This window comes from Carettochelys insculpta, chromosome 2, assembly GCF_033958435.1.
Source record: "Carettochelys insculpta isolate YL-2023 chromosome 2, ASM3395843v1, whole genome shotgun sequence".
NCBI classification, from domain to species: Eukaryota; Metazoa; Chordata; order Testudines; family Carettochelyidae; genus Carettochelys; species Carettochelys insculpta.
In genome coordinates, this window is record NC_134138.1 from 154,338,637 (window position 1) to 154,482,815 (window position 144,179).

Sequence of the window (144,179 nt, forward strand, 5' to 3'; positions counted from 1 at the left end):
ATGAATTTTTGAACTGAGAACAGTTGTAGTTTCAGGGGATTTTTGTCTGCTGGGATGGCAAAGAGAAAGATGGAGGGAGAAGAATACCTCCCAGGCAATTGGAATGGTAATCATAAATATACTGACTGTATCAAAATCAGCCATAGAGGTATAAGTAAAAGGGAAATGTACAATTAGATGCAATCAGGTTACGGCTATTTTGAATTTGGTTGGACTGGCTATTTCTGTTCTCTTGCTGTCTTGTTTTGTTGTTTGGTTGTTCTGTTTTTCTCTTTTTTTGTTGTTTTTGTTCAACTTGTTTGTTGTTATTTTCCCCCTGTAACTTCTAAGATGAATCCCAGGGACATATTTTTCTCTGAATGCAACCCATGATTTATTTTTCTCCTGTTTTGTGAATAAATCACTGTTTTTAAGCAATTGATTTGATCTTGTGTCCTAAGAAGATTCTGTGTCTTAGACCAAATGGTCAGCTACTAAATTACCATTTTGTGTCTGAGCTCTCGCTGGAGGGAGAGTTAAGAACTTGGGGTAACCCTAGGGAGATAATCCCAGGTGTATCTTCCTCGGTGAAGGGGGATTTTGTCCCACCTGGGTGGTGGCAGCCTACCTTCCAGGGTCCAGGCAATCTGTGACCTTCAGAAGTTTTCAAGTAAAGCCTGTGAATAGGCAAATTTTTGTTTTGTTTTGTTTTGTTTTGTTTTGCTTGTTTTTGTGGTGGTGTTTTTTCGGGCTCCCACCTTCTGCACTTGGAGTGCCAATGGGGAAGGAGCCCTGACAATTTCATAGTGTAGACATACCCTGAGAATGGATCTCACCACTATATCTTGCCCAAGGCTAGGCATAATACAGAGTTAGAAGGACTACAGTTAGTGATACTACCGGCATTAGATTTTACCTGGGTGGCTACAGTCCTCTTAAGAGGCATAAGAACAACAGAACAATAGGAAACAATACAGGCATCATAGTGGTTGCAGAGATAAAGGTATTATTTTTCTAAAGCATTTTATTACACTGTGCTCCAAACAGGAACAGGAAGGCTGACTTCTGTCAGTATCATCTAATCTACCATTTGTATTTCATATGTTAGGAAACAAACATAAGTGTCCTTTGTCATACTAATGTTCAAAGAAAATCTTTGGTCTGTTTGTGAACTGAGTATTTTCAGAATAGCAGCTTCCATCATTTAAAGTCAGCTGTGTCCATGACAAAGACCTTAGAACACAAATGGAATCAACACCTTCCTGGACTTTGGGTAGTCTTCAAATTTCTCGTGATACCACCTGAAAAAACAAACCCACTTGAATTAGTGTTCGGCTTCAAAATATTACAAAAGAGACAATTTTGTAGGAACTGCCAGAAAATAATGTGTAGCAATATGAGAAGATTAAACTACAAAGGAGCATCTCCAGGCCTTGCTCCATATTTAGAACTTCTGTTTTAAAATTATCACACCATCCTTACAAAATCAGAGTGCTGACTACAAAAATTAAAACAAAGAGACAGTTACCTATTCTGTAACTGGTGTTCTTCGAGATATGTTGCTCACGTCCATTCCAAGTTGTGTGCGCTGGGGCACGGCCAGTTGCCGGAAGCCTTTTGCCCTAGCCAGTAGCCATAGGGTTGGTGTGGCGCCATGCACCGCCCAACCCACCCCTCTGCTCAGTTCCTTTTTGCCGGCTACTCCGACCGTGGGGAGGGTGGGAGGGTTTTGGAGTGGAGATGAGCAACACATCTCAAACAACACCAGTTATGGAACAGGTAACTGTCTTTTCTTCTTCAAGAGATTGCTCAAGTGCATTCCAAGTTGGGTGAATTCAAGCCAATGTTTAGGAGGTGGGTCAGAGCCCTGGACAGAATACAGCAGATCCCTGCCTACTGCAGTGTCATCTCTGTGTCAACGCATAAAGGGCCGTGAACGTGCGTACAGAGGACCAGGTGGCTGCCCTGCAGATATCCTGGATAGGGACCCAGGTCAGATATGCTGCTGAGGAAGCTTGAGCTCTGGTAGAGTGAGCTCTGACTGGGGGAGGGGGACCCCTGCCAGCTGATAGCATTCCTTAATGCAGGCCACTATCCAGGAGGAGATATTCTGAGAGAAGACCAGGAAGCCCTTCATCCTGTCTGCCACTGCCACAAACAGCTGTTGGAACTTCCTAAAAGGTTTGGTCCTGTCCATATAGAAGGCCAGTGCCCTCCGAACATCCAAAATATGCAGACTCTGCTCCCTAGGGAAGACATGAGGCTTCGAGTAAAAGACCAGTAGGGAAACGTCCTGGTTAACATGAAAGGGGGAGACCATCTTCAGCAGGAACGCTGGGTGGGGTCTCAACCTGACCTTGTCCTTGTGGAACATTGTGTAGAGTGGGTCCACCATCAGGGCCCTTAGTTCCAACACCCTGCTGGCTGAAGTAATGGCCACCAAGAATGCTGTTTTGTAACTAAGAAATAGGAGGGAACAGGAAGCCAAGAGTTCAAAAGGGGCCCCCATGAGTCTTGACAATATTAGAATGATGTCCCACACCAGCACAGGGGGATGCACCTGCAGCCTGACCCTTTCCATGCCCTTCATAAACCTCTTTACCGCAGGGTCTGAGAAGACCAATGATAGGCCTGGCCCAGGGTGAAAGGCCGAGATAGCCACTAAGTGTACCTTGATAGAGGATAGTGACAACCCTTCCTGACTAAAGAACAACAAGTAGTCCACAATAACCGGTATCAGAATCTGCCCCAGGGATAACCCCTTTTCAGTTCCCCAGAGATAAAATCTTTTCCATTGGCTCCATATGTTGCCATTGTGGAGGGCTTCCTGCTGTTCAACAGCACGTCCTTCACCGGTTCCGAGCACAAGAGCTCTACCATTTTCAGCCATGGAGCCTCCATGCCGTGAGATGTAGTGCTTGAAGGTTGGGGTACTGCAGTCTCCCCTCCTCCTGTGCCAACAGGTCTGGGCATAATGGGAGTGCTACTGGGTTGCAGATAGACAGCTCCAAGAGGGTTGAGTACCAATGTTGTCGAGCCCATGCTGGGGCCACTAGGATGACCAATGTCCTGTCCAACTGAATTTTGAGTAGGGTTTGATGATTTTGAATAGGGTTTGGTGGATGAGTGGCACCAGAGGGAAGGCGTAAAGCAGAGGCCTAACCAGTGAATGCTGAACCTATCTGCCCAGAAACCCAGGCTCCAATTTTCGTATAAGTAGAATGTCCAGTACTTCGCGTTGAGATGGGAGGTGAACAGGTCTGCTTGGGGCATCCCCACTTCTGGAAAAATTAAATACAGCACTTCTGGGTATAGTGACCACTTGTGGTCTATGAACACCCTGCTGAGACAGTCTGCCAGGGAGTTGTGGGACCCCAGTAGGTAATATGCTTTCCGGAGATTTTGATGTTGAATGCAAAATTCCCAGAGCCTGAGGGCTTCGTGACAGATGGGAGAGGAGCATGTGCTCCCCCTTGCTTGTCCATATAGGCTACGTCTACACGTGAAGCCAACATCGAAATAGCTTATTTCGATGTAGCAACATCGAAATAGGCTATTTCGATGAATAACATCTACACGTCCTCCAGGGCTGGCAACGTCGATGTTCAACTTCGACGTTGCGCGGCACCACATCGAAATAGGTGCTGCGAGGGTACGTCTACACGCCAAAGTAGCACACATCGAAATAAGGGTGCCAGGCACAGCTGCAGACAGGGTCACAGGGAGGACTCAACAGCAAGCCGCTCCCTTAAAGGGCCCCTCCCAGACACAGTTGCACTAAACAACACAAGATACACAGAGCTGACAACTGGTTGCAGACCCTGTGCCTGCAGCATGGATCCCCAGCTGCCGCAGAAGCAGCCAGAAGCCCTGGGCTAAGGGCTGCTGCCCACGGTGACCATAGAGCCCCGCAGGGGCTGGAGAGAGAGCATCTCTCAACCCCCCAGCTGATGGCCGCCATGGAGGACCCAGCAATTTCGACGTTGTGGGACGCGGATCGTCTACAAGGTCCCTACTTCGACGTTGAACGTCGAAGTAGGGCGCTATTCCGATCCCCTCATGAGGTTAGCGACTTCGACGTCTCGCCGCCTAACGTCGAAGTTAACTTCGAAATAGCGCCCGACAAGTGTAGCCGCGACGGGCGCTATTTCGAAGTTAGTGCCGCTACTTCGAAGTAGCGTGCACGTGTAGACACAGCTATAGTGCATTGCTGTAGTAATATCCGTGCTCCCAGCAACACACTGACCCTTTAAACTGTTTTGAAACAACTCACATGTAAGCCTGACAGCCCTTATTTCTCGAAGATTTATGTGGACCCACCAGTGTAGCATTAATAGCACTCGTGGAGGGACTGTCACCAACATGTCTATGTTGTCCCTGACAGGCCAGGACATTGAGGTGAGCCACAGTTGGAAAAGATGCATTCAGAGTTTGGCGTGCATGCTGCCCTGTGACCCAACAACCTGAGGCAGCCTCTGGCTGTCATGGTGGGGAACTTGATCAATCCATGGATAAGAGATGCCATGGCCTATCTTCCTGCTGATATATAAAGTAAGACTAAGTACACAAAATAATTTAATTTTTTGTGGGCCCTCCAAAGAAAAAAAGTAGATCAACAGAGAAGGGCAACAGCAAGGGAGGAATATTGGTCCCCAGCTGGAGCAAGGCAGGGGCTGGGAGCAAGAGCACAGTGGAGTGGAGGACAGAGGCAGTTTCTGGAGTGAGGGGAGGCTTGTGGGTAAGCACAGCCAGGCTGTGGAGGTGGTAAACAGGATTCCCCAACCACCCACGGTTGACACGAACTTTTCGCACCAGATCTAGCTTTTGTCTCCCTTTCTCTAGCAGCAGCTTCCTACTCTCAGGACTGGGAGCAAGGGGTAGCGGTAGGCTAACTGCAGTTTATTCCTGCAACCATATTTTTAGCTTGTGGTCAGCACTGCAAATAACTGGATGCTGCCAGGTCTCTTTTCTGCTGGAGTTTACAATTGAAGAAAACTGGACACTTGGCAACAGAAGGCCAGAAAACCCAGGGAAGGTGCCATCTTTTTAAAAGTGAGAGGGATAAAACTTAAGATATCAGGGGAGTATTGGGGGCTGGGGGGGTGGAAAACAAATTGTAGGAGGAGGTCTAGGGGGTGGAGGAGAGGAGCTAGCATTCAGGACCATGTCTACTGTGCTGCCCAGGTAGGAACACAGTCAGCTGATCCCCAGCCCCCTAATGACAACACAGGGATCCCTGCCCTAGCACATTGCCTCTGTCAGGACCACTGAAATCTGTGAGTCCTCCCCTGACTCACATCAGAGACCAATAATGCGAGTGGTTCCAGAACTCCACCCAGCTGTCCTTTCCTCTGCTACTGCAACCTCACAGCGGGGATTCTGTCTGCTCTGCTGTAGGATGAGACTGCAGGCTTCCTGGCCTTGGCAGAACCAGAAGCAACCATGGACCCTCCATCTGTCACGGTAACAGACAGCCCAGAGGACTGGAGCAGTAGTGGCTGAGGGCTCCTCTTCTCCAAGCCCCTCCCCTTCCAGCAGCCTGCCTGCCTGCCAGAGATGAGGGTAGGGGTCAGGTGTGGAGAGAGGAGCCCACAATCAGCAAGCTGAGAAAGGAGCAAAACTGGTGTGTGCGCACAGGGGGAGATGAGGAGCAGCCCTGGGCCAACAAGCAGGAGTGCAAGTGTAATGCCAACAGACTTGGGTCACCAGCACCAGCGACTGAACCTGAGATCACAGGGGCTAAAGCCCTGTGCTCTATCGCGTGAGCTAAAGGCCAGCTGCCTCTCAGTCAATGCTGTAGACAAGAGACTTCACTCACCCTAGTATGAGGTCCCAGTGCTTCTGGGTACTACACAAAGGAGCGGGCAGAGAGTGGAGCCTGGGCTAATACCTCTGGGCTGCAGCAGAAGGGGAGAGAGCCTGGTGGGTTGGCTGGTGCCATCAAGATGAGTGGTGGGAGAGAAAAGCTGATGCAGTCCAATACTACGCTGACACCAAGAACCTTCAAAGCCAAGTACTACACCTGTCCTGTCTGCAGATGGCATGACCCTTCTGAGGGAGAAGAACAGCATCAACGATAGGTAGAGAGAGCACTTCAGCAACCTTCTCAACAAACCCTCCATTGTCGACCCTGTGGCCCTAGACCAGATCCCTGAGAAACCCACAATAGACAGTCTTGACCTGCCCCCTACAATGGATGAGGTCAAAAAGGCAATCAGCCAGACCAGCTCTGGCAAAGCCCCTGGGATGGACGGTATCCCTGCTGAAATTTTCAAAGTTGCAGGACCAGTGTCACTTGAAGCCTTTCATAACATCTTGATCAGCATTTGGGAAGAAGACATACCCAAAGACCTTCAGGATGCCACAATCATCTCGCTCTTCAAGGACAAGGGCAACAAAGCTCACTGTGGAAATTAACGGGACATCTCCCTTCTCTCTACTTCTGGGAAGATCTTGGCTTGAGTCATCCTCAAACGTCTGATCACTAGCATCTCATAGGGGAACCTAGCAGAGGCATAGTGTGGTTTTTGCCCAGGCTGCAGCACCATTGACATGATCTTTGCTGTTTGTCAGGTCCAGGAAAAGTGCTTAGAGCAGAACTTGGATCTGTGCGCTGTCTTTATAGATCTGACCAAGGCATTTGACACCATCAACAGAGAAGCCCTGTGGATTATCCTGTCAAAACTTGGCTTTCCGAGAAGATTCATTAACCTCATATGCTTGTTCCACAATAACACGACTGGCTTTGTTCTTTCGAATGGAGAGTCCTCAGATCCATCTGAGATATCCAATTGCGTGAAGCAAGGGTGCGTGCTGACCCCAGTGTTATTCAACCTCTTTTTCATGTGCCTCCTCAGCCACACAGTAGGGACTTGGACCATGGAGTCCACATAAAATACAGACTTGATGGTTCACTTTTCGACCTTCATCATCTGAATGCTAAAACCAAGATGCTTGAGAGGCTCACCCTTGAAGCCCTTCTTGCTGATAACTGTGCACTTATGGCACACAAGGAATATGATCTCCAGCTCATCGTCAACAAGTCTGCTGAAGCCACTCGCCTCTTTGGTTTGACCATCAGCTGAGGAAAGACCCAGGTACTGTTTCAGCCTGCTCCAGGATCTGCTGCTCTCCCCACTTCAATCTTTATTGAAGGAACAGAGTTAAAAACAGTAGAGGAGTTCAAGTACCTTGGCAGTGTGATAGCCAATGATGGCTCCCTCGACAAAGAAATCATTGCCAGAATCTGGCAGGCCAGCCAAGCACTAGGACATCTGACAGCACGAGTGTTGAATCAGCACAACATCCGACAGTGCACTAAACTGAAAGTGTACAAGGCTGTAGTCCTGACCAGTCTCCTGTATGGCTGTGAAACTTGGACCTTGTACAGAAAACATATAAACTGCTGGAGCACTTCCACACACGCAGCCTGAGGTCAATATTGCACATTCGATGGCAGGACAGAGTTACGAACCTGGAAGTCCTGGACAGAGCAGGAGCCACGAGCATCGAAGCCATGATTCTGAAAGCCCAACTTTGCTCGACAGGGCATGTCATACGAATGGAGGAGTCAAGAATCCCTAAGCAACTCCTCTATGGTGAACTCTCCCAGGGTAACAGGAATCAAGGTGGGCCTCGCAAGAGGTATAAAGACTGTGTGAAGGCCAACATTGCTCATTCTGGTTTAAAACCAGATCAGCCAGAGCAGCATGCAAAAGACTGAACAGGCTGGTGTGCTCTCATACGACATATGTATGACAACTTTGAAGAGCAGCAATGTGTACACCTCGTTGACGCTTGTGAGAGGAAGAAAGCAACAGCAGCACCCACACCAACAGAGCCAGGACAATTCCCTTGCCCCCACTGTGAACTCACATGCCGTTCAAAGCTTGGTCTCCTCAGCCACATGCAAGTCCACAATTGACAAGCCTGTGCAAGCTCAAGATGTCATTGTCAGACACAACAGACTACCTACACATTAGGGGTTTAACATGGCTATTTGCTGGAGTATTTGTATCTCAAGTATTCCACTTTTACTAGCTAGTACATCCAATTTAACAAGGATAGGGGTTGACTTTTCCTCTGCTAAGAATTAAATCAAGACTAGATATTATTTTAAAAGTTGTACACCAGGAATAATTTTGGGAAGTTATACAGCCTGTGTTATACAAGAGATCAGACCAGATGATTACAATAGTCACATATGGCCTTGGAATCTATATAAATTAGCATTTATATTGTCTCAGCTAAGTGAAATATAAGTATAAAGCAAGCAACAGAATACCTGCAACTAAATTTGATATTAATGTAAGGAATGTGCCAGCAGGAACTCAATGCTGCTGAAGGCTGGGAGGAATGTGTCTCCCAGAGATCATTTGCATGAGAATGCAAAGGTGTGCATATGTGATGCCTTGCAAACAAAGCCTGTTGGGTAGCAAGGAAGCAATGAGCTTTTTTCTATTGTAAACACATAGTTTTAAAATCACAATTTATGTTAACACTCAGTATAAGAATTGTGAAATCTCACCAATGCTCCAAGTCATTGTGGGGGACAGGGCAGTCATCATAACTGCATAAGCTTAGATAGATGCCTATCAGGGATGGCTTAGACAGTACTTGGTACTGCCATTAGGGCAGGGGGCTGGACTCGATGGCCTCTCAAGGTCCTTTCCAGTCCAAGTGTTCTATAATAAGACATGGATTGCACAGGGCTCCCCTGGTTTTAAGCACTGCAAAGGGGGCAGGACGAGGGAGTAATAGATTGAGCCAGCTAGTGAGTCCCTTGGCTCTGCCTTGGCCATATAGCTATAAGCCTGGTTTGACTAGCCCTCCCCTACCTGTTAAAAGATAGAACTGGATACTAGTGTTTGTATCTTTTATGAGACTCTACTTTGGTAGATGCTGAGAGCTGAAATCACAGGGTGCTAGTTAAGGCCACTAAGAACTGAAATCAGAGGGTTTTGCCTCAGGCCAAACCCACAGCAGAGAGTGCGACTGGCAGCTGGCTGGTAGGAGGAGCAGCGGATGGACAGCGTGACTGATGGATGGCCAGTAGGAGTAGCGGGTGGATGGACAGATGGTGTAACCAACGGACGGCCACTGGGGCAGCTGGCAGGGAGCCAGATGAATGTTGGACCAGTGCAAAGGTGGCATTGCCTCAGGTTCAACGGGGGAATGCATAAGCATGATGTGTCAGGGCCTGCACACACTGGACCGAGTTGTAGGTGGGGCATTTCAAAGGGGGATACAAAGGAAGTTTGGGTGTGTGGATTGGGTGTTTACAGTACTGGATGGGTGAGCCTGAGAGGCCAAGGACACTGCTCAATGCATTTGAGCTGGGACAGTTACTTGAGGATTGGTTATGAACTCTAGAGGGTGTGTCTACACTTGCAATCCTCTTTTGAAAGAGGTATGCGAATGAGGCAAATCCAAAATGCAAATGATGTAAAAATTTGCGTATTTGGCACCTCATTTGCATATTCTGATTTTGAAAGAGCTTCTTTCGAAAAAAGAAAGCCAGTGTAGGCACTGCTCTTTTGAAAGTAAACCCCATCTTCGAAAGAATCCTTCTTCACTTTAGGGGTGTGTCTACACTTGCATTCCTCTTTCGAAAGAAATATGCAAATGAAGCAAATCGAAAATGCAAATTAGATATGAATTTGCAGATTCAGCACCTAATTTACATACTCTAATTTCGATGGAGCTTCTTTCAAAAGAAGAAAGTCAATGTAGACGCTGCTCTTTCGAAAGCAAACCCCATCTTCGAAAGAATCCTTCTTCCCATTAAATAAAGGGAAGAAGGATTCTTTCGAAGATATGTTAACTTTCGAAAGAGCAGCCTCTACACTGGCTTTCTTCTTAACTGTGTCTACACGTAAGTGCCCTTTCGAAAGGGTGAAAATCGAAGTTCGGCTTTCGAAAAAGTGGCCATCGAAAGAGAGCACCCTCTGCCATTTTTCAGATTTGTATTCTGATCTGCTCTTTCGAAGTGCCATCAAGGTCTTTCGAAAGAGAGCGTCCACATGGCTCCAAGCCCTCTTTTGAAAGAAGGGAGGCAGGAAACACTGTGGACAGGGTCCCATGGCCAACAAGTCCTTCTGGGGCTGCAGCCAGCCGCCTCCTTTAAAGGGCCCCTGCCTCCACGCTCCCTACGCATGAGCCGAGTGCTGCCCAGCCTGTTCCACCCTGGCAGAGCCCACCATGGAGGCCCAGTGACAGCTCCTGCAGGCGGATGCCCGCATCATGGATGCCTGCTGGCAGTGCAGTGCACCCTCGCTGCAGCTGCACCTGAGCTCATTGGGTGGCTGCACGGTCCCCCTGGGGCCACAGGGCTCCCCCCACCGGGGCACTGCCGGGCACCCCCCAGGTGCCCCGATGCCTCTGGATCCACCCCAGCAGCACCGACTGGTGGGAGCGTGTGGTGCTAGGGGAGTGGGGCGCAAAAAGGTGTGTGGAACTTCCACATGTTGAGGCAGACCTTTGATGAGATCTGCCATTGGCTCGCCCCTGCGCTCCGGCACCAGGACACCTGCATGCAGCCAGCCCTCACCCTGCAGAAACGGGATGCGATTGCCACCTGGAAGCTGGCCACCCTGGACTCCTATCGCTCCTTGGGACAGCAGTTCAGGGTGGGCAAGGCCATCATCGGGGCTGTACTTATGGAGGTAAGCTGGAGCTAGGGGGCAGGGGGGACTGAGGCAAGGGGAGCCCTCCCCCACAAGGGGACGGATGGGGCAGGGCTGGACGGGAGGGGGTGGGGGCTGCACGGGCCAGGGGCCAGATGGGAGGTGGGCAGAATGGGCCTGAGGCGGGGGGCAATGGCCACCACACCTGCACTAGAGCACGTGTCCCCCTTCCCCCTCTGCAGGTCGTCAGGGCCATCAACGCAATGCTGCTCCCTAGGGTCGTCTGCCTGGGGGATGTGGACGACACCATCGCTGGCTTCCAGGATCTGGGCTTCCTGAACTGCATCAGTGCTTTGGATGGCACACACATCCCCATCCGCGCCACGCCACACAGCGCCGGCCAGTACGTGAACAGGAAGGGCTACCACTCAGTGGTACTGCAGCCCTGGTGGATGCTGACCTCTACATGCGCTAGGCCAGCAGCACCCATGATGCCCAGGTCTTCCGAAACTCTGGCCTCTGCCACCGCATGTGGGCCAGCACCTTCGTCCCCCCAGAGGGAGATCCCCGTGGCGGAGGATGTCACCATGCCGCTCTGCATGGTGGCAGATGCGGCGTACCCCCTGCAGCCATGGCTCATGAGGCCCTACACGGGACACCTCAACCCCACCTGGGAGGCGTTCAGTGAGCGCCTCAACCATGCCTGCAACATGGTGGAGCAGGCCTTCGGGCGTCTAAAGGGGAGGTGGAGGTGTCTCCTCGCACAGCTGGAGGTTGAGGTCCCCAACGTGCCCAAGGAGGTGGGTGCCTGTTGCGTTCTCCACAACATTGTGAAGGGAAAAGGGGATGCCTACGTCCCCGGGGGGGCCCCCTCTGGCTGGCGCTGTCTATGAGCAGCCAGGTGCCACCCCAATCTGCCAGGCCCACCGGGACGGCCACCGCATTCGGGAGGCCCTCAGGCAGGCCTTTGCTGATGGCCAACTCTGACCCATATGCACGCCCACATCCCATGCACATCCATCAACCACCATCCCTGCCACTCCCCTCTGCACCCCCACCAGCACTGCGCCCACACATCCACCACGCACCAGCCACCAAGGAGCATACCACGGAGTGGTAAATAATAAAGAAATGTTTATATAACTTGGGTGTTTGGAATAATATGTACGGGGGAAACCTAAGTTGGAGAGGGGTGGGAAGAACCTAACTCGGAGGGGGGAGGGGAACCTAACTCAGGGGTCTGAGGTGCTCATTCTGGGGCAGGGGTGGTGTTCCACAAATCCTGTCGGCTCCTGGAGCCCCTGCCCTCCCAGGTGTGGAGTCCCTGGCAGGCGGGGGAGGAGGGTGCTGGTAGCACCGGCAAATATTGCTGGTGGGTGGGCCTGGTGGGGGCAGAGGGGGCAGGCTCGGTGGGGGCAGAGGGGGTAGGGCCAGCAGGGGGAGATGCCAGCGGGGCCAGGAGACAGGCCAGAGTGGCTGTGTGCTCCCGCACAGCGTGGCCAATGCCCTCAAGAGTGTCCAGCAGTCTATCCCAGGCCACCCTCCGCCACTCTATGTCGGCCTGGGAGAGCTGGAGGTGCTCCTCGGCCAGCTTGGCCTGGCGCTGGGTGGCTGGGTCTTCCTCGGCCCTCCGGGGGATCCTCTGGCCACGGCCCCAGTGGTGCGCTGCCTGGGGTGGAGTCCGGAGCGGGTGGGCTCTCCAGGAAGAGGGATGGTGCGGGGCTCTCCTGGCCCACGGATGGTGCGGCTGTGGGGAGAGGAGGAGAACATGTCAGTAGTGTGCCCTGGATGGAGGGGACCCAGCTGTGGCCCACCCCCGAGCCCACCCCATGGGGCCCCCCACCCCCCCAAGGGACACTGACCCCTCCAGGGAGCACCTACCGGCCCACTCCGGGACTGGGCCTCCCAGCCTCAGTGTGATTCCAGGGGTCTCTCCCACAGGTGGCCCTTCCCGGCCTGCAGTGCGCAAGCCCCAGGCCCCATCTGGCACCAACCGGCCACCACCCCTGTGTGGCTCACGGTGCTGTCCATGCGGGGCGTGTGCTGGGGCTCGCTGGTGTGGCATCGCGGGATGCCACATCCCATGTGGGGGCTGGCCTATGTGCGATCCGGGACCACCAGTTCCGTGTGCGGGCACCTAGCCGCTGCGTCGCCCCCACCCTGTGGAGTAGGTGTGTGCCCCTCCCTGGACATACCTGAGGATCCCTTGGCGACGTCCAGGGATGTCCAGCCCTCGGTTGCCCAGCTGGAGGAGTGGGAGGGGATCACTATGGTCAGCTCCCCCTCCTCGCTCAGCCAGTCTGTGGTCCCCTCGCCCTCCTGGGTCCCCGATCTGGGCTGCTCCTCCTCCTCTTCCGGCTGCAGCTCCTCAATGGAGGTGTCCAGGAAAGCCACGTGGGGTGAACTCTCCTGGGGCCCCAGGATGCTCCATAGCTCCCTGTAGAAGGGGCACGTGGCTGGTCCTGCCCCAGAGCGTCTGGCCTGGTCCCTGGCCCAGGCATATCCCTGGCGTAGTTCTTTCACTTTGGAGTGTACCTGCTTCGCGGTACGCTCTGGGTGGCCCCTTGTGTGGAGGTCCATTGCCAGGCAGCTGAAGGCTGTGGCATTGCACCACTTTACGCCCACGTGGCGCAGTATCTCCTCGTCCTGCCAGAGGCCAAGGAGGTCCTGAAGCTCCCGCTCCGTCCAGGAGGGAGCTCTTTTTTTTTTCTCCCTCCAGGAGCCCGGGGAGCCTTGCAGGAGCTCGGGAGGCAGGGGGGGCTGTGGGGCTCGCAGGGGGGCGCCTGCTGACCATGCGGGTGCTGGAGCGTGGGGCTGGAGCACGTGTGCAGGCTGCTTCTCACACACTCTCAGCTTCCTGCCAGGGGTTTCCTGCATACGTGCAGCTTTAAAGCAGCCAAACTCAGGGACCATAGAGCCCTGCTGCTGCTGGCTGGAGCGGCCCGTGCTCCAGCTGATCGGCACCATGGCGGAACTGTATTTCGAAAGAGCAGACTGTGGAGCGTCTACATGTGTACTCTTCCAATTTATTATTTCAAAAGGGAGCGATCTTCCTGATACGGGATCGGGGTTCGGATTTCGAAGTCCGCACCCCGTTCTTTCGATTTTCTTTCAAAAGACGAGTTTACACATGTGGACACTCCTCCCACTCTTTTGAAAAAGGGTCATTTATTTCGAAGTTTTTTGCACGTGTAGACACAGCTCTTTTCAAAGAAGCTCTTTTGAAATTAGAATATGCAAACAAGGTGTTGAATATGCAAATTTGTAACTCATTTGCATTTTCAATTTGCCTCATTTGCATACCTCTTTTGAAAGAGGAATGCAAGTGTAGACACACCCTCGGTGTGGTATTTTCCCAAGCTTACGCCAATTGACTTTTCTGCCTCTTTCATTAAATGTTTCTTTTCTACATTCGGACTCTGCGCTTGTGAGTGGGGAAGCATTGCCTCTCCAAGGCGCCCGGGGTGTGTAAATATCCCAGGCTACTGGGTGGGATCTTGAGCCGGTTCTGTGTGAGATGGATGAAAAGGAACCCCTAAATGTTGAACCTGGCCCTGGTTGCTGCCAACTCCTTCCAGCAGAAGGGTTACATTAAAAATTCCTTTAGGTTCCAGGAAAGTGTTCTTAGTAACAGAGGCAATGAAGGTACAATGGGGCAGGATCCTTACCTAGTGACTCCATTCAACTCAGTTATGGCAATTTATACCTGCTCGAAAAGTGCATCTTATTTTTTAATGATATTTTCTCTCTGGCATTTCTTAAACAAACAAACAAACAAACAAACCTATGAGATTAGCATAAATTATTTTATTTTAAAATGCTGCTCAAGTAATCCAGATGTCAAGTCACCATACCCCTGCCCCTCGCCTCCCCTGTGGCCTCAAAAAAAGCAAACCTTCAGTCAGCATTTTTTATACCTACATAAGGAGTTGTTTCTCTGTATACTGCAGAAATATTTTTTGCATCCTAGAATTTGTGATTCAGGAGCAGATAATTTAGGGGATAAGTGAAGAAAGAGAATAATGGAATTTTAAAATGTCAAAAACTTACTGATGATGATGTTGTGCCCTGGAACCTAAGGTAAAAAGCGTGCATATGGCAAAACTGGCACTTTCAATGGTGCAGCTGGCAAGAGCAAATCCAAACCATTCAACGATCTCTCCAAAAAAGTTGGCTCCAGTTACATATTCAAACAACCCTCCTAAAAGACACAACATACTATTATCACTCTGTGCAAAGAAAGTTACAACGGTACTCATAACAGTAATGGGTCCATCAGGAACGTCTGGTTAGGTTTCCTTTATAATCTGATGATGAGAAAATTCTTTCTTTGCTGGGTTTATTATGCATAATCTCAGAGGGGTAGCTATGTTTGTCTGTAGCTTCACAAACAATAAGCAATCCTGTAGCATCTTACAGACTGACAAATTTACGTATGAGTGGGTAAGACCCACTTCAGATTTGGAGCAGATTTAAGGATCCAGGGTTTATAAAGTGTGTGGAGGAGCAGAAGAAAAAAAAAGGGGGCGGGGGGAGTCAGCAGTCAGTAATAGAGCCAGTGGAAGAAGTAAATTAAGTGGGATGGGTGCCATTCCTGCAAATATCAAAAGTTGGGAAATTGTCTTTGTAATGCGTAAGCGAATTGAGATCTCTGTTAAGCCCAGGTTAAATTAGTCAAAATTGTATATGAATTCGTTTCAGCTGTCTCCCTCTGTAATCTTGTGGTAAAGTCCTTTTGCAGGAGAATGGCTACTTTCAAATCATTTACTGAATGTCCAGGGAGGGTAAAGTGTTCCCCTATAGGTTTATGTGTATTCCAGTTGCTGGTGTTGGATTTATGTCCAACTCATCCTTTGGCACAGAGGCTCTCCAGTTTGTCTAATGTACAGGGCAGAGAGGAATTGCTGGCACATGATGGCATATACCTCATTAGTGGATGTGCAGATGTATGAGCCCCGATGGTGTGGCTAAACACTAATCCAGGAACCTATCCCTGAAACAAACCCCTTTGCCATTTCCATCCATGTATCTGTACTAGAGACACCATCACTGAATCCAGCCACATCAGCCATAAATGTGTTAGTCTTGAAGGTGCTACAGGACTGCTTGCTTACTATGATTGAGTTTCCTGAGGGGTAGCAGTTATGAAATCTCAATTTTATTAAATTATTGAAGCACAGATAAAATATGTTAAGTGGTTTCAGGAAGTACTTTTGTGCTTACATATCCACTATTTTACACTGAAAAAGGATGATTGTTCATTCATACATAAGTTTTTATTTATATGAAAAAATACTAAAATGTAAGAATTGTTTATTTGTGTGTGTGCTGGAAGGGCCCAGTCTTGCTTCCTTAGTGAGACTACACCCTTTCTGGCCTAGTTTTTACCCCATCTAAAGTAAACAAGCATATCTACATTCATAATGGTGCAACATTGTCACATAGCTGGACTTTTATACTGGGTCTGGAAACCATTTATATGCCTAGTGTGGTTATTGATCCCAAATATTGTGCCATGTGAGGTGTCAAACGAAAGCTGATGATGCTCTGAATCTATGTATGCTACTTGTCTGTCTGTAACATGTGTATGTAAAGTTATAGATGTCTAGCTCTGCAGCTGTGTGAGAAATGTTTCAGTGCTGAGGTTCACAGAGGGAGGTGGTGCTCCACCCCAGTCAGGACAATAGACTGAGCAAAGGCCCAGACAGCCATCACTCATTTTGTGAGTGTGGTGTTTTCCCACTGGGACTGCGATGAATGGAAACTCAGCACAGAGACCCACCAGGTCAGGTGGTAAGCCAAGACCTATGGAGAAGAATGGAATTTTCCCTCCGCATATGAAAAACTATAAGATGGGCCCTGAGAGGTACTTTTTTGTTGCTCTTCAGTCCTCATGAGTTAAGCATGTCGGAACTGGGGGTCCATCCCTCAGAGGGATGATGTGGACTTCGCTGTGTCCATCCTGGATCTTTTCTCTTGTGGTCTCCCAGGGTCCATGTCCCAGCATGATGACCCCAGCAGGCTGGATCTACAATGCTCCCATGACTGAATCTATATAGCCAGAAATGAACATTCAGAGGCTTTCAAGAATCAGCAAATAACATCGCTGGCCCGTATTAGTGGCTATGACTGACACATGTAAAGTACTGCTTTAACAATTCTTCTCTCTAACCTTGTTCTTTCTTTTTTATTACTAAACCTTTAGGTATTAGATCTAAATAATTGCTGAGTGTGTTGCTTCAGGAAAGATCCAAGTATATATTAACCGGGGGCTGGGGCTGGGCCCTTTCGGGTCAGAAAGCATCTGTGTGGTGTTTGCTGAAACAGGCTTAATAGCCTCTCGCCTTAAGTTGGGGGTTGTTGATCCGGGCTGGTATAGCAGCTGAGAAGTCTGTAGGTTTGCTTGTGAGGCTTCTGGCTGGCCAGTGTGGCTGGCAGAGGTGCTTTGGTGGCTGGTTGGATTTGTCTTAGTAAGAAGGAAATTCCAGCCTGGGGCTATAAGGCTACATCTACACGTGCCCCAAACTTCGAAATGGCCACGCAAATGGCCATTTCGAAGTTTACTAATGAAGCGCTAAAATGAATATTCAGCGCTTCATTAGCATGCGGGCGGCCACAGCGCTTCGAAATTGATGCGGCTTGCCACCACGCGTTTCGTCCAGACGGGGCTCCTTTTCGAAAGGACCCCGCCTACTTCGAAGTCCCCTTAGTCCCATGAGCTCATAGGAATAAGGGGACTTCGAAGTAGCTGGAGTCCTTTCGAAAAGGAGCCCTGTCTGGACGAGATGCGCGGTGGCAAGCCGCGTCAATTTCGAAGCGCCGCAGCCGCCCGCATGCTAATGAAGCGCTGAATATTCATTTCAGCGCTTCATTAGTAAACTTCAAAATGGCCATTTGCGTGGCCATTTCGAAGTTTGGGGCATGTGTAGACACGGCCTAAGTGACCAAGATTTTAAGCAAAGGTACCCTCGATTGATTTCTCTAGCTGTGCGCAGAAACCCCATCCAAACAAACATATAATAGTTTTCCGGATACAGAGATGTGAAAGTATGCATCCGGATTCAGCAACAGAATAATAAGCCCTGCTGAGACCATGCAAAGACTGATATTTTTTTGCAGATTTGTTCAGGCCTTGCAAGTCTATGATGGGCCTCACTCCCGTCTTTTGATTTTGGGATTAGTTTCTTTTGAACAGAGCAAGGGGCAAGGCAGGTGGGGCCTACATTGGACACAATAACAGTGCCACTACAGGGGCACCACTCCAACCCAACGGCTATTGGCTAGGGGAAATATTTTCTGGCAACTGAGCACATGCCAGCATGCGCACCTACACTGGAATTCACATGAACAATCACTCAAAGGAGAAGAATTTTTCCCCAGCTGACAGTGACTTTTACATAAGGGGGACTTAAAGTGTACTGCCCCATTAAGGGCCAAGATGTCTGGGGCCAGCCAGCCTGTTTAATCATCAGACCCAGCAGGAAAGAAATCAGGTGGTCCCTGGGCTAAAGATGGAACCACAGAAGGGTGTTTGATTTCTGTGATTAGTTTTCAAGCATGAGAGGGGCTTCTGCATCCTAGCAGCTTGTTCCAATCTATAATAAAAAAAAATAGTGAAGTGTGTATGGGTTGCTGTACAAATTAGCTTTATTCATATTCTTATTCAGATTACCTTTAGTCATATGCAGATTTCATTCTTTCATGCATGCCCATGTTACTACAGGTTGAGCCTCTCTAATCTGGAACTCTCTCATCTGACAAGTTATAATCTGGCATGATTTTAGTTAGCCAGATGACCACCTGTCATGGGTGTGGCTAAGTTTCCCACGGTCCATATAGTTTGTTTACAGACCCCAGTCCTGGCTCTCAGTATTCTGTGATGTTTTTTAGCCGTAATTCACCCCTAATGTCTTTTAAGAGCCCAGTACAAATGTTGGTAATGAGGCTGGATAATACTGACTTTGTGTTAGTTTGGCAAATTGTCTCGTTCAGCACTGGTCAGCTCCTGAGAGTGCCAGACCAGAGTGGTTCAATCTATAGAAGCTATGCCTGAAAACTTGACACAAAGCCTACAAGAATTCCTGAGTAGATGCCTGCAAAGCAGTGGCTTCATCTGATCACAGAACCCCACAAGTTTTGAAATACATGAGAGACAGAATTTATTAGAAATAGGAAATGTGATAATTTTGTTTACAAATGCTTGCATAGAATGACAAGCCTTAATGGATAGTGTCATGCTTTTTTTTCAAAGGATCATTTAATCAGACTAATAAAAATTCTTAATTTCTATTACCTAGTGGAGAACCTTAATCAAACTCTCCACAATTTTACTCTTATCAATATTTAATGTTGGGCATTTTACCCAGTTAAACCACATAATTTAGAGGCTTAAAGTTTTGTTGAAAAAAATCACTAGGAAAGAGGAACAAAAGAATCGCAGAATAGTTAATTTTATTGTTTTAACTGTGACAACTAATGAAGCAGAGAAGATATAAAAGAATCCCAAATTTTATTTCAAAGCTGTGTGAGCCCATTTCTATAGTTTATTGGTAATTATAAGTGAAATAAATTGAAGGGTTTCAGCACCCATATTCATTTAGAGGAGCACTGACTTGGACAGTTCCATTGTGTTCAATTAGAGTACTTAGATGAGCAACAGCTAATCAATTTAAGGAAGAGAAAAATATAGGGAAAATTTTTAAAACTGTTTTCTTTACATATGAAAACTGACACATGCCAAAAAAGTACAGGAGATACGTAAATGCTGTGCTTGACATCTGACAAAAATTCTTTCATCACATTTGGTTTAAAGTTGTTGATTTTAATTGGATAAATACCTTTGTAAAAACAGCCTCCTATCTTTGCATCAATTAACCTCTTATTTTGCAAATCCTTCATGTAGCAATGGTTGTAGGCTTGCTGTGACTCAGTCTTGTGTGGGTGCTATTATTCACAACTGTCAACATTAATTTTGAGATTGCATGCTAAAGTAAGAAGAATGATTGCCAAAGGAAAGAATGCAAAGGGAGGGTTGTAAAATTCAGTGGTAAAGTTTGTTAATACTCAGCAGAGTGAATAAATACAAAATGGAGGACTCTGAGAAAGCAGTATAGAAGTTGAGTGAGTATCTCAAAAAACTGCAGAGCAACAAGTATTAACTTGTCTCATGTCAGGACTATAAAAACAGCCTTTTGCTCTTGGGCAATTATATAGATAGGTGAGGTGTTTGCTAGTTTTTCTTTGTTCTGGGTAATGAAAAAAATCTATCAATCTCTTGTTTCAGAAAACACACTTGAAAATCCCCTTGGGCTTCCATTCTGATACATGCTGTGTCCTTTAAATCCAATGGTCTTCCCATTCTGGTACATGCTATGTCCTTTCAATAAAGCAGAACCAAGTTTTGAAACATTCCTCTGCAATTTTAAATTCCTTAACTTTTTACTTACCTCGTGGTATTTTGTAGTCCGTTTCCCCTGGTTTTCTCAGATTTCTGAGAATGTGATCGGAATAGATATTAATTGCCATGCCACCCAGCCACATTGCAAAACCTAAAGAAAAATAGTCAACATAATAATATTAAAATACGGGACTGAAAACACCTATGCTACCAGAACAAACTACAGTTTACACAAATAATCCTAAAACATAAGCCGAAATGTATCTCTGTATGAACCTGTAATTCCATCAAGCAAGTTTAGTGACTAAAACTATGGTTCCAATCATACAAAGAATCAGTTGTAGGAATGACTGGTAGCTATGAAGAGAACAACAATGCTTTATTCTTACCACTACCTCTTATTTAAGTTATACCTTTAATATGCATGTATGTTCTGAAATGCATAATGATAAACTTAACTACTCAAACAAACACTTAAAAAGTTAAAAAAATTAATCCACTATGATCATTTTCAAGAAGACACACTTTTACCATCTCTGTTTCAATATATGTGTTCTTGAATCTTCCACAGCAGATTCGTCCTTCTAGTTGTTACACAGAAGTAAGTACTGTGGATCTTCATGCAGGCCCAGCAACACAGAAACGTACATCCATAAGGCCACTAATGTGGGAAATACATGTGCACTTTTAGTTTTGTGCATGCAAGTAGCTCCATTGTCTAATGTTCCTGCCACAAGTTGTCTGAGCATCTTCTACAGATACAGCTTGTAGACATTCCCGTTCTTCCCAGATTTTCTTGACTTCTATGAGCCTTTTCATATGATTGCACTTAAGCACGTCCAGATTTGCAGAATCAGGGCCTAACAGGAACACCTGATTCTAAAAATTCTGCTACAGAGATTGAGTGCTGAGACTTGGATGGCAACCTTTTAGTAAACTGTAAAGGCTCTCTGAGCAGACCTTTCTAAACGGAGAGAGATGACCCGTTTGATACACAACAAGAAGTCTTGTGGCACCTTATAGACTAACAGATATTTTGGAGCATAAGCTTTTGTGGGCAAAGACCTGCTTCATCAGATGCATGTTGACTGACATTAATTTTTTAATTTTAATTCTTTGTTAATACAGACCCATTTCAGACCGTCCTTTTTTTTTTTTTTTCGCTCAGGACCAACGTCAGGTTGATAGATATACAATTGGTCAGACAGCACACCAGAAGGAGGAATCAAAACTCAGGAGGTGTAAATATGGAGAGAAAAATAGAGATTAAATGACAGACATTCACTGTGTTAACAACAAAAAGTCTAGACCACTGGATCTCCATGTTTGACATCTATAATTTTTATGTTAAATTTTTATAAAGACTTATAAGAATCAATTTTACTTATGGGTCTCGTAAAACAGCATGCTTCTCTTCAACTCACCTACAATGAAACAAGGACCTTTCAGCCAATCAGAAGGATATTCTGCAAAATGACTTAAACTCCGGCCTTGCAAATATCCATTGTAGACACAGAATATGAATGCTAGCACAAAAATTAAGAACGGTGTTGGCTTTCCTCCATGAATCAAGAAAGGAAAGATGAGTGCCCTGGAAGAAATAGGAAAATAAATGTTTTAAATTACTTCACCATTCTTGAAATATATCACACTAGGCAGGGAATGCGTATAAGGGTCCACATCTGCAATCCTTGTGCTTGCAAAATGGAGTTTTGCTTATTAACCTCAATGAACAAAGTGATAAACTATGGGCAGAACAATAAATGTGAATATTCCCATTTACCATAGCTTTTTTCTTCCAGAATGCAGCAGAATGGTGTTTCGGCACCTTTTTCCTGGGGCAGCCCCCATTTTGGAAGGCAGCCAGGCTGCGCTCCCTATTCATCACATGTGGTGGCAAATGGGGTCATGGGGGGTGTTACAGGGGGTGAAGAAATGTGGCTCATTAGAGCTGCAAATGTGGAGCACCCCTCCCCCTCGCTCTGTACATTTGCAGCTCCAGCTGGGAGATGCATGGCTTCTCTAGTTCCTGCGTGGCTTCTGCAGCTCCACCCAGGAGCCCCGCAGCTCCTGCTGCCTGTGGCCCGGAGCAGATATAAAGGTCTGGTGTGGTGCTTGCATGGCTCTTGTGGCCCAGCACACCTCTAATTAAAGTGGCCCCACAGTGCCAGGTCAGTACCTTGCTGGAATTCACTTGGGGGGAAGGCTGGGGGTATCTGGCTCTGGGGAAGCAGGAGGGCATTCAGTTGGGCAGGCTGGGGGTGCCTGGTTCTGGGGGAGGGCATTGATTTAGAGCTGGGAGGGGGGCTGAGGGTGCCTGGTTCTGGGGTAGGACATTGATTTAGAGCTGGGAGGGGGGCTGGGGGTGCCCATCTCCGGGGGAGGGGAAGGGCGTTCAACTTAGCGGAGGGGGCTGGGGCCTGGGGGCAGCTCTGCCTTGCTGGGAGTTGGTTAAGCCACCAGTGGGGAGAGGGGGTTAAACCACCCAAGGGAGGACTGGGCCTTGGGGCAGCAGGGCCAGTTCAGGGCTTGAGTTCTACCACCTTTTTTTCTAGGAAAAAAACCACTGCCATTTACTATGTTTGGACTGCAGGAACTGGTCCCAAGAGGCAAGCTTAATCTTTGCCAAACAACTTTATTTTAGTAGGGTTGTTACTAAATATAACAAATTTACTATAAATAAATGCTAATATGCAATGTATCTTAGTTTTTTCTTCCATGAAGTACCTTGGGTTGCTCCTTACTTGGAAAAGGTCTACGTGTATCTAGCCTCGAATGTAGCACATACTTTGAGCCTTATTTTGTCCAGAGATTTCATATTGGTGCTACCAAGCATTGATTTTTAAAGCAAACATTACCCCATAATTCCAGTGTAAAACCTACTGAAATTAAGGACAGGAGAAAGCAAACTGAAGAAGGCTACTACCTTAACCTTAAGGGGCCCCAATAGATTCTCTCTGGAAATCTGAGTCAGCAGATTCATCTTTCAATTGCCTATGTTGTTTTTATGAAAAGACTGACAAAGTACTAAGTATTCAACCTCTGAAAAATCAGATCTCCTTGAAGTCTTTAACTATGCCTCAAAAATAATGTACACCAAATTATCATTCATTATAAGAGTGACTGCTTGGCTTCAACTGCTAGCAGGTTTTATAGGAATTAAGGATTAGGCAAGTTTCCAACTGGCATACCACCTGAGAAAATGTGGAAAATTGCTCAGATAACATTTGGGAAATAAACATAAAATATCACGTGATGTTTTAATGATGTGTCATGTTGAGACAGCCATCTTCTGATCACAGAAATGTTAGTTTTATTATTCAAGTGAGTTAATTATAGTGTTTACATATGATTCAAATTAAAACACCATGTAAAAGCTGAATGTGCTTGGAAACTGTTGCAGTTATTCAGTTGTAACAAATTTCTGAAGTGACCACTGAAGTACCTCCTTCCTACTTCTAAACAACGTAACAATGCTCATGACAGTCTCATGCATCTGAAGAAGCGGGTCTTTGCCCATGAAAGCTCATGCTCCAAAATATCTTAGTCTATAAGGTGCCACACGACTTCTTGTTGTTCATGACAATCTTATCTACCCCAACAGCCCCAGTGTTGCTAACACTAGTGCAGCTGCATTTTGACATTCCCGTGAGATTTCTTCCACTTGGTTCCCCAAGAACTCAGTTCAAATGTACTCTTGTCACTCAGATTCCTTTATCTGACATGCATCAAAGATATTCTAAATTGATCAGACTTAAGCATATGGGCTGGGTATAAGGTGTGGTTCACATCCAAAGTTACACAGCAGACCTCTTTCTTTATATATATTTACACATTATTTTGCTTTTACTATACACTGTATCATGTTTTAGGATTTGTTTGATTTCCTTGTAGAAACCAGTGCCGGTACAGCATGCATTATCCAAGAATGTACTCTTTACCTCATTTTACAATTCAGGCTTATCTTATACATTATCTTTTCCATTGTACATAGTCCCTGGACATTTTCTTGTCATTAGAGGAGGTTTTGGAGCAAACTGTTAACAACAGTAATAAGTCACCAGGACCAGATGACATTCACCCAACAGTCCTGAAAGAACTCAAATGTGAAATGGCAGGTCTACTGTTTGTAACCTAGCCTTTAAATCATTTTCTGTACCAAACAATGATTTTTATGTTCCTACCATAACTAGCGCATTCTGTTTCCATCTGCTGGTTCATTTAATTCACTTAACTTATTACCCAAGAAATAAAGTCTTGTCCAGTAGAGTTACTCATGTCCAAGCAAGCTTACACTGCATTGTGAAACTTTGGCAAATTCCTTAGCAATGACCAGTTTGAGTGTGGGGTTATATAAAGTGATAAAGGGGAGAAAAATATGCCTGAGACCCATCTGCAGTAGTTTCCACTACTGCCAGTATGAGCCATGAATCACAAGTCTGCTGTTTTCGTAATGTAGGTAAATCAAAATGGTATGGGCTCTGCCTGTTTTTTAATCACAGAAACATTGACACACTTAGGATATGTCTACATGGCAGAGCTATTTTGGAATACCTCAAATCCCAAAACAGTTACTCTGGGTCTTTGAAACTTGCCAGCTATTTGAAATATTTTTCCAAAATAACAGGCACACTGTTTCAGCATTCCTGTACTTCTTGTTGTATGAGGAGTAGGGGATGCTTCAAAACAGACCATTATTTTGACATTTGGCACTGTTTAGACAGCACCAAATGCTGAAATAGCCTAATTTTGAAATAAGATATGCAATTTGGTTAGTGCAAATGGCGTATCTCATTTTGAGTTTTGGAGGCCTTGTAGACACAGCCTTATTGACTGCATAGCTATTTCCAAAGATAATGGAAGTTTGCAGTTGGAGTAGCTGAATAAAGTTTATTGGCAACTCTGAGCCAGCATGTTATGAAATGCCATTCCAGAAACTGAATGTCTTATGGGATAGTGCTCACTACCACAAACACAGAGTTCCTTGATATAGACTCAGAATAACAGAACTGGAAGGAACTTCGAAAGATCAGCAAGTCTAGTCTCCCATGGTCTTGGCAGTTCCAAGACAAGCAATGACAGGTGTTCAATTATTCTCTTAAAAATGTCCAGTGATGGAGATTCCACAACCTCCCTAAAGAAGAAGAGGATATGCCCTAGTTTTTGCTGTAAAATATGGTAGTTTGAATCAGGAAAACTGGGATTTCATTCAGTAAGATGTTTATCCATTTGCAAACAAAGTGTATTTGGCCCAAATACTTTTGCAGAAAAAGAGTGACAATGGGTAGCATTAGCCTAGACTTTTTTGGGTTAGGGTTACCGACCCACCAAAGCTATACACAAATGAGAACTGCAAAAAAGCTCCCTACTGAGAAGACAGTCCATCCCTTGACTAATGGATACTAAGAATCTGAATGTCTTAAACATGACAGCCATACATCTCATCTAAAGACCACCAGATGGGAAGTTTAGTTCCTATATATAAAGTCCAACTGTATTTATGTGGCTCTAATTAAGATAATCCTTTATTGTTCTGTACAATGTGAAACGTAATGGAAGACTTTACAGAGGTATGAAAAATTTGCCTTTTTTTTTTTCTGAACTGCACAAGCTGAAAGCAAGCCAATATGCAACCTTATAACTTTTAGGCATCGCCTTCAATTGCACCTGTGCAACCACCACCCATGACAGTGATTCATCTGTTTACCAGAGAAAAATATCACATGAATTTTCAGTTTGATAACAGATTTTTTTCAAGCTCTTCATAATTATAAGGACTAACCTTAAAAATTAAAAACGGTCATTGTCTCCCATGATTCTCAGGGGAAATGAGCAAACAGGAAACAACAAGAGTCACTTTGGAGATCCAGTAAATTAGGGGTGCTGATGAAATCATGGGTGGTTTAAAACAGCTACAAAATAGGGAATCAGGAAATGTATGTGCTTGTTGGGTGAGAATTAAGATAGCACCATGATGGTAAAGATGCTGTGTGTACTCTGCTCTAGAGTTTAAACCCTGATCTTCATGCAAACCATTCAATTACATCAATATAAGATCCACAATGGATTCAGGATAGTGATACCCCAGTCTTCGGAAAAAATTAAAAATGAATTTGTCTCTTCCCACAGAATGAGCTAATCTTAGCAAAGTTTCACAACATAGTGATAAAAATGTGTACCTTATCTATACTAGTGGTTTTCCACTGAGGTTATCACCTTGTTTCCATAATGGTGAACTGTTGAATAAGATCACTTTAAAAACAAAAAGTGGCAGATTAGTAGAAGGAATTGTGTGGCAGATTAGTAGAAGGAAACAATAACCACTGTAATCTGTACTGGTGACATCACTGTGCAATAGCACGTAAATGTTGAACTCTGAGCAATGGACTTAAATTTATTAAAGCTAGCCAGAACTCAGACTTTAACTTGAGAGATTATTAGGAAGTCCCAAATTGGCATATGTTAGGACAAAATGTCTTGCCAAACCAGATTTTTAAAATAACTGTAAAAAATAGAGGTATTCCTCAAACAAACCATAAAATTGAGATTCTTGTCACTTTCATGGCTATCTGCTACAAACTATCCAGGTTTCAGTGAACCTTTAATCAATTCTACCACAGACTCAGTGAAACATTTTGTTCCAGACAATCTGCTAAGCTTTATCATAACATTTTCCAACCAACTCTAATATTAACACAACAGAGGGCCCTGACCATGCAATCTGTTCTACGTACAAACTTTGCTCTGACAAAACAAGGTAGTTACCTGCAATATCCTGCATGAGACTTATTGAGAAAAAGCAATGCAGATGAACATGTGTTGATGACTGAGTGAATCAACTGGTTAGTAACTTAAAACAGGGATGAGCAAACTTTTTATGTCAGATCCCACTTTTCATCCCTGCAATTAGCAGCCTCGAACCCACAACCCATCTAATGTAATCCAAACCTACAGAAATTTCATGTATGTTCATATGAACAAACAAACCACCTTTTGACATTTATAATAAGTTTGCAGAATGTAAAAATTTGTGTGTGAGTGTGACTTTACACCTTTAAAAACTAACATTTCAACATTTTTAATTAGATGGATGAGTGAGACCCACCAGCCGATCACACTGCACACCCTCTTATTACATTTCATTCCCCCATTTTATACACCCGACTTACATAATTTGCAAGCCATCATTCTTCAAGACTCTCTAAGCCTGTTAGTATAAGTGTGATTTGACAAGTAAATTCCCAAGCTGTTTGCTGAGTTGGCTGTTGCTTAACTAATTAAAATAAGCTATAAGAATTAGCTAACTAAATTTAGAATCTATCACTCAAGTATAAAATACAGAAAGCTGCAGTAAGAGAAATCTAGGCATTGCCAGTTGCCACTGTCATTTTCTTATTTTATATTACACAATACACACTTCTTACTTGGAAGCATTGTGACCAAAGACCATAGTCTTTAATGCCATAGATTTAATGTCATAAATCTATACCTTATTTTACTACAGCAGAACTCAGCTTTTCCAAGGAAACTCCATTCTATACTTGTTTACTTAAAAAAAAACACAAACAAAACACAGACATGTCAGTGAATTCAGAAGAAAGGTAATCGTGATGCTAGCATGTTTCGTAACAGCAGTTAAAGTGTTCTTTGTTTGGTAAAAGAATTTCACTACAACATACATCATGTTCTTCCCAGCCATGATTAACATTATCACTGAGTGTCTCTGTACAGTCCAATGAAATAACTGCTCCTGCAACAGAGGCAGGCTTACATTCTGATCTTCGACTTCTGTTTCTCACCTTCTCTTTTCAGCACCACTTAAATGTTTTTCATCATTATTTTCTTTGACATTTGGACCTGTCTGTTCACTCTTCTAGATTTTTTTCCCACTCTGCTCCTTATCTGAACCTGCAGTACATGCACATGCACAAAATGCCGCCTAACAGGTTTGTGGATCAGAAGTGTTTTTATGTCTGTTTTATGCCCATTAACTCTTTGTCTAAGAGAGTTTGAAGTCTGTCCAATATACAAAGCATCTGGGTACTCCTGATCCACAAACCTGTTAGCTGGCATTTTAATGGAATGGGCCATTCTGTTAATGACGTAAGAGTTTGCGTGTTACTGAAGAGGAAGTTTCACGACACTCTTCAAAGAGAGGCTGCTGAACTGTCTTTTATATTTAAATTCGACACATTAACATGTGCTTTGAACCGAGATTGGAGTTTTCTGGGTCACTATAGGGGCTCATTTGCATACTTGACTTAATCTAATTCTTGGCTTCCCCACCTCTTCTGCCCCTCTACTCTCTGATTTGCTCACTTGATCTTTTTTTTTTCTGATTTGTCCACCTTGATTATTGTTTTTGGTTCTCTGTGCCTTAAATATTGAGTCTATTCTGGTACGGTTATGGTCTGAAGAAATGGGTCTGTCCCATGAAAGCTCACCAAATAAATTATTTTGTTTAAAATGCTACTTGACTGCTTTTTTGTTTTGATAGTATATACACTAGCATGGCTTTCTCTCTGTTACTAAAATCTAAAGGTTTATTTATAAAAAGAAGGCAAAAGGTGAAAGTTAAAACTGGTTAGAGGAACCAAACATGTAAAACTGTAGTGTTCTTGGTTCAGGTTTATAATAGTGACCAAAAAAAAACAACAAAAAAAAAACCCATCCTGCTGACTTAAGTCAATCTCTGATTACTTCCAATTCACTGACGGACTTCAGTCCCTTTGTTAGAATGCTCCCACTGGTATAAATCCGTAGTCCACATGTTCGAACAGGAGAGAAGCTGGAACAGGAATGAGATGAGATAAAGATGCCTCCAGGTCTTTCTATAGCTTCTGCCGTGGGAAGGTGTAACTGCTGACAGGTAGAACTGAAGCTGGGACCTTTGAGGCTTAATGAAGTGGCTTTCAACCCGTTTGCCACAGCACACTGGTGTTCTAGGTGAGCTGTCCAAGAGTGTTGTGAAATTTTGTTCATTTCCCCTTAACACAGTTCTTTGCAGAACCCCTGCAAGTGGAAATGTTGACCCCACAGGAGCCCATTCATGCTGGGAGGCAGCTGAAATGTTGCTTCCCAGCTTGAACAGGCTAGCAGGGAGCCACACAGGTGAGGCAGGAGGAGATCCCACTGTCAAAAGGGAAAAGAGCTCTTCCCTTAAGAACCCTTGCTGGGGGGGGAGGGGGAACAGGGGAGCAGTTGGGAGTGCCCAAGCCTGAGCCTGAGCCTGAGCCTGAGCCTGAGCCTGACCCCCACTCTTCCCCCTAGATAGCACTCAGGGAAAGATCTGTTCCCCTCTGATAGTGAGATCTGCTCCCCCATTGCCTGTGCGTTGGCAGCTGCTGCCTGTGACTGAGCTGTGGAAGCTTTGCTCCACCAGCCAGCACCCTTTTAACAGGGGCCTCCCTGTTAACACGGGGCTCCCATCCACCCCCGGTGACAGCATTCAGGGGAAGAGCTGGCACAACTCTGTTCCCTTTTGACAGGGGGATTTGCTCCCCCCTCACCTGTGCAGTGGTGGCTGCCTCTGGCTGGAGCTTCCAAAGTCCCCCTCCAATCATGCTAATGTGAGATAAGCGCATATCTTGAGGCTGAATGTAGTTGAAACAGTGATCTATGTGGTTATATGTTATTCAGGTAAGGACACAAGCATAACCTGAGCCCCACCTTGCACGAACCCAGGTATGCAAGATGGAGAGATAGGGTGATCACTGGTGCATTCCCAGACTACCCCAACAGTCCGGAACTGCTTTGGTCTCCTCAAACCCCAACCCGGCATGCCCCCATCCCCACATGGCCAGCAACACCTAACACACTGTACAGATATGAGATCACACCACAGAGGTGCACAAGACCAACCAGGGAAGAGGACAGGTCTGCACTTGAAGCTCTGGGGCCCAGCAACACAGAGAGACTGCACAGCCCATCTGGCCCCCAAGTCTAAAGCTAGCCTATTTGAACTTTCAAAGAAGAGGAGACCCTGGGAGGGAGTGTCTCCATGTTGGTCTCTTCCAACTCCCCAGCTATGTCTACACTGGAAGCATCTGGTGACAGATTGCCACTACACACAACTTGCTCTGTTGAAGGAGAACTGCCAGACTGCACTGCCCCTTGATGACAGAAAGTAGGATGGCAGCTCTGTAAAGTGGGCTGCCTGACAAGTGTTGATAGTACTCTGTTGACAGAGAGTTAAGCCTCAAATTGTTGAGAACAACAAAAAGTCCTGTTAGATGAAGCAGGTCCACAAAAGCTTATTCTCCAAAATATCTTATTAGGTGAGCTTTCATGGGACAGACCCACTTCTGTCTGAAGAAGTGAGTCTGTCCCACGAAAGCTCACCTAATAAGCTATTTTGCTAGTCTTTAAAGTGCTACTTGACTGCTTTTTGTTTTGATAGTGTATAGACTAGCACGGCTTCCTCTCTGTTACTATCCAAAATATCTGTTAGTCTATAAGGTGCCACAGGACTGCTTGTTGTTCTCGAAGATACAGACTAACACGGCCACATCTCTGAGACTTGTCAGATTTTTGAGGGATAACTCTGTCAAGGCAAAAGCAGAGCTCTGTCGAGACTCCGTTGACAGAATGCCCTTCTGTCCACAGACCTCTCCAGTGTAGCCACAGCCCCGGCGTGGGGACGTGTCATAGCAGCTCCAGCACACCCACCCCAGAGGACTGGGTAGAAGCGGACACAGAAACACGCCCTCTCAGGGGTGCCGCTCCCAGGATACTCAGACGGGGTGAGCCTGCCCCGGACGAGGCGCCGGTACCTGTGCAGGTAATGTCCCATGAAGAGCGCCAGCAGGACCCGGTTGGGCCACTCGGAGACGCGGGCGGCGCCGCTGAAGAGGCTCAGCCCCAGCGGGACTAGCAGCGACGGCAGCTCCTGCAGCGCCCAGGCCAGTCGGACCGCCACGGGGCAGCCGAAGCTGCGCGAGGAGTAGCGCCCATAGGGCAGGGGCAGGTGGGTCCTCACCAGCATGACAACCACACCCAAGCCCACCAGCCCGTAGGACAGGCTCCGCAGCAGGCGCTGCTCCTCCAGCCCCGACAGCCGCGGCCACAGCGCGCAGGCCGACCCCATGCCCAGGCGCGCTCAGTCCCCTCAGCACCACGGAGCGAAGCGCAGTCCGCCGGCAAAGACGCCGTCGAGTGCACCAACCAGCCGCACCACTGCCCTACCGCCCCTGCAGCGTGCGCGCGGGAGGCCGGCGCGGACCGACCAATCGCGAGGAGGAGGCGGGGCTAGCAACCCCGCCCAGCTCCCCGTCGGCAAGGCTGCCACGCGCAGCGGGGATCGCTCGAAGTAGCCGCTGCTTGGGTAAGTATCAAAGGGGTGGCCGTGTTAGTCTGCAGCTTGGAGAGCAGCCAGAAGTCCTGTGGCACCTTATAGACTAGCAGACATTTTGGGGCATAAGCTTCCGTGGGCAAAGACCCGCTTCATCAGATGCATCTCAGATCTTTCCCTGAGCGCCATCCTGAGTGCTTGTGCTCCAAAACGTCTGTCAGTCTATAAGGCGCCACAGGACTTCTTGCTGCTCTCGAAGCTGTTCGGGATGTGTCCGTTAGCAGGCTCTACTGGAGCTTCTCCTCGCCATTGGAGGGCAGGAGTCGCGTGATCGACTTTTGCAAACGATGATTGGGCAACTTGGGCTGTCAATCTTTCTGTTTAGCCAATACAAAAACGAGAGCGATTGGGCATAGTCTCTACCCCCTTTTTCCTTCAGGGAGTGGCGCCCAACTGGCTAAGGCGAGCAGGCCCTAATGAACGCCACCTGGAAAATATACATGAATGACGGGCAAGCGATACGGAGTTGCGCGTCCCCGCCGGGCGGAGCCTGGTTCCTAAAAGCGATGAAGTGTCGCGATGGTGGCTGGCTCAGCGAAGGAGAACAGTAGCACAATTGCGTTTGAGCTGCAGGTGAATTCACAAGTTGCCACTTGGGGGCTTTCCGTGAACAGCGGTGAGCCAACAAGGACCCCGCGCACGCGCAGGGACCTGCGAGCCCGGCTCCTGCCGGCCACGTGATAACTCAGAGCTCTTCGGCTGAGAAAGCAGCGCTAGGCCGCGATGGGCCGCAGGCACCGCAACCGTCAGAGGCAGGAGCAGCGCCGCGAGCGAGGAGGCGGCGGGGATGTGCAGGGCCGGGATCAGGCGGTGAGCAGCGTCTGGGCTGGGCGGGGCGGGGTGGATCGGATCGGGGTCACTGACGCCGCGAAGGCCTTGCGGCCCGAGCGCGATGGGCTCGTGATTGCCAGTCACCTCCCCTCCGGGAGCTTCCCCCTCAGCCGGGCGTCATGTCTAACCCGCTGGCCGCCGCCTCTTGCAGGGCTGGGAAGGAGGCTACCCCGAAATCGTCAAGGAGAACGCGCTGTTCGAGCACTACTACCGGGAGCTGCGCGTCGTGCCTGAGGGCGAGTGGGAGCCGTTCATGGCGGTGCTGCGGGAGCCGCTCCCCGCCACCCTGCGCATCACCGGCTACAAGAGGTGAGAGCGGTCGCCGCAGAGCGGGGAGGGCCGCGCAGGCCTGCTAGAGACGCCGACGACAGAGCAGTGATGCTCGGAGGTGGTGTCAGACCCCGGGGCGGCTACCTCGCAGCGAGACCCCATTTCTCTCCGTTGCCCAAGCCTGTTGGAGGTAGAGCTCTGCGGCTCAGCGGCTGCTGATGTCTGCTGAGAGACTTGTATCAGCAGGTAGACGTTTTTATCTGGAGAGGGCTGTGTTCGTTTGTGGGGCATAGAGAGCAGTAATGGTGTCAAGCTGCCTCAGATGAGGGATTTATGGCCCCTGGCAGTTTTTCATTTGTGTGTTTCTGCAAGGGGGCACTTAAGCCAGTGAGTGGGCTGTATGAGTGGATTTACTTCATCTCAGTGGGCCACAAGATGATTATAACCAAGAGGGTCTCCTGGAATCGGGTAGTTTTGCTAATGATATTTGCATGAGAGTCTGTGGGGTATGCTGATTTAACCACATATTGCACTATTGTGTGCAGAAGGAGAATGTGGCTCTCACAGTCACTATTGTGTGCAGCTGCACAAAATCACTTCATATGCCCTTGCTTTACAGGTATGCCACATTAGTCATACCAGTAGGAAAAAAGCTAAATGTATAGAAAACAGTGATGTTTGGTAATCGTGTGTATGGGCAGTGTTAAACTAAGCATATCATGGACCACATGTAGAACCCTGATGGGATGCATGTGGCTTACAGTTTGCCCACTGCTACTCTGCTTCCTGTTTGTGCATCCCCTTGACCAGTGTCCCCAGGAATAGCAGTAGTAACACAAAAATTGCACTAGTGAACGTAGCACGTCAGCTAACAGGAGCAGTAAAACGAAACTGACATAAGGTTCACTGTGTTGCTTGAGCTGTTTAGGCAAACTTATGAACCAACAGCAAAAGTGGGATCTTGCTGCTTAAAGTGGGAAGAATAAAATCTAGGTGATAGTGTTCTGAACCACTCACGGCCCAGAAAACTGTGCTATGGGGGGCATTGTGTTTCATGAAAGTGTTATATTTCGAATAGTTTTGTTCAATTGAACTCTTATTATTTATCAGATCAAATCTTTATTTAATTGTAAATGTTTTCATTTTTCTGTAGCCATGCAAAAGAAATTCTCCACTGTCTAAAAACCAAGTATTTCAAGGAGTTGCAGGACCTGGTGGTAGATGGGCAAAAAATTGAAATGCCACAACCGTTAAAGTGGTAAGAAAGCTAAGAGACTTTGTACAATAAGACTATGTTGTTTTTAGAGTTTTGCTATCTTATATGCTGGGGTTGGCAACCCTTTAGCACACATTCCACTGTTGGCGCACAAGCCAATTGTAAACTGCGTACCTGGAGAGCTCAGCCCACTCCCCCCCCCCCCCCCCAGAGCACAGGAGGGGGGCTGAGGCTGGGGCCAGAACCCCTTCTGCGCTGACCCCCATGATAGCAAGGAGCTGGGACTAGAGCCCCCCTGAGGCTCCCACTGCAGTGTGTGGTTCAGGCTGGAACCCTACTGTGGTGGCTCTTGTCACACAGGCCATAGCCATGGGCTGATGCCAGAGCCCCCACCATCGCATGGGTCTGGGGCCAGAGTCCCTGTTGGAATCCTGCAGAGCCTGCTGTAGGTTTGCTTCTGTTGAAGCACAAGACTTCTCTGTGTTTAGGTGGCTAACATTCAGCTTTATTGAATTCAATAAGGCAACAGATGAGCCTAAATGGACACTAGTAAAACCAGGTCTAGCAAGGCTGCTTGATGCAGCTAACTCTAGTATTTTATACCCTTACACAAACAAAACCCAGTGTCAGAGGCAATCAGTTAGAGAATCGTAAATCACTTCTCAAAGAGAAACCGTTATCAGCAAAGAGAAACAGGTACCAGGTAGCTGGAGCCTTAACTGCAAACAGTCCATTAATGCTTTCCATAGAGCTCATCCTCCCTGCCATTCCCAAACAGGTCAAGGAAAGTACAGGCTCTTGTGTATGTGTAGAAGTAAGGGATGTGAAATGGCTTCTTATACAAGAAGGTTTCTGCAGTTTCTCTCCCCATCCTCATGGGCTGTGGGTGGGTTCTGGCCAGGAGGGAGTGTGCAGGAGCAAGTGTGGGAGTGGGGCTGTATGGGGGGGGCATGCAGGAGTGGGCTAAGGGTGTGTGGTTTGGGTGGAAGGGAGGGTGCAGGAGTGGGTTAGGCTTTGGGGATTTGGGTAGGAAGTAAGGTACAGCAGTGGGTGGAGGTGTTCAGGAGTGGGCTGGAGGTGAGAGGTCTCGGGGAGGGTGCAGGAACAGGCTGAGGGTGGCGGTCTGGGCAGGAGCAGGGTGGGGAGGGAGGTCCTGGGCAGAAGAGGGGGTGGAGAAGCAGGGTGGGGTGGTCTGAGCAGGAGGAGGGGGCGCTTATTTCCTTTCAGCATTGTTGCTGCCCTCTCCCCCAGCTGACAGTGGCACTCTGCCTGGGGCTGACAGCAGCTCTGTGCTCCTTACTTGCTGGGGCTCCTCGCCCATGGCTGGAAGTGGTCCCCCAGGACCAACATCAGCTCTGCAGATGTAATTTTTCACACACATAAGTTTCTTGGTGCTACTAGAAATTAACTTAGAGCAGGGGAGTCTGCAACCAAAATGGCAGGAAGATCCATTTTTTTTTCAAATTCACTTTACAAATTCAGTAATTCAGGAGGCACAATGCGTGTGAATATGAGGCAGTCCAAAAAAATTATGTTAAACCGTACTTTTGGTAACCCCTGTTTTAAGGACAGCACACATACAATGATTTGTACCATAAGAACAGCCACACTGGGACAGACCAAAGGTCCGTCTAGCCCAGTATCCTGTCTGCCGACAGTAGCCAATGCTGGGTGCCCCAGAGGAGGTGAACTGAAGACAATGATCAAGCGACCTGTCTCCTGCCATCCATCTCCCACCTTCGACAAAAGGCTATTCACCTTTCTTTACCCCTTGCTAATAGCCATCTATGGACCTAACCTCCAAATATTTATTGAGCTCTTTTTTTAAACTCTGTTAGAGTCCTGGCCTTCACAGCATCCTCTGGCAAGGAGTTCCACAGGTTGACTGTGCACTGTGTGAAGAAACACTTTCTTTTATTAGTTTTGAACCTGCTAGCCATTAATTTCATTTAGTGTCCTATAGTTCTTATCTTATGGGAACAAGTAAATAACTCTTCTGTATTCACTTTCTTCACACCATTCATGATTTTCTATACCTTTATGATATTGCCCCTCAATCTCCTCTTTTCTAGGCTGAAAAGTCCCAGTCTCTCTAGCCTCTCCTTATATGGGTCCTGTTCCAAACCCTTTAGTTGCCCTTTTCTGAACCTTACCAGTAGGTTACCGTGCCAGTTAGAAAGTTTGTTACTTTCGCTCCTGGATTGGAGAGCAAATGAGGACAAGGAAGAAGCTGTGCCTGGTTTACATCAGCATTCTGTGCCTCCCTGTTCCCACGCTCAACCCCTCTCAGCACCCCCTACCCCCACTTCCCCAGGATTAACCTACTTCAGATGAAGGGCTCTGTATGCTGCCGCTGCTCTTCTGCAGTTGCCACCCTTCCTTCCTCAGTGCGGGTGCACAGCTGTAATGGGGGCAGACTTTGGGTGCTCCTCCCACAGCTCTCCTACTCACCTTCCCCAAATGCAGCGTGAGCAGCTCCCTGCCTGTCACGCTGAAATAATGGCATTAAATTTAATTAGTTTAACAGCTAGCAGGGCGTTAGTGCCCTTATTTCAGTGTGACAGGGCAGGGAGCCATAAGAGGAGTCAGCAGCAGCAGCGCCCAGATCCACAAGTGATTGTTTAAAGAGCTGCAGGTTGCTGACTCCTGACTTAGGGTGTTCAGTGGTACTGGTTCTGGCACCTATTTCTTCTATTGCCATTTTCATAGCTAAAATAAAGCTTGTTGTAGAGTTGGGTGTGTTTTTTGGTATCCCATAGTTCTATTAGTAAAAGGATAACAACACGGGATTATTTGAAAACTTTGTATCCAGTGTAATTCTAGTGACCACCATGTAGGATTTCTTATAATTGAATGGAAAATGATCTGAGGAAAATGAGAATCTTTTTTTTTTTTTTAAGTTCATTTTTCAGACTTAGTATTAACTTGTCTGATTGTGAGTGTGCTTGCAGTGCTCTGACCACTTGCCAAACCACAAGCAAATAGTCCAGTGGAAATTTTTTTGGGCAGTGGTTTGTGTGATCTTTTTGGTAGTCTGCTACGAATCTCATAGCCATTGTTCACTGTGATGTTGCTTTAGTGCGAAGATTAATAATAGCCTCACAGTCTGTTCAGCACTGATGACATCACAGGTAGGAGCAGGAAGGAAATAATAATGTCCTGTTGAATTTACATGTTTTCTTACTGAGATTAAATGGCCCAAAGACGGATTTTTGCTCTGAGTACCTGTGGTGTGGATTCAGCTAGGCTCTTACGATAAAAGATTGAGAGTTGTAACGGAATTGTTTGAATGCTGGAATCTTAGAAGTTTAATATTTGTCTTATTTGATGATCTCTTTTATATTTTAATTTTGGTCTATATTCTGCATACAGTACTTCAGAAAAACTTGAATGTAAATATTTTAGACAGTTTGTAAATTGCCTGAAGAAAAGTGGCTGTATATTTCCACTTAGAAAAGCTTTTGATGTTGGATTAATTTGTGATGAGTTGCACTCTTTGTTTGTTTTATCAGGTATCCAGAAGAGCTAGCGTGGCACACTAATTTGAGCAGAAAAATCTTGCGGAAGTCCCCGCAGTTGGAAAAGTTTCATCAGTTTCTGGTTAGCGAGACAGAATGTGTAAGGCCTTTTTTTAAATTTAAATAAAATGTAACAGACTCATAAATGACTTGTGACCAAAGCTGACTTTCCTTTTTTTAGAATCAAAACACTTTTTTAATTGGGAAGTGGAGAGTTGTCTACGCATTGTGGATGGTGTGCTCTTGAGGGATTTAATTCATAACGCCGTTACATGCTCCACTATAACTATTCTATGTAGGCAGTGTTGGCCACTCTTAAGTTACCTACTTCACGTTAATGCCAGCCACCTAGAGCAGCCACTTCCCACAGTGAGCTTAGGAGTGACAGTTGTCCAGAGTGGCCCTTGTCTGCAGTGGACATATCTCAGGCAGGGCTGCTTGGGGGCAGGCTGTTGAGGGCTGTTGACCCAGTTTGTGGTGGGGGTGGGGAAGCACCTAATCAGTTAACTGGTGAAACATCATGTTTGACAGGTTAACCAATTAAACAGGATTTTACATCTGTCTGTGCAGATCGTATAGAGTGGCAGATGTCTGCATGCTTACAAATCACCTTTGTGATATACTTTGTCACCTACCAAGTAGGCAACCCCAGATAGTGACCACTTGGGTTGTAATTAGGGTTTCAGATTTGTTGGACTTTGTTGATTTTTGTGGCTTCATTTATTAGCAATTTTTATGTTCTTACATAGATGTCCAGAATCAGAGCTACCAGGTGTGGGGTTGGAAGAGGCTCTGTATGGCCTAATAATATACTCACTATAGCAGTATATATTGAAAGGGACAGTCTCTTTGTACTGTTTCCTAGTATTTTTCAGTTAGTGGTGTTTCAAACAAAACTGTTAAAATGCTGTAGGGAGCCTTTCTAACACATCAACATGTTTACATGTCCCAATTATTAATTGTATTACGTTGATTACTATTTTTTTTATTGGGATTGGGGTGTTTTATCAGTAGACTCTTGCAAATCTGCAGATATCCGCTTTATATCTGCAAATGTGTATGCAGATATCCATGGCTTATTTTTGTGGATAAGCATGCAGATTTTGTATCTAGAACCCTGCAAATTTGCATGTATTCCATTCACATCTGCAGGGGGATGAGTGCATCTTTGTGTCAATATGGATATTTGGCATTCATTTTTGCAGCTGCAGATGTGAATACAAGTTTTATCTGTGCATGGCTTTATTTATCAGTGTTCAAAAGTCCTGTATGTGATTTCCAGAGAGAGAGGTTAGATCTCATGAAGTCTACTGTGGACAGTGTTCAATGTCACATGACCAGAACAGAGTAAGAATTGCAAAAGTTTGGGTTAAATTTTAAAAACTGACCAATAAATTTTGAGTATTTCTGATTTTTAATTCCCAAACTTGAAATGCCTTAATGGTTCTTAATTTTCTTTCTTGTGCAGAAGGGAGAGCCCACTGCTGAGAACTTCAGGTCATTCGGGTTTAGTATCCAAAAATGCAGGCACCCAAAAATCACTCATCATTGGTACAAAACTTAGTCTGTCTCTGTTAGTCTTTTTTGAGAATAATAGAGATGTTTCAGGATTTGAATTCTTTAACGGAGGAAGGTGAGGAAGCTTGTACTGTGCTTGACTGGAGTCACTCTGTAGTTTGCTTCTTCTTACGAATACCCAATATATTCCTTATAGTCTTAAGGGAAAGAAGAGAAGTTTGAATGGGATAAAACAAAGTTGTTGCTTGGCTCAGATTTGTCAGTTTTTTTTGTGAGATTTGATATTTAAATTTGTAATAAAACTTAGAATGGATTAGTGCTGTCAGAATGGCCACTATTATTATCTGTGTACTGATTAGGAACAATACCCTGTTGTGAATAGATATGAGCAGGACAAGACTGCATTTAGGGCTAGAGAAAAAGATCTGGTAGTTGAGGTGTGAAATAAGCACCTGGCTGAGGGTTTTAGCTGTGTGAGTGGACGTGAAAGGCAACATTTTAGAGATGTTGTGCAGAAAGTATTTGCGAGGTTGGGACTGCCTAGATACGAGGCACTAGACGAAGATCTGACACTGTAATACTATGGTTGTAGGCCTGAGTGACGAGCAACATGGTGGCATTGTCCACAGTGCTCAAGGAAAGTTATTGGAAGGGGGAAGATTGAGACATCTATATTAGTCATATTGTACTTGATCGGATGGTTAGACATCCATGAGGAAGAGGTTAGCAAGAGATGCTGAGATTTTACTTGGGATTGAAGACTGTAGGTATGGAGAAGACAGCTAGGAATCATTGGCAAATAGATGGTAATTGAATTTATGATAGCAAATTGGAGAACCCAGAGGAAAGAGGGGGAGAAGAATGACAGAGCAAGGGTAGAGCTCCGTGGAATCTCCACAGAAAGTTGGAATGAGAGATGAGGAGTATCTTCCAAACAGTATGAGGAAGAAGCAGGTAGGAGCCCAGGAGTGCGGGATCTCAAGAGAAGAGTGATTGGTAGTGTCAAAGCTGGCCAAGTTCAAGGATGAGGGTGGATTACTAGTTCTGAGTTTTAGCTAAAAAGAGATTAGAGACTTGGGCAAGAGGCGTTTCAGTGGTGCACAAAGGGCAGCAGCCAGATTGGAGAAGGTTTAGGATGGAATTGGAGGAGAAGAGTGACAGACAGATTATGGACTGTAGATTATAGTTCTGGAAATTCAGTAATGGAGAGGGGAGGCTAATTGGATAGAAAAGTAGATGGAGGGTGGGTTTTTTTTGTTTTTGTTTTTGTTTTAAGATGAGGGACTGAGGCCCGTGTATATTGTGAGTCAAAGGAGTCGGAGGAAAGTTAAGAATAAGGAGAATGAGGGAGCGGAGGAGTGAGTGTGAAAGAGAGGAGATGTGATGGGAACATTGGAGCACGTGGAGTGGTTAGAGAAGGTGAGCAAAGGGAACTTTCTTTACCTGTGGTGGGAAAGAAGGAAAAAGTTGTGGGAAGGGAAGGTGAGTCAAGGGAAGGGGAAAAATTGTATGATGTTTTGTGTACCGACTTTTTTTCAGTGCACATTCAGTTAGTATATACAGCACTGTTAATATTGTAAATCTTGTATTGTAAAAAGAATCATAGTTGTATGAGAGCTGATGAATACTGTACACATGCTCTTTTTATTTTAGGGAAACATTAGTCGTCAAGAAGCTGTCAGTATGATCCCTCCTCTGTTGCTTAACGTTAGTCCTCATCATAAGGTAACCTTCCAAATAACATGGTATCTAGTCGTTTCTTGGGAAAATAAATTACAAATTCAGGAATGTTTGTATTGATGCTCAATTTATGAAGACAGACCAAGTGTTTTGCATATAGAGAGTAACAATGACTGTAGACTCCAGTTCATATCTACTGGGTACACACAAATGTTTGAATGAGCTCATTGCCACCATCCTTCAAAAGTATTTTATCTTCAGAATTTAAGGGTAGTGGTGTATTTGTCCCCTTGCTTTTCTGTGATGGTCGGTTTACAATGAGTTACTTCTTTAGGCTCTCCACTGTATTTCACTTTTTGTTACAGGCAAGAGCTGTTTAGGATTGCTGTTCTGGTTTGCTTTGTTTAGGGTGCTATCAGCATCACAAAGTTAGCGAATCAAACCAGCGTGAATGGTGGGTACAGATTAGGTTGGTTGCCAGTTACCTTAAGATGTCTGACAAGTTTATAAGGGGCAGTATAGAAACTTCTCATATGTTTGTCCATGGCTCCCTAACTGGTTAAAAGATAGAAAACAAAGGATAGGAATAAATTGAAAGGAACAAGTAGTGGTGTCCTTCCAGAGGTTTGTACTGGAACCCGTACTGATCAGCAACATACTCGCAAATGATCTGGGAAAAGGGGCAGATAGCGAGGTGGCAAAGTTTTCAAATGATGCAAAACTATTCAAGATGGTTTAGTCCAAAGCAGACTGAGAAGAGTTACAAAAGGATCTCCCAAAACTTGGTGATAGAGCAGCAAAATGGCAGATGAAATTCAGTGTTGACAAATGCAAAGCGATGCTCATTGGAAAACATAATCTAACTATTAATATAACGTGATGGGGTCTAAATTAGCTCTTACCACTCAAGAAAGATCTTGGAGTCATTGGCCATGTCTACACTAGCCCAAATCTTCGAAATGACTATGCAAATGGCCATTTCAAAGATTACTAATGAGGCGCTGAAATACATATTCAGCGCCTCATTAGCATGCCACTGGCCGCAGCTCTTCGAAATAGCTGTGTTTTGCTCTTGTGCAGCTCGTCCAGAAGGGGGTCCTTTGCCGATAGGATTAAGGGGATTTCGAAAGGACCCTGCCAACTTTGGAAAGGACCTCCATCTAGACGAGCTGCGCGGGAGCAAAACACAGCAATTGCGAAGAGCTGCAGCTGGCAGCATGCTAATGAGCCGCTGAAAATGCATTTCAGTGTCTCATTAGTAATCTGCGAAATGGCCATTTCGAAGATTTGGGCTAGTGTGGATGTAGCCATTGTGGCTATTTCTCTGAAAGCATCCATTCAGTGTGCATTGGCAGTTAAAAAAGCTAAAAGAAAGTTGGAAGCCCATGAGGAAAAGGATAAAGAGACTGAAAACATTCTATTGTCTCTGTATAAATTCATGGTGCACACACATTTTGAATATTGTGTGCACGTGGTGTTGCCCCATCTTAAAAAAAAAATTCTATTTGAAATTGGAAAAGGTACAGAAGAGAGATTAGTAATAGAGGCTATGGAACAGTTTCCATTTCAGGAAAGATTAATTAGACCTGGACTTTTCATCATGGAAAAGATATGACTAAGGGAACTGTAAGAGAGGTCTTTAAAACTGTGACTGACTGACTGAAAGAAAGGGAGAAGGAAAGAGGGAGAGTTTTTTTTAATGCTCATGGATAATTCACAGGGAGTAAGCACACTTGTCCATAACTTGTACTATATGATCCTGTCTAAATCTTGAGGGATGTGGGATATCCCAGGGGTGGGCAGTGGTGCATGGTCAGAGACCCCCAGTAGTCTGGGCAGATGTGGATGGGTTAGCAGGAAGACGGGGTCTTCTGAAAGAACCCCACCTACACAGCAGCTTTGGCTTCTGGAAAGGTCTCTCCTGGAAATGAGCTCTTGTGGGAATATGTAAATGAGGTACAAGATATTTAAATTTACCCTTCATTGGAATGTTCCCCTTGGCTCATTAGCATGCTCCTTCTGGAATGGCATGTAGACATGGCCTCAGTGAGCAGCAGTACCTGTGTCAGCAGGAGCACTTCCGCTTTCCTCAAGGGCATGTCTGTTAATGTAACTTGCCTTGCTCAGGGGTATATGTTTTCACTTCCCTAGCAATTGTAAGCTTTGCCATCATAAAGGATGGTGTAGGCATAACCTTAGCTTATAGGTACATGCTCAGAACAAAGGTAACTGAGCTGAGAAATAGCTAGAGTGGACTTTTTCGTAGCATATTTTTGAATAATTTCTTTTATGACTAAAAAGCATCTTTTGTTTTTGCAGGAAATTAGTTTAAAACAAAAACTGCTGAATGTGTTGGAGAAATCTTGACCTATTTTACTTCTAAAACTTTCTATTGTTAGATTTTAGATATGTGTGCTGCACCAGGGTCTAAGACTGCCCAGCTCATTGAAATGTTGCATGCAGACATGAATGTTCCTTTTCCAGGTAAGTCCGTCAGAACTATTTACTTAAGGCTTCGGAAGCTTTTGATTTTTTTCCAAGATATTGAGTATAAAAGACCACTTGCAAGTACTAATAAATAACAAAACCAGTAGTGCTGAATTCTCCAGCTATTAAGATGAGGTTAGAGAGGTGTTGTATGTATGTAGGTTGTGTATGTAAAAGATTTTAAACTTCCATTTCATAGAACATAGAACACTAGGACTGGAAGGGACCTCAAGAGGCCATCGAGTCCAGCCCCTGCCCCAATGGCAGGACCAAGTACTATCTAAACCATCCCTGATAGACATCTATCTAACCTGTTCTTAAATATCCAGCAATGGAGATTCCACAACCTCCCTTGGCAATTTATTCCACTGTTTGACCAACCTGACAGTTAGGAACTTTTTCCTAATGTCCAACCTAAACCTCCCTTGCTGCAGTTTAAGCCTATTGCCTCTTGTATCCTCTGAGGCCAAGAAGAATAAGTTTTCTCCCTCCTCCTTATGACACCCTTTCAGATACCTGAAAACCGCTATCATGTCTCCTCTCAATCTTCTCTTCTTTCAGCCTTTCTTCATAGGTCATATTCTCTAGACCTTTAATCATTTTTGTTGCTCTTTTCTGGACCCTCTCTACTTTCTCCACATCTTTCTTGAACTGCGGTGCCCGGAAGTGGACACAATACTCCAGCTGAGGCCTAACCAGCGCAGAGCAGAGCAGAAGAATGACTTGTTCACAACACACCTGTTAATTCATCCCAGAATCATGTCTGCCTTTTTTTGCAACAGCATCACACTGACTCATATTTAGCTTGTGGTCCACTATAACCCCTAGGTCCCTTTCTGCTGTAGTCATTCCTAGACAGTCTCTCCCCATTCTATATGTGTGAAACTGACTGTTCCTTCCCAAGTGGAGCACTTTGCATTTGTCCTTATTAAACGTCATCCTGTTTACCTCAGACCATTTGTCCAATTTATCCAGATCATTTTGAATTATGACCCTATCCTCCAAAGCAGTTGCAGCCCCTCCCAGCTTGGTATCATTTGCAAATTTAATAAGCGTAATTTCTATGCCAATATCTAAATCATTGATGAAGATATTGAACAGAACCAGTCGTAACACAGACCCCTGTGGAATCCCACTTGTTATACTTTTCCAGCAGGATTGAGAACCATTAAGAACTACTCTCTGGGTATGTTTATCCAACCAGTTGTGCACCCATGCTATAGTAGCCTCATCTAACTTGTATTTGCCTAGTTTTTTGGGAAGAATATTATGCGAGAGCGTATCAAATGCTTTACTAAAGTCTAGGTATACCACATCTACCGCTTCTCCCCTATCCACAAGGCTCGTTATCCTATCAAAGAAAGCTATCAGATTAGTTTGACATGAGGTCATTTTTAAAGGTCCTGTTTGATTGTATTGTCAGCTTCAACTTTCTGAGTCATTAAAGCTCTCTAGCCAGCAGCTGGCTTCTCAAAGTATTTGCAGGTTGTCTTTAAAATTTTTTGCTTCATTGCCATTCGTAAGAATTATGTGGGTTATATAATTGTGGAGAGCTGAGATCACGTTCACATGGAAAAGTTAAGCCTTGGTCACCATTATGCAAATATGAATTCATTTGACTGTCTTTGGAATTTTTTTAGTGTTATCCTTAGGTATTAAATTGTGTTGGTTCTTCATTATAAGAAGTCTCTCTTTACTATCACTCTGCTTTAACTTCAGAATCCTTTTTCTTACTTCGAAATAACTGAAAAAATACAGGTATCAGAGGTGTAGCCATGTGTTATCCGATGGTCGGGTGAGATACCACCTATGCCCTTTGACGATGTGCCGACCTACTCCGGGTCCCGTGGGTGCACGTGGGGTGTGATACAGCGGGGGGAGTCGGGTGGCCCAGGACCAACCACCCCACCTTTATAGCAGCCTGATATAGTGTAGCAGCAATATGTGATTCAGTGTATTCACTTTAAAACCTAGGTTTCCACAGTATTATGAGTACCAGGAACAATAACACTCCGATTGTGAACACCACAATGCCCTGTGGCTGTTCTAAGTCCCAATAATTCTCTATACAGACCCAGCTAGACCAGCTAGTGGTATTTACCAATAGTGATTTATTCATTTATTCATAACTACAATTACTTAACACTTGTTATATATATAGATAGAGAGATAGATAGATAGTTATTTATTTGGCATAAGCTAAATACTAGGTTACATATAACTATATATAATTACATGTGACTTACCAATAACATCCAGTGCTCCCACATCTCACCAATAACTACGTTACAGTGGCCCTTCAAGTCAGAGATACGTCTTGGTTGGGACCTTTCGTGGTGGTGACGTCCGGGTGATCAGGCCGGGGTCTGCTGTCTGGACTGGAAGTTGCTAGCCTCCGCCTTGTGTCCAGGAGCCCACCCCCTTATTCCTGCTAAATCACCTTTTATACTGTTTCTTACTTGGGGGTTCGATACCTGGCCAATTAAAGCGTTTGTTACCTAATTTGGGCTTTCTATCCTCCCGGCCTGTCAGAACATGTTACAAGATTTCCTCTGTCCCTGGTCTTTTTCTGAACCTCCCCTGGGACCCTCTGATGTTGTACAACCAAGATATTCTATTTGGGGGGCTTCCAGCTACTAGCCCCAGCTGTTCTCTTTGGGGGCTTACTATCTGCTTGTCAGGATGTTCTCTTTGGGGACTCTCCAACTACTTGTCAACGTTCTGATTTCTTTCTCCTGGCCTGACTTCAGACCTTCCCGCCGTTGTATGATAGCGTTCCAAGATGGGGTGTGTGGTCATTCTGCCTTGCGAGTGAGGCCCGGCCACCAGGTGCTCGTGCTCCCACACCCTTATTTTCGTCTGAATCTTTAACTGCTAGGACAGACGGTCCCTTTGCAGCGGGCAGCCCGGGCAGGCTGATGAATGCCCCAGGATTCTAACACCCAAGTCTAACTGCTAGGACAGGAAAAGTCCCTTCGCAGTGGGCAGCCAGGGTGGCTGACAGGTGGCCCAGAGAGTCTGTCCCGTGGAGGCGGCAAGACTCAGCACGCTCTCACCAATGACCAGGCTAATGCAGCTGAAAAGCAGCTGGGTTCTTTGTTTTGTGTTCGGCTTGCACAGTAACAGGGAGAGTCAGGTTACAACTTAACCAGGTTCTTATTTATTGACTAAGGAGACTTAACTCTTATGGTTACAAGATATATACTTTGTTGCAAGCTTACAAGAGTTATACTTGATTACAAACAGCTAGCATATACCAAAAGTACTTTAATTCATAGATCTTCTGTTAAATGCACGCAGAAGTAAAAGCACTTAGCGGGTCTTATTCTCACCCAGCATTACGCAACATGGCATGGCCAGCGTCTCTCTCACTCAGTCCCTCGGGAAGCAGTGTACGAGGAGGGTGTCCCCTGGGACCTCGGGAGGCAAAGACCCTCCTGACTGGCAGGTAGAGGTAATTGGAGCTCCGTTAGGGGGTTTGCCGGGCCCTTCTTTATACCCATTGGGTCACATACACTCTTCCTTATCTAAAAGGGTGTCAATTGAATTTAAATGATTTCGTGATACTGGCTCTCACAGGGAGTTCAAGGGCTTAGTTCGCACCTGTGAGGTGGAGATAATTTAGGGCATTCTTTCTTAATGGGCAGGAGATTCGTCTGTCTGGGACCAAGTGTGGGCATATCAATTACCGGTAATAGCCAAGGACAGCCCGAGGCCCTGGCTGTCTGTTAGTCCGTTTGTCCTTTGTTGTCTGGTTTCGGTCCGTTCAGGGTCAGTCTGGCTTTTGCTCTGGAGCATCAAAGACTTATGCTTGGAGATAAGCACATCTGCGTTCTCGGGCATTCCAAGACTGGGTTGTTTCTTTTAACCCTTTTCGTGCTTTGAAGCACCTAAGGGAGGCAAGATGGAGTAGAGCAAGAGAGGGGGGGCGCGCTCTGTCTGGCTACGCCATGTTAGTCTGCATATGCAAAAACAATAAGGCGTCCTGCCTCACCTTATAGACTAACAGATATTTTGGACTATAAGCTTTCTTGGGCAAAGATCTGCTTAGTCAGATGCATGAGTTCGGATTCCAGAGGTGGGGTCTTAATATACAGGCTTATTAAAAGGAGGGAGTCACAGTCCAGGGAGAGGCTAGAGCTGACAAGGTCACGGAGAATGTAGCTCGCCTCCAGCAGCTGATGTGGAGCTGTGGACATCAAAAGAGGAGAAACTGCTTGTGTAATTTTGAACAAAAAAACTTCAAAAACAGACTGGGAAACAGCAGAGCTGCAATTATTTGCAAATTTGACATCAACCAAGGATTGAACAGAGACTAAGAGTGGCTGGCCAATTAGAAAAGCAGTTTCTCCTCTCTTGATGTTCATTCCTCCGCATTAGCTGCTGCTATTTGGCAACATTCTCCCTGACTAAATTCATCATGCCAACTCTGGCTTTCCTTTTGACTGGGATTCCCTCCTTTTCATGAGCCTGTATATGTAGACCCTCCTCTGCAATCCCCACTCATGTATCTGATGAAGTGGGTCTTTTCCCACGACAGCTTATGTTCCAAAATATCTATTGGTCTGTAAGGTACCACACGGCTTCCTGTTTTGTGTTCAGCAGAGCATGTTTGTCCTTTTCCTTTAGGCATCAGTTGCTACTATCTCTGTAATAAAGTTCCACTAATTCTGTGACAGGATGTGGAAGAATGGGATTTTTTTTTTTTTTCTTTTTGAGCAGTTACATCATGCCAAGATTTATCCATTTTAATTTCGGCAGACCACTCCATGGTCTAAATGTTTGAATTGAGGCTTAAAAATTGACTACTATAAAATCATAGAACAATAGAGCTGGAAGAGACCTAAAAAAGCCATTGAGTCCAGCCCCCTGCTCTAAGCAGGACCAAACCCATCAGATCAGCCCCGCCAGGGCTTTGTCGAGGCGAGACTTAAACACCTCCAGGGATGGAGACTCCACTACTTCCCTGGGTGACCATTCCAGTGCTTCACTACCCTCCTCCAATACTCGTGTCCAATCAATGTATTCAATTTGAAGGGAGGACAAAATAAACTATATTTTAAAAATATAATTATTGAGTAGTAAAACCACTTTTTGGGTTCTGGGATAGAGATTTTTTGCTGAATATTTATTGTCTAATAGACAAACACCCTCACTCGAATGCAGAACACAGCTGTTTCCCATTAACCTGTAAATTTTATTTTGTGTTCCTAGAGGGGTTTGTGATTGCTAATGATGTTGACAACAAACGCTGCTATTTGCTGGTTCATCAGGCTAAGAGGTTAAACAGTCCTTGCATCATGGTGGTAAATCATGATGCTTCCAGCATCCCTACTCTGCAAGTAGATGTTAATGGAAGAAAAGAAGTCCTCTTCTATGACAGGATTTTATGTGATGTTCCGTGCAGGTACACTGTATTTTCTTTTTGATACACAAATTCATTGCAATACTTTTAATGTAATTTTTTGTTATTAATTTTTCCCTCTTTCTTCTTGGCAAGGAAGAGGTAGCATCATAATTTTCAAAACCATCTGTGGTTTTATTTTTGTTTGGCATGAGAGTAGATATGTGATCTTTTTGCTCACTGCAAGCTGTTCTTATCTTCCATTAGCCAATCAACTAAGTTTGTTTTCTGAATTTTTACATCAAGAATGGTGTGTTTGTGGAGCATATATACACACAATCTAACACTTGGTAGTATCTGTTCAATTCCAAAATTGCTGGAACTAATACTGTGTGTAAAATGAGTGAAATACCTATAGGAGAGGAACCCCCACTAAACACTGCACTAATCTTGATTTGTTTATAGTTGAAACAAGTCATAAAAGGATAGTTTTTATTTTTCAGGGCTTAAAAGGACAATTCTAGTCTGCAAAGTGATTCTTCAAAAGTGGTGTTGTAGAATTTCTAGTTCCTGTCTCCGGAACTTCCACCTCAAATCTACCCAATTTATAAGTACATTTTTCCCCAACTTTTGGAAATAGAGCTTGAAATTTGCAAGTCAGAATTTTTCCTAGCTCTTGCATCATGAGGAAAAAACGAAAATTAAGGAAAATGTGAATAGAATGCAAAGGGCTGCCATCAACAAAAATACACTGTTTCTCTATATTGCTTTTACTGTTGTCTGTTAAAATGTGAAATTTTAATAATTCGTTGTAGTAACCTTTGTGTTTTTTATCTTTTTTGGTTTCTTGAGTAATGAAGATCGGTAAAGTCGCTTTCATTTGTTTATGCTCACTAGTTTCAGATACTTAGTGCTGCAGTGTTCCCTTCAGATACTGCACAGATATATTTTTAACACGCTCTGAAAAAATATCCAGTAGCATTCTTTTTTTTTTCCCTAGACTTTCTTAAAGCTTGCCTCTTAACATTTTTTTTAAAAAAAAAAAAAAAAAAAAAAAAAAAAAGAGAGAGAGAGAGAAACTTTTTGCACAAATAAGATCATGTGCATTTAAGAATTCTGTTTATGTAGTGCATGAGCCAAAGTAGAATCCAGAATCTTATCTCAGAACTTGGTTGGTGCTTGCAGAGTGAATTGGCTTGGAAAGTAACAAATAATTTGAGTACTGCGAACAAAGATTTTTTTCTGACCACTTTGAGTTGGGTGTCATTTTCACTGTCTCCCCACCCCACAGAGGTACTTAATTATCTCTAAGTAGGCTGAATCCCACGTGCTATATCAGCGCACCCCCTTCTCATTGAAAGATTCCAAGTACTTGGTCAGAGGGAGAGATGAGGCGTTGTTGTTCTTCAGCTACTTTCATATTAAATAAATTGATAGTTAATTGCATGGGAAGCTAAAGACCAAGGGAGAATTCTTCTATGCTTAATCTTCTATATGTTTGTTTTTTTTGTTTTTTTTGTTTTTTTTTTAAATTAGTTCCCTGTTTTGGGGGATTGTATTATACTTGTTTCCCTTCCCCTTTTTGTCTTCTTTCTAGTATCCTCTTAGTAGTTGTTCTTCAGTCAATTAAGCCACTTTTCCTTTGAAGTTTTGAGGGAGTTGCATCCACTCTTATTTTTGCTGATGCTGCACGTTGGAGAGCAAGGATTTCATTAGTCATATTTATGGCTGGTGGGTTGGCTATCTCACTTGGAGAATGTGACAAATGAGTGACTTCAAGTCCCATCTTTAGCACTGCTGAGAGAAAAGTAGAGAACAGCTTAGCCTGCTGAATGTGAGCTCAGTGCGGTTCTCTATCCAACCCGTGACTGGACCTAACTGGTCATAACTGTAGGAACAAAGTCTGGACATGGTGTAGAATCAAGCAGGAGGGTTTATTATGCACAGCTGGTGGAGTGTCACCTCATTCATCAGGCTAGGCTGAGTGAAGCACTGTCAAGCAATTGGTTGCAAGTGATTATATCGTATATTAATAGGCAGTGAAAGGTCCCAAGCCTGTGGATAGGTGCTGGCAGCAAGACACGATGAGCCCAGTAAACCAATAATCTAAAAGATTACACAACGATTGCGCACATAATTTACACGCAATGTTTTCTATAATACACAGGTGGTTTTTCTTTATCTGTTTTAAATAACATATATAAGCAAATTAAGTGAACTATACTAGATGCATTGGGAATGGATTATTAGTGTCAGTCTAACTCAGTAATTCCCAACCTTTTCACTAGCGTAGGCCTCCATTTACCTTCCACAAACTGTTTGCGGATCCCATCAAAATCACCTAGCTGCTATGTGCACTTCGTTAAATGAAAAAGGAAACCACAATGTAGATTTTCAGACAGCAATTAATAACGTTATTGGAAGGTATTTCATTTAAAAATAATTATTGTAACTTTGCAATTTATTTAAAACTTACTTTCTGTGATTATTTTCATTTATTTTTTTTCATGGGCCTCCTCAATATCCTCTCAGATCCCAACACGTCCATGGACCCCAGGTTGGGACAGCTGCTCTAACATGATACAGACAGACTCATAGATTCTCAAGACAAAAGCTGCGTTAGCTTTGTAGTTTGGGTTTCTCAGGTCTTTATGTACAAGCTAAAAATCCCTTTAGTCTGAATCTGGCACTCTTTCCACCCCACCCTGCCCTTCATTCACTATGGTGGCAGGGAACTCTCTTGCTTCCTGCTGCCATGAAGAGTGCAGTGGACTGGGAGAGGGTGGCAGGGTGGAGCAGATCCCTCTGTTGAGACCCATCTATAGGATAGTTGAGGTGGTTGCTTCAATACCCTCCAAAATGTGGAGACTGGGGTGGCCACGCCAAACCATCCTGTGGATGGGATGGCTCTACAGTAAACCCTTGATTTAAAGGGCCGCTATATAACAGACACAGTCTGCCAGCCTGCTACCCTGCTCCTAAATAAATAAGACTCACCAGAGCCACTCCCAGGGCCAGAGGACCTCCTAGAGCAGCTGGGGTTGCTGGGGCTGGAAGAACCACCGCAGCAGCAGGGGCCACCAGGGCCAGAGGAGACAGGGTCGGGGCTGCAGCAGGGCTCAGGAGCTCTCCTTCCTCAGCCCCATGTGGGTGGGCACTGAGCACCAGCTGTGGGGTTGGAGGCTGCTGCACGCTGGCAGACTGGGGCAGCCAAGCTCTACTTTTTGCATGGGTGGCTCCAAGCCAGGGGCTGGAGGAGCTGCAGAACTGAGAGTTACAGGAGGTGGAAGGAGCCAGGCTGGTATTCAGCTCCTCTCCTGGTAATTGGGCGAGGGAGAAGGGGTTGTGATGGGAAGAATGAGGTAGTAGCTGAGACTTTGGTGCTAAATAGTTGGATGAAGATGGAAGATTCAGTTTGTCCTATTTTAGAAGTAAGAGTCAGTGTGGCTCATTCTATTTTACAAGGAAGATGCCCAAATGCACTGGGTGAGATGATATCTAGCAGAGTACGAGTTGGATTGCACATTCTTCTGTTCCTACGTGTGTGTTCAGCATCTAGCAAAAATAGGTCAGTAATCCTGACTGGAGCTATTGGGTGCTATTTCAGTAATTGTGAAGAAAGTACTTCTTTGTGGGTTTTTTTTTTAAAATTTTGTATCATGTTTTGATCATTAATTTTGAAAACTTAATTTGTTTTTTTTTAAAATTGCCTAAAGTTACTCCACAGTTTTCTGATGTTGACTGTCTTTAATCTCTAAAGAAATAATGAGAAATAGAAGAAATCTGTGTCTTGTCTTCTATCCAAATGTACTATTTCAATTCTTAGTTGGAATTCTGCATGTTAACTGGGACTGTTGTTCCCTTTTTGCAATTGGCTGATATTAGAAATTGAGACAAGATCTGCTGGGGCTTCAGTATCCTCTTACTATGAATCCTCCAGTGGTTAATATTAATTGGATTGTCTCCTCCTGGTTTAAATTCACATTTTTGGATTTACTTTTTCAGTATAGGGTTAAAATATTCTATTATCTGCATTTTTTTATGAATTAACATATTAACTTACCTTGTAGTGGAGATGGAACCATGAGAAAAAACATTGATGTGTGGAAAAAATGGACAACGCAAAATAGCTTGCAGCTACATGGGTAAGAGTGCATATTATACTTCCTGTTTTGAGGAAAATGTCATCGTTGTAATAGTATTACAAATAGAAATTATGAAATGTCCTCTTTCTCTTCTCTGGCAAAGAGATAATTTCCTTGCATTTTTTTTTTTTTTCTGAGAAGGGGCAAATAAGGGAACAGCCTAAGGATAGGGTAGCATTTATATTGTTTTGGGGAATAACAGACCAGCTGGAGCCCTTCCACATTCACAGCCATGAAAAAAAACATAGGCTGCGTCCTACACATGCCCCTTCTTCTGGAAGGGGCATGGTAATGAGAGGCCCAGAAGATGCTAATGGTGCATAAATATAAACTTCCAGTGCATCATTAGCACATGGCCACGTGACTCAGAGTCCAGAAGAAGTTCTTCCAGACTCCAAAATAGACGTGTAGATGTGCAGACAACAGGGATCCTGTGGAAGGAAACTCTCTCCTCAAAATTTTGAAAGGGCCCTTGCAAACAGGCGGGAGTTTTGAGAGGGGCTCTCCTGGTGAAGGAGGGGGCAAAGTACAGCACCTTCAGATAAGTGGGTGTTTGTGTTTGGGGGTTGTGGGCTTGTGTTTGTCTGTATGTTTGGAGTCTGGAGCGCTGAGCTGTTTGTTTGAAAGGCCGTGTGCTCAGGCTGGCACTTGGAAGCTGTGAGCCTCGATTAGGTTTGAAATCTAAAACCTCTGTGCTGATTGGCTGAGCTGTAGCCAGAGGGAGGGGTTATCAGGAAGGCCGGAGCCTTTTAAACCCTGCTGGCAAGTGACCAGGGCGCTTGCAACCGGGGCTCTTGCAAACAGGGCGACTGCTAACATGCGGGAGTTTTGAGAGGGGAGTTTAGAGTTAGCTAGTTACTTCTAACGTCCTCAAATCTTTTGTAACATCCCCATCTGAAATTTTTACTTAAAAATCCCATATAGAATTAAATCAAATCATAGGAGGAAATGGAGGCAGAAGACCAGCAGCAGAGCAGGGGCTATTCTGTTTATTGCGTCGAGTGTAATACATATGATTACCTACCCTGTGGGTGGGTGGCATTTGTGTGCACTTGATGCAAGGAGCTCTTGGCCCTCAGAGACCGAGTGCGGGCTTTGGGGAGACCAGGGTGGCTGAACTGGAGGAGCTAAGGGAGGCAGAGAGCTATGTTGATGAGGCTTTCCGGGATGTAGTAGGGCTGTCCCACTTCCAGTCTGACCGCCCCGATGCTGTTAAGGAGGATGAAAGGCTCAGGGAAGGAGAGCAGTCAATGGGGACAGAGGGAAACCATCCCATAGTTGGGACCCTCCTTCCAGAGGGTGCTATGGTATCCTCTCACTCTGAGGATACTTCTCCAGGGGAGGGAACGCCAGTTGTTAGGAAGAGACAGGTGTTAGTAGTGGGTGATTCCATCATTAGAAATCTAGATAATTGGGTTTGTGATGGCTGGGAGAACAGTGTGGTGACTTGCCTGCGTGGCGCGAAGGTTGCAGATCTTTCGAGGCATCTAGACAGACTTATATGCAGTAGTGGGGAGGAGCCGGTGGTTATGGTACTTGTAGGTACCAGTGACATAGGGTAGGAGAGATGTCATGGAGGCCAAATTTAGGTTGCTAGGAAGGAGACTGAAATCCAGGACCTCTATGGTGGCATTCTCAGAAATGCTTCCAGTTCCACGTGCAGGGCCAGGTAGGCAGGCAGAACTTCAGAGTCTCAATGCGTGGATGAGACGATGGTGTAGGGAAGAAGGGTTTAGATTTATTAGGAACTGGGGACACTCTTGGGGTAGGGGGAACCTATACAGGAAGGAAGGGCTCCACCTAAACCAAGGTGGATCCAGGCTGCTGGCATTATACATTTAAAAAGGTTGTAGAGCAGTGTTTAAGAGATGGGGGAAAGCCAATTGGTGCGGCAAAACATGTGGGTCGGACAGAGACTTCTCTTAGGTGAGACTCCATTGATAGAGATTCTCTAGAATTCAGTCAGAAAACAGAAGAAGGGAGATGAAGCATGGGCCAGATCAGATGAGGAAAAAATCACATATAAAAGAATCCAATACATCAGGGAAGGGCAGGCATGTGAATAGTGGTAGTTTTTTAAAGTGCTTTTACACAAATGCTAGTAGTCTGTCTAATAAGATGGGTGAGTTAGAGTACCTTATATCAAAGGAGGAGATGGACATAATAGGCATCACTGAAACCTGGTGGAATAAGGACAATCAATGCGACACAATCATACCGGGATATAAAATATATCGGAAGGACAGAATGGGTCAAGCGGGTGGCAGAGTGGTACTGTATGTGAAAGATAATATAGAATCAAATGAAATAAAAATCCTAAATGAATCTAAATGTTTCATAGAATCACTATGGATAGCAATTCCTTCCTCTGATGGAAATATAGCACCAGGGAGATATTATCGACTACCTGACCAGGACAGTGATAGTGATGCTGAAATGCTAAGGGAGATTAGAGAGGCTATCAAAATAAAAAACTCACTAATAATGTGGGAGTTCAATTATCCCCATATTGACTGGGTACATGTCACCTCAGGAAGGGATTCAGAGAGAGAATTTGTTGATGCCTTAAATGACTGCTTCTTGGAGCAGCTGGTACAGGAACCCACAAGGGGAGAGGCAATTCTTTGATTTAGTACTGAGTGGAACACGGGGTCTGGTCCAAGAGGTAACTATTACAGGACCACCTGGAAATAGTGACCATAACATAATAACATTTTAATATTCCTGTGTTGGGAAGAACACCAACAGTCCAACACTCTGGTATTTAATTTCAAAAAGGGGAATTACACAAAAATGAGGAGCTTAGTTAAGCAGAAACTAAAAGGTAGAGTAACTAGAGTAAAATCCCTGCAAGCTGCATGGAAGCTCTTCAAAGATACCATATTAGAGGCCCAACTTAAATGTATAACCCAAATTAAAAAACAGAGTAAGAGACCTAAAAAAGGAGCCACCATGGCTTGGCTTAAACATGTAAAAGAGGCAGTGAGAGATAAAAAGGCATCTTTTAAAAAGTGGAAGTCAAATCCTAGTGATCAAAATAGAAGGGAACATAAACACTGCCAAATTAAATGTAAAAATATAATAAAAGCCAAAAAAGATTTTTGAGGAACAGTTAACCATAAATTCAAAAAACAATAGTAAAATGTTTAAGTACATTAGAAGCAGGAAGCCTGCTAAAAAAGCAGTGGGGCCTCTGGACGATGGTGACATAAAAGGAGCAATCAAGGAAGATAATGCCGTTGGGGGGAAAAACTAAATGATTTCTTTGCTTCAGTCTTCACAGCTGAGGATGTTAGAGAGATTCCCAAGTCTGAGCCATCCTTTATAGGTGACAAATCTGAGGAACTGTCCCAGATTGAATTGTCATTAGAAGAGGTTTTGGAACTAACTGATAAGCTAAACAGTCACAAGTCTCCGGGACTGGATGCTATTCACCCAAGGGTTCTGAAAGAACTCAAATGTGAAATTGCAGAACTATTAATGGTGGTTTGTAACCTATCCTTTAAATCAGCTTCTGTACCCAATGATTGGAAGACAGCTGATATAACACCAATATTTAAAAAGGGCTCTAAAGGAGAACCTAGCAATTATAGACCGGTAAGTCCAATGTCAGTACTGGGCAAATTAGTAGAAACAATAGTAAAGAATAAAATTGTCAGACATGTAGAGGAACATGATTTGCTAAGCAAAAGTCCACATGGTTTCTCTAAAGGGAAGTTGTGTCTTACTAATCTATTAGAGTTCTTTGAAGGGGTTAACAAGCATGCGGACAGGGGGGAATCCAGTACACGTAGTATACTTAGATTTCCAGAGAGCCTTTGACATGGTCCCTCACCAAAGGCACTTATGTAACTTAGGTGGTCATGGGATAGGAGGAAAGATCCTTTCATGGATTGGGAACTGGTTAAAAGACAGGAAACACAGGGTAGGGATAAATGGTAAATTTTCACAATGGAAGGAGGTAACTAATGGCGTTCCCCAAGGGTAGGTCCTGGGACCAATCTTGTTCAACTTATTCGTCAGTGATCTAGAGAAAGGGGTAAGCAGTGAGGTGGCAAAGTTTGCAGATGACACCAGACTGTTCAGCATAGTCAACCAAAGCAGACTGTGAAGAACTTCAAAAAGATCTCAGCAAACTGAGTGATTGGGCAGCAAAATGGCAAATGAAATTTAATGTGGGTAATTGTAAGGTAATGCACATTGGGAAAAATAACCCCAATTATACATACAATATGATGGGGGCAAATTTAACTACAACAGATCAGGAAAGGGATCTTGGACTTATAGTGGATAGTTCTCTGAAAACATTCATGCAGTGTGCAGCAGCAGTCAGTAAAGCAAATAGGATGTTAGGAATAATTTAAAAAAGGATAGAAAATAAGATGAAGAATATCTTACTTCCCCTATATAAAACTATGGTACACCCACATCTTGAGTACTGCGTGCAGATGTGGTCTCCTCACCTCCAAAAAAGAGATATTGGTGTTAGAAAAGGTTCAGAAAAGGGCAACTAAAATGACTGTGTTTGGAACGACTCCCATATGAGGAGAGGCTAGAGAAACTGGCACTTTTCAGCCTAGAAAAGAGGAGACTGAGGGTATGATAGGGGTATATAAAATCATGAATGGTGTGGAGAAAGTGAATAAAGAAAAGTTATTTACTTGTTCCCATAATATGAGAACTAGAGGACACCAAATGAAATTAATGGGTATCAGGTTCAAAACTAATAAAAGAAAGTGTTTCTTCACACAGTGCACAGTCAACCTGTGGAACTCCTTGCCAGAGGATGCTGTGAAGGCCAAGACTCTAACAGAGTTTAAAAAAGAGCTCGATAAATATTTGGATGTTAGGTCCATAGATAGCTATTAGCAAGGGGTAAGGTATGGAGACTAGCCTTTTGTCGAAGGTGGGAGATGGATGGCAGGAGACAAAGCACTTGATCATTGTCTTCGGTTCACCTCCTCTGGGGCACCTGGCACTGGCTGCTGTCAGCAGACAGGACACTGGGCTAGATGGACTGTTGGTCTTACCCAGTATGGCTGTTCTTATGCTCTTATGTTCTTATGAGGAAGATTCCCGCAGGCTGCGCATCTACATGTCTAGGTCGGAGTCCAGAGGAGCTTCTTTTGGACTCTGAATCACGTGGTCATGTGCTCATGAGGCCCTGAAGTTTACATTCACGCCTCATTAGCATCTTCCAGGCTGCCCGTTACCATGCCTTTCTTCTGGAAGGGGCATGGTAATGTGTAGATGCAGCCATAGAGAACTGTGAAATAAGTTTTCCCCAGGATATCTGGCTATTTGTAGTCAGGAGCTTCTACTGTGCATTGATTCCAGCTGCTAGTCCTTGTGGGGCTAGGGAGGAATAGGACGACATCTTCCCCTGCATGGGTCATTCCTGGGACCAGTTCAGACCCACAGCAACTTTCACTGGCTGCAAGAAGCTACGTGGGTGTGCAGCTTTCACAGCCCTACGTGGGTGTGCAGCTTTCACAGCTTTGAAGGCAGCATTGTCATCATCGGCAGCACAGAAGTAAGGGTGCAGTCGTGCAACCCAGCCCTGCAATAGTTTTGCAGTCTCTTACACTCCCCTTTTGAGTTGTAACCCACACTTTTACAACAACATGAAATTTCAGATGCAAATGTCTGATACTGAAACTGACTTTTAAGAGTATTATGAAATTGATCAAAATGATTTTGGCAAGGATGTACAGATCACTAATGAAAAGGGAGGGAATCCACTGAGAGGGGGTTGCTAGCACTGGGGGTAGAATATAAGAGTGATCCAATTGAAAAGGAGGCAAGTGGCAAGGGCTGCAGAGAAGACCTTGCATGCCTAAAATGTGGCAGTGTCCCCTTTGAGCCTTGAACATCTAGCGTCAGATGAGTTGCCAGGCAAATCCTTGTATTTTATAAATAAGATTGGTTGTGGCCTTGTGTTACAGATAAGTAATGTGGATTCTTGCCTGTTGTAATGCAGTAAAGATGGATGTTAGTTTAACCCTGTAGTTTAGTGATAGAGGGTTTATGTGAATTCTGGAATTAAATTAAGCATATTTTTGTAAATTTTTAAGAAAAATTAGATTTATATAATATTTAAAAATTTAAATTTACTAAACCTCTTAGGCTACATCTGAACTACAAAATAAAGTAGACATTTTACCACTAGATTTTATAAAGTTGATGGCGCATGTCCACATATGGCCAGAAAGGCAACCGTGTGTCTCCATTACCTTTTGCTCGGTTCACCTGTGTCAGCAGTGCATTGTGGGTACCTATCCCACAGTTCCTGCAGCTCCATTGCATTCTGGGCTTCTGTGCCAGTGTTTTTATTGTGGGGCGGGGGGAGGAAGTGCCACAAGTGGCTATATGTGTCTGATGTCGTCATCCCAGAGTTCATTGCCCTCACCCCACCTCCCACTGTTGAAAACAAATAGCCAAATGATTTTTAACACAATTTTTCCAAAGCCTGTGCCTGATGCATGCCATTACAAGGACCTAACATGGATCTGGAGGAGCTTAGAGCTGTTATACAGTGTGTTATAGCCACTTCAGGAAGTGTCCTTCAGCATGTTATTAAACAAAGTGAGAGGGAGGATGAGGAGGATGCACACCTTGATTAGGAGCACATTGAAGACTGGAGATCAGGAATGCAGAGCTGCTGGCTGCACTGGATGCATTGCATACAGTGGAGTGCTGATTCTGGAGCCATGAAACCAGCACACACTTGCAGGGCCACATTGTTTTGCAGGTATGGGATGATCAACAGTGGCCGACACCAAAATGAGATCTGGTTTTGGCTGTCCCTAAGTGAGGGACAGTTGCGCTGTGGAACTTTGTGACGCTCGACAGCTACTGTTAAGTGGGAAATCAATTTGGAGTGAGCAGATCTACAGTGGGGGTTGTGGTGATCCAGGTAGCCAAAGGAATCGGTGCCCTTCTGCTGCAAAAGACCATGGCTCTGGGAAATGTGCAGGACTTAGTGGGTGGCATTACTGCTATGGGGTTTCCGAAATGCACATCCCTATCCTGGCCCTGATCTACCTGGCCTCAAAATATATAAACCGTTAGGGGTATTTCTCCATGTTGTTGCAGGCATTGGTCGATCACAAAGGTCATTTCACCAATATCTATATAGGATGGTTGGGAAAGGTGAATGACATGCGCATCTTTAGAAATTCAGTTCTGTACAGAAAATTCCAGGGTGGGACTTTTATTCCCAGACCAGAAGATCAAGATTGGAGTTGTGGAGATGCCCATAGTGATGCTGTGACACTGCTTAACCTCAGCTCCCTTGGCTAATGAAGCTATACACAGGCACCCTGGACCACAGCAAGAGGCACTTAAACTGCAGGCTGAGCAAGTGCAGAATGGTGATAGAATGTGCCTTTGATTGTTTAAAAGTCCAATTCAGGTGCCTTCTGACCCATTTGAATCTCAGCAAAGCCAACATCCCTGTTGTCATGGGGACTTGCAATGTCCTTCAGAATCTTTGTGAGACAAAGGGGAAATTTCATGCGAGGCTGGAGGGCAGAGGCAGATATCTGGGGCAGTGCTTATGAATAGCCAAACACAAGGGCAATCAGGAGAGCACAGACAGATGTGATGCAAATCAGGGCTGTTTTGAAAAATAGCTTTAAGAATGAGCAGACAGCCACGTGAATCTGCTGTTTTTAAGTAGCGCAAGACACCGCCTCCCCCCCCCCCCCCCCCACCAGTAATGTGTGCTTGACCTTTATGAAAGCACCTCCAGATGCACCCTACCCCACCGTAGGTTAACCAGTAAGCCACACTGTGGTTTTTCCATACTATATTGTTTTTATTTAGGGGCTGAGGGTTAAGGGGTGTGAAAGCAAGGGAATCCTGCTGTCACATGTTGGGGAATGTGAGCCGTCTGTTGTGTGGAGATGTCCTGAGGGTGGCCCGTGAGACTGTCCTTGTTCCCTTGCATTTTGGGCTCCCAGCGAGGGGAGGTCAGGGAACATAGTGAGGAAGCTAGGTAGTTGTTCGTTCCCAGAAACATTAACAAGCTGTTCCAGGAGACCTGGGCTGTGGATGCATAAATCCACCCCAGCCACAGCCCGCTTGTAGTAGTTTAAAAAAACATGGTTAACAGAATTAACCCTCTACCACACCCCAGCTGTAACCTGCTTGTTGAAGTTTAAAAATACATTCACTAGTAGTGCCCTCTCCATATGCCTCTGGAGCATCCTGCGATGAGGGGACTGCCTCCAGGGGGATAAAGAGATCCTGGCTGTGGGCAGGGTGAGCTTTCTTGGTAGCCTGCTGACTGGCTTGCTCTTGTTCATTGGCCTCCATCTCCTCCTCCTTACTGCTCTCACAGGACAGCCGAGCAGTCTCTCCTGAGGAGTCTAAGCAGTTCTGCATGAGTGTGATTGAGTCCTTCCCCAGAATCTCATCAAGCTGCTCATAAACATGGCAGGCTATCAGCTTCTTTGACTCTCCAATACACCTGCCTGAGCTCCCTTTTTCTTTTTTTTTTTTTTTTTTTTTTTTTTTTCCACCTCACTACTGAGCATCCCTGGTATAACCTTTTTCCAGCATGCCCTGTGAAATCTTCCCATGAGTGTCCACATTTCTTTTGCTGGTTGACAGTTTATGCAGCACAGATTTCATTCCCCCCGCCACCCCCTGCAGTGAGATTCTGTTTCCCCTGATGGCTCCATGCTGGGGCTCTCTTGTAACCCTGAGAAATCATGGCCAGATGTGCTAGCTGTGCTGGCCAGAAAGAAAATGAATCCAAAAATTCCTGTGCTTCCTTTTACCTATTTCCTGCACATCTGGAGTGTAGTGGAGGTGAAAGCAGCCAGAACAGACCCATTGGGAGCATCGTGAGATATTTCTGGAGGCCAATAAAATCAGTTTAAAATACCACTGTTTCTATGGCAGCCTTAAATTGACCTTTTGAATTCAAACTTGGCACTACTCCTTGTGAAAAGGGCAGAGCACGACCACACCCCAGCTGTAACCTGCTTGTTGAAGTTTAAAAATACATTCACTAGTAGTGCCCTCTCCATATGCCTCTGGAGAAGTTGACCTTAGCACCCCTTAAAATCAACCTAAGGATATTTGCAGTGAGGAAAGGTACATCGTAAAATAAAGCTGTCCCTTCAGATTGACTTTAAACACTAGTGTAGACATAGCCTTAATCGAGAGGTAGTTTGATATGTGAACATTATACTACCTTTTTGTTGTATGGATTTATATATGTTTTATGAGCATTTGGGGAAAATAGTTTATTTGATTACGTTCTTTAAAATTTGACAGTGTTTGCTATACCTAAGAAAGTGTGTTTTGAGGTAGTAGTGTTCTAGTGGTTGAAATAAATTAGTTTACTGGGCTCATTTGAGGAACAGTTACATTTAGGGTGCACACCCCGTCCAGAATATTGTGATATGTCTGTCTAATACAACTTTGGCTAAACGTGTGTATGTGTGTGAGTTTAATTTTTTTGCTGATAGTACTTCTCAGATTTTTTTTTTTTAAATGCTAGAATTCCTGGGCCCAAGAGAGGATTGTGGCCAAGATATCAGAGAGGTAGCCGTGTTAGTCTGTAGCTTCGAGAACAACAAGGAGTCTTGTGGCACCTTACAGACTAACAGATATTTTGGAGCATAAGCTTTCATGGTCAAAGACATGCTTCATCAGATGCATGAGTTGCAGCGGGGGGGAGTGATTTCAGAGGGCTATTTAAAGAATGGGGTTCCAGAAAAAGGGAGGGCCAGAGCTGACAAGGTCTATTCAGCAAGGTGGAAATGGCCCATTATCAATAGTGGGTATCAAAAGAGGAAAAAGCAAGTCGGATCAGACAGGAGGATATGAGTCATTGTCAGAGTCTAATGGGGAGATATTAACACCCAGAGCAGAGAAACTGCCTTTGTAAGCTGTGAGCTACCCCCAGTCTCTGTTTAACCCTTGGTTAATGGAGTCAAATTTGCAAATAAATTGCAACTCAGAGATTTCTCTCTCCATTTGATTTTTGAAATTTCTTTGTTTCAGGACTGACACCCTTAAATCTGCTACTAAGTGTCCAGGGATATTGAAGTGTTCCCTCACAGGCTTCTGTACATTACCGTTCCTGATGTCTGATTTTATGTCCATTTATTCTTTTATGGAGAGACTGTCCAGTTTGGCCAATGTAAATTGCAGTGGGGCATTGCTGTCACATGATGGCATATATTATATTAGTAGCTGTGCAGGTAAAGGAGCCCCTGACAGTATGGTTGATGTTAGGTCCTGTGATGATGTCACTGGTGCAGATATGTGAGCAGAGCTGGCAGCGAGGACTGTTACAGGGGCTGGTTCCAGGCCTAGATCCACTGGTTTGTGATTTGTAGTGGCTGGTGAGGATTTGTTTAAGGTTGACAGGCTGTCTGTAGGTGAGGACAGGCTTGCCTCCCAAGGTCTGTGAGAGTGGAAGATCATTGTTCAGGATGGGTTGCAGATCACTGATGATGCGTTGGAGAGGCCTTAGGTGGTGGCTGTATGTGGTGGTCAGTGGTGTTCTCTTGTTTTCCTTGCAAGGTCTGTCTTGTATCAGGTGGCTTCTGAGTACCCATCTGGCTCTGTCAGCCTGTTTCTTCACTTCCTTAGGTGGGGTATTGTAGTTTGCGGAAAGCTTGGTAAAGGTATTGTAGATGTTTGTCTCTGTCTGATGGATCAGAGCAAATACAGTTGTACCTTAGTGCCTGGCTGTAAACAATGGATCATGACGTATACCCTGGATGGAAGCTGGAGGCATGTAGATAAGCAGAGCGGTCTGTGGGTTTTCGGTAAAGGTTGGTATTTATATGACCATCACTTATCTGCACAGTGGTGTCCAGGTAGTGAATCTCTTGTGTGGACTGGTCCAGGCTAAGTTTGATGGTGGTGTGGAAACTGTTGAAATTGCGGTGAAACTCTTCAAGAGCCTCCTTCCCATAGATCCAGATGATGAAGATGTCATTAATGTACCTCAGGTAGAAGAGGGGCGCTAGGGGACCTTTACAGGCCTTGCAAGGGAAACGAGAAACCAATGACCATGACATACAGCCCCCACCTAAGGCCTCTTCAGTGCATCAGTGATCTGCAACCCATCCTGAACAATGATCTTTCACTCTCACAGACCTTGGGAGGCAGGCCTGTCCTCTTCTACAGACAGCCCCTGCGACGGTCCTTGCTGCCTACTCTGCTCACATATCTACACCAGTGTCATCATCGCAGGACCTAACATCAACCATACCGTCAGGGGCTCCTTTACCTGCACATCTACTAATATAATATATGCCGTCATGTGCCAGCAATGCCCCACTGCGATTTACATAAGCCAAACTGGACAGTCTCTCCATAAAAGAATAAATGGACATAAATCAGACATTAGGAACAGTAACGTACAGAAGCCTGTGGGAGAACACTTCAATCTCCCTGGACACTCAGTAGCAAATTTAAGGGTGTCGGTCCTGAAACAAAGAAATTTCAAAAATCAAATGGAGAGAGAAATCTCTGAGCTGCAATTTATTTGTAAATTTGACTCCATTAACCTAGGGCTAAACGGAGACTGGGACTGGCTCACAACTTACAAAGGCAGTTTCTCTGCTCTGGGTGCTAATATCTCCCCATTAGACTCTGACGATGGCTCATATCCCCCTGTCTGATCTGACTTGTTTTTTCCTCTTTTGAACCTACTATTGATAATGGGCCATTTCCACCTTGCTGTATAGACCTTGTCAGCTCTGGCCTTCCCTTTTTCTGGGACCCCATTCTTTAAATAGCCCTCTGAAACCACGCCCCCCCCCCCCACTCATGCATCTTATGAAGCGTGTCTTTGCCCACGAAAGCTTATGCTCCAAAATATCTGTTAGCCCATAAGGTGCCCCAAGACTTCTTGTTGTTCTCGTGGCCAGGATAGATGACTTATGTTCAGATACTCTGGTAATAGTCACATTCAGTGAACAACTGAGCAAATAAAGCACCGTCTTTTAAATGTTATTGTATCCTGATTTAATACTTGTTTTAATGTAGCTAGAATGTCTTTAATGAAGTTTTCCTTGAGGTTTCATGTAAGCTTCAGCTACAACAGGTTGTCATGTGCAAGGGAGTCTTGCTGGTCACAGAATAACTATTCAGATAACCCCTTTCCTTTTAGATTGCAGTTACGGATCGCAACCCGTGGGGTAGAACAGCTGGCAGAAGGAGGTAGGATGGTCTATTCTACATGTTCGTTGAATCCTGTTGAGAATGAAGCTGTGATTGCGTCTCTGCTAGAAAAAAGTGAAGGTGAGAAAATGAGATACTTTGGTTGAATATTTGTTGAACAGTACATTTAAAATCTTACTCATTCACGCTTATAGGGGGAGATGTGCCAATTACAATGCCATGGACAGGTGCAGAATAGGTGAAAGTTCTGGTGGCTGAATAAAAGGGAAGCTGCTTAGTTATCATCTCTTATATAAACAGTAGTAATAAAAGTTCTCTCAACCATATTAAGATCTCCTGTAACTTTTTATAAGAGGTTGATTTTGCAGGTATAACTGTTGAATCTTAAACAGTTCTGTAAATTATGTACCAAAGACTCATTCAGATTCAGCTGCGTTGGCTCGGTAGTATTAACAGAAGTAAAAAGTAGTTAATCGTTTATTTGTCTCACCATAGCAAACATATGTGGAACATAATGGTTGAGTAGGAATGTGCCATTTTAACAACCAGTTCTCCAAAAACAGCCCTACTTCAAAGGTGGCTGCCACTGGCTGTTTTGCTCAATGGAACCAGTGTTGTCTTGTGGCCAAGGTAGGCCTGGCTGTAGGAAACGTGGTTGTCGGTGTCTCAGACTGCTATGGAAGAGATCAGAAGTGGGGCAGTAGCTTACTTAAAAAGCAGAGTGGTAGGTAAGGTATTTTTCACTCCATATATTCCCCCACCACCAGGGTGGGAAGAGGTTCAGATATAGTTAGAAGCCTAGGACTGTTTGAGAGATGTAACCAAATAACAAGGAACCACACTAGCTCATGGAAAAAATGTGTTTTAGTTGCTTCTGTCTGGGGATTGTGTAATGAGGCCTGGATTCTGTCTGAGTCTGCTTAATATCCTTTGTGTCATTGGCTAAATCACTTAATATCTCCGGTGTTTTGTCCCACGTGTGAGGTTCACGTGACTTTTTTTATACAGTAAACCCTTGATTTAACAGACTAATCAAGGGAAGGGGATGTCCGTTAATGCTGAAAATCTGTTACAGCCAAATCTGCAGGACTGGTAGGAGGAGCACAGTGGCTCCAGTGGCGGCAGCCCCTAACCACACTAGACCCACCCCAAACGAACATGACTTTTCTGGCTGAATCAGCTAACCACACACTTGCAAATGATTTTCCAATCATTTTGAATGTCTGTCTGTTTTTACTGAAACTCAAATCGAGGGGTTTTATTGATAGGTGCGACTAACTTCAGATTGAATAAGCTTTGCAAAATGTGTCCCCATGCCAATTTTTGGACGTTTACACTTTAACGTTAAGATTATCACCTTTTTATTATTGCATGGAATACCATTGCAAGTAAGCGAGGTTCTTCTTCGAGTGTCCCCGTGAGTGCTCCACATTAGGTGTCGGGCTCGCCCAGCGCCGCAGATTGGATCTTCCAAGCAGGTTCTGCCGGACCGCGCATGCACCGGTGTGCGCCGCTCCCTTGCGCGCTCCTGGCCACGTGCGCGATCCGGTCCCCGCCAGTTCCTCTTAACCGCCGTCGGCTGCAGACGGAATCCGACTAGGCTACGGCCAAGTTAGCGTATTCAATGGTTTTAACTGTTTTTTCTTTAGAGTTTTCAAGTTCTTAGGCTACTGTTAAGTTAGCCAGTTTGTTGTTTTTTTTTTTGTTTTTTTTTTTGAAATAACAAGCGGGACGGCATTCAGTCCAGTCCTAGTAACAAGCGGAGCACCGGAGGCCAGGAGCCTAGGGCCATTAGCCCTCCTGCCGTGGCAGGCTATGGGAGAGGGGGAAAAACAGCACAGAGAAGGTGCTAAGTACCCATTAACAACTGAAAGACTCACCAACAATGTCCTCTTCAGGATTCAAGAAATGTGAGTCCTGCCGAGAGGCAATGCCAGCGTCTGATGGGCACAGTCTCTGCGTAAGGTGCCTGGGGGAGTCCCATGTCACGCAGAAATGCTCCTTCTGTGCAAAATTAACAGCCAGAGCAAGGAAGGACAGGGAGATGCGGCTTAAAATGCTGCTCTTCGACAAGGCCCTCCAGCCAGACGTGACGGAGCGGCCGCAGCAGGAGGGACCCTCCGGGCCCCATAAAAGGAAGGCCGCCTCCCTCACCCCATCAGCGCAAAAACGGAGGAAAGCCTCCCCAGCCCGATCCCTGCCGGCAGCAACAGCGAGCGGGACGGGAGGAGCGCACAGCCCCCAGCTGCAGCAACAGCTGATCGGCGGCGACATGGAGAGCCACGTGGAGGTGGCTCAGCCTCCGATAATCAAACAGCCATCCCGCACCGCAGGCAGGGCGGCGGCTAAACAAGCGGCGGTACCGGCGGCATGGCAAGCAGCGACACCGACCCCCAGGGAACCGGCGGTGCAGAGCGTGCAGGCACGCAGCCTGCAGGCACCAGAGGACACCGCCCATGCGGCACCGCCCATGAGCATGCCGAGCACGGCGCGGACGGGGCCGAGATCCCCTACACGTCAGGGGGTGGAGCTACCTCCTCAAGGGAGGGGGAAGGCTGCACACAAAACAAGGCACCGCAGCCCCTCTCCAGACAGGGCTGCAGAGTTGCTTTCTCTCAGCCCTCCACTTATGCTGCAGACTCCAACCAGAAGGCAGGGGTCCCCCCCTAGCCTACCCGGAGCCCCCGTCTCCATTTTTACAACCAGCCTCGCCCTGGCTGGGACCACCTTCACCCTTCCTGGGGTTTGAGCCGCTGGAATACTATCACAAATCGCTCTCTCCAGTGTCCCAGATCTCTCGACGATCTCGCTCCCCCAGACGCAGAGGGTATGCACCAAGGGAGTGGTCTAGGTCACCTTCCCAAGAACAGTGCCCATGCTGCCATGGTCGCCCCTATCACGCGGGGCATAGACACTGGCAATCTACCAGGGAAAGATCCCCACAGACGGTCCCGTATCCCCGAGGGCAATCGCGAACGGGGACAGAGACTCAAGTATCTCAGGGGGAACTGGTTATGGAACCCCGAGATTTTCCCTTGCAAGCTTCCAGCGAGAGGATGTACCATCACCAACAGGAACTGGAAGGGTTCAGAGAGGCATACCCTAGTGGTTCCTCGCTCTGCTCCCCGGACGAGGCTATGGCCCCGGGGGACGTCCATCCTCCGGACTATCTCAAACAGTTTCAAGAGCTGTTTAAGAGGGTGGCCTTCACACAAGGCATCCAGACAGCAGAGGTGCAAGAGAAACACCATAAGCTCCTCAAAAATCTGAGACCTCCGGCCTCCTCCAAAATAGCAATACCGCTTGATGAAGCAATCTTGGAGTCCGCCACTATGATATGGCAGACCCCTGCAATTATTCCGCCTGTCCACAAGAGAGCGGATAAGAAATACTTCGTGCCGGCGAAGGGCATGGAGTTCCTGTTCAGCCACCCACAACCAAATTCCTTGGTGGCGGAGTCGTCGCAGCAAAGATCAAAGACATCTCAATTCAAGACAGGGGGAACAGACAAAGATGCCAAGAAGCTAGAGCTGTTCGGCAGAAAGGTCTACTCCTCCTCCACTCTACTGTTGCGAATGGCAAATTACGCAGCGCATTTAGCGAACCATAGTTTCGACAACTACACTAGGTTAACCTCCCTCATGGACTCGCTTCCAGAGGACAAAAAACCGGTGCTCAAGGCCATCGTGCAAGAAGGCTACGCGGCCTCGAGGACGGGAGTTCAGATCGCCCTGGATGTTGCGGACACAGCAGCACACTCCACAGCTACGGCAGTGGTGATGCAAAGGGAGTCCTGGCTCCAGACTTCGGGTATACCGAGGGATCTGCAGGCAAAGATAGTCGATCTTCCCTTCAACTCGCAGAAGCTGTTTGCTGAATCAACTGACTCAGTCCTTCATTCCAGTAAAGATTCAAGAGCCACACTTAGGACCCTGGGGATTTACACCCCTCCATACAGAAAGAAAAAGTACTACCCTCAACAGAGACGGTACCAGTACCAGCAACAGCGTCCCTAGTACCACAGGGGTTACGAGCAAGGGCGACATCAACAGCAGTACAGAACTCCCAGGCGACGTTCCCAACAGAGCCGTGCGTCCTCGGGGCAGGGCCAAAGGCCACAAGTTTGACACACAGATCCAGGGCTGCGCACTACCATCGCACAAAGTCATCCGAAGCGGCTATTCCACCATCGCCTCCGACCATTTTACGACCAGTGGCAAAGGATCACCACAGACAAATGGGTGCTGGAGATCATAGCCACGGGGTACGCCATCCCCTTCCAGTCGCTCCCACCGCCACGACCTCCACCCAGGCCCCACCTCCAGGAGGCCTCCCACATAGCGAGGCTCAAGCAGGAGGTAGACCATCTCACGCTCATAGGGGCAGTGGAAAGAGTGCCGGAGCAACTGCAAGGGAAAGGGTTCTACTCGAGGTACTTCCTCACGGAGAAAAAGACAGGAGGCTGGAGGCCCATCTTAGATTTTCGAGGCCTCAACCGGTACCTGTGCAAGCAACACTTTCAGATGATCACAATCGCCTCCATCCTTACGGCACTGGACGATGGAGATTGGTTTGCAGCCCTTGACTTACAAGACGCGTATTTCCACATAACTATCCATCCGGCTCACCGACGATTCCTCCGGTTCATGGTAGGCAAAGAACATTTTCAATACAAGGTCCTACCGTTTGGCCTCTCCTCGGCCCCCAGAGTCTTCACCAAGACCTTGGCAGTGGTGTCAGCCTACCTGCACAGACAGGGGGTATTTATATTCCCGTATCTGGACGACTGCCTACTCAAAGGGGCCTCGAAGGAGGAGGTACTACGCATGATACGCGTCACAGCAGGCACGTTCTCTTCGCTCGGCCTGGTTATCAATCTGGCAAAATCAAAGATAGACCCCACACAGGACATAGAGTTCATAGGGGCACGCACAAATTCTATTACAGCGAGGGTGTATCTACCAGAGACTCGCTTTCGGGCCATTGGCTGGCTCCCTCGTGCAGGTCATCACCTTCAGCCCTACGGTGCCGGTCCTGGCATGCTTACAGCTGCTGGGCCACATGGCAGCGGCGACGTTCGTAGTACAGAACGCCAGGTTACACGTGCGCAGCATGCAGCACTGGCTGGCGAGCGTATACAAACCGGCAGCACACTCCGTTCACAGGGTGGTGTCGGCCACAGCAGAGGTGCGCAAATCCCTGCAATGGTGGGTAAACCGCAAGAACTTACTAACAGGGGTACCCTTCCACCAACCACAAATATCGGTTTTTCTTACTACAGATGCCTCCCTCATAGGGTGGGGAGCACACGTGGGCGAAGAGGTGACTCAAGGGCTGTGGTCCTCCACGGAGCAGTCACTGCACATAAATATACTGGAGCTCAGAGCAGTGTTCAACGCCTGCAGACACTTTCGAGACCACATACAAGGCAAAGTTGTCGGGATCAGTACAGACAATACCTCCACCATGTTTTATATAAATCGGCAAGGAGGAGCTCGGTCCCGTGCCTTATGTGCGGAAGCAGTCCGGTTATGGAACTGGTGCATCGCCAACAATATAATCTTGAAAGCCTCATACTTACCAGGCGCTCACAATGTGAAGGCAGACCAGCTGAGCAGGCGGTTTGCACTCACGCACGAGTGGCAGATCCGTCCCGATCTGCTACGACCGATTTTTCACGCATGGGGTTTTCCCCAGATAGACCTGTTTGCCACTCAACACACAAAGAAGTGCCCACGATTCTGCTCCAGGGCAGGACTGGGACGGGGGTTCCTGGGGGACGCATTCGTGATCTTGTGGAGGGGCCCCCTGCTTTACGCTTTTCCTCCCACAGTGCTGGTCCACAAAGTCTTGCAGAAAGCCAGGAGGGAAGGAGCCCGAATGATCCTGATAGTCCCAACGTGGGATCGACAGCAATGGTTCCCCCTACTCCTGCGCATGTCGGACCATCCACTGATGCCCCTTCCGGTGGCGCCGGATCTCCTCATGCAAGCCCAGGGGTCCACAGTGCATCCGCACCCCCAAGGCCTGCGACTACAAGCGTGGTTAAGCCATGGCTCAGCTCCCTAGAGAGCACATGTACGGAGGAAGTGCAGCAAGTCCTAGAAAGTAGCAGGAGGACTTCCACCAGGAAGACCTACAAGCAGAAATGGACTTGCTTCACAGCATGGTGTTCTACCAAACAGCTAGCCCCCCTTTCAGTGCCTATACCTGTGATATTAGAGTATTTACTGGACCTCAAGAGAGGAGGACTCTCACTATCCTCGTTAAAGGTCCACCTTGCCGCCATTTCGGCGTTCAGACACGAAGAGGAAGGGCACATGGTGTTCGCCCATCCCATAGTTACCAGGTTCCTCAAAGGGTTGGTAAACCTATACCCCCCTCGGAAACCGCTTCCACCTTCGTGGAACTTGGACCTGGTGCTTAATGTGCTAACGGGACCACCGTTCGAGCCCTTGGCCACGGTTTCCCTCCACCTCCTTACGATAAAGACGACCTTTCTTCTCGCAATCACGTCAGCTCGCAGGGTGAGCGAGCTTGCGGCAGTTATGGCAATGCCACCCTGCACTGTTTTTTCCAAGGAGGCGGTAACCATACGGCTGCATCCAGCCTTTGTTCCCAAAGTGTCTTCTGAGTTTCACATTAACGAACCTATTGTTTTACCCTCGTTTTATCCAAAGCCTCATAACTCTAACAAAGAGGCGCGCCTACACCTCCTGGACGTGAGGAGGGCGCTAGCCTTCTATATAGACAGGACCAAGTCCTTCCGGAAAACAGATAGACTCCTAGTCTCTCTCGCTCCCAAATCGAAAGGAGAAGGTCTCTCCTCGCAGAGAATCTCGAAGCACATCGTATCCTGCATAAAAATGTGCTACGAACTCAAAAAGACTCCTTTACTGGCCACTCCCAGGGCTCATTCCACTAGGGCGGTGGCGGCATCAACAGCCTTTTTCAAGGGCGTTGCGCTAAAAGACATTTGCAGAGCAGCGACCTGGTCCATCCTTTGACACCTTCGCCAAACATTACGCCCTTCACAGGGTATTCCAAGAGGATACCCGTCTCTCGACAGCGGTCCTCTCGGGGACAAGCTGCACATAATCCGATTACCCACCTCCTATCTTGGGTTACTGCTGCGTAGTCACCTAATGTGGAGCACCCACGGGGACACTCGAAGAAGAAAGAAAGGTTACTCGCCGTAGTAACGGTGGTTCTTCGAGATGTGTCCCCGCGGGTGCTCCACTACCCGCCCATCCTCCCCGCTTCGGATCTCTGTTTAGTGTTTTGCAGGAGCATCCGAGGCGGTTGGTCAAGGAACTGGCGGGGACCGGATCGCGCACGTGGCCAGGAGCGCACAAGGGAGCGGCGCCCACCGGCACATGCGCGGTCCAGCAGAAGCTGCTTGGAAGATCCGATCTGCGGCGGCGGGCGAGCCCGACACCTAATGTGGAGCACCCACGGGGACACATCTCAAAGAACCACCGTTACTACGGTTAGTAACCTTTCTTTATTCCTTGGTTGACAAAGGGGATAAAACTGACAGCGCTGTGAAATGCACAAAAGCAAGTAAACTGAACAGGAAAAGACCTTTTTCTGTTCTTTCATTGTTTAGCAATTTTTAGTTACTGTTTTTATTACTATCAAGTTATTGTAACTTTTTGTAAAAATGGGTGAAAAGTATTCTTGAAGAGGTAATGGAAAATGTAATATTATTCATATTTAGGGCATTGTGCAGCACGTTACAAAGTAATGAGTTCCATGTAAGAAATAGTGTTTGAGGTACTGTTAAGGTATATAATTTTGTAGAAAACTATGTTCAAAAAGGTTACTTAGCACACCTCTAAACAATCTTCATGAAGTTTGTTTTCAAGAACTTTCTTTTCCGTATTTGGTTTTCTAGGTGCCTTAGAACTAGCTGATGTCTCTTCTGAGCTGCCAGGCTTGAAGTGGATGCCAGGGATTAAACAATGGAAGGTACTGGGAAGATACTTCTCTGAAGATACATACCATAGTTTCAGTCTTGATGCATGTTTAGGGCTCTCCTCCTCCTGCCTTCTCTTTTTGGGTACTTGGGAAATAAGGGACCCAACTTTACCCTTCTGTTGGCATCAGGCTCTATTCCTTCATGAACTCAGGGCTAACACCCATTCCCAGTGTATTTAGGGCTCTGTGGGGCCTTTTGTCATGAAAGATACTTATACAGGAATATCCCTAACCTCTGTTTATTAACACTTAGCAAAACAGAATACACACTCTAACTATACAGTGCCCATAATGCAGACAGACTTTTCTTGATGGCCAGTTAAAATCAGATTGTCTAGGGCTCTAGTCTGTGCACAGTGTGGTTGGTAGGTTGTTGACGTCTGAAAGCTCAGATCTTGGTTTTCACTTTATATAGTTAATGTTTTGTCCTGCTTAGCTCTATCGTAGCCCACAGGTGGGCAAACTTCTTGGGGTGAGGGACACAGCTCTGTATGGAAATCATAGCACAGGCAATGAATACAGGTTGAATGTTTCTAATCAGGAACACGCTTGTCTGACAAACTCTGTAACCCAGCGTTGCTTTAGTTAGCTGGACGACCACTTACCATGGGTGTGGCCAACTTTTCTGTGGTCCCATATAGTTTTACAGCTACCAGTCCTGGATCTCAGCATTCCATGCTGTTGTTTTTAGCTCCAACGTACTACCCCTAAATGTCTTTTAAGAGCCCAGGAAGCAGTGGCAGTGTTGGTAACGTGCTAGAATATATTGACCTCCTGTCATCTGGCAAATTCTGTCATCTGGCACTGGTCAGGTCGAGAGAGGTTCAACCTGTGCTAACAAAATTGGGGGTTGGGGTGTGGGAGAGGTTGAGAGCTTGCTGGATTTGAAAGCCTGTCTTTTACTGAATGTCTTTTGTGGCAGTTGAAAAGTGGTTTCTTGCCAGACAGAATGTTACCAGATAATGTTTTCTTTAAACATTTTAATCTCCGTTTCTTTATCTAGTGATTGGGGGTACTATTAGACTAGGAGTGCCTTCCTAACACCCCAATATTACATTGCTTTGGTGCAATTAAGTTGGAAAGTGGGGATGTTATACTTGAAATAATTACATGGGATCTTTCTCAGGGGATAAAGCAAAATGTCACATTTATTGATAATATAACATTCTAGCAGAGAGGTGAGCAAACTTTTTACATTGGGCCTCAGTTTTTGTCCCCCAACCAGTCTAATAAAATCCAAACCGATGGAAATTTCGGTTATATTCATATGGGGATGGGATGTGTAAGAAAATAAGTACAGTAAATTCTTGTTTTACATGTCTTGCTTTAATGCAGGTTTCACACAACTTGAAGACGTATAGCTGTCAGCCTGCCTAGCTTCCTGCAGCTGTGGGCAGCTAGGCAGGCTAAGACCCCCTTCCCCATGCCTTCCCAGAGAGGTGCTCTGCTCTGAGAAGGCAAGGGGAAGGCTTTTAGCTTGCCTAGCTGCCTGCCTCTGTGGGCAGCCAGGTGAGGTAAAACCCCCTTCCCAGAATGGTGACAGCAGCCCCACTCTGGGGAGGTAAAGAGAAGGCTTTTAGCCCCACTAGCTGCCCGCTGCTGCAAGTAGCTAGTGTGGCTTAAACCCCCTTGTCCCCCAGGCTCAGCCTGCCCTCCCACACAGCCCCAGCTCAGCCCCAACCTGTGGGGGGGGCCTCCCAGCCCCTGGCACACTAAAGTGCCATATGGGGCTTGGGCTCCAGCCCCCTACCTACCATCCCCTTCGACCCTGCTCCCACCTCTTCAGGTCTGGCTCCAACCCCTTCACACCACAATCTATATTCTGGTTATTCCTAAGAGCAACAGTGTAATCAAAGTGAATCACAAGGATTGTTCTGATTTGATTTCAGCATTGACCTCAGACACAAGCAGTCTGCCTGATTGTATCTTGACCAATGGCCTGAAAGACTGTTCCTTCCAGCTAATAGAAAAGTGTGGCTGGCAAATTTGTAGTTGCTTAACATTCTTACACTAATTATTGAACTAAATTAATTTATTCTATCACTTACCACTAATATACATTACAAGACATCATTGCATTATAAAACGATATTCAGTAAGGATGTCACTCTCTCCATCTTAGCTCATGGCTACTGTTTCTCACTCTGGCTGCTGCCTTTCCGGCAGAAAAAAGCCTCAAACCATACCATATTTGGTATAAACTGAGATGGGAACTCAGATTTCTCTAAAATTGAGGCATTGGCCCAAGCTTTTAAAACAGGAAAAATTTGAATATAGCAATAAATATGCCACCTAGGTTTTTAGTCCTCCCTTGTTAGGGTACCCTAACAGCAGTCGAGACTGAGCCCCAGACTATTTTTAAATTCCTGATTTTCATTGCATGTAAAGGCTTCAGGTGGTAAAGGTGTATTTGAGAAGATTAATGCTCTGGTTTGTCCAAAGGGGTAAGCAGCCTCTTTCAAAACTAAAATCTTTATAAATATTGAGCAATCCTATAACAGCTTAAAGACTAACCTGTTTATTAGGTAATGAACTTTTGTGGGTATGACCCACTTCAGTTTATTTGAATAGACAATTAGAATCCAGGGTTTTTATAGCTGGAGAGGGAAGAAGGAAGGGGGGGAAGGAAGTTACTTCTCACTAGTAGGACCAGTAGATGACCCAAATTAAGTAGGATGTCTCGTTTTTGTCAATATCTAAGGTGGGGAAATTGCACTCGTACTGGTTGACCCTCTCTAGTTTGGCTCTCTCATCCGGCAACATCTGTAATCCAGAAGGATTTTAGTTAGCTGGACAGCTACTTAGTGGTGTGGCCATATTTCCTGTAGTCTCATAAAGTTTTACAGCCTCCAGTCCTAGCTTTCGCTTTCCTTTGCCGTTTAGCTGTAATTTACCCCTAAATGTCTTCTAAGAGCTCAGTAAGTAGTGGAAGTGCTGGTAACATGTTAGACAATATTGACCTCCCATGGTCTGGCAAATTCTCTTCTTTTGGCACCAGTCAGGTCCTGATGATGCTGGAACAGAGAAATTCAACTTCTAATTGTTGCAGTCAAAAGTTATCTCAGGTTTGACAGTGGGTTCTCTTGAGTACAAGATATGCTGGCAAGATACATGAACCACAAGCCAGTTTATTGCCCTGACCAGCTTTAGCAATAAACCCTTAAATAAAAAGCAAAAGCATGATAGGAAAGCTGCTCTTACATCCCTTCGGCAAGCTGAGGACCCCAGTCAGCTGCGGGCGAGTGAGAGTTCTCTAGTCTTCCGAGGCACGGGTGCCGTGGTCCATCAGTGAAGTCCAAATTGCATTCATTTTTATGCTGGTTATACAGTTCTTTTAGGTCACTCATTAACATTTACATCAGTGGTTCCCACACTTTTTGGCATAACTCCCGCCTTAACAAAAAATTCAATTTGTAACTTAAAATAAACACACATTTGATGTAAAAATGTTATTTAAAATTAAAAATAAGTGTACGCAGTTTTTCTTGGCCCAAAAATTTAATAAAAATGTAGTTTAATATCAGAAACAAAATGAATTTAACATGAAGGATGACCCTGCATTTTCTTCACAAGTTAGGAAGTCCTAGGCTTGAAAGATGAAAGTGTGCAACACAAATTGTTTTTGACATCCAGTCAATTTTTTTGTTGCATTTTTAATAAGACTAAACTTGGAAAGCTACTTTTACAGAGGTCCATTGACAAAAATGGAAGGAAAAATAAACAGTGCTGCTTCTCCAACTTTCCAGTACAGTAGGGTCACAACATCTGTGAGGGTTTGGTGTTGAGAACCCTTGCAAATGTTGAATTTTGTGAACATCATTCACCCGGGGCCCCGGTGAGGCAGCAGGTGCTCATGAATAGTTGAACTTGCGAATGTTAAAGTCGCAAATGTTGTGACCTTTCTGTATGTTGTTTTATCCAAAATTCCTCCAAGTTTGAGTTTTTGAAATTATCTTTTGCACTTGAATCACATTTTATTTTGTGTGCTTGTTCTTACAATACTTCTGGCAATGTATCAACATCAATATTGAATAGATTGCATACTAATTTATGAATGGGGTTGTCAGAGAAGTTGTCAGAAAAATGGCAGATAGCAGAGTCAGTGGAGCCATCCCACCCTGCCCCGAGCTGTGTGCCAGCCGCCGGAGCCTTAGTGCCCTCACCCCTGTGGTTTCATGGTATTGTTTCATAGGATTTCCCCAGCCGTGTTGATGTTTCTCATTTCTTGTTGATTTTCTTATTGGTTTGCCTGGTGCCCAAAATTCAGTCTTATCAAAAACTGCTGGATCAGTTCTCCAAAGCATGCAAGGACTTTGGGCTTACCATCAGCCTAAAGAAGACAAACGTACTCGGTCAGGATGCTGCTGAATCCCCATCAATCAGCATTGACAAGTATACGTTAGAGGTCGTCCACGAGTTTGTTTACCTCGGGTCCACCATCACTGACACCCTGTCGTTGGACACTGAGCTAAATAGGAGGATCGGAAAAGCAGCCACAACTCTGTCCAGACTCAGCAAGAGAGTGTGGAATAACAGCAAGCTGTATACTCACACCAAAATGCAAGTCTACAGAGCCTGCATCCTCAGCACCCTCCTTTATGGCAGCGAGACTTGGACCCTGTATGCCCGTCAGGAAAAGAGGCTGAACATCTTCCACTTGCGCTGCCTCAGGCGCATCCTTGGAATATCATGGAAGGACATAGTGACCAACACCGCCTTCCTCGGGCAAGCTGGAATCCCAACTCCGCTGGCTTGGCCACGTCCACAGGATGAATGATGGAAGGATTCCAAAAGACATCCTGTATGGTGAGCTAGCCTCTGGCAAAAGACCTCCCGGACGCCCCCAGTTGCGCTACAGAGATGTCTGCAAGAGAGGCCTCAGAGAGGTAGACATCGAGCTGGACAACTGGGAAGACCTAGCAGACAACCACAGCAGATGGAGGCAGGGGTTACACAAGGGCCTTCAGAATGGCGAGATGAAGATCAGACAGCTAGCAGAGGAGAACAGAGCGCACAGAAAGCACAATAAGGACTTGCCAGACACCTACTACGTCTGCAACAGATGCAGCAAGGACTGTCACTCTCGTGTGGGTCTTCATAGTCACAGTAGACGCTGTAAATGAAGTTGTCAATTGAAACTTTTAAAGGTTGCGATCCATAGCCTATGCAGACTGAATGATGCCGCCTACTACTACTACTACTACTACTACTACTACCCCAGCCATGTACTTTTTGATATTTTTCAGATGCAGAAATATGCAGTTCATTCAGCAGAATAGTGCTGCTCCTTTTTGTCTGAAACATATATAGTCACAAGAAAAATTAATCCGTCATACAAGTCAGGAAAATGTTACTTTTCTTATAGAATTTCTTATAGAAATATTGATAATCTTGCACAAATATATTCCAACAAGGACATGACCAAATTTTTTGTGTTAGTGTGAGAACAAGTAAATTCACATCAAATTGTATTCCTAAGTGGACAACTAGCTCTAGTAGTTTTGGTACAGCTGTTTTTAGTTATTACGTGATGCTAAATGGCAAGCTGACATGCCATTGTCCCGTTTTTCCGTGCAGGTAATGCTAAAAGATGGACAGTGGTTTGAATCCTGGAAGGATGTTCCTGCCAACAGGCAAACCCAAATTCGGCCCACTATGTTCCCAGTAAAAGGTGAAGAAAAACTAAAAGCAATGAACCTGGAGCGCTGGTAAGTTTCCCAAGGTGGTTTAAAGTGACAGGGAAGTTTGATGTTTAGCTTATGTGGTAGGGAAAGACACCTTGCAGTAACAGTTCAGTTTTAAGAATTAACTCTGAACTAAAAGTGAACCTTTAAGTGGCTTTGATGCAGTGTTCACTATAAGCACTGGTAACTGAATAATATGGTAAGATCCCTAAAACACATAAGGTAGTAAGAGAATTGAAGGAACATTGTACTAGTTGATGACAACGTAAGGCCAAATTCTGGCTTGATAGAGCAAAATTACTGTAAGTGTATATAGAACATGAAAAGTGCTGTTTAACAGCTAAGTGTAGTTGTTTTTTATTTAAAATAGTACAGTTAAATAATGAGTTGTATGCAAATTGGAAAGCCTTCTTTTTTTTAAGTAAATATTCTAAAAAAAAATCAAACATTTGAAGTTCTTATTTTGTCTAAGTTAAAGTTAAGTCAAATATAAAACTAAGGATATTTTATAACTGATACAGTTCCCATTAGGAAGTTAAAATTAGGAAGATAAAATCAAGTTAGAAACAAAGTCTAAATGAAATATTCTAACAGATAAATTATTTAAACTAAAACCAATGTGAGTATATTTCTTCCAGTATTTCATAAAAACACAATAACTAGTATTGACCATGAAGTATTATTTTCCCTCTCCAGCCTTAGAATATTACCACATCACCAGAACACGGGCGGCTTCTTTGTGGCTGTGTTAATAAAAAAATCTCCCATGCCATGGAATAAACGCCAACCTAAGGTAGTGTTTGTTTTTAAAAAGCTGTAATAGGATATATTGTGTTCTGTAAGCTTTCATAAACTTTTTGGAATATTATTGGAAAAGACACATTTGTCAAATGTAGTTGTCCTTCATGCCTGTCATTGAAGTTTTTTTTTTTAAATACCACAAATGTTTTTTTAATTTTATGGAAACATGAAGTCTGGATTTAGATAAAATCTTAACCGTTTCAAGTCATATATTAAACTCGTGTTATCCCTTTAAGTGTGAAACTTATTTGTAAAACCACTCCATTAAAGCTCCAGAAACTTGATTCAGTGCTAGAATGACTTGTAAAGTAAACCCCTTACTTTATGGGATTTTTGTGTGAGTGCAAGAGAAATGGGGACCTGGTCGTATTGGGAAGATTCCATATTAAAGGTATAGCAACTGAAAATTCATATGTATAGCTGAAATTTTTGCTTACTGTCATTAGAAGTAATACCTAAGACTGCTATAACTGAAAAAAAAAAATTAAATTATTTTTGTTTTGTCAATTAATTGTGTAATCAGTTAGCTAGCTTGTCAGTTCCCATTTTTTTGCTTGGTTCTTTCATGCCACAGGAAGATAAAGGAAAACGTTTAGAAGCAGGTTTTCAAAGGACCCTAAGGTATTTAGGAACCCATAGTCTATAAATCCCTTTTACAAGTAGGAAAACAGAGTTGAGAAACTCCACGAAAATAGAAAGGCAGCCTCTGAAAGGAAATTTAGAACATTTCCCCTTGAAAGAGGTGGATAACAAAGTGATGTTTTCCATGGGAATGACTTGGAATGATGAGGTGAAGTGACTTGTCCAGCAGGCCAGTAGCAGAGCGAAGAGTAGTTTTTAGTCAGCGTTCTCTCCACTAGGCCATACAGTTACTGTGTGATTTCTCAGTGCACGCCCCCCCCCACCTTTCTGCACATGTTAAAATAGAATGGAGATAATGGTGTCATACATTGAAATGTTTAGAATGTGTGTTTACTAACAGCGCTGGTGAGAGAAATTGCATCTGTGGTCTGTCTCAAAATCTTGACGGTTCTATTATATGGTTATTTTATAATTTTTATAGTTTTCAGTGTGTGAGAGAAGACAAATATTCGTCTCTCCCTCTCTCCTCCTGTTACATGTATTTGCTCTCTATGCACTGCATTATAGCATAATGAGAGCTGCTACCTTTTAGGTTAAGACCAGCTTTCCATTTAAACCTCAACTTTTTTAAGTCCTCTGTAGTCTACACAGTTGCTTAGATTGCCTTGAAATCCAGTGTGCCTCTAGGAGGACAGAGATACTTCTAAAGGTCCAAATTTGGGGGCATCGTAAAAACTCACGATTCTCCTCAAGATGTAGCTTCCCCCATCATCAAAATTTCCAGCACTCTTTCTTGTCCTGCTAAGCTGTTAAGTAGCATTGTAGATGCCATTGATGTGTAAGAAGCTGGCCCTTACTGCCTTCTGCCCTTGGCTGCTACATGCATATATTACAGGCCAGGCAGCAGCAGTGCACTCCAGTGCTGCATGCTATCCTAGTTATATAGTCTGAGCTGCAATCTGAGCAGCCCCCCCTGCTCCTCTGTCAACCTCCAGCAGCAACTTCTGCAGCTGCTTCAGCCAGGCGTCTCCAGCTGCAATGCTCCAATTCCACCCAGCTTGCTTGTCCTCCCTACTCTACCACTTTTGCACAGTTTGACCTGCCTCTCCATCCCACAGAGGAAGTCACTGAACTATTTATTTTCTGAATGTCATGTATTTAAACTTGTTACTTTTGTTCCTCCTCCCCAGGTCCAAAAACTGTGAGGGGGTTTAGCTTCTCGTTGAGGAACAGGGCTTCTATACAGGCTGGCAGGGAGAATTGAGGGCTCATCAGTCTATCTCCCTGTTTTTGCTGTTGCTGATATTTTCCAGCCACTCGTGTATTCTCCCTTTCCACTTGCCCTAATTTCTACCTCATCCTCACTGGAGCATCCTCCCTTCACTCTCTGTTTTTCTTCCCACCTGGTAATGGAGATCCAAATTCCTCTTCCCTTTATAATCACTTACTCTTGCATCTCTCCCCTCTCAGTAAGCATTCTCATGGAATTTTTCTTTGCAAAAAAAGTTTCAGGGCCGTCTGTACTCAGGTTACATTTCTTAAAATGGACACACTTGAAAAACTTGATAGATGCCCCCAGATTTGGACCTTTGGAAGGATCTCTCTTCTTCAAGAGGCACACTGGATTTCAAGGCAATCTAAGCAACTGTGTAGGTGATCGAGGACTTAGAAAAGTTGAGGTTTAGATGGAAAGCTGGTCTTAACCTAAAATGTAGCAGCTCTCATTCTGCTATAATGCAGTTCATAGAGACCAAATACATGTAACTTTGAATGGCTGGTAACTTGACTTTCTCCTCGATATGCACAATTGACATTTACTAATGTAAATTGAGCGTGTTCATCTTAAGGATAATGTAGACATTTGTATAACAGTTGTGTCATACTTTTCACAATCATCTGGATCAGCTTCAGCGCAAGTTATGCCAGAGAACTGGAGACATTTCAGTGACTGCAGCTGCTACAGAAGATGGCTCTGTAGAAACTGTTGAAGAACCACCAGGTACTGAGGATGACGAGACTAAGGAATCTCAGCACTTGCTGAATGCAGAGAGTGAGCAAAGCAAGAAAGGTGGAGTGTGTGGGTAAGAGTGCATCTAAGCATCTTTAAGGTCTATGTTCCCTAACTGCTCAGTGTCTACAGTTTGCAACCTGCAGCTCTGCAGCCTGTGGGTCTCTCTCTGGCTGCCTCCTTGTGGCACTTCAGGAATTCTCCCATCTGACTGCAGTCTTCTTACCTGCCTGAATCCCATGGGGGTCTCTGACATGGCCAGAGTAGCCCCAGGGGAGGAGGCTCTTGGTGTGCTGGTCCTGCCTGCAAACACCCCGTCAGCACGCACTGGCCAGGAACAGGGAGTGGTGATCAATGAGAGCTGAGGGAGCTGTGCTGGCAAAGAGGGGCAGCATGCAGATCCATGTGCCCTAACCATAGGGCTGTGATCTGGGCACAGCATGTGACCATAGCTGCTTTTTAGCCTTGTGTACTGCTGACTGGGAGCCACCCATGATAAGAACTGCCTATCGGAGACTGCGCAACTCTCAACCCCAAACCAGTACTTCATACCCCCTCCTGCATCCTAATCCCCAGCACTTGACACCCCTCCCAGAGCCAACACCCCAACACTCTGCCCAAGCCCAGAGCCACCTCCTGTAGCCAAACTGCCTCCAGGAACTTGCACCCTTTGCCCCCTCCCAGTGCAACTCTAAAGATGTCCAACAGCAGAAGTTGTATTGGAAAATATTGGTGAGTAGTAATAACTTTGATGGTAAATTATTATTGAGAAATTCTGACTTTGTTCAAACCAATTTTAGACATAATTTAACAAATTTAATAAGCAGTTAATTAAGTATGACAGGGAGTAGGTCTCTGTGATGTCCTGGTGACAGCAAAACGTAGTCCACCTGCATTGTTAATGAACAACCAAAAGGGGAAAAAACAGAGATGCAGTTTATCCCATCGCTTGTTTTGTTTGTCAGTCGCCTGCTGTGTTCGTACAAGTAGCTTTGCTTCAATGCAGGTCTCAGAATGTTTGGTCAAAGACAAAAACAAGAAACGGCTCTTCTTTGAAAGGTTGCCAATCCTTGGTGTAACACGAGAATCTCAGGTTCTGTGGAGAACTCCTGTTCTATTTAGTTCTTAAATTGTACACCTCATTTTAAAACGTGGATGTAATAGAATACACAATGCACTTTCCATAACATGTGCATTTGGCTCTGTTTTGCCTTGTTCCCTTGCCCATCCTTAAATTGATGCTGAAGACGTTTAAAGACATTTACAAACACATTGTCAGCAGTACGTGTTTCCTGTACAAAACTCAGTGGAGGCCACAGTTCAAATCATAATTATCTTACTGTCTGAATACTCGAATGGGTCTGAACAACTGGATAGCCCAGAGGGCAGAGCTGACTTAGAATGCCTTTTTAGTTATGGAGTAGTGATGGCTTTTTGTAGCCATGACTTGTTATTTGTGAGGATTTTTTAAGAACTCAGTTTAAAAGAGGAGCTTAAGTGAAGAGAGTAGGTCTGTGATGCTCTGGAACAGGAGTTGAGCTTCAGACATAGAAGGCACCATTAAATGAGGACATAATAGAATGAGGTGAAGAAAAGGAATTTTAGTAGTGAAGTGATTACGATGGTTAGGCTAGGTAAAGAATAATAGCACCCAATTCAATTTTGTACTAAGACACCAACGTTTTATGGAATTACGGGTTTTGTTTATGCTGTCAAATATTCTATGGGTATTTAAAACCCTTCATTTCAGTATGGTAGCTGTTCAAGCAAAGATTTGAATCACATGTAACACACAGTGTTCTGTTTTTCCCTCTCACTACTTCGGCCTCCTGTCTGCACTAAATGTTACAAATCAGTCACCTACCATAGCAATATGGAAGCAGTTGCCACTTCTGGCTCATTCAGCGTGTGTGATTTCTCCATTCCCTACTGAGGAGGGCAGTACTGCTTCCAGGAGTTGTGCTGTTGCCTTGCGTGACCCTCTTCTCTCTCATCTGCCTTCACATATGTTCCTAAGGAAACTTCTCAGGATGCTTCACAGTTTCTCTCTCCATAAGCCTTTTTGCTTATATTTCATTTCTGCCATCTCCATCTATGACGTCTCAGTGGTTATAAGTGTAAAACAGCGTTGAATGCTAGATGCAGCATGGGAAAACGTTAGTGCCTGCCTTTGCCCATTTACTATTTGCAGAGTAAGTATGAGTAAATATGCAGTGTTTAACAAAGCATTTACATGAATCTGCTTTTAGACCACCGCCGTATAAGAAAATGAAGCTGTTTGGATTTAAAGAAGATCCATTTGTATTCCTCGCTGAAGATGATCCATTGTTTCTACCCATCCAGTAAGGATAAATTCTGTCTTTTATTGCGTAGTAAAAGTTTCAAAGTAACTCAAGACCAGTTTCGCCATGAATAGGCCTAATTATAGTTCTTGGGAGGGAGGGGAAATCTATACTATTGCTTATGAATCAAGTTTTCCTTAATTTTAGATTGTGAACATACTTAAAACTATAACTCTTTCTTTTAAATGGAAATAACCAAGTAAGAATAAAAATTGAGTTACTCTTAATACATTCAAAATGCAGAAAAGGCATTCAGCTTGGAAGTTTTCAACTTTATTTTTAAAAATGTATTTTTTCTTCTGAATCTTCAAAAATGCTTTGATTCTATGGAGAGCAAGGATTAACTTCATGTATTCTGAATCCAAGCCATCTATTAAGATGCAGGATGAGTCTGGAGGGCGTTGTAGGAAATAGGTTAGTCAGTGAAGTATCACTTACTCAATGTTGAACTTGGGCAAAGAAAACATAATATTATGACCACAGGAAGTTTTATGCATTGGATCCTTCGTTCCCCAAGATGAATTTACTAACTCGAACTCAAGAAGGAAAGAAGAGACAGCTGTACATGGTTTCTAAGGAGCTGCGGAATGTTTTGCTGAATAACAGTGAGAGAATGAAGGTAGGACTCTCATTTTTTAGACTCTTTTGTGTAGATTCTTGTTTATCTAGCCTACCAAAACCTACTCTGTCTACAGGAGGTGTCTAGTGATGGGACCTTTATTTAGTATGAGTGGCTATTTTATTTACTCTTATCTTAGTGTCAACGAAGTGACTATATCTGAATTTTTGGAATCCAGACTCCTTTCAGACAAGAAGCAATAGTACTTATAAAACATGGGGGGTGGGAATTCTTTGAAATGAAGATGGTGCCATTCTGCATAATGAAAATAAAGTAAGTGAAGAGGCATGTAAAATAGAATTTGTATAGAGACTAATCCCGGGTCATAAGAACAAAATATAACGGTGAAGTAGAACTGGTTGGGAACTTCCCAACAAAACTTTTGTTGGAAAAACTTTTTATTTAAGCCAAAAGTACTACTGTGAATGCTTGTCTGTCTGTGTTCCACATCAAGTGCGCATGTGTTCAGTATGCCAGAGACTGGAACACTTTGATCCACAGTTATCAGCTACTGGCAAAGTCTAAAGCCCTTCTTCAATGAGGGGATAAAAGAGGGTGCAGCAATCAACAACCCTCACTTTCTGTCACTATCCTTGACTGTTAGTCAAAACCAGTTTACAGTCTCCCATCTTGTCTGCTCAGTTTACCTGTAAGAGTTTAACTGTTGCTAGTTAGGGTATATTGTAGCTGATCTAATTTGGTTTTAGTTTGTTGGGTTTTTTTTTCTGTTTGTTTTTCCCAATAAGGATGTTTCCTTATGTATGATCCGATCAGAACACCGCACATTTTAAACTGTGCTTGTCATGTGATGCATGTGCATCACTTAATGACAGTATTCCAATTGTCTTTACTTCCTGGCTGATGGACTTGTTAAGAGAAAATGTAAGGACTGTAAGTCCCTGATGGAAAGCTCTTCTAAATTCAAAGGAAACAGGCTAAAACTTTTTCTGTTGGAAAAAATCAGTGTAGTCTATTTCAGATCCTACAGCATGCTTGAGGAGGTAAGATCTTCCCAGACTAGACTTAATCATACCCTAAAAGTATTCCTGCCATGGCCTGAACCTCAAGAGGTCACTGTTACCTCAGCCTCTGCCAAGAGAGATGACAGAAAACCTTTTTCCTGGAGGTAGCATATGACCCAGTCCTCGATTAAAACTGCTGCAAGAAGAAAGGAGAGAGTCCCTCTTTCTCACTCTCTCATCTGCTTCTGAAATTAAAGGTCTTGGAAAGAGTCACCTCTAAGATCTTGGGACTGGTGGTGTCTACTTCTCCAGCACTGGGCAGAGGGTTTCTCTCCGTATTTGCACTCTGCTCTTGAGCTTTGCCTCCTTCAGCTCCACAACATTTGGCTTTTTTTATTCTTTTTAAAAAAGCTAATTTTCCATTTTTAAAAAAAAAAAAAAAGAAAGTAATTTCCCTTGCTGTTGGAATGATTAGGCACTAAAATGCCTGGCTTTTCAGGCTTCAACTGGTTCCTTACCCAAAGCAATGCCTGTTGTGGATGGTCACTTGTGTATGAGTTCAGTCAGGTATGTATTCCCCCAAAATATGCCTGCTTTAGCAGTCTAAAAGCCAGCACCTGGTGTGACCAAGAGCTCCGACTAAAAATGATTTTGACAGAGAAATCCCTCCAACCCGAATCAGAAACAGACTGCTTCTCTGGGCATGCCTTTCACAGGAAAATATTTACAGTAGCATGTCCCGTTCAAATGTCTTGAAGGTTGTTCTTAAAGGTCTAGTGGGTCATCCTTTTGAACCACTGAGCACCAGTACCTTCCTGCATTTGTTGAGAGAGACAACTTTCCTTATGACCATTACATCAGTGCCGGGGGTGAGCAAGTTGCAAATGCTTATGGCAGGATGTTATTCGCAGTTTTGCCCAAAGACAAATTGATTCCCAGACTGTAACTGAAATTTGTCTGAGATACAGTTAGATTTTTATTTAAATTAATCTGTATGTTGATCCCTGTGCTTTCCCCTATCAACACTCATCGAAGGGTGAAGCACCACTGTGTGCATTAGATGTGTCATGGGCCTTGTCCTTCTCGTTGGAGATTACAAAATCATCTGGGTGATCCTTTAGGTTGTTTGTTTCTATTACTGATAAGGGTCAAAGGGAGGAGAAAGTGGGTGACGGAATAAATAAACTCCAATTTAAATAGACCGAATGCACTCCACCTTTAAAATTACATTGCGCTGGAGTCACAAGACATAGAACACATACACAAAAGCATGCAAAAAAGAAAGGAAGTTACATGCTCAGTAACTAGAGTGCTTTGAGCTGTGTTGTCTTTATGTTCCACGACCTGTTCTCCTTTTCCATTGTCTGCTGAGTCAGATACGTCAGATACTGGGTTATGATGTAAGGAGCTAAGGGTCAGTTTGTTGTTTCGTCCTGCTTTACACATATCTCAAACTCCAGTTATCAAACAAGTAAAGAATATTTATTTATTTTATTTGTAGAAATATTGTTGCTTTTCTCCGAATAGTCCTTAGGCTCTTATTCAGATCAGAGGCTTGTATCTGAGTATCTTAACTGGCAAGCAAGTGTTCTGACCGTTGCCTTTTGGCTATTCTGAGGTGGGGAGGGAGGCAGTATTAAAAATATTGAAAGTTTTGCGCTGCATCAGATCAGAAATGTTAATCTCAGTGCTTTTTTGAGAAGTGGAATTCTTGTATTTTATTCTTATGCTCCCCCAACCCCCATCACGAGTACGCGTTTTCTGAGATTCTGTAGTCTACCAGATGAGAGAATTTGTATGGCTTTCATTAGAGAAGTATCTAGGGATCTCACAAAAATGAAAGATTTATCCTGGCAATATGCGTGTAACATGGGAAAATAGTCTTAATTTCTAGGTGTGAACTGAAAAAGTAATGTCAAGATTAAAAAGGCAGTGATTAAAAATATTATATAATGTTTTTAAGTTTCACCTTCAGTTACTTTTCGAGTGTCACACAAGGAGCCCTAAAGGGAGCAAAAAGAGCTGGGAACTGAACCAGTTTCTTAAAAACATGTCAGCACCTTAATTGCAAGACCACCTCTTCTCTCTGAAGGAGTAAGTGATCAGTTTTCAACAAGGAAATGCTTAACAGGCATATGCACCAAGAAGTATAATTCATCTTAAGAGTTGGGAACGTCTTTTCATCCTCCTCCTCCCCGCCCCAAGGCACTATAATTTGAATAGCACTAATGTAAGATAATTCAAACTTAGCCTCTGACTTTGGGTTAAACAGGAATGAATAACTGTATGTTAGAATTATTCTTTCCTGTAATTGCTAACTCATAAATGATTTTTAAGGAAAACCAAGATTAAATTTTATTTGCTTGACAGGTTATTAACACAGGAATAAAAGTTTGGTCTCGCAACAGTGATGGTGAACAGTTTGGCTGTGCTTTCAGACTAGCGCAAGAGGTAATTGCAAAGCACTATGGTTTAATGTTTTGGGATCTCTAATATTTCCCATAGTGCCTGCTGTATTCTGAATACCTGTATTGCACATTATGAAATTCAGCCTCCTGACTTAATATTTTAAACTGTATTGAACAAATGGATTGTTTTCTGATGCTACTCTTCAGAACTTTTGTTTAATTTGACCTTTTGTCAGAAAGCAGTATGACCTTGACTGGTGTGGGTTACAACTGAGTATTCCAAACTCATGAAAGAATGATTTAAAAATAGGACAGACACTCCCATAGACAGTGGTTATTCTAACGTTAGTTCTGCCCAAACCAGCAACAGAATGAGCTTCTATATTGCATCACACTGGTTAACAAGAAGCTAACACCACAGTCCCCTTAGGAAACTACCCAAACATCTGGTCTTCAAATCTGGTTTTAAGTAATTTCTCATTATAATCATATATGAAGTTCTTCCTATCTCAAAGGATTGACCATTTTCCCAGGTCATTATGACTACGCCTACACTGAAGGGGGCCGGGGGGGCGGGAAGCCCTCAGGAAAATGCTTTAGAAAGTGGGGCTTCCTTTCAAAGGAAACCCGTCTACATGGCAGAGCTCACTTTCTGGTGAATACTGTCGTTATGCAAGTGAGGCACTGAATATTCATACCAGCACCTCATTAATATTTTCAATCCGCTGCATTTATATGCCCCTTCCAAAAGGGAGGGGCAGTGTAGATGCAGCTTGTATATACGTGGATCGTACCCAGATATCATACTGAAACAAATTTCTCTAGGCTACTCTAAACTAAAGGTATTATTATAAAAATAGGGAACTGTTAAATGAGCAGAGGAATCATATACATTTCAAATGATTATAGAATTTGGAAATCAGGTTCATAGCAGAGAGAGTCTGTCAGCTTCAAAAATTGCTTTTTGGATCAGGCCCAAAAGCTTTGAGGGTCATTCACTCCTTTCTTCAAAGCTTTTGTTCTAGAAAGCTACACTTAAGAGAAATGAAGCAATGATGTCCCATCTGCAATTTATAGTTAATAGCAGCAGTGTATGGAAACTTACTGGCACAAATGGAATCCAGGGTTACTTGCCCTTACCATGTTGTGCTGAATCATAGGGGTGGCCAGTGGCTACCTGCTGTCTGAGGCATCTTCAGAAAGAACCTGCAGGGCAATTTGAGTCCCTTCAATGATCTATTAACTGGTGAATGGGCAATCCAAACAGAGGTGGCTGGTTTTCATACAGATCTGTGGTGGGGGCGGGTAATACTGAGGAACAGCACAAGTTCGAGATACAACTATAAAGCATATTTTCGTAACATTTGATACAAGATGATATGTGCGAATAAAATCATGAGATTTAGCGGATTGTAACTTTCAAGATACTTTAAATTACTTACATAAGATATAGGTCAATTATATAATAATGGTAACAATAATATGAGAACTGGTTATCGATCTCATATATATCATCACAAGCAGAGATTGCATTTTAAAATTATTATTATTTTTTTTTTTTTTTTTTTTTACCACCAGGGGATATATACGCTGTTCCCATTCATTAATGCAAGGATTATAAATGTGTGCATAGAAGATGTTAAAGTGCTACTAACTCAAGAGAATCCATTCTTAAGTAAATTTAGCAGTGAAACACACAAACGGGTCAAAGATTTGGGTAAGCTTTCTGTTTTTATAATGGCAAAATGGAGTACAATTTTTGCATCTGGAATGAGTTATCCATTCAAATGAATGGAAAATCCAGCTATTTTAATGTATTACTCTTAGCCATGACTTCTAGTTGTAGACTCATAGAACTGTCAGGTCAGCAAGTCCAGTGCCCTCTTTGCAAGGTGGGGCAAAGCACTACTCAGACCATCTCTGATAGGTGTTTGTCCTCCAGTGATGAAGATTCCACAGCCTCCCTAAGCGGTTTATTCCAGTGCTTAAGCACTTGGCAGTTTAGAATCTTTTTCCCTCATGTCCAGCCTAAATCTCCCTTGCTGCAATTTACACCTGTTGCTTCTTGACCTATCATCAAAGATCAAGGAAAACAGTTTTTTTTCTCTCCAGCTCGAAAGCTGTTACCCTGGCCTCGCTCAGTTTTCTCCTTTACAGACTAAACACAGTTCTTTCAGTCTTCATAGGTCACATTTTTCTAGACTTTTAATCATTTTCGTTGTTCTTCTTTTGGACTTTGCCCAGTTTGTCCACCTCTTTCCCAAATGTGGTGTCCCAGAATGGGACACAGGACTCCACTTGAGGCCTAATCAGTGTAGACTAGAGTGGAAGACTTACTGCTTGTCTTGCTGACAGTGTTTCTCTTAATGTCCCCAAACAATGTTTTTTTTTTTTTTGCAACAGTGTCACTGACTGTCATTTAGCTTGTGTTCTGGTAATACCCCTGACTTTCTGTAGTGCTCCTCCCTAGGTAGTCATTTCCCATCGTGTGTGTGTGAGAGAGAGAGAGAGAGAGAGAAACTGATTGGTGGTTTGGTTTTTGCCGCCCCCACCCCCGGTGGAATGCTTTGCACGTGTGCTTGTTGAATTTCATCCTGTTTACCTCAGGGCATTTCTCCAGTTTTTCCAGCTCATTTTGAATTATAAAAATCACTTGCAAACATTCTCAGCTTGGTACATTCTCTCACTCCCCACCCCTCCAACTTTAAGTGTATTCTGTATGCCACGGTGGGCAGTAATTTTGGATGGGGAGCCAGTCCAAGAATTTGGTAAGTGGTCAAGGGCTACACTCTTTCAAGATATAAATGGAGGAGGTGTGGGGCCTGGAATGGAGGTTGGTGCAGAAGGGAACTCAGGGTTAGGGGATTGGGATGCAGGGGTGGGTTTCTGGTGAAGGAGGAGGTTGTGTCCTGGGGCAGGGGATTGGGTTGCAGGATCTGGGAGTGGAGTATGGGTGCAGGAGGACATGGAGAAGGGGGTGCAGAAGGGCTTTCAGAATATGGGAGGGGCTTGTTACCTGGGGAAAGGGTTTTAGGCAGGAGGGAGTTGTGATCTGGCAGGGAGTATGGGTGCAGAAGTGGAAGTGCACAGGATTCGGGTTATGTGGGGCAGAGGGTTTGGGAGGATGGCCTAAGGGATGTGTGCCAGAGGCAAGCTGTGGCTGCAGAGTGCTTACCTATGTGGCTCCTGGCCACCAGCCCAGCCGTTCCCTCAGGCAGGCTACCTGCCTGCCCCACCACCACACACCGCTCAGAGTGGCCCAGCTTGTGGGGCCATGTGCTTCTGTGAGTGCTGCCACAAGAGGAGAGGGAAGGAGGGAAAGGCTTCACAGGCTGACCAATCTCACATCTCCCCTGGCCAGTTTCCAGACACTGGTTTCCTGTGCTTCTGCAGAGCTTCTGCATTGCCCTTCGCATGACCTCATGGCAGCAGAGAGAGAAGCACGTAGTCCCTGCAGCCACACAACTCTCAACAGCAATGTGAGTGTGGGAGGGAAAGCAGCAAGGAGCCTGCCTGAGGCTCCTTTTGGGCTTCGAGCTGGATGTGGTGTCTTGGCAAGTTGGATCCTGCCTGTGGCTTTATTTTTGACAGCTCTTGCTCTATACTACTACTACTTAATCCTTGTACTCCGCATGGAGACAAGAGCCTTCCCCAAGGATGTGGCTCCATCTGGCCCCCACTCTACAAGTCTCCTCCACTTCACTCTGTTTTGGGACAAAACTTCTAGCTGGCTCCAGGAGTACCCCAGTTGTTGTCCTTCAATCTGTGTATACCTTCTCCATGTTGTCCAAGGTATTCCTGTTTCGTGTTTTCCTTGCTGGTTCAATATGAGAGCTTGACAGCCTGTGCTGGATGATTGTTTTCTGAGTGTGTGGCCTAGTCATGCCCACTTTCTTCTCTTGATTTCAGTGTCAACTGGTTCTTGTCCTTCTCTGTCCCAAAGCTCCTCATTTGTGATGAAGTTTTGCCATTTGATGTGAAGGATGTACTTCAGGCATCTGTTTTATGAATGTCTGTAGTTTGTGATTTGAAGACTAAGTACACCAGTTCTCACGTCCATACAAGAGCACACTCTTCACATTTGTGTTGAAGATCCGCAGTTTCATCTTCGCAGATATTATTTGTGAGCTCCATATGGGATGGAGAGTCTTGAATGCAGCTGTTGCTTTCCCTATCCTGGCCTTGATATCCTTAACTGTTCCTCCAGCTATGCCAGTAATACTCCACAAGTAGGTTCTTGCTCTATGCCATTATCTAAATCATTGATGAAGATATTGAATATAACCAGTCCCCAGACTGATCCCTACAAAACCTTACTTGGTATGCCCTTCCAGCATGGCCGTGAACCACTGATAACTTCTCCCTGGGAATGGTTATCCAACCAGTTATGCGCTTGCCTCATAGTAGCCCCATCCAGGTTGTATTTCCCTAGTTTATTAATGAGGTCGCGCTAGACTGTATCAAATGTTTCACAAAAATCTAGGTACGCCACATCTACTACCGCTTCCCCCTTGTCCACAGGGCTTGCTATCCTATCAGAGGAAGCTATGAGGTTAGTTTGATGTGATTGTTCTTGACAAATCCATGCTGACTGTTACTTATCACCTTATCTTCTAGATAGTTGCAAATGGATTCCTCAATTATTTGTTCAATTATCTTTCCCTGTACAGAAGTTAAGCTGATTGGTCTGTAGTTTCCAGGGTTGTCCTTATTTCCCTTTTTATAGATGGTCACTATATTTTCCCTTTTCCAGTCTTCTGGAGTCTTACATCTTCCATGACTTTTCAAAGATAATAGCTAATGGCTCAGGTATCTCCTTAACCAGCTCCTTAAGTATTCTAGGATTTATTTAATCAGACCCTGGTTACTTGACAATAGCTAACTTGTCTTAGTAATTTTTAACATGTTTTCCTATTTTAAGTTGTGAACCTACCTCATTTTCACCAGCATTCATTATGCTGTGCATCCAGTCACTGCCAGCTGCCTTGGTAAAAACAGAAACATGTCATTTAGTACCTCTGCCATTTCCACATTTGCTGTTATTGTTTTTCCTTCTTAATTGAGTAACAGTCATATCCTGTCCTTGGTCTTCCTCTTGCTTCTGATATATTTGTAGAATGTTTTCTTGTTACTCTTTATATCTCTAGCTCATTTGAGCTTATTTTGTGCCTTAATAATTATGCCCCTACATACTCGCTGTATAACTTTGTGTTCATCCTTTGTATCTTGACCCAGTTTCTACTTTTCGTAGGACTCTAATTTTTAGATGATTCAATATCTCTTTGTCAAGCCATTGTGGTCTCTTCCCATTTTTCCTATCTTTCCTGCACAGTGAAATCGTTTTCTCTTGCTCCCTTAATAATATCTCTTTGAAAAACTGCCAACTGTCTTCATTTGTTTTAGAATTACTTCCTGGGGACCTTACCTGCTAACTCTGAGTTTGCTAAAGTGTGCCTACTTGAAAGCCATAGTGCAATGGTTAAGATAGTCATTTTAATGTTACTGGAGACATGAGCCTTCCCAAAGGCTGTGGCTCCATCAGGCCCCCACTCTGGAAGCTTCCTAGCCTAAGGTTTGTAAACCCCAACTGGTCTCAGAGAACCTGGAACTTATTTCTTCATGGAACCAGAAAGTCATCAGGTCTTGGATTCCCCGCAAAGCATAAATCCAGCAAGAACTTATTATCCCTGTTTCTTAACTCTTCCTGTTTCTGCTCCTGCATATACTTCAGTTGAAGCTATTTCTAATCCCTGCATCTCTGTTGGGAAGAAGGGTGCTATTGAAATGGGTTCACTCTTTCAAAGGAACCCCAGCGACATGGCTATTTTTAGTTTGAAATCAGCACTTTTGATGTGACAGGTGGCTGCTGTTATGCAAATTAGGTTCTGAATATTCATATCAGTGCCTCATTTGCATTTTTGAACAGCCATAATTTACATGCCCCTTCCGAAAGGGAGAGGTGGTGTACCCATGGCCCCTATGTTTTAAAGGTGGTATTGGCCATCTGTAGACTAAATGTATTAATATTTTTATGTAAACAAGTATGTGAACTTTTTTCCTCTCTGTGTTAAGTGAAAAACCCTCACAGGACATGACTGGAGAGGAGAAACAGTGAAAATGACTGTGCATAGTTCTGCCAAATGTGTTCAGTAAAGCAAAAGAAAAACACTTTTGTTAAACTTATTCAGTTATAGTAGTCTTAGGTATTACTTGTAAAAGTTCAGGCAGAAATTTTGATTTTTATATAATCGTATGTGCAAACCCATCAGAATGGTCTCTGCATGACTAATGCTGTCCCTTTTAAGATAAAATGTGACTCAAAAGTATTCTTCCAAAACATTTACCTGGTCTTCTGGCCAACACTCTGTGTAGTTTGATTATTTAATCCATTCTGACTTCTGGTTTATTTTTGGATACTTCCTATGGAACCCATAACTGGATTTGTGAAGAGAAGATTTTTAATCTAAAATTCAGGCATGTTTGTTCCTATGAAAGGGGTTTTGATCAAGTGGTTCCTCAGTTACTTAGAGAGTGTGTGGCATAGATTCTCACTGTAGTTGGTGTCGTACGTTGATTGTAATGGAGTGGGCCATTCTGTTAAAGATCTGAAAGTTTGTGTTCTATTGAAAAGGGACTTTTTAAAACCATCTACAGCGGGAATGCTCAGAACTAACATTCATATTCAAATTTGACAGATTAACATGGTTTGAACAGGGACAGCAATTACCTGACCCATTATAAGGATTCTCTTACATACTTAAATGTTTTGTCTAACCTCTGAAATCCCTGCGCCCCACCCCTCCAACCCGGCATCCCTCTTCTGTTTTGATTTGTCAACCTTGATAACAATGTTTGAATCTCAGTGCTTTATATGTTGAGTCTCTTCTGGTAAGGCTATGATCTTAAGAAGTGGGTCTGTCCTACGAAAGCTCATCACCTAATAAATTATTTTGTTAGTCTTTAACATGCTGTGTGACTGCTTTTTTGTTTTCATACGAAAGGGGTGTTTTAGTTTGGGTATTTTTGGGGGGGGGCAGGAGGAGGAGTTGCTTTTTGCAGATGTTTCCATCAGAAAATATGAAACAGCAGTAAAAACCTGTGCTATTTTTATTATCCTGCTTGTTGTATCTCTGCACATAGTAATCATGCAGTTTTTGAGTGAGGCAGTTCTGATTTGCCATACAGCTTTAAACATTTTACTCTTATAACATTTTGGAATCACAAGTACTGCTAATGTTTCCAAGTTAATTTACCTCATTTTTCTCTTTCTAGCTATGGGGAGTATTGTCCTGAAGTATGAACCAGATACCAAGTAGGTAGATGCTTCACTAATACATATTTTTTTTCCACTTATCCCCATTCAGAAAATGTGTAAGAAAAATTCATGTGAATATAGAAACAAGAGCACGTAACTCATTACACTGGGTCTTTAGCTTGAATTTTAGTGTCAGTTAAAACATTTGAGCATCTTTGGGAATGAAAATACTTGCTGTGAATTAATTTTCATTGTATTTGCTGATAAGAACAGGCTACAGTTAGTGTAGTGGCTGTGCCTAGCAACAGCTAAGTGGTACTTCACTCCATCTTAGGCAGTAATGGAGCATGAAAATTACTCATAAATGTGACATTAGCTTTTTTACATAAGATGCGCTAATGTTGGTTCTCCTTAAATTTGGTCAAGAAATACTGTTTGCTTTAATCTTCGTTCCGTCATGGATTTTAAGGCCTGTTTTCGAACTGTCCTTCAGCATCGAAGGGTTATTTGAAAATGTGATTGGGGAGTTAGGATTGTAAATGGGTGCACTTGCGGAAGCCATTTTTGTAAACTTATGTCTAAACGTGCATTTCTAAAAAGCCATGGCAGATTAGAGGCTAAGCAGACTTTGCACTTCACCTTCGCTGTTGTCAGAGCCCTGAATGTAAACACAAGGCTTGAACTACTTACTAACTTAAAGACAAAACCAACTAGCCTTGAATAAAAAAAGAAAAGTGTGTCTGGGAGCCCACCAGTAAAGTCTAGAGCAGTACACAGGGGAGGGGAGACCTTGCCAACACAGTCTCTATTCCTCCTTATTGTCTTGGATTTTTGGCTCCCTCTTCCCCAGTAACAACTTACCTCTGTTGCTGCTAATAGCTGTGTAGAGCACAGCTCCACAGTGGAATTGGTGTAGTTCTTTACCTTGCCTGCAGCATTTGGAATAGAAAAAGTGGAAATGACTATTGTGTTTTTTTTTTTAAATCTCATAAGACTGAGCAGTAGCAGAGGCACTAAAGTGCTCAGTTGAGTCAAGAAGGTCACAGCTTACTTTTAGTTCACATTGATTCTTTAAATCTAAGACCATTTTCTCACCGTTTTATTTTAAATGAGAACTTAAATGAGGTAGAGATGGATAGCTTAATAGGAAGCTGTGTTTGCTGGTGGCAAGGCAGGTAGGTTTATTTCTTTTTTCAAACTTCTGTATATCTGGTTTAATTTTGATCTGTGGATTCTGTCAGTCTTTTTTATGTATGGAAGTAATCCTGGGACTTAATTCCTTCCTTCCTTCCTCACTACTGTGTAAGGAAGCTAAAAGAGATGTTGAAAAATTGGGGAGGATGCAGAAAAGAGCCACAAGAAATTGTTTGGTAGCTGGAGAAAATGCTTTACAGAGTTCAATCTGTTCAGGTTACCAGAAGATTGAGAGGTGACTTGATTATAGTGCATAGGTACCTTTTGTGGGGAGAGAACACTGAACACTGGGGGCTTTTAAGTCTAGGGGAGAAAGGTGTAACCGGAGCAAGTGTTTGGAAAATGAAGCCAGACAAATGAAAATTGGAAATAAAGCACTTTTTTTTCCAGTGGTTGGTGAAAGGTTCCCCAGTTCCATATATTTTGGAAGGCGTGCTTTATTTAAACACAGGTTATTAGTACCAGGTAATTAGGTGACCTGTGACGCATGCGAAGTCAGACTAGGCCAAATAGTGCCTTTTAGTCTTAAACATCATGAAGCTATGAAATATGAGTTTATAGCTATTGCTTGACCTGCATTCATGTTCCACTCACAGTCTGTGATATTGACTGGATTAGGTATTGAATTAAAAGTAAAATTGCTGTTAGTCATAATACTGTTGACTTGCTGTGTTGAAACCATGTGTATAGTTATTAAATTCAAATATTTCTGTAGAAATGAATTCTCAACATTAATATACTCAATTTTACCAAACACTAATTTTTAATAGCAAACCTGATACTCTTCAGTGCCCTATTGTTCTGTGTGGCTGGCATGGAAAGACCTCACTTCGTGCCTTTGTGCCCAAGAATGAGAGACTTCATTACCTGAGAATGATGGGAGTTGAAGTATTTAAAGCAAAGAGGAAAGAAGAGGATTCTGAAAGTAAAATGGAGGAAGGAGAACAGGACAACACAAAGCCAACAGAGGAAGAAATAGATATGGAACATAGAGCTACGGAACATAATGAATTGGCTGCAAAAATGGAGGCAGATGTGGATGAAGAACCTGACCATGAGCTTATGGAAAATAGTGTTTTAGAACCAGAGACTACAATGGAAAGTGTCCAGTCTTCCAATGAAAATGCTGAAAAAGGAGATGTTGCGGACTTTACCAATGTGGAAAATTGAGTTTTCGCTATCGCTGGGTCTACACATGCCCCTTCCTTTTGAAAGGGGCATGTTAATGAGCGGGTTCGAAAGATGCTAATGAGGCACTGCAATGAATATGCAGTGCCTCATTAGCATAATGGCAGCCACGGCGATTCAAAAGTGCGGCTTTTCGAATCGCATGCCACCAGTGGAAACGGGACCTTCCGAAAGGTCTCCCCATCCCTCTTCCCCACCCCCCCCATTTTCGAAAGCACTTCTTCCTATCTGTGATTGGAAGAAGGGCTTTTGAAACCTGGGGGGGTCCTTTCGGAAGGTCCCATCTCCACGGGCTGCACGCGATTCAAAAAGCTGCACTTTCGAATCGCCGTGGCTGCCATTATGCTAATGAGGCACTGCATATTCATTGCAGCGCCTCATTAGCATCTTTCAAAGCCACTCATTAACATGCCCCTTTCGAAAGGAAGGGGCATGTGTAGACCCAGCCTGTGTGTCATTTTGGCATTTAATTTCATGAGATGTAGGCTGGACTTTAGCAGGTAAATACACTTTTAAAACTGTTTTAATTTCTTGGGGAGCTTTAAATGTTTTCACAAGGTATTCTTTTACAGAAGTTCCTTCCTGTTTTGTTTTTTAAATAGTAAAAAGTTCTCCCCTAGCGAGTCTTTCCTGTTCTTCCATCGTAACTCTGTCCTTGGCAATATGGTGGGTCTGTTGCTGGCAATGGACTATGAACCAATTAATTCCAATACCTGCTGTGTAAAGATAACATAATTCATATATTTGAAATCTGTAAATCCTGTCTGAGTTTATTTTGCAGATTAATGGCAGACCTGGGAATAGAGTTCATGTCTTTTTGAAAGATCAAAAGGTTTTCATGCAAAATGCATGAGGTTTTCAGAGAAATGTAATTATGAGAGAAGTAATTTTCCTTTATAGTAAATGAAGCTAAATAGTCTATTGTAAAGTATAAAATATAATGGACAAATGTACCAAGTAGTACAGTTACCAGAAAAATTACTCTTGCTTACACTTTAAATTTAGTCAGTAACAAGACTCAGTGGGAAATACAGAATATATATATTTGTACATTTGAGTGAGCAGTATATGCAAAAGTCCTAGACGGAAAGGCCGTTTCCCGAGTTTGAGAGCCAGTAAACATCTGCGTAACATTTCCAGCTCTTCTTGGGTGAGCGTGTGGTAGCAATGCTGTTTGTCATGTGGCCAGATGGAAAGCTGCAGCAGTCTCTTCCGAAGTCCCACCAGGCTTCTGTAAACCATGCCTTTTGTCACTTCAATACTGTGCAGCTGAAATACAGTCTACCGGATACCTTAACTCTACCTGGAAACAAACTACCACAGAACGCAACCTTAAGGTAAGCAGCACTTCTTACTGGAGTGCATGGTGTCAGTGTTCCATACTCTTTATTAGTTGCCTTACTGGGTAATTATGGGAGGAATTTACAGTGTTGAGTTGACACACAAGGTACTGAATGACCCAGCTACTCTCACCAACTCAGTGATACAACAGTTATGACCATCTCTCAATGACATTACCAGGTTAACTGGTCTCCATTTCAGTAGTATAATTTCACGAAGAAGGAATGCCTTCTGACATGTTAAAAATAAGAAAAGAATAAACAAGGTTGGGGGAACTAATGCCTTTTACAGGACCAACTTCTGCACTTCAGGTCTAGGAAAGGTACTCAAGTGGAGGGGGTTTGTTCATTTTTTAAAAAATAGTCTCATATATTAATAAACTCCAGGTTCTGTTAAGAATGTAAAAAGGTTAAGAAAGCCTAATCTTCTATCTCTTGTTTCATTTGTTAAAGATGAGTCCATTTTGGGAATGAAAAGCCTGTTAAATATATTTTAAACAACATTTAGAATGCTTTCCAGTATTGTTTAATCAAATCAACTGGAAATTGTCTATGCTATCTTTGGACAACTTTATAAAGTGGAAAATGACTTAGCAGGTTTTTTCCTTGGGAGAGATGTTTGTATGTCAACAATTGCCAAATAAATTCCTAATTCTGTAACTTTCTCTTTTAAGATGATTTGAATTTCACGCTGTTTTTAATAGTGGCACTGAGTCATTTTATGTTTGCTTGTCTGAATTTGAGAACTAAGCATTTTGATTTTGAGTGAAAGAGAGGGGTGAAACATTTGTTGAATTTTTTTAACCTTAAAGGTCTCGCATACAAATCCAGCAATGCCTCCTCCTTGTAAACTTGCTAATACAATCAACGCTGCTGAGCAAGACTGTAAGAACATAGTGTAGAAATTCAACCAAATTCTTGTATATATGGATTTTTATTTTAATAATGCTTGCCATTATGTTGCCATCTAATGAAAAGCAACCCATGAAGAGGTTACATGAGCTGTTAGGATTGACTGACTTAAAGTCAACAAGTTCACATCTGCATCAATGTATTTAAATACTTACAAGTAGCAGTTTTTTTCCTGTTCACATCAATAAAAGATTTTGGGTTTTTTGTTTTGAGTTTGTGTGTGTCTAAAGATATTGAATATTTTTTGCTATACATTATCTACCACTGTTTAGCTAAATGCTAATGTAAAATTGATTCTAGTGCGCAGTCAGTCCAGACTTTTAATCAGAGGCAAAAATTACTTTTTCTTTCTGCAGGAAATTTATCAATCCAGGATTATTCATAAACTGGCAGAGCTGTTTCTGAATCTTGCTTCAATCCACACATTCAGTGACATTGTTATCCTGATAACTGATATTGTTATCCTGACTTACCTATTCTTTGCAAGAATTAAGTTAATTCACTGGCTGGCCCACTGCAGCCTGTCTTACTAGGCTGTCTTCTTTCCCTATATGCTATCTTTCTATTTACCCACTCACTGTTTTCTATAATGCTTTTGTTGGAAGAGAATAGAACAATCATATGCCACTGAAACTTCTGTTGCCTCTTAATTTTGCATTGATCGAACTGCCAACAGAGCAACACTTACTGACCGATATAAAAATAGTTGTTTAAAAATGGCATCTCCAGCATGCTTCAAACATTTTTTTAGACTTGGAGCCTTGTACTTTTCCTGACACGTGCTGTGCCATAACATGCACATAGCCTAGTGGTCAATGACATGCTTGTCTTCTTTTTGTTTTGCACTTTGGTTTCATGCATCACTGAAGTTACACATGGCAGAAGAGGAGACGAAAGAGTATATCAGGAGACCAAGCAATTTTAATGCTGTTGGAAATGTTTTGAAAGCCTCTGGTAATATAGCAGGTGAAAAGCCCTCTTACGTTTGTGGAGACTTCATGCAATTAGTGAGTGTTCTGTAAACACAAAAGGACATCGCAAGTGTTAACAAAAAGTGGTAGGGTGCTTAGTCACCTTTTTCGTTTGTTTGTTCGTTCTACAGGGAGACTTTATCTATGGGCAGTATTCCTTAGTTGGGGATCTCTTCCTCCCAGAATTAGGTGAATTGACCCACCTAGCTCCAACTACAAGGTGCAACTATTAATTTGTATAAGCTTTGTACTGTAGTCAGAAGAACTTAGAGTGTGGTCTGCAGGTCAAAAGAAAGTTTATTCTTCAGTTCTTAACTTGGGGTAAAAGTGCCTCTTCTACCTCAGGGAGTTGAAAGAAAGAGGAAAGAATACCGTAAGAAGAAAGGCTTGTGGTGAAGGAACGAGGGAGACTTTCTTGTAATCGGACCCACTTGTCCTGTTCACCCACTGTAGTCCATCTAATTTATTTTTTAAAAAATAAACATTTTATTAATGCTTGTGATTTGTTTTAAAATTAGTAGACTACCCCCTGTTATGGATTTGTGGTGAGATTTTGAAAGCTAAGTAATTTGGGAAAACAAATAACACCGAAAATCAATGGGGTTTGTGTTATGAAGTCTTTTAAAGTGCTGAAAATTCTAGTGAAGATGGTTTGGTTTTGGTCTCGGTCTCACAATAAGTAAGATTTATTTCATGCATTGCTCTTCATAGATCTCAAAAGCGTCTTACGAAAGAGTATGGTAGAGTCTCCTTATAAAGGAGGAAACTGAGGCACAGGGTGAGGCAGTGATCTGCCCATCATTGCTAAGCCAGTGAGTGGCAGACCTGGGAATAGAGTTCATGTCTTCTAATTATTGGGCCATTGTTTTATCAGAAGACCCAGATTAGCTGGACAAACTAATTAGGTAGCCAGGTAATTATTTATTGTATGACAAGAGTACATAGAAGTCCTAGCCCTGAACTAAAATTCCACTGAGCGAGATATTGTATAGACACAAAATTGTAGTCATTGTCTCAAAGAGCGGCTAACTGTCTGCTTACATTTGGCCACATTTATTTTCAGTCTTACAATTGCTAAAGTGCATTAGCATCATCTGAGGTTTGTTACAATCACATAACCACTTTCAGTACTTCAATGTAACCAGTCATTTGGACATTCGATTTCTTTCCAGATTACAATTTACTTGGTGTAAAGCATAAATCTGCTATCAATAAAATGAAGTTCAATTCAATAATTAGTCATCTCCAAGTTCTATAATTTGTTTTACGAGAACAATTATATATGTGGTTGGCTTACATTATGCAATGTGACTAATGTATAAAAATCAAATAGGAAAAATCAGAAAGGGCAGTTGCAGGTGTTAGCATTGATTTAAATGTACATTACAAGGTATGTGATGTGGTGGCATTCGTTGCTGCATATATGCAGATTGCAAAGGGATAACTGCAAAACCCCACTGCACATCTGAGGTGTCTTCTGCGTGTTATGCTGCCAAGTGTTTGCTTCCAAACTGAGAGGGTTCTTGCCCTACCTCCCCCTCTCCCTGTGAAGCAGATCCAGGCTGATTATCAAAGGATCATACTGCTTAAGAGCTGAGAAACGGGAGTATACAGTTATAAACAAATGGCATCTTCTGCATTTCATTTCTGGGTATTCTAGGTGTTCGGGCCTGTTTAGGTTCAGCTTGTTTTAAATGCCTATGTTAATCCTTGGTACGAGACTAATTAAATTATGGGGTTTTGCAGTGTGTTTAAAAAATTTACCAAGCAAAAGGCAGCTTCAGAATTCTTTAATCTCCCAATTAAGCCTATTCTTAGGAAAGGCTACTCGCTGCAGGTTTATAGCTCTAAGTCCATTTCTTGTATTAATAAATCCAGTTGTGCTGTGCATTAAAAGAAAATAAAAATCCACATCTGAGTTAGTGTACTTTTTCCCTCATATTATATTTAAGGTGACCATATGTAGTCTAATTTAGTTACCCATAATTGTCTTAAAAATTATGTGTCTAGGATGCTTGTCGTCTAGAGTGCACTGCAAAATGAAAATATTGAATCTTCTTTGAGTACTTGCTCATGTCTATTCCGTTTAGATTGTGTATACGCACCACGTGAACCATGATGGAAATTTGTTCCTTCAGCACTACCCGTAAGGGACCAGCTCTGGTGCCCAATGGAATGGTGCTCATATCCCACAGTATATAGGCAGTCACCAGTTCCCCATACCCTCCGTTCCTTCTTGCCACCTGTAATAGGGCTCACGACTGTTGTGGCTTCGGCTAGCGCTCTTGCTTCTTGTTGATTCAAACTTGTGTAGCTCTTGTGTCTTAGTGCATATAGTTCATCATCTTAGTTTTAGTAACCCTACCTCAGTGTTAGAGACTTACAGGTTCCAAATCAGACTTTGTCTCAGGGCAGTGTCTTGGGACATTGCCCTGGTCCTCAACCTTTAAGCCTGGTTGCTGCTGTCAGAGGCCCAGACTCATTAGCAAGTCACACAAGTTATTTATGAGGGTTGGGTTAAGATCGCACTCGTGGTAAGTGCAGAATTTACAAGTCCTTCAAGCCCAGGAGAAGTGTGGCATTCCCTTAAAAATGCTCCTCGTAGTGCCAGTCTTCACCCTGGTGATGCACTCCAGTTTGGCTTCAAGCACCGTGGACACTGTGTGTGGTGCTTGGCGGATACTGTCTGCTGGCTGGCACTGGTACCCTTCTCTGGCTTCAGCCAGGAGGCCCCGGGAAGTTGGGGTGAAAATGGTCTTCAACCTCCTGCAAGGGAAAAGTCAAGACTGGGGGAGAGCAGGGTCTCATGCCAGGCAGCTCTTCTTCCCCTGTCATGAGCTCAGGCCTCAGCTCAGGTTGAGCAGTTCAGTCCTGCCGGTCCCCCTGAATAGCGACAGTGGTTCCTGTCAGCTCTGGCTACTATCCATGACAGGCCCTGTGGGCAGCAAAAGCAGTCATATTCCTACTGATGCTGCCCATTCCACCCCTTGTGATTTCCTGGTCATGGGGTAAATTTGCATTTGGACCACCACACTCCCTGCCTCAGTGGCACTGCTGCTAGTGACAGGAGATGTCCCTCCAGCGCTCAGCCTCTTGTAGTTGCCATTCAGTCTCTGGTGCTTGGGCCCTGGCTGAGCACTGAGGGCAGACCTGTGCAGGCACACACCTATGGCACAAGTACAGGATCTGATATCTCTGAGGCCTTAGTACTAATCCAGAGACTGATTGAGAGATGGTATCCCTGGGCCATTGCTGGTCTTCCAGTGTGGCATTGCTGCCTGTAGGTTCGCCTTTCTAGCACTGAGCCCATGCTGGTTCTTGGTTCCACTCCACATCCTAGTACTGTTCATCAAGTGCGAGGAGTGGATTAAGCCATCATGGGTCTGCCAAGTACTTCTCGTCTCTAAGGCTCTATTCCAGGCATGCATCCAGATTGGACAAATCTGACTCCAGGGGTGACCAATACTGGTCAGGACAGACTCTGTTCTATCTTGATTACTGGGGAGTGAGGCTTCCTCACAGAGGGGCAAGCTCCGGTATCAAGATTGCAGGCTACATAATGGCACCGCAGCCAGCCCTGTGGCTTCAGACGCTATGGCAGCACCATGGAACACATCCAGCCCTCCCAAGTCGCCTGCTCAGTATCCAGGGTGTTGGACAGACTGGTTGCCTCCCTCTCCCTCCCCTTTCTGGTACAAGAAGCCATCAGTTCAAGGACCACACAAGTTGAAGAGGATGTGGGGGAGAAACCACTGGGACACAAATGGTTACAGAAGACTCCAGGTGATCTGCATCCTCCTTGTAATCACCAGACAAGGCTCCAAGACCTTCTCCACTTGTTCCGCAGAATGATGCTAAGGCATATCAGGATGGTGAGTGTGACACACTGAGCGTAAGTGAAATGAGGAGGGAATCACTTGGTCATGTGACTCTAGAAGTACAGAGTTGTGGCACTGAATGCTAGCACTGTTTTCCACAGGAGAGTGGTGATCGAGTTCTGAGCTGTGCCTGCACAGCCTCTTCTTGCATACCCAAGAGATCCAGTATTTCTTTACTACTCCTGACTGGAGTGTCTAGAACATGGTCAAATGGGCAGTTGTGCTCAATAACTGAGAGATTCTAAGAATGCTCCCGCCAGGCTGGGCAATCAACAGAAGGAATTTGAAAACTTTATGGGGCTTTACCCAGCAGTAGGGGACTGTGGACTTTGTGACCCTTAGTGGAGTTCACTAAGGGTGTCACCGTCGGTGTGAGGCATTGTGGGGCACCTGCTAGAAGACTGTTGTGGTCGACGTAGGTAGCTTAGCTATCAACATCTGTACGTTGACATTGGCTCAAGGCTGTTTGGGCAGGCAATGTCACTATGTAGGCTTAACAGGCCTCTCACATCAATGGCAGACAAATCTAAGTGCAGCCACATGCACCGTTAGGTTGGCACAAGGCAACGTATTACAACCTAACTCTGTTAGGTAGCCCAGGCCTGAGCCTGCAGAGAACCTAACACAGGCTGGCAGCATGAACTGTCCATGAAACTCAAGGGAATGTTAATCCCAGCATGTATTCTTCCAGGGGTCTTGCCAGCATTACGTAAGCAAAGCCTTCTCTGTGGCAGGAGAGAGGTATAATGGTCATGACTGAGCCACCCTCCCTCTGGCTCAAGTCTCAGTTGTGGAGATGGGGGGTGGTGTCCTGTTGGCATTCAGGACAGGAGAGAGAACTGTCTGCTATTGCTACTCCCATGTCAGGCAAGGTTGTAAGGGTGCAGGGATATGGTGTGCCACAGGCCTTGGATTGCCTTCATGTATCCCTGTCTGCAGCATATAATGGGTTTGAATCAGGCCCTGACTTGTTTTGCTGATAATTAGTCAGCTGTTTCATCTTTAAATGCTTTGCATTGTTTCTTAATTCATCTGCACCAGGAGCAAATTTTCTCCACATCTTTTGGTTTGTGTGTGTAACAGGCACGTGCCTTCCTAATATAATTTTCCCCCTAGGAGTGCAATGTTTCTTTAATTCTCAATTATGTAATGTTTAACTCATGCCTTTGCGGTCCCACTGGAAAGATGCTCAACCTTTTGCTGTATTTGCCAATCAACTAAGCAGGTATTTGTGGCTACCTTTCCTTCCCGTTCTCAGCATCCTTCCGTTTGACTTGATAGTCACACAATTTGTGCTGATGATTTGGACACACCCAAACCTTTCCTTTTTATCATCCCATTCACCCTATCAGTTGCTAAGACCTCCCTCCAGTTGAGGGTGTCTTGACTAGGCTGCTCTGTTATCTTGTCACGGTGGCAAAGTCTATGCTGTCCACTAAATCTGGATCTGAGACACCTGGCCACGTGGAATTATATCTCCAAGGTTGTGCTTTAAGTATCCACCCTGCAACAGAAACCCAGGCCTCACGACCCTGCTGCATTCTGCAGACCTGGGTAAGAACTTCAGCTCTGTGGACATGTATGATCACATCCCAAGGTTCATAATAGCACTTCCAAAAGCTCAAGCTGCCCTGGCACTTTCTCCATAGTGGGTTATCAGCGAACGTCTCCTGGTGTCGTATGGGAGTTGCCATAAGATTTTTGGCAGAGATGTTCAACTCACAAATACATTCAGCTCCCTGAAGCCAGAGTCAGCCTGGATACCATCCCAGCAGAAGAACTTCACCTCAATCTGTCACTCGTAGTTCTGGAAGCCGGCAGAGTATTTGGCAGGATGATGCTGGTGGACATTTTGTCAGATTTTTGAGCTGCCACAGACAGCTCCCAGAGGGAGATGCTAACGTGCCAGCTGCAAACCAGCTGATGTTGTTTTATAGGTGGATTCCTCTTGTTTTAGACAAGCATTTCTGGAGAAGATCCATAAAAACAGACAGTGGAGATCCCATTGTCACGCAGCCAGCACTGAGTCCTGAACTTGTGCATGAAGTAGCAGGCATTCCCAGGGGGCTGTGGTCCGCTTGTCCCTACCTTCCCGGTGCTTGGACACTTACCTGAGCACAGTCCAGAAGCAGATTGGCATCATAGCCTATTGTTAGTGCTGTGAAATGTTGTTGTTAATGCTGCTAGTGCCGCTGGAACTCCAGCGTTAGCTGTATAAGCAGAGTGCATACCTCAGTGTTACTCACAAAGAAAAGCACAAGTGCGGTTTGGTGAAGGCTCTCAGCCAGGTTTACTATTGGCAGAGCAGGGTACCAGTGTCCCATAGGAGCTACAAGTCCACAGTCTGGGAACACATGTTTATAGTTTGACAAATACAAGGAGCACAAGCTGTGTTCTCTGTAAGCTGAGGGCTTGGGCAGCCACCCAGGAGAGATTCAGGTGCCACCCAACTGATTAGCAGAGCTCCCGTAGTGGGCAGCATGTGTTTCCATTGGTGGAGCACAGCTGCACGCACGTAACAAAATTTATTCTGCCTGTGGATGGAAAAATATAGAGGACAATACAAAGGGTATTGTTATGCAAAGCCTGTCATGGTGCCGCAAAGGAAATTGGGAATGTTTTGTGCTCCCACATTATAGGTTTGCACAGGTTCATGGATGAGTAGGGAATGAAAAGGCGCTTGAGGTGGCTCTGTGAGTGGAGGCTTTTGTAAAAATATAAATATTTGGGCATTATGAACTCTAAACACATTCCGGCCGGCAGGGAGATGCGTTGTATCCCTAATGGCCGTGTATTGCCGTTCACAGTTCATGGATTGCTGTGATGACCCTTTGTAAATTTCTCTTATGGCAGTTTGACATTCATTGAAGTGTGTGCCACAGTTATTTCATATCCCAGAACTTGTTATAGCCCTGTGTGGAAATTAAACATGGTATTTTGCATGGGTATTTCTGTTATAGTATCCAATACTACGGGCCAGCTGTCCGCAAGGTGGAAAGGAAGCCCAGCCTGTGAAATTTACAGCCAGTGTGTTTGAATTATAGTGTGTATGAGAGGAGGGAAAGAAATTCCATTTGGGGTAACAAGGCTGAGGCAGACATAATTTTCCACTGACTAAATGGGAGACTGCTATGAGCTTGCATTGTTCATCAACGTGCTGGACGGTAAAAGTAGCACCTTTATGGAGGAAAAGGCTGGGACCAGTGTATCTGAGGATGTTGCCCTGTATGTAATTACATGAGCACTCTGTCCAGATACTAATGATCTACCTATTAATTTGCATGCCGAAGGCTGCATGAGCAGGGCAGAAAGGAATACTCTGACAGCAAGCCAGAGTAAAAAGCACCCTCAGCTAGAGAATTAAGGGAACAGAGCTATACAAAAGTACAGATTGCACTTGGATAATGTCACACATGCACACCTTCTCCAGCCTTCCCTAAAGTAGAGGATCCCAATGTCCCCTTCTCTGAAGGATAGAGGTATTTCAGAGGGAGGGCTACCTCTGCCCTATTGAATCATCCACATTACCACGGTTCTGTGTGGGCTGTTCAAAGAGGCAGTGGGTTACTATGGGGCTCTTCTTGGATTTCCCCCATATAAATATATGGGAATAATAAAAGCAGAGTTGTTTGGACTGAGGGGCAGAGGGCAGGAGGGCCAAAACTCTGGCAAATTTTTTGGTTTTCTCTCAGGACAGCAGAGTTGAACAGAATGATTCAGCCCCCTGCATCCGTATTGAAAGCTGCAGGTACAGCATGCACGTGAGGGGCTATTCATTGCCAAAGATGCTGTTTCACTAGTGACATACAGTGTTTTAACTTTGTTGCTTTTCTTTCATTGTAACACCATTTTGCCCATTTAAACCTGCTTTGTAAGTGAACCCTGAAACAGTTACAGGCAGGAACTAGCATTACTGGGGCCCCATTTTATTTGTGTATTTTATTCTGATTAAATTCTGTACTATTTGTATAACTGTGTCAGCCTACACATGCAGGTACTCTGTCATCGGGGGCACCACAATGCATGCAGCCAGGCACAGGCGTTTGCTGCTGGAGAAACTCTGTCCAGGTGCTCTGAGATGTTATCTGACCTTGTGACTCCCTGCTTCAATTGGTCTAGATCAGTGCTTCTTAAACGGTGTTCTGTGAACAATGGGCAAGGTGTATTTGGAAGAATATGCTGATACACATTGTTATTAAAACCAGATACAGTGTTACTTTTTCATTACTATGATGCCTGATTAAATGACTTCATTTTATTTTGCTGCATAAGTTGCTGTTTGTTCTGTTTTGTTTTTTTCTTGTTGGTCCGACAATTTTGTGGAAGTCAATTTTCATTGGTGTTCTGCATAAAAAGAATATTTTTTTTTCTGTTCCATGGTCTCAGAAAGTTTTTAAGAAACACTGGTATAGGTAATATTTAGAAAGCGAGCTTATTCAAAAGTATTAGTGACTGACAATGTCTTCTAGGAGAGGAAGAAACGCAAGCACGTAGGTTATAACCTGAACCATGGCAGCTGGATTCTCTTATGCAACTAGTAAGTCTCCAGCTCATAAACTAATGCTCTGTAATTTAGTCTTCAGATTACGAGTCGATGTGCACAAGGTGGGAGAGAACACAAAGAACTCCACCAGGCTCCAGCTTACCTGTAGGGACCAGACGAGTCCCAGTTTCAGCACTTAAGGTGACGCTGCAGGGAGCGTTACTAGGCGCACGCTCCATTTTAAATGGGGAGGGCAGGTGGGGTCATAACCTGGCTGCTCCTGGAACTGCCTGGAGAGCTGACTTGCTCAGGAGCAGGTGTGTGGCTCTGCTTTACGCAGGAACCTTCCCATTTGCCTCAACACACTACAGCACTTCCGAAGCCACTGTGCAGTGCCTGAATGGAGTCGCACCCAGAGGTTGAGTAGTGCTGTGTTAGGAACTCTCGCGATGAAAAGCATTGTCAAGGGGAAGTTGGAAGTAGCTATTATGACTACTCTCTGAACGTTTATAACTCTCATGCTCGGGAGTGGAGCATGCCAGAGCCCAAGTCACATGTAGCCCTGTTTTTTGAGCATACGAGATTTTCCTCTGGTGGTTAGCACTCGCCTCCCAAGCATCCAACTCTGAGCATTGGTTTCAAAGGTAACAATTTTCATTGCTACAAAGTTTGGTTTTGGCTATGAGCTTTAATTGCTGGATTAATAGAAGCAATATTCCTTCTCTCTGTTGCCTTCCCCCAGTGTCCTCTACGTTTTCTAAACAGACAGCCTCCCCTGTCCAGTCCTTTGTTATACTGTTGAAGATAATGATCACTGCTCAGAGCAGCTGAGTTCTGCAAAACTCAGTGTGAGCTTTTATTCCTCTAGGATCCATAGATTTTTATCAGCGCAAACGTCCTTCTGCTGGAGCAGCCGTAATTACATAACAATGGCCATAAGAGCTTTGGAAGTTAATTGTTTATATTATCCCTGAAATTGAATGTACGGGGCAGAAAATGGTGACTGTTGACCTGCATCAAGAAGAACCCCTTCAGCCTCATTAAATGAATCCCAAGAGTGAGTAAAGAGCCTGAGCTGGCTGCCTTATGGTAGGGGAGAGAGAGAGAGATTAGGGAGTGGGGGAGTCAGTATGCATGGGGGGGGGGGAGGGGGAGAGCCAGCACCCTTCATGCACTTATTTGCAATGAGAAATTGTAAGCATGTTGCCCTATGTAAAGCCTTTTCAAACAAAGCAGAAGCATATTTCACTGTCCAGTGTTTCCTGGGGAGGGGTTCGCATTTGGGACATTACCTTTTCTCTCTTTAGGCCATTAACGTTTAACATTATGAACGTCAAGCTTAGCTGAGTTTGAAAGACTCTCCGAGTTTAGCATGAAGAAAGCGTCCAGTTAAAATCAGTACTTTTAGTTCAAGTCATTTTTAATTCATTCTCCCTTAACTATGATTTTTTTTTTCTTTGTAGCACAGATAATCCTTTACAGTTCAGAAACAAAATTATGGTTGCCACCTGTGTATAGTTTACATGGCCATTCATCCATATTCCCTTAAGTCCTAAAGCAGGTCCGGAAAGCATTTAAACAAAAAGTGCCACTGACTATTTGTGTTCTTAGGTTCTATTCAGTGCTATTAAATGTTCATATTGGAAACACTAAAAGGGAGAATTTTTGAATTATTCTGAGCACTTTTTGGCTTATACAAATTGAAGAAACATGTTTTCCCACTGACCCCAGGATATATTTTTCCCATAAATATATTTTCTAGTTATTTAAAAGTACCCTAATTGACTTCTGTGCAAATTTCTGTAGTGGGGCAGTTGCCCCACTCCAGGCTGGGGAGGTTAAAGCAGGCTGGAGAGGGCCTGCACAGAGCCCCAGCCAATCAGGAAATGGCTCATAGGGAGCCAGTCAGAGCGTGGCTTTCTGGGGCAGACTTGTTTATAAGGAACTGCTCAGCAAAGCGGTAGGTAGTTGGATAATGACTAGGGAGAGTGCAAGGCTGGTTCCCTGGGAGAAACACCTTAGGTGGAGCAGTGCTGGACATGCTTGGTGGAGCAGAGAGAGAGAGAGAGCGCGGGGGTGGGTGGGGGTTGCCATTCAGCAGCCTTGATGAAAGGCCAGGATGGTGCAAGGCTCACAAGGAAATGGCCAACTGAATGGGAGCAGTAAAAGGAGGACAGCAGATGACTGCAGTCAGAGGGTCCCTAAGCTGGGACCCAGAGTAGTGGGTGGGACTGGGTCCCCCATTCCTCTTTACACCACACCTAGCTGCTGCAGAGCATGGTCTTTATAGATTATGGCTTGCCCTTGAGGGAAAGGGCTGGATTTTGAAGCTGCAGTTGGCCACTCAGGCAGGTGCTAGGAGTGAGGTCTGCTGATACCCCCCGAGGGCAGGTGAATGGAGTTGGAGGGCACTGCCAGAGGGCAGTGTCCCAAGTCCAGGGAGCCAAGTGGTTCCAGACAGAGATGGCAGAGCAGAGTGTGACAATAGGGGAGACGCTAGCCAGAAAAGGGCATCCTGGCAAGGAACAGATTGATCAGCAAGAGGTACTGTGGTGATGAGTCCAACCCTGGTATAACTTCTTTTACAGATTGCAGTATTGTGCCCAAGCTCTTCCGCAACCTTGGACTTGCCTATTCTTCTCTCAGTGCTCGCTCGTGTTGATGCCATTCTAGATGCGTGCATGCCCACGGGCACAGTTGCCTTCTTAGCATTAGTGGTATCTGTAGAGACGTCTACGGTGTACCCTCGAGTCCTGCTGTGGAGTTCAGCCCCCTCACCAAGAAGGAGTGATTCATTGCTGAGTTGTGAGACTGATGCACCACCTGCTGTGGCAGCAGGGACAATGGCCTACTCAATGGTCAGATTGGAACCTGTGAGAAATGCTGGTAATACCGCTCCCATGTTCCACCCCAGCCCTCCTGTGTTCTAAGCCAGCCTCAGTGCTACTGGCACCAGAGTTGGAACGCAGGGCCGAGTTCAACACAGAAGCAGCACACCAAACCCTGGTACTTAAGAGGTTGACCCCAGAAAGGGAGGTGGAACTTGCTCTTCTACGTGTGGTCCAGTCGTTGTACTCCTCCCTCGGTGAAGTTGTGGTGTCTCCCTTGCAAGCTGATAGTCCCCGTTAACGACTTCAAAGAGCTCCGGGCCCTTCTTAAAGGGGTAGCTGGGTTAGTGCCATTTCCAATTCACAGCAATGGCCTTTGGTCTCTCGTTAGCACCTAGAGTGAGTTTGCATAGTGAGATGGGGCATTTACCTCTGGCTTTGGGGCATTAAAACACATGCATGCCCTTTACTTTGTCTGGGTGAGGTAGGTTGTAACCAACCTACTGCAGGGTGTCACTGTCTCAATATCCGGTATTTGTCCTACAGCAGCATAGCTCTATGCACAATCCAAGAACTAGCCCCATCACGCCAGTCCTTGCATAGGCAAGAGGGGTATTTCCCAGTAAACACTACCACCTTTCCGTCAAGTAACAGAGGGTTCTTTCCTAGGTCTGCCAGGGCAGACAGGTGTGCACACCGTGGAACAAAAGTCTTAGAAAGGAGTTACAAAAAACAAAGGCATAGGGTTTCCCTGCTACAAACTTCAGGATTTCTTGGTTCTGTTATACAAGCTGTCTGTTTTATATCCAATCACGTCAGACAGAATCAATGAGTGAGCCTTAGTCCCATAGGGCTGAGCTTGGTCGCCATTTTGTGCTTTGGATGATGCCCAGTGATCTTGTTAGGGGTCCTCCTAGGTGGTTTCATGTGCCTTATTGCAATGTTGGTTAATATCTTTTGCTGGATGTGTGACTTCTGCTGGTACAGTGTTAGATGGACTGCAAGATGCTTCCCCCGCAGTACCCATATGAAGCTCTTCTCCTACCTTGTTCTCTGCTCCCCTCCATCTGCTGTTAGTCTAATGCCTCAAGCCGTTGGCCTGCCTGCTCTTCTCCCACCGTTTAGCTCTTCTGGTTACAGCAGCTGCTCCTCATTAGCTCTTTTGGAAACCGTATACCTCTGCTGTTCCTGCTTCCAATTCCTCCAGACTTGATTTGTGTCTGCCCGGCTCCAATGTGACTTTCTCTCCACAGCATACCCAAGGCTGCTATACCCTCACTTCACCCTCCATCTACCAGGTCCATTTGGCTGGATGCCGATCTGAGGCATTCCCCTTCCCAAGGATTGGGCGTGCCACCCAGTAAAGATTCAGCAGGTCGTGACAATAGCCTGTCCCCTGACGTTTGCTGCACTGGACCCACAGTTAAACCAGAAGAAGATCCAGCAGGCTGGCCTATACAGTCCTCCTCCAAGCAGAAGGTGATGCATGGGTGGGGGACAAGAAGGGTCACAGGCACCTCATGGGCCGGGGGGAGATAGGAGTGACACATTCAGCAGGGAACTGCAGTTGCAAAAGTAGCATCATGTGGGACACGCCCATTCTGGCAGCTCTTCTGTGCACATCCACCCAGCTGTCTCCTGGGGTCTGCACAGCGCAGCTGGAGAACAGGGCTGGGGATGATATGGGGGCTGTACGCCCCAGGACAGGGGTCAGCAACCTTTCTGAGGTAGAGTGCTGAAATTTGACCTTTTGACCTCTATGAACAGTCCAAGTGCTGGTGCTACTTTTTAAACTCATTAATAATCCTACTTACAACTGCTTCATTAATGAATGAACTCATAGGCAGAGCTTTAGTGTTCAGGTGGTGCTTGGCAGTGTTAGTTGCTCTTTTGTTAATCTACAGGCAGAATGGCTCTGAGCAAGCTCTGGTCTGCATGGGGGGGAGGGGCGGGGCTGAGCCCCTGCCTCATGTGCCAATGAAAATCAGCTAATGTGCCACTCTTGGTACCTGTTCTGGGGGTTGCTGAGCCCTGGATTAGAAGCTAGCACTGGCTGGGCATAAGCAAAGAGCATGGCAGGCTGCAGGGGGAACACAAGTCCCATGCTGTACAGCAGCTGGGGATAAGGGAGGACTATGAGGAACCAGATGGCATGGGATGAACAAATGCAGTTAATCTTTCATTTGCTGCTGGACCAAAGAAAATTGCTTGTATGCTACACTGATGAGGAAAGATAGGCTGAGTCTGTATTGCATCAGGCTAAGAGATGGGAGATAGGGGTAAGCAGAAAATGAGATTTCCAGCCTGTGAAATATTCTGAGGTTTTGACATTTGGTTTTGTTTCACAGTTGAATGAAACTGAAATCTATGGGGGGAAAAAGAAAAACACACACACACCCCTCACTCCAGTGCTAAGGACCATCATCAGGGATGTAGAACAGCCATATTCAAGTCCCTGGTCTGCCTGCCCCAGAGCAGTGATTTGAAGCTGGGTATTCTCCATTTCATTTGTGTGCCTTAGCCATCTGGCTACAGAGTGTCAATATGATGACTGTGTGCACACACATGTATACACACCCACACAATCTCCCTTTCTCTCCCCGCAGACATCCCAAATCCAGGAAACCTTCCTAGCAAAATGCTCATGGAGACGGATATATTTCAGTTTTTGACAAATCCAACTTTTTTTTAATGAAAAATACAGATTTCTGATTAGCTCCGCAGAAAGATAGTGCGGCTCTGATGTTCCTGGAGGCAGGAAGGGTACAGCAACAGTGAATGTCCCAGGCTCCACTAGGATGTTGACACAAAGCTGTGAATATGCAGCAGGCTATAATACACGTAATTTCACATGACAGATTGGTCAACAGTGACAAGGACTGGAAGAAGGATAAAAGGTCACATAGTAGATAGGAAAGATATTGGCTTCAGACGCTGGCGGCCCTGAACTATGAGGACACTGGCAACGGGGGGAGATGTTTAAGTAAGAGACAAGCCAGTGGCAACCAGAAGAAAATCCCAAGAAATGAAACCTGCTGAGACGCTGGGCAAAAAAGAGTGGATGAATGAACTTTTTTAGCTGGAGCCAAAGATGCAGCAGTGTCTGGCCTGAGCTACGCTTGGAACAAGAATTCAGAGTCAGAAAGCAAAGGCCAAAAGAGAGCATGGTCTGCCACTATTGGAGTGGTTTCCAAAGGGTGCAAACCTCAGGCTTTAGGATCATTGTGGGGCACACAGTAGGAGAGCACGTAGCAGGCACTCTGGGGCAGTTTGAAAGAGGCCTATCAATGACTGGAGCAAGGTAGGCCAATGAGACGCATGCCTATTGGTGACTCATGGAAGGTACGCAAGGGGGTACCCCAGCTAGAAGGGGCACATGGGTCAGCCACTGTCCCACTGTGCTAGATTGGAACATCTCAACTGCAGGGGACTGGAAAGGCAGCAGCAGGAGCAGCATGTTAGGCTGACAGGTGGTACCAAAGCAGCACCTCCAGTGCAGGGGTCTGCAAGCTACGGCGCTGTAACCGTGTGCGGCTCTTTGAGGATTTCTTTGTGGCTTCTTTCAAGACAAAGAGCTGCCCAGAGTTCCCGGGCCTGTTTATTTTCCTTTCCGGCCTGCAGTAGCCCTCAGATACCTCAGAAAACTCAATTTATTTCTCAATTTTAAAATGTGGAATTTTCTTTGGGGTTAGTTTTAAATAATTCTCTTCTAAGACCTGCAACCGAGGGTAGATCTACACTAGGGAAGAAAGTCAATTTCAGATATGCAATTCTAGCTATGCCATTAGCATAGCTAGAACCGACAGAACAGAATCAACTTTCTTGCCTATTGTCCGGGCCTCTTTAGGCTTGTGTTGATGACTCTAACTCCACAGGATAGCGTGGAGTACAGGTATCAATGACCAAGCCCAGGGAGGCTGATTTTGCCCCATCTTAACAGACACGGCAAAATCAAACTCTGGAATATAAACCACGGTCCAACGATCTTCTGGTAAGTATAGATTAGCCCCCAGTCACTGAAGTATTTTATTTAAGAGCCGTCTGGAACGTAACTCACCTATCAATAAAAGAGAGAACAATTTTGCCAGCTCATGATTTTGTCATGTTTTATGATGGTGATTGTTTTCCTTAAAGCCCCAGTTCCCAGAGTCAAGTGGATATGTGCTAATTCTTCGAAGTTTCTAGTCTTCACAGCCGTGGAGCTTCAAAATGAGATCTCAGTGCATCCTAAGGGCTCAAAAAGTAGAAGGCAAATGAAAAAGAACATCAAATCTATTATTTGCATAAAACTGTGATTTCAAAGCCAATCCCATGAATTGCAGTGGACCTGATTCACGATTTGTGGTTGGCAACACTGTGAAAATGACCTCGAAGTGTCACCTTCACTTCTTTTTAAGGTCATTTTTTGAGTTTATTCCTTGCAGTAGACTAACCCTCTTACAGCCTGAAGCAGGTACAGTATAAACTCACTGGACCTTGCCCTAGAAGAATGTTTCGAAAAGACAAAAGATCTGTTCCATGCTTGGTGAACAGCAAAAAAGTGATAGAAAGTAATCTAGATTTTTATACTGTTGTTTCAATTGCTGTACTCAAGAATTAGTGGCAAAGTCAGAGTATACATTAAAAATTTAATCCTAACCAATGTCTTTTGAGTGATCTGACAAAGGACGTGAGAACATGCTACTATTAGATAGGAGGGGATCTAGTATTTAACACTCTTTTTACATAGGAATTAGACACAGTGCTCTTGTCAGCTGACTTCTAAATAGCTCCTGTAGGCACAGATAAAATTGCTCTCCCGACACCAAAATATGAAATGGCACCTTTGCAAAACACCTAGACCTTTTTGCCTGATCTTGGACTTGCCTCAACCCTGAGCCAAACCCACTTTTTTTAGGGCACTTGCTGAGCATCTGCTTGCCAAAAGGGAATGAGAAAAAGGTCTATATAACTGTTATGAGTTAATGCTGTCTGGTCACTCACAATAGTGCTTTACTTATTGCCTCTTGGGCTTCTGCAGCTGTGCCCTAGGAGGACACCTCCTACTCACTGGTGGAATGCCTCCATGAGGAAATGACCCAGGAGGAGTAAGGAGGACATGTTTAGGGAAGTCCTCTACTCTTCTGATGCTGCAGATCATGACCACGAGCTGTGGAGAGACACAATTAATGAAAAGTTGAAAATTCAGAGCCAGGAGCATATTTTAGTGAGCCAGGAGCAAATGGTAGAACTGCTGGAGGATCAAAAAGATGATGAAGTTCCTTGATTGCATGGCAGTCAGAACATTTGCAGACCATACAGAACCTCCCTCAAATTCCACACACATAGTATTTGTGTGTTTCTATCCCAGCTCAGTACCCTTTTCACTCCACCCTTTTTGTTAGATTCTCTAATTAAAGCTGGACTTACACACAGCTCTGAGAGTCTCTACTAAGAGAGCAAAACCCAATGTCATGTCCCTTGAATTAAATCAAAACGTACTGAAAAAGAAACTTTATTTTTCTCCTATGCACAGTTGTTGCTGCTGAAGCTCATACACAGTGGCAACTGCCACATTTGTAAATTACAAATCAGGCTCAGAAAGCAATCACCACAAGGGTCACTGGAGATGACAAGTGAACAAAGCCTACCTCAGTGCATTACAGAAAGAAACTTTATTGTGACTCACTATCGAAATACTTTTTCAAAGCCCCGCCCCCGATTCGAATCCCCTATCCCTATTATTGAGCCCAGGCAATAGCCTTGAAATCTAGCTTCTCAAAATCAACCACAGTCAACCTGCCTCAGTACTCCCCGCACCATGGAAAACTTTCCCTCCTTAACTTCACAAATGTTATGACAAGCATGTTGCTATGGCTATGGGAATATTTTCCTTGCTGAGAATTAAGGCAGCCCCAGCAAACATTTACTCTGCCAAATGTACATTCAATGGTCATTCTGCAGCTGCTCAGCCCAATGCTGAAGCACTCCTTGCTATGGTCAATATTTCCTATGCAAGATTTCATGAATCTGCCTGGATCACCATGGAGATTTCAACATTCCCCAGTTGAATCTGCTGGTCTAGAAAGAAAGTCCCGGGTTGCAGCTGTCTAGACAGGCCACTGTTCCTAAAGATGCATGCTGCATGAGCTTTTCCAGATCTCTCCACATTGATAGCTATGAAAAGATCCCAGTAACACAAAAGCACACCAAGTAAACTTGGTCCATGGCCAAAACTAGACTATGCATGCCTTCTCAGGCACTGCTGCAGCTAAGGAATTCCATTGACGTAAAACTATCTGCTATTTCATGCCCAGTTCCTAGAGTCGCAGTTCTTCACAGCAGGAGGCAATTAATGACCATGTACATTTGCATGAATGCAGGTCCAACAGTTGATTTCCTGACTCCAAATTGATTCACAACTGAGCAGTAGCAGTCTGGCATTGCCATCTTCCACAGAGTGCACACCATGTACTCCTCCACCAAAAGAAAAGCTGCCTTCTTGATGTCCTTGTGCTGCAGGTGAAGGACAAGCTGTCTAAAAGTTCTAGGAATGGAGCACTGCATGTCCAAAAGTTTTGAAACCATGGCTTGTCATCTACTACCTGCATCACAAAATGTTCCTATCACTCAGTTCTTGTTTCCCAAGCCCAGAACCAAAAGTCCACCATGTATAACTGCTCCATGAATGCCAAAAGTAATGTGGAATTCTTTCCATGGCACACAGCAGGGCAGGTGCCAGAGATCTCTGTTTGGATTCACAGGTCATGAAATATTGTATGATCAGCACAGTTGACAGGCACTATTGAAAAAAGGCCATGCTTTTAAGCGGGGAAGCTAAGTATTATGCTATGCAAATAACTCCATCTCCCAAATCAGCAAGGTTATCCACTAAGAAGTGGAATTTGCTGATAATTACTTTCTACAATGCTGTTTTGAGGAGCCTGGCTGTAATGTCCATTTCCCATACTGAAGCAGAAAACGGTAAGGGGAATGAGAACAAGACAGCATGATTTTCTCCGCAGTGGAACACTGATCACCCTTGCTTAAAATTAAATTACAGCTATAACAAATGACTCAAGTATCCCCAAAACTTTATTTTACTCAGAGCAAATATTATTCTGAGGTACAGTTATTGCCTGGGGGTCAGTTTGCCAGCCTCTAAATGAAATCATACTATGGAACAATCATTTATAAACAGACATTGTTACTGTGAAAAAATAAATCAAATACTGTAATATGACCTTTTCCTCTGACCGAAATTGTCTTGCTAAATAAAGCCAGAGCTGCTGACCTGGTATACCTTCTTATAGTCTGTCTGTTGCTACAGGACACTGGCAAGTACTGTGTTAAATGCTGTTTATAACTCTTGAATTTATTGTTCATGTAACATTTATATGACAATAAAAAATTCTCTGTATATTGCATTGTTCAAGGATACAATATAACCCACAGACACCCAAAAGTCTATCCATAATGCTCTTCCCTCAACAAATTCACTCATAAATGATGTATTGCTAGCAGATTGCACTTCAGATGATAGCACTGTCTTGAACTGGTGCTCAGCTATATTAACATATGGTGTGCTAATCTCTGTTTCAGTATGGAGTATGAAAAAGTTCATTAATGGGGAAGGATGTAATTCCCCAGTCTGCAAATACCTTGGGCTGACAAGGACTCAGCTCTTGTCAGTTAAGGCAGGGTCAGGCTTCAATAGATCTTGTAGGCACATACAAATGTTAAGACAAGTGATGGTGGGAGCACAAAATTTTCAATCTTTTTTCCCTAGGGAGACGACTGATTTCAAGGACTCCACTGTTGTATCTAGAGGACCATTTTTCCACAGACGAAGCGGAACAAAACCCTGACCAAATACAACACTTCCTTTCCTAATATGGGGATGTTTAACTTGATGCTCTGAGCCAGCTTCCGTTGTGAGAAATTACAGCCTGCTTGCCTCCATTCCTTTTTCAGCAGAAAAGTTTATTGGTTCGCCTCTAAATTAGTGTTTGGGCAGCACAACTTTTAAATTCCACCCTAAAGTCTGAATCTGTGTTTTAGTGTAGGATGAATAATCTCTTTACTGGGTTGTGGAGTACAAGCAATTCTACTGCCAACAGTAAACCAATCTGATTATTGCAGAGCCTGAAAAATAACCTTTTAGTGTGATGCTTCTTTAACATGGTTGACAAAAGAAGGACTAGCTATCTACATTTCTTTTTCAGCTGGTAAAAGTCAGTCCTAGAATAATTTCTTCTGATGAAATATGGACATCTATGGGTGAAAACACATCTCCTCAACTGGATGCTCTGCTGCTGCCAAAAGCAGACATAGGCCTTCTTGGGTATTCATGAGATTGATTGAATTCAGGATCCAGACAAAAGAAAGAAAGGAGGACAGCAGAATACAGACCCTGCAAAGGACACTTTTATTCCTTCAGGGAACTTATGGGCTGGATTCCCTGTGAGGCTAATAGGAGGAAAGGAGTCCAGGAGAGCTGACTGTATTTTAAAGAAGCCTGACTGAGGGTACAAGAACAAAATATTCTGATGTGCAGCAAGAGATCCAGATCTGGCAGGTGACCAGCTTGGTTTAACAGAGAACTCTTGTGTGAGCTTAAACACCAAAGGGAAGTTTATGAGAAGTGGAAACTTGCACAGATGACTAGGGAGGAGTATAAAACATTGTTCAGGCAAGCAGGGATGTAATCAGAAAGGTCAGAATACTTGAATTTGTAATTAGGAAGGGATGTGAAGGATAACAAACAGGGTATCCACAGGTATATTAGCAACAAGAAGAAGTCAGGGAAGGTGTGGGACCCTAACTGAATGCAGATAGCAACCTAGTGACAGATAATGTGGAAGACGCTGAAGTCCTCAATTTTTTTTGTTTGTTGCCTCAGCCTTCACAAACAAGGTCAGCTCCCAGAATGCTGCACTGGCCAGCACAGTCTAGGGGAGGAGGAGTGGACAGCCCTCCATGGTGAAGATCAGGTTCAGGACTCTAGAAAAGCTGGACCTCCACAGGTCCATGGGGTCAGATTCAGTGCATCTGGGGGTTCCACGGGAGTTGGCTGTTATGATTGCAGAGCCACTGGCCATTATCTGCAAACTCTTGGTGATTAAGGGAGGCCCCAGATGACTGGGAAAAGGCACATCTAGTGCCCATCATTAAAAAAGGGGAGAAGGAGAATCTGCGGAATGACAGCTCAGTCAGCCTCACCTCAGTCTCTGGAGTAATCATGGAGCAGGTCCTTAAAGAATTTATTTTGAAGCATGTAGAGGAGAGGAATGTGATCGGGAGCAGGTGACATAGATTCACCAAGGGCCAGTCATGTCTGACCAGCCTAACTGCTTCCTATGATGAGATAACTGGCTCTGTGGGTATGGAGAAAGCAGTGGACATGATATAGCTTGATTTACAAAGCTTTCAATGCAGTCAACCATAGTATTCTTACCAGCAAGTTAAAGAAGTGTGGATTAGGTTTATGGGCTATAAGGTAAATAAAAATTTGGCTAAATCACTGGGCTCCGTGCATTAAAAAATCAATAGCTGCGTCTACACGTGCACGCTACTTCGAAGTAGCGGCACCAACTTCGAAATAGCGCCCGTCGCGTCTACACGCGTCGGGCGCTATTTCGAAGTTAACTTCGACGTTAGGCAGCGAGACGTCGAAGTCGCTAACCTCATGAGGAGATAGGAATAGCACCGTACTTCGACGTTCAACGTCGAAGTAGGGACCGTGTAGACGATCCGCGTCCCGCAACGTCAAAATTGCTGGGTCCCCCATGGCGGCCATCAGCTGGGGGGTTGAGAGATGCTCTCTCTCCAGCCCCTGCGGGGCTCTATGGTCACCGTGGGCAGCAGCCCTTAGCCCAGGGCTTCTGGCTGCTTCTGCGGCAGCTGGGGATCTATGCTGCAGGCACAGGGTCTGCAACCAGTTGTCAGCTCTGTGTATCTTGTGTTGTTTAGTGCAACTGTGTCTGGGAGGGGCCCTTTAAGGGAGCGGCTGGCTGTTGAGTCCGCCCTGTGACCCTGTCTGCAGCTGTGCCTGGCATCCCTATTTCGATGTGTGCTACTTTGACGTGTAGACGTTCCCTCGCTGTGCCTATTTCGATGTTGGGCTGAGCAACGTCGAAGTTGAACATCGACGTTGCCGGCCCTGGAGGACGTGTAGACGTTATTCATCGAAATAGACTATTTCGATGTCGCAACATCGAAATAAGCTATTTCGATGTTGGCTGCACGTGTAGACGTAGCCAATGTCTCAATGGCTGTGTCTACATGTGCCCCAAACTTCGAAATGGCCATGCAAATGGCCATTTCGAAGTTTACTAATGAAGCGCTGAAATGCATATTCAGCGCTTCATTAGCATGCAGGCGGCAGCCGCGCTTCGAAATTGACGCTCCTTGCCGCCGCGCGGCGCGTCCAGACGGGGCTCCTTTTCGAAAGGACACCGCCTACTTCGAAGTCCCCTTATTCCAATGAGCTCATGGGAATAAGGGGACTTCGAAGTAGGCGGGGTCCTTTCGAAAAGGAGCCCCGTCTGGACGCGCCGCGCGGCGGCAAGGAGCGTCAATTTCGAAGCGCGGCTGCCGCCCGCATGCTAATGAAGCGCTGAATATGCATTTCAGCGCTTCATTAGTAAACTTCGAAATGGCCATTTGCATGGCCATTTCAAAGTTTGGGGCACGTGTAGACGTAGCCAATATCTAGTTGACAGCCAGTATCAGAGTGCCCCAGGAGTCAGTCCTGGGGCTGGTTTTGTTCAATATCTTCATTAAAGAACTGGATGAGGAGATAGATTGCACCCTCAGCAACTTCACCGATGATACTAAGCTGGGAAGAGAGGTAGATATGCTGAAGGTAGGGATAGGATCCAGAGCAACCTAGACAAATTGGAAGAATAAGCCAATAGAAATCTGATGAGGTTCAATATGGTCAAGTGCAAACAAGGCAGGGAACAGATGGGCCAAATGGTACTTGTGCAGAAAAGGACCTGGAGATTACTGTGGACCAGACGGTGGATATGAGTCAAGAGTGTGCCCTTGTTGTCAAGAAAGCTATTGGCATACTAGGCTGCATTAACGGGAACATTGTGGGAAATGATTATTCCCCTATATTCATCACTGTTGAGGCCGCATCTGGAGTATCGTTTATGGTTTTTGTCCCCCGCCGCCCCACTACACAAATAGCAAATTGGAGAGAATCCAACAGAGGGCAACAAAAATGATTAGGGGTCTGTGGCACATGACTTATGAGAAGAGGCTGAGGGAACTCGGATTATTGTATCTGCAGAAGAGAAGATTGAGGGGTATAATTAGATAGCAGCCTTCAACTACCTGTGGAGGGGTTCCAAAGAGGGTGGACTCAAGCTGTTCTCAGTGGTAGCAGATGTCCGAACAACAAGCAATGGTCTCAACTTGCAGTGAGGGAGGTCTAGGTTGGATATTCACGAGTGGTGGTGAAGCACTGGAAGCACTACCGAGGGAGGTGGTGGAATCTCCATCCCTAGAGGTTTTTAAGGCCAAGATTGACAAAACATTGGCTGGGATCATTTAGTTGGGGTTGGTCCCAATTTTAGCAGGGGGTTAGACTAGGCGATCTCTTGAGGTCTCTTCCAACCCTAATCTTCTATGATTTATAGTTCAACAGCTCAAACATTTTTAAAAATACTTCATAAAAGAAAATGACACTGTACTTTTAAAATGGTTTAAATTGAACCCTGGCAGCCAGAATAGTGCAGAGCCATAACTATGGCCAAGATTCAGGGCTCTCATATAAACAGCGATAATGAAGAGAAGACGAAGTAAGCCCGAGTAACAGATGAAAAGGAACCCCTAGATATAGGGTTCTGTTCCTCTGCCATCTCAAAGAGAACTGGCTTAAGCCCCGCACCCAGTAACAGCAGAATGTCCCTCTTGTATGACACCTACATCCGGGTAGCAGACAAAGGTGCGGCAAAGGGGGCAACTGCTTCAAAGCCCAGAGGCTAGTGATTCAAAGGAGTCTGGGGACAGCAGCGGCAGCTAGAGCCCCATGTCTTTTAAATCACTGCCAGAGTCTGGCATGAGCCTTAGGCCATGCACTCCAGATGGCAGTGGGGGCCACCACGGTCTGGAAATGCTGAAGGCTGGCTGTTCTGGCCCGATCTCTTTTTTCCTGAGACCCTGCCCCTTCTGCAATTGCAGAGCCGGTCCACTCCACCATGTTCAAGGGCCTGCTGAGTCTCTCGGTTTGCTTGCCTACATCACACACTAAAAGCCTGTTCTCACAGTCTCAGTTGTTTAGTTTCACTGCAAAATTATCGGCAGGAGGGAATCGCTCATCTGAACTTGGAAACAATGTATGGACCTTTTTTTCAATGCTGCACCTCTGGGCACAGCAAAGCATTGCCCATGTCAAGCAGGAAGCCTCCCAACTACACAGTTCTCTGGCTGCAAGACAGTATCTGGTTTTCTTCTAAAGCTTCAGATTTTGGACAGTGGTGGAAGCAGGATAGCAGACTTGGTGGAGCCAGTGACAGGCTGTGAAAATTTTAACCTAGTTGGCATGGGAAAATTTCCTGCAATGTTGGAAGAAACAAGGCATCTCTGCTAAGAACCTTCATTAGAGGGTTGATGACTACCTCCAGAAAAGTTTCCTGGAGATACCTCCGGAGGATTCCTGTGAAAAATGTGAATTAACAAACTTTCTGCATAGCTGCTAGGGGAATAGGAAGCAGACAGAATCACTGCTAATTTTGTACACTTCTATGCTCTACCCACTTCTAACATATAATAAAACAAAGAGCCTTTCTACCTCATGTAACTTAGCAGTAATAAATCAAAATCGATACTTACCAGAACTCCCCCTCTCCTGCACCATTTATGACCAGAGTGGTTATAATGGGTATTGTGAGACACCTCCTGGAGATCATTTATAAAGATGTAGCCCTTCTGCGGTTGGCAGTCAGCAGCAGCCAGGGCTGGGGGCAAGTTTCATATCTAGAGGTTCCTTTTCATTTATCTCAAAGAGAAGCAGCTTAAGCCCTGCACCCAGTAGCCTGGGAAACTCAGACTCCCCCGGGCGCCTTGGAGAGGCAATGCTTCCCCACTCACACGCACAGAGCCGGAGTGTAGAAAAGAAACTTTTAATGAAAGAGGCAGAGAAGTCACATGGCATTAGCTTGAAAAAATACCACAGAGTTCATAACCAACCCTCAGATAACCATCCCAGCTCAAATGGATTGAGCAACGCCCTTTGCCTCGCAAGCTCACCAGTCCCACAATGTAATTGTCCCGTTCACGTACCCAAACTTTCTCCATACCCCACTTCAAATTCCCCACTCACAACTCTGTCCAGTCAGTGCAGACTCCAACACATCGCCCCAATAGCTTCCCCCCATTAAGCCTGAGACAAAGCTGGTCCCGGGACCCTCTTGATCCTGCCACCCACCCACTGCTTCTCTTGCCAACCCCCCTGCCAGTTGCTCCTGACAGCTGCCTGTCTGCTGTGCTTCACCAACCACCCTCTTGCCTGCTGCATTCTGGGTGTTTGCTCTGGGCAAAACCCAGTGATTCCAACTCTCCATAATATCAGCTCTGGACTTAGCCACAAGTGATTTTAGTTCTCAATCTTAGTACCCACCAGGGCTCATTCTCACACAGAAGAATACAGACTCTAACACCTAGCTCTTAGTGCTAGCTAGCTATCTAGTCAACCCAGGCTCATGGCTCTGTAACCCAAGGCTCAGTTTAGCCAAAGGCTCCTAGCTACCTGATTTAGCCAAGAACCTTTACTACCTCACAATGCTTGGGTGCGGAGTGCCCTGTGCGATTCATACCTTACACAGTGAGGATGATTGTGCTGTACCCCCCACCCCCCCACAACAACTTCAAGCATTGGTGAGATGTCACACTTCTTTCTTAAACCCCGTCTTTGAACAAACCTTTCTTCCCATTTTTTGGGGGGAAGAAGGGTTCTTCTGAAGATGGGGTTTACTTTCAAAAGAACCACCTCTACACTGGTTTTCTTCCTCCAAAAGAAGCTCTTTCAAATAAGAATATGCAAATGAGGCACCAGATATGTAAATCTGCACCTCATTTGTATTTCCTCATTTGCAGGCCTCTTTCAAAAGAGGCATGCAAGTGTAGACACAGCCAGGCCATGGCTACACTAGCCCCTGCCTCTCAGAAGGGGCGCAGTAATGAGCCACTTCGGCAGATGATAATGAGGCCCTGCCATGAATATGCAGCACCTTATTAGCATAATGGTGGCCCTACATGTTTCAAAAGCACCGCGTTCAAAAGGCACACCACCTGTGTAGACAGTGGCCTTTCAAAAGGACCTCCATACTTCAAAAGCCTGTTCTTCTCATTTGGTTTTTGGGAAGGTTTGTAGAGGGATAGGATGGGAGGGACAGCTCAGTGGTTTGAGCACTGGGGAAAGGAGATGAACACCGGCTGCTCCTTTGGCTGCTGTACCATTCCCAGCACCCCTCTCGCCCTCCCCAAGCCTGATCTTCTGAGAGGCAGCTCTGTGGAAGGACTGTGGGGGTGGTATGGTGTCTTTTCAGTACACCATACCAGCCTTAAATTGCTTGCTGGTGCTGCATACCAGATCATCCTGGCTTACCTGTACAACGTTGGGCACTTAACAGTATTCTGTACTGGCCTACACTGGCTTACCTTCATCTCTGTCTCCACCCCCAGTGGAGCACATCATTTGCTGCCTCTGCAGCCAAAATGAGGGGTGAGGGGTCCCTCATTCTGCAGAAATGGAAGCTTCTCTTTTCAAAAGGCATCCTGGGAACAGTAGTCTCCAAAGTGGGATTGCAGCATGTTGTACTGACTGGCTAGCCCTGAATTAAGTTCAAAGGACATTTAATATGGGGTGGCTGCATGGGCAAAATGGAACAAACTTCAACAGGACAAACTGAACACCATCTAACCTGCAGCTTAGTGGTTAGGATGGTTGGGGTGGTAGAAAGGAGAGATCTGAGTTCAAGACTGTGCTGTAGAGTTGGATCTAAGCTAGGGCCTTCTGTGACCAAACAAGTGATCTAACCCCCTGGCATGAAAGTAATGATGGAGAAAATACACAGAGTTCTCTGGGTGGTTTTTTTCCCCCTCAATTTGATGATGAATTCCAAATATCTTTGGGACTGAACACAATATTTGTTCTATTCTTCTCCTAGCTGAACCATAAGGAATTATTCATGCAGCTCTACTCACATCTAAAGATGGTCTCTTCAAAACAGGTTGAAATATATTGGCAGTGGGATGGAAAGCTGTGGGTAAGCATGCACCGCTGTTGCTGTATTACAGTCATCTGTGAATAACAAGGAATATTTGGTCTCCCAGGGCTGTTAAGCTATCATTTATCATTAGCATTGCATTAACTTTAAAATAAATTCCCTTCTGTAGTCCCAAGATCCATTAGCAATCAGTTCCATTTGATGAAGTGGGTCTTTGCCTACGAAACCTTATGCTCCGAAATATCTGTTGGTCTGTAAGGTGCCTCAGGACTTCTTGTTGTTTTGAAGATACAGACTAACATGGCTACCTCTCTGATAGCAACCCATAGGTAGCCTTCTCATGAGGCTTGTTGGGACAGGGCGTAAGAGGAAAATTAAAAATAAGACAATGTTGAGGACTTAACTCCTAAAACAGCAGCTGTTAATAGCACAGCAGCTGAGTCAGACCCCACATTGGTCATTGTCAGAATGTCGGCTTGACCAATACAGCGTTGTCAGCAGTTGAGGAAGTCCTGGTTGTTTCATCAGCTCAAAACCACAGCTCAGCAGTTCATCGATATTTTCACTTTAATGTAAAATGCTATTTTGAAGCTGCAACAACTGCATTAGAGCTAATTGGAAATTTCTCAACAGCACAAGCTTTCTACCTAAAAATGTAAATTCATCAGAATTAAAAAGCAGTCTTGTAACACCTTAAAGACTAACAATTTAATTTATTAGGTAATGAGCTTTTGTGGAATAGACCCACTTCAGATTTGGAGCAGAGCATAAAAATTCAAGGTTTACATAGTAAAGGGAGAGAGGGGAGGGAAGGAAGGAAGAGGAAAATAAAGAAGAAAAAAAATAAAGATGGGAATCGTCTGTCATTAATAAGACCAGTAGGAGAAGTAAATTTAGTTAAATGGGATGCGTGCCATTCCTGCAAATATCAAAGGTGGGGAAATTGTCCTTGTAACAATAGATAATAATAAGAGTAATAATAGATCTCAAGAGAATTGAGATTTCTGTTAAGCAACAGGTCAAATGTGTCAAACTTGCAAACGAATTCCAATTCAGCTGTCTCCCTCTGTAACCTTGTGGTAAAGTCCTTTTGTAGGAGAATGGCTACTTTCAAATCCTTTACAGAATGTCCAGGGAAGTTAAAGTGTTTCCCTATGTTAGGTTTATGTGTATTCCAAATCCTGATGTCAGATTTATGTCCATTCATCCTTTGGCGTAGGGACTGTCCAGTTTGTCCAATGTACAGGACCGAAGGGCAGTGCTGGCACACGATGGCATAGATCACATTAGTGGATGTGCAGGTGTACGAGCCCCTGATGATGTGGCTAATGTGATTAGGTTCAGTGATGGTGTATAGATATGTGGATGGAGCTGTCAATGGGGTTTGTTGCAGAGGTAAATTCCTGGGTTAGTGTTTCTGGGGTACGGCGTGTGGCTGCAAGTGAGTATTTTCCTGAGGTTGGGTGGCTGTCTGTAGGAAAGAACAGGCCTGTCACCCAGAGACTGTAACAGTGAAGGATCATGTTCCCATATCGGTTGTAGTGTGTCAATGGTGTACTGGAGGGGCATAAGCTGAGGGCTAGAGGTGATGACAAGTGTTGTTATTTTCCCTCTTGGGCCTATCATGAAGTAGCTGGTTTCTGGGTATTTATCGGGCCTTGTCAATCTGTTTCTTTACTCCCCCACCCTATCCTCCACTGGGTAGTTAAGTTTTACAAAGGCTTGGTAAAGATCTTGTAAAAATTCTGGGAATATGTGTTGATTTTGATTCAAGTTTTGACGACATGGAAGCCTGCCTTTTTTTTTTTTTTTTCACAAGCTTACCTCTTTACTGTCTGGGCTCCCTGGCTCCTCAGCAGCCCACCTGGCAGCCTTTCAGAAGCCTGGATTCCCAGATTCTTCAGTAGCCTGGGCTCTCAGCTCCATGGTTGCTCACCAGTCAGGCAGCTATGGATCTGGGATACCAGTGATTCCAATCTCTGCGATCTCTGGTTGACTGCCTGGTAGGCTGCCAGGACTTCATGACACTTGACTGTTCATGTAGTGTAGTGGGCTACCTGCCTCCCAGGCTATTAAGGTCTCTGGCCAGCTTGGGGTCTTTCAAAATGGATTTTTTTTAATTTTCAGTTTTGTAATAAATTTCACATTTCTGATTCTTGGCAAAGTGTAGGATGGATTACCATCGGTGACATTGAAATGTCCTGGGTGACCCAAACTAAACTTTGCTCTTCTGGCTCATGAAGCCATACACTGGCCACCTCCACACCACCAAGATTTAAGTGTGGCTCAACCAGGAGAGACTGGCAATTAAATTTGCTTTTGGTAGATTGAAGGGGCACCAGTGATGTTTACTCACTACACTGAGCTCTCAAAGAGAAAAATAATCCCAATAGTTATAGGTCCTGTTGTGTCCTCAGGGTTGCCAGACATCCCCAAATCTGCAGAACAGTCCTGAATTTCCATGACAAGTCCCAAGTCCTGCATTTACGCAAAAATTCCCATGGGACATTTTTGCATATAAGGGGACAACTTATCATGGAAATTCTCTGTCCCCATCCAGGGTTCCCATGGCTGGGGCTTCCACCTGGGGCATGTCCCACCTAAACATTATGACAATCTGGCAACCCTATGTGTCCTGCATAATATTTGTGAGGCAAAGTAGGAAAAGCTGCTACTGGGTTGGAGGGGGCTGTCTGTAGACTTTGAACAGCCAGATACAAGGCCTATTATAAGATCCCATGATGGACGTATGTGGCTGAAGGAGGCTTTTAAAGAGTACTTTAATGGTCAACCCCAGTAGTGTTCTATATTGGGGAGTTCTCTGGGCATGGAGCTTTGGCTCCATCTAAGAACTGTGTGGCACTGGTTGCACATTAATAAAATATCAGTGTTTTCCTGAAAGCAAATGTTCTGTGTTGCTTAGTTTGCATTTACAATCATTGTTTGCTTTGACAACCACTATACAAGTTTGAAATGTTTGCATGAACTAATGAAAATGATTTGAATCTCCAAGAATAGAGCTTTTACTGGGCGACAAAACAATGCAGAAAATCTATGTACAGAACAACTCCACAGAGAGTGTCACACAATTTTTAACATAAACAGATAGAAATTTAAAATTAGAGAGCAAACACTTCTATCCATCTCAGCGCACAAATGTTGTCTATTGTGGTATGCATCCACCAACAGTTCTTCTCATGAGTCCACTTATATGAAACTGTGATTTTCTTTGCTCTCTCCAGAATGGAGTAGCTGTAATGTACCCCATGATGCCACACAGCATGTTGTAGGCAGGGTAGATGGAGTGGCAATCTCGAGTTTTTCAGGGACTGCAAAGGGAGGAGAATCTGGGATTTTGGGTTTGCTGTCTGAGAAGACCCACTATGTCCTGCAACCTTTGGGACCACTATGCCTTTTCCTGCCATCTCTATCTTTCTCTATGCTCTCAGTCATACTGACTCTTCAAGCCTTTCATTCATGGTCTGATGCTGCATTGGCTTGCAGGGCATCACTGAATATCTCCTCCCTAATCCTCTTCTTTCTTCTCCTGATGATGGTCAAGCATTCTGTGAGTGCGGAGGAGGGCACCCTGCCAAGACCACTCTTATAGATGAACCATTGGATTTACAGCCACAAGGAAAAATACATTTCAAAACTTCTTCCCCTTATTCCCATCAGCGCTTCCAGTGAGAAATGCTTATTGACACCTCACCTTTGGAAGGCCTCAGCACAGCACCACTCTCCAACTCCCACTATGGTGAGTCTGGCCTGCCAAAGATAAGTCCAAGAGGGGAGAATTTTATATTGCATGAAGCTACAGAATCTTCAATCCTAACTCCACAGATATGAGTCCAGAGCAAGTGTCCTAACATCTTCTGAAACCCCATGCTACTAGCCTGCTTACAGCAATAGTGCCAGCCAAACTCATCGTGGAGATGCATGGGAAAGTGTCCTCCTGCGGTGGTAGCACTGTCAGTCCTAGAAACTGCAAAATACCTCCATGAACGTTTCATCAAGATTTCTCAGGAGAATAACAGAATAAAGGATGATAAAACCATATGCACATAAACAAAGCAGATAACTCTGTGCATCTCAACCTCACCTCATATATAAAACAAAGCAGCAGAAATGTAGCACTTTAAAGACTAACAAAATGATTTATTCGGTGATGAGCTTTCGAGGGATTGATCTGACGAAGCGGGTCTGTCCCATGAAATCTCATCACTGAACAAATAATTTTGTTAGTCTTTAAAGCGCTACATTTCTGCTGTTTTGTTTTGTTGGAGTACAGACTAACATGGCTGCCTCTCTGGCACTACTCATCTCATATATGTAAAACAATGACACATCAAAACCTTTGCCTTGTTAATTTGGGGATGGCCTGGGTATCATATAGAAAAGTAAACAACATGAAGCAGAAATGCATCCACTCACTTACCTGAGTTCTCTTCCCCTTCATCAGGCTCATCTGTGCTTCTCTGGCAGGGCTGCCTCCATTGTGTTGGCTGCTGTCCCCTGCCATGTCTCTTCCCTCATCTATCTTGCTATCCACTCCAGGGTTTTCATAGAATCATAGAACAATAGAGCTGGAAGAGACCTAAGAAGCCATCAAGTCCAGCCCCCTGCCCTAGGCAGGACCAAACCCATCAGATCAGCCCAGCCAGGGCTTTGTTGAGGCGAGACTTAAACACTTCCAGGGATGGAGACTCCACTACTTTCCTGGGTAGACCATTCCAATGCTTCACCACCCTCCTAGTGAAAAAGTTTTTCCTAATGTTCAACCTGGACCTTCCCAACCACAACTTGAGACCATTGTTCCATGTCCTGCCATCTGTGACCACTGTGAACAGCCTCTCTCCAGCCTCTTTGCAGCCTCCCTTCAGTATGTTGAAGGCTGTTATCAAGTCCCCCCTCAGTCTTCTCTTCTGCAGACTAAACAGACCCAATTCCCTCAACCTTTCTTCATAGGTCATATGCTCCAGCCCCCTAATTATTTTGGTCACCCTCCGCTGGACCTTCTCCAGTGTGTCCACATCCTCCCTATAATTGTCTCAGAATGTAATTTGTTGTAGAAGCAGCAGGATTGTAGCTCAGCAGTAGACCTGTTATTGCACTGCCTAGCCTAATGATATCCCGAATGTGGTTCCTTCACTATTATGCAGCACTGCTGTCATTCCTCTTTGCCGGAATCAACTATGCAGTCAAACTGTAAATGACCACACCTGTGCTAATACAGCTTCTTCCTCCCACAGGCCTGGGAGAACTAATGCTTCCTGTCTGCTCTGGAAAGGAGCACGTCTAGTGTGTGGAGCTGGCAGAGTCAGCTGGGTAGTGGCATGCAAAAATGTGGGTTTCCCAAGTGTGCTTCCTAAGGTAGGCATTTCAAAATTATGCAAGAAGTTTTAAAGGTGGGAAGTGTGGCTTCCAGTCTCTGGAGCTTGTGGGTTTGAAATTGTTGTCAGAGACATCACTGTAGAAAAATGGCTAACGTGATATGTTATCATCATCTCATCATGTGCCAGCAATGCTGCTCCACCATGTACATTGGACAAACTGGACAGTCCCTGCACCAAAGGACCCATGGACATAAATCAGACATCAGGAATTGGAATACATATAAACCTACAGGGCAGGGGGCTGCAACCTGTGGCCCTGGAGCTGCATGCAGCTCTTTAAGGACTTCTTTGTTACTCCTGATGCTATAATTGCAAAGTAAAATAAAAACAAAAATAAAAGCAAACATCCCAAGTATTTTCAATAAACAGTGAACATCTAAAAGCCCAAAAATGAACAACTCATAGATAAATAGCAAACGATATGTAATCTCAAAACGCAGGAAAACTCTCACTAGAGTGCTCCAGAGAGAGAGAAGGTTCAGGAGTGAAAGTCAGGAAGTCAGTGGTACAAACACACATGGAAGGTGTAAGGAAATGGAAGATGTAAAAAGTTTGTGAACATCCTTCGATAAACATCTATCACATTACAAATCATGGTGTGCGCGCTGTTCTTCAAATAGGAGTTACAAAAGTCCAAGTTAACATTATTTATTAAAGACAGTCTCATATTCACTTGCATTGTGGCTCTGGAATTATTGAGGTTTTTGCCTAATTGGAAAAAATGGCTCTTCTTGCTGTTTTAGTTGCTGACTCCTGGGGAATACTTTGACCTCCCTGTAAATTCAATGGATTTAAAAGTAGCCATTCTTCTGCAAAAGAATTTTACCACAAGATTACAGAGGGAGACAGCTGAATTGGAATTCATTTACAAGTGTAACATCTTCAACCTTCACCTGCATCTTAAGGCTACGTCTACACGTGCAGCCAACATCGAAATAGCTTATTTCGATGTTGCGACATCGAAATAGACGTCTATTTCGATGAATAACGTCTACACGTCCTCCAGGGCCGGCAACGTCGATGTTCAACTTCGACGTTGCTCAGCCCAACATCGAAATAGGCGCAGCGAGGGAACGTCTACACGTCAAAGTAGCACACATCGAAATAGGGATGCCAGGCACAGCTGCAGACAGGGTCACAGGGCGGACTCAACAGCCAGCCGCTCCCTTAAAGGGCCCCTCCCAGACACAGTTGCACTAAACAACACAAGATACATAGAGCTGACAACTGGTTGCAGACCCTGTGCCTGCAGCATAGATCCCCAGCTGCCGCAGAAGCAGCCAGAAGCCCTGGGCTAAGGGCTGCTGCCCACGGTGACCATAGAGCCCCGCAGGGGCTGGAGAGAGAGCATCTCTCAACCCCCCAGCTGATGGCCGCCATGGAGGACCCAGCAATTTCGACGTTGCGGGACGCGGATCGTCTACACGGTCCCTACTTTGACGTTGAACGTCGAAGTAGGGCGCTATTCCTATCTCCTCATGAGGTTAGCGACTTCGACGTCTCGCCGCCTAACGTTGAAGTTAACTTCGAAATAGCGCCCGACGCGTGTAGACGCGACGGGCGCTATTTCGAAGTTGGTGCCGCTACTTCGAAGTAGCGTGCACGTGTAGACGCAGCTTAACTGGCTTATACATTACGAGGGTAATTTCACCACCTTTGATATTCACAGAAATGAGACACATCCAACTTAAGTGGCTTCATTAACTGGTCCTAACAGTGCCAGGTAACTTTCTTTGAGCAGCCTTCTCCTCCTCTCCCCTGCTCTCTGCTATATACACCTTGGAGTCTGGTTTTCCACTCCATTTCCATCTGAAGAAGTGGGTTTTACCCATGAAATTTGTTAGTCTGTAAGGTATCACTGGACTGCTTCTTATTTGTGAAGCTACAGAGTAACACTGAGAACAACAAGAAGGCTTGTGGCACCTTATAGACTAACAGATATTTTGGAGCATAAGCTTTCGTGGGCAAAGACCCACTTCATCAGATGCATGAGTGGGGGGCAGCGGTTGCAGAGCGGTATTTAAAGAGTGGGATGCCAGTGAGAGGGAGGGTCAGAGCTGACAAGGTTTATTCAGCAAGGTGGAAATGGCCTGGTCTCAAGAGCACTCATCAAAAGAGTCGAAAACAAGTCAGATCAGACAGGAAGATGTGAGCCTTTATCAGAGTCTAATGGGGAAGATATTAGCTTATGCTCCAAAATACGTTAGTCTATAAGGTGCCACAAGACTTCTTGTTGTTCTCGAAGCTACAGACTAACATGGCTACCGCTCTGAGACTAACACAGCTATCCCTCTCATAGTTTCATAGGTTTGGGTTTCTCTTAAGTTTAAAAGTTAACTTGGACTTCCCTGGTCCTCTCATGGCTGATTGTTTTAGTAAGTACAATGTTTGGGTATGGGTATTTTTAAAGAAAAAAAATGTGTTAAAAGATACTGTCAACTTTATTATTCATTTTTTCAAATCAGCTAGAATTCAAATATTTTAAAGTGCTGAAACCTCCCATCAATTTTGCATGGTGTACAACTAAATGTATCTATTTTGTTTTTTAAATTGCTCTACTGCTGTGTGCAAGAGCCACACAAACTCAGGAAACTGATTAGCTTGCAATACAGGGAAAATATTGAAATTAGATTTGTGTAAAGTACTGTCAAGTATAGAAAAAAATGGAGGCTTTTTTCCATAATCTTTATTCTGGTGATTTTAAGTTTGCTCCATTGTTGAAAAAGTTCATTTAAAAAAAGAAAACTATTTCACACTGTACTTCAGGCTACTCCATTTATATAGCTCTATATTCAACTGCCACTAGTTAGAACCTGCGAAGGTATAAAATGATTGCAGAAGTCACTATTTATATTAAGTAAGCTAAATTATTTTGTTTAGAACCATAGCGAACTGCTGTTTGATGAAAGATCTGGGTAATTAGACATCTCTCTGAACCTGATAACGTTAGAAAGATAGCTTCAGTCAGAATAACTCAACTAAAATGACATTTTCTGAAGAGAACAGTTCACAGGTGAAATGAATTTCCTTGTAGAAATCAGAATCACTGCTTGGAAGGTGGAAAATGGGAAAATGACCCACAGTATGACAGGCAGATTGCAAAATAATGCAGCTCCAAGTGCCAGGTTGTTTTCTTTCTTAATATAATTTTGAACGGTACTGTGCAAATGTTTGTCCAATAATGACTGACATTTACATAGTACTATTCATCTAAAGAGGCCAAAGGGCAAACTTGTCAGACTAAATTACAAACTCTCTTTATAAATACATATATAGATATACTGGTGTATGCTTAGTTGATGTGAAAGTTAGAAGTACATATCACTATGTTACAGGAAAATGAGCAATTTAAAAAAAACCTCACTCTTTGGAATGTTTTTTCACTATTATTTTACTGTTACTACATGTCACACCTAAAATCATTGCACAGATACAGTAGAGGTCACAATTATAATTATGGAGTATTGTTGGAGCCATCACAATCTGGGGAAAGAGAAGGGTCACCTGCATGCCTTAATTTTATTGAATTTAATAAAATTATCCAAAAACTACTATGGACATCTTTTGTCATTATTTTAGAAAATATTTTACATAAATCCCAATTAGTTCTGGTCACCAAAGATCTTGCATCTTTTTCATTTTATTTGCAGCTGTGTTATTAACTCACTGTGGGACTGCAGGCAAGTTTAACTTCCTTTCCCCTACATTTCTATCTGTCCCTTACTTATATAGCACTTTTTGTCTGAGGACCTCAAAGAAATGTATGAAAGAGATAAGCATTACTGTAAGTTTCACTATAGAACAAACTTTGGTTTCCTAGCCAAATTCCTCGGGGGCTAATTGTTAATTAGCTTATATAAGCACTTCTCAACAGATGATTTTGAAATGCTTTGTTAATGAAAGTAAGTAGCTCAATTTTTCCAGTGGCGAAACTGGGACACAGAAGTAGAGTGATTTTTCCAGGGTTACAGAGCAGGTCATTGGCAGAACCAGGAATAGAATCTAGGTCTTGTGACTTCCAGCTTGGTGTCCTATCCAGTGGAACAGTCTGCCTTCCAGAATTATATAAGGGCTACCATACTGAGTCAGACCATAGTTCCTCTTGCCTAGTATCCTCTCTCTGACAGTGGCCCATACTTGAGCATCAGAAGGCATGTACAGATCATGGAAATCATGGAGTTATGCTGTCTTATGTTCCACTTCAAGCTTCTGGTCATCAGAGATTTTGGGTTGACTGGAGCATGGGGTTATGTCCTTCACCATATTGGCTGACAGCAATGGTTCCCAACCTTTTCCAGCCTGGGACCCATTTTGACAATTCAGGAAGACTTGGTGACCCAAAGCAATTCGAAATCGGGGTGGCTGTTAAGCCAATTAAGAAGTTGAGTACCACTTCAGGCTGAATGGCTGCTTAAGAGCCACCTGAGGAGCCACCCAGCCCAGCCAGTGACCCTTTTCAAATGTAATCGTGATCCATGTTTGGGTCACAACCCATAGATTGAACAACTCCTGGCTTGTAGCAATTGATAAACTTATCCCCCATTCACTTATGTATTTCCTTTTTGAACCCACTTACACTTCTGGCCTTCAAAACATCCCATAGCATTGAGTTCCATAGGTTTGTTGTGCATTGTGTGAAAAAGTACATCCTCTTGTTTGTATTATTTTTTTTTGTTGGGTGATACCTGGTTTTCATATTTTCAGAAAGGGTAAATAACCTGTCTCTGTTTACGTTTCCACACCATTTATGAGCATGACAATCATCTGAGGAAGTGGGTTTTACCCATGAAAGTTCATGACCTAATTGATGTGTTAGTCTCTGAGATGCTTCAGGACTGCTTGTTAATTGTTCATTAGGTATTTCTGACAGTTATTCTGCATGGGAATTTAGTGAAGAGTGAACCCAGATCAATTTACTTCTCAGCCTGAAATAAGATTTCATGAATGGAAAAATCTTATGTGAAATGTGGGCCATGCAAGTGCATCTCAGGTTTATTATGCTCGTTCTCTGTATGGTTGCAGCAGTTAACTGCTCTGTGCTGACAGACCGAAAAGCCTGAGGTAAATTCACATTGGAATTGCACTGACAAAGCCAAACCTTAGGCTTGCTCCATACTAGGCAGGTAAGTTAATTCCACAGTTCTAGCTATGGCGGTTGGGTAGCTAGAATCAACATATGTGCAATTGACTTACCTGACTATCCTCACTGAGTGAGGTCAACGGGAGCATTTCTGCCATCAACCTCCCTTACTCCTCACAATAGCAATAGCAAGGAGCCCATGGCTTGACTGTCAACCCCAGACAGATCCATTTTGTGTATCTACATGCGAAAGTGAAGCGCGGAAGATCAGCCCTGACTGGGTCAAGTTTCCTGGAAATGTAGACGTAGCCTTAACTTAAGAGCATATGGTAATTCCTTTTGAGTTTGTATCTTTTTTCAACACCATGCACAGTGTGAAACTTTGATTCCCTATCTGAACAATCCTACAATTAGCATGGGTTCAGGTCCTAGCAACACCTAAAACCATCATTCCCTGCTGATAGGGGTTTGGGGGGTGATGTATTTCCTCACAACTGTTTTCAAGGAAGCAGATTTCATTTCTCCCAGCACCATGGGAGTTATCAGGCAAAGGCCACTGTAAAAAGGGGCACTGGTGGTGAGCATGAAATCACCCTGGCCTGATCTCCCTCTCGCCCACACTCTTAAAGGGCAAGCTGGGAAACCTCTCTGCAGCTATTGCACTAGCTTCAGCACTAATAAGGCACAGCCACAGATGTTCTGGCTGGGCACTGACTAGAATGCCTCATAATCTATGCACATGGTTGCTAGGTTACCATAGAATGATGGAGCATTTGTGGTCAATCTGGCTGCAAGAGCACAAGGTGTGTTTTTAGCACTTGCTGATGGATGGCGAGGGAGTCAAACTGCTTTCCATCCCCCAGCTGAGACCCTTATAGGATTTAAAGCAGAGATCTGTGCTTACACAGAAGTCCTTCTGAATCTGCTAGTGGGAGCGTGGCCAATTGGTGCCTCACAAAGACTCTGGAAAAAAGAGTATGTGACCCTAAGCCAGTTGTGAGGTCAAGCCACTTTCTTTTCCCTGCCCAAAAAGACAGCACAGGCTGATGAAGGGAGATCTGCCAGAGGGAAACCATTGTTTAGAATTAGGATCCTTAGAACATGAACCTGCAGCATGGTTTCATTGTCTGCCCCAGACCATGAACTCTGCAGGATCCAGCCCATGAGTTCACACACAGACCAATCCTTTCAGGTTTGGCAACACTTCCAAGAGCACAAATGCTAACCCTGAAAGAGACTGAGGGTCATCACAGAACTGTGTTCTTTCAGGTGTCCCTGGTACCTTGCAGCAAGCCAGCAAGGTCATCTGTATTCAGTCCATTAATTGGGGCTTCAGAACAGTACAATCTGTATAATCTTTGCTGTGGATCTTGAGCTTAAGCAAATAGATTTCCCATTAGGTCTGATTATTATAGCTCATAGGCAGCTTCAGATGGAAGGCAAGGAAATCTATTTATATGCTAACCGGTAAAAAATGTCAGCTAGCTCACAGAGCCACTCAAGTTGCAGTCTACAGCATTGTCATCCTGTCCCACAGGGAGCAGAAAGAACAGGGTGTAACTGTGATATGACATAATAACTACCATTTCAAATAAAGAAACCCCTGTCTTCAGACTTTTGTCAAATGCTGTTTCTTTATCAGTGTGTATCCATATTCAGCAAACGGATTGCTAGTCACTTGCATGCACAGTAACACAAAGCAAAATAATGCTTCCCCACGCCCCTTCTAGAAAAAATTGTACAGGACTGCTTTAGCCTGTCCTCTTTTAATTCATATTGCAGCAAACTTGACACCAGCTCCTTTGCAGAGCCACTCTCATGTTTTGGAGGTGCTGTTCAGACCAGTAAGAGGTTGTGTCACCCTTTCTCCAGTAAAGCTTAGATACTCACGGCCCAGACACCAACAGACAATGGACGAGTGTGTGCTTCCCTGATTGTCTGTGTGCTGTGCAGCCTGGTTCAGCTCTCTGACCCCATCAACCTGCTTATAGTACCCCCTCATCTCTAGCACTCATTGGTTACCACTAGTTAAGCGACTCCCCAACACAACTCCAGTCCCACATTTCCCCCAAAATATCCATTCCTCTCTTGGAACATCACAAGGAGTAATTAGGTCTTTTGTTCTTTAAAAAAAACACAAGCATAGTAGCTGGTTGTTTTCAATGAAGTTAATAATTACTTCAGATCAAAAAAAGTATTAGGTTGATTTAGAATAAAAGTAAAACATGGGCTATTTGCTCAAAAAGATAGAGGTTTTAAGTAAATTCGGCCATGTCTAGATTGCAGATTTTTTCTGGGAGGCTGGAGGTCTCTCTGAAGAGGTCTGTGTCCAAACAATGTGTCTGCTTTTCCGAGACCACTGTCAGAAAAGTGGATGCTTTCTGCCAATATCCCTATACATCTCATACCACGAGGCAGAATGGATGTCATGGCAGAGGGGCTTTTCCTGATATTTGATCCCATGCAGATGGGACAAATGCTGGGAAAGTCTGTCCTGACAGAACTGTTGGCAATTCGGTGCACAATTTGCATATCTTTTCCCAGCTTTATTCCATACTGTAGCCTTCACCTTCAAATACAAAAGCTAAAGACAAAGGCTACGACTACACTAGCATTCCTCTTTTGAAAGAAGCATGAAAATGAGGGGAATCAGAAATGCAAAATGAGGCACCTCATTTGCATATTCTTCTTTCACAGGAGCTTCTTTCAAAAGAAGAAGAGCAGTGTAGATGCGGCTCTTTCGAAAGTAAGCCCCTATTTTTGAAAGAACTCTTCTTCCTATTTTTTCCCTTCAGAAAGCTCCGTCTTGCCATTTTCTGAACCACAGGCAAGAGGTCCCTACCACCCTTACTTCTCACAGCTGCTTGGCTGCAGGAGCACATGAAACAGCCACACACACTGAAGGAGCAAAGGACAGCACTGCAGAGACTCGTTAGTGCCCCAGCTCTTCTGCTGTCCTTCCTCCTCCCATGAGCTATAACACTGGACTGCCAAAATGAGGGCTGGGGAAAAACTAGAATTGGAAGAATGTGATGGGAATCAGCCCCCTCCCTGCCACCAGCCCCATGCACAGGCCTTCCCCCATGCAGAATACTGCATGGGCTGTTTGCAGGAAAATCAACCCCAGGCAAAGTGAGGGATCCCCACTCTGTCTCCCACTGTTGCTAGAGGAGAAGTGGTTGAGCTTTCCCCAGCAGCTGCTTTGAAGTGAAATGGGTAGCAGGTACACAGGGATGCTTCCCTGGGTCCCTGTAGTGTTCAAAAATGTATAGCACCATGCCTGGACCCTGTGAGCATGGGCAAGAAGAAGGCCCCAGGACATCCCCAAGGAGAGGTGAGCTGATCCAGGTAGTGAAGGAGCTGCTGGACGTGATTGCCCACAGCATGTGTGTGCCCAGCTCAGCAGGTGAAGCCCTGTATCTGAGGCACAACAGCTGGGAAGAAGACAAGAAATTGGGGGAAATGCTGAGCTAGTGCAGTCTTTCATTGCCCATCCACCTAAAATTCAGGTCCATCCCAATTTCTACTCCTGGCTACTCAACTGCTCCTGTCTGGGTCAAAAAACTGTTTCTGCCTGTGTTTGACCATGGACTTGAAAGCATAATATCAGTGATTATGTGTAATTCCTCATATTGCATGAATGCATACATTTACAGTGATGTTAATCCATATGCTATTAGCTTTTACAAAAGACATCACTCTGTTTCTTTTTGTAACACAGCAACATTGTGTATGTAACACTGACAGACCTGGGTTACCACAACAGAGCTAGAACCTGTGAGCAGAGGGTCTAAAGCCCTGCACTCTACCACATGAGTGAAAGGCCAGCTGGCTGCCAGCTGAGGCTGTAGAGTAGAGACTTCACTCACCCCAGATGAGGTCTCAGTATCTCTGGGTACCACATATACATTCAGGCTGTTTCTACACATGCCACTTTTTCTGAAATTGGCATGCTAATAAACAGCCCAAAAATGCTAATGAGGCATGGATGTAAATTTGCAGCACCTCATTAGCATACAGTCACATGATTCAGAGTCCAGAAGAAGCTCTTCTGGATTCCAAAACAGCATGTAGAGGCGCAGCCCCTGGGACATCTCCTGCAAGGAAATCCTCCTTCCAGAAGCCCCTTTCTCCTGAAAAGAAGGGGCTTCCGGAAGGATTCCCTTCCAGGAGATCCCCGGGGGCCATGCCTCTACACGCTGTTTTGGAATCCAGAAGAGCTTCTTCCAGACGCCGAGTCATGTGACCGTATGCTCATGAGGCACTGGAAATTTACATCTGTGCCTCATTAGCATTTTTCAGGCAGTTTATTAGCATGCCACTTTTTCCAAAAGTGGCATGTGTAGAAGCAGTCTCAGTTGATTCAGTTGCTTAACATTTGTGGTTCAAACCAATGCAAGAGGCTGTCTCCAGGTAGTAGCAAGGGAAGCTTCCTTATGCAGCAATAGGCCTGAATCCTGACCTACAAGGAACTCAAGGGCTAAGAAACTAGTTCAGTACTCATCTTCAGTTGTTAATTCACATTGTTTACTTCATTGTAGGTCAATAGATCAAGACTCAGCTTGGGAGAAAAGAAATATTTTCTGTACCTGGCTCTGCCAGGCTATATCTACACTACAGCTTTATTCTGCAGCTCAGATCCCTCTTGCTGGCTCATTTTAGGCCCCAAGTGAGTGGACTGTGTGGTGGCTGTGGGCCTGTTGCTGCACCTAGCCTTGTGCACTCTGTTACGCCTTTAAGAGCTCCAAGGGGGAGACCATTGAGGTTTCCTGTTTGTGGCCAGAGCGACCAGCAGAGCAAAGCAGGGCAGGGCACCCTGGGGAGGGCTGGAGGCCCCTTATTTTGAAATAGCCCTGATTCCCCATCTCAACCACACTGATTTTGAAATAAATACTGCTACTCTCTCTTTGAAGGTTACCAATTTTGAAGAAACACACCCGCTATTTTGAAATAGCAGTTGCGTAGTGTGGATGACATGGAATAATTTCCAAATAGTGTGTGGGTACTGTAGATGTCATGTGCTTCAGTGTAGACAACATGTTAACTAACAGTAGTTATTTCAAAATAACTGTGTAATGTAGACAGAGCCCCACTGACCTGCAGAGTGTCTGTGAGCAAGTCACTTCACCTCTCTGAACATCACTTCCTCTCTCTAAAATGGGGCTAACAATGTCCTTCTTTACAAAGCCCTTGAGGCTGATGGATGAAAAGTGCTGCATATGAGCTAACTAGCCTGCAGCGTTTAATCCCTGTGCACAGCCTTGGTATTTCAACCTCCAATGTTCCCTAGTAACAAAGAAAAGAGGCACTTGCTCTCTGACAGGCCAGACAGCCAGATAGTGATGTAATGAGGTTTATAATTTAGCGTTATCTCCTTATAATCGCAGGGTGTGTCTAGCATTTAATTTTGCATAAGAGCCTTACCACATACAAGAAACTAAAATAAGTGGCTCCAGAAGGGATGTCACATATTTATGATTATTACCCTCACTGCCTCTGGGTCATCAGGGACCAAATCATCAGCTCTCCATCCTTCACAAGAAGCTGGACAGGGTGGGAGACATGGGAGGGTAGAAGGAAACCTTTGCTCAAGCCCCAGGCCGGGGCCTAGCTGTTCCCTGGGAGATAACTCATCCCAAGAGTGTAGCAGCACTTTACAGCCAAATGTTCTTCACGCTGCAGGAGCTAGCACAAAAGGCTCCACATCATGGCAACCTCCCCAGCCGTTCCTAGGAGCCCAGCTCCAGAACACTGATGTACAGAGAGCCCCCGCAAAGCAGTGTTCATACCGCAGCCTTTCGTCTTTGCAAACCCTGAATCCTTCCCCACCGTCTCTTGGGGCGACAATGTGGGGAGAAGGAGTCCTATATAACGAGCCAGATGCAGAAGGTGAGATTTATGAAGGGGACTCAAAACTGAGTTAGAAAAGAACATCCCCATTCATCTGTGCGCAGAAGGAGACTGACAGGGAAGGCAGATGCTGTGCTGACACGGGGACTCATTCTTCTCGGTGTTTTTGCACAAACCTACTTGTCTAATAATTATGTGCTGATATCATTTAATTAACATGGCAGCAGCCACTATTAGCAGAACCTGAATAAGACCCACAGGAAGCCCTTACCGCAGGCCTAACGGGAGTCTGGAAAGAGAGAGGAGGCTGCTTGATGTCTGAAAGTTGGAACACAAAACTGGCTCATTGGTCTCAGCGTCTAGTTCCAGGGATTAAAGTGTGTCTGGAGAAGACCTGTGGAACCTTATAGACTAACAGAAAAGTTTTGAGCATGAGCTTTCGTGAGCACAGGCTCACTTCTTCAGATGCTGAAGAAGTGAGTCTGTGCTCACGAAAGCTCATGCTCAAAACTTTTCTGTTAGTCTATAAGGTGCCACAGGACCCTTCATTGCTGTTACAGATCCAGACTAACACGGCTACCCCTCCGATACTTGACACCTGGTAGAAAAACATCCAGAAACACTAAACACATTCAGTATTGGAAGTTAAATACACAAAGATCATATCTTATAACTCTCAGCAAA

At 44.6% G+C, this 144,179-nt stretch overlaps 2 protein-coding genes across 3 annotated transcripts; one reads left to right on the plus strand and one right to left on the minus strand.

The window, feature by feature from the left end:
* Positions 1 to 1,119: 1,119 nt before the first annotated feature.
* Positions 1,120 to 31,087, minus strand: SRD5A1 (steroid 5 alpha-reductase 1). Its single transcript, XM_074985971.1, has 5 exons — positions 30,774 to 31,087; positions 21,426 to 21,592; positions 20,051 to 20,152; positions 14,655 to 14,805; positions 1,120 to 1,280 (listed from the first exon to the last, which is right to left on the minus strand). The coding sequence occupies exons 1-5, from the start codon at positions 31,085 to 31,087 to the stop codon at positions 1,214 to 1,216; spliced, it is 801 nt and encodes a 266-aa protein (XP_074842072.1). The 3' UTR covers positions 1,120 to 1,213.
* A 184-nt stretch (positions 31,088 to 31,271) lies between these two features.
* Positions 31,272 to 97,600, plus strand: NSUN2 (NOP2/Sun RNA methyltransferase 2). 2 transcript variants are annotated; one of them, XM_074987882.1, is made up of 20 exons: positions 31,272 to 31,324; positions 31,731 to 31,924; positions 32,334 to 32,491; positions 33,606 to 33,710; positions 37,181 to 37,286; positions 40,358 to 40,429; positions 42,784 to 42,868; positions 48,086 to 48,278; positions 52,286 to 52,360; positions 64,506 to 64,636; positions 72,414 to 72,487; positions 78,074 to 78,204; positions 78,877 to 78,973; positions 81,469 to 81,644; positions 83,821 to 83,913; positions 84,397 to 84,532; positions 87,865 to 87,945; positions 89,481 to 89,619; positions 95,175 to 95,214; positions 97,122 to 97,600. In XM_074987882.1, the coding sequence occupies exons 2-20, from the start codon at positions 31,871 to 31,873 to the stop codon at positions 97,519 to 97,521; spliced, it is 2,346 nt and encodes a 781-aa protein (XP_074843983.1). In that variant the 5' UTR covers positions 31,272 to 31,324; positions 31,731 to 31,870; the 3' UTR covers positions 97,522 to 97,600. The 2 variants fall into 2 exon arrangements, with proteins under 2 accessions (XP_074843983.1, XP_074843982.1); XM_074987881.1 differs by lacking the exons at positions 31,272 to 31,324; positions 31,731 to 31,924 and adding an exon at positions 31,939 to 32,161.
* The last annotated feature ends 46,579 nt before the right edge of the window (positions 97,601 to 144,179 follow it).

Bases quoted from the DNA above. Each gene is read 5' to 3' on its own strand.
- NSUN2 (XM_074987881.1), top strand. From the start codon at position 32,075: ATGGGCCGCAGGCACCGCAACCGTCAGAGGCAGGAGCAGCGCCGCGAG. The intron at 42,869-48,085 runs GTAAGTCCGTCA...TTGTGTTCCTAG, and splicing joins CATGAATGTTCCTTTTCCAG to AGGGGTTTGTGATTGCTAAT. The intron at 78,205-78,876 runs GTAAGTTTCCCA...TTCCCTCTCCAG, and splicing joins GCAATGAACCTGGAGCGCTG to CCTTAGAATATTACCACATC.
- SRD5A1 (XM_074985971.1), bottom strand. From the start codon at position 31,087: ATGGGGTCGGCCTGCGCGCTGTGGCCGCGGCTGTCGGGGCTGGAGGAG. The intron at 21,593-30,773 runs GTACCGGCGCCT...TATTTCTTCCAG, and splicing joins ATGGGACATTACCTGCACAG to GGCACTCATCTTTCCTTTCT. The intron at 1,281-14,654 runs GTAAGTTTTTGA...TTGTTTTTTCAG, and splicing joins AGGGCACAACATCATCATCA to GTGGTATCACGAGAAATTTG.